The sequence below is a fragment of the Pholcus phalangioides genome, unplaced genomic scaffold (genome assembly GCF_987345545.1).
Source record: "Pholcus phalangioides strain wild (caught in Gottingen) unplaced genomic scaffold, Ppha-v1.0 ptg000009l_1, whole genome shotgun sequence".
Classification (NCBI taxonomy): Eukaryota; Metazoa; Arthropoda; class Arachnida; order Araneae; family Pholcidae; genus Pholcus; species Pholcus phalangioides.
This window is the reverse complement of record NW_028301602.1, coordinates 12,695,147-12,839,325: the sequence shown is the minus strand read 5'-3', so window position 1 is coordinate 12,839,325 and position 144,179 is coordinate 12,695,147. Positions and strand designations below refer to the sequence as shown.

At 34.7% G+C, this 144,179-nt stretch overlaps 3 protein-coding genes and 1 long non-coding RNA gene across 4 annotated transcripts; 3 read left to right on the top strand and 1 right to left on the bottom strand.

Moving 5' to 3' along the window:
- Positions 1 to 36,041: 36,041 nt before the first annotated feature.
- On the top strand, positions 36,042 to 40,999 carry LOC149081777 (uncharacterized). Its single transcript, XM_089237212.1, has 2 exons — positions 36,042 to 36,401; positions 38,571 to 40,999. Exons 1-2 carry the CDS (start codon positions 36,378 to 36,380, stop codon positions 39,378 to 39,380), a joined length of 834 nt encoding a protein of 277 aa, XP_089093338.1. The 5' UTR covers positions 36,042 to 36,377; the 3' UTR covers positions 39,381 to 40,999.
- Positions 41,000 to 61,397: 20,398 nt separating this feature from the next.
- Positions 61,398 to 64,148, top strand: LOC149081776 (cuticle protein 6-like). Its single transcript, XM_089236852.1, has 2 exons — positions 61,398 to 61,490; positions 63,073 to 64,148. The coding sequence occupies exons 1-2, from the start codon at positions 61,479 to 61,481 to the stop codon at positions 63,553 to 63,555; spliced, it is 495 nt and encodes a 164-aa protein (XP_089092978.1). The 5' UTR covers positions 61,398 to 61,478; the 3' UTR covers positions 63,556 to 64,148.
- A 25,885-nt stretch (positions 64,149 to 90,033) lies between these two features.
- LOC149081775 (larval cuticle protein LCP-17-like) lies at positions 90,034 to 97,796 on the bottom strand. Its single transcript, XM_089237211.1, has 2 exons — positions 97,287 to 97,796; positions 90,034 to 94,309 (listed from the first exon to the last, which is right to left on the bottom strand). Exons 1-2 carry the CDS (start codon positions 97,296 to 97,298, stop codon positions 93,689 to 93,691), a joined length of 633 nt encoding a protein of 210 aa, XP_089093337.1. The 5' UTR covers positions 97,299 to 97,796; the 3' UTR covers positions 90,034 to 93,688.
- LOC149081774 (uncharacterized) lies at positions 95,834 to 140,188 on the top strand. The gene is made up of 3 exons (XR_016193332.1): positions 95,834 to 96,152; positions 136,390 to 136,488; positions 139,955 to 140,188. It is a non-coding gene; the product is annotated as an uncharacterized LOC149081774 (long non-coding RNA).
- Positions 140,189 to 144,179: the final 3,991 nt, after the last annotated feature.

Sequence of the window (144,179 nt, the reverse complement as noted above, 5' to 3'; positions counted from 1 at the left end):
GCATACAAAACGACATCAACTCGCAAATTACCTGATGCAAACAAATTTTCTAGAAAACTTGTGCAGTTGAAAATGGAAAAATTCTCTCTTTCTACCCAACACATGCACTTAAAACTTTTGCAGTTTTCGCCATCAAAACAGCGATAGTTGGAGCCGCTTTTGTTTTTGCTGTTTTCTGCCAGATAGAAAAGGATCAGGAGAAAGGGGGAATGTTGTGTGTGTGTGAAGTGTGTACGCGATCCGGAAGAGCGTAAAATCCGCTTCCGAAATCATAATACGAAATATCGTTGTTAATTATAAACAGCGACCATGTTTATTTAGTTGCTTTTACGTGTGTGTGTGTGTGTATTTTACCGGGAGCAAAAATGCTATTTTTAGTCGAATTAGATTAATGCGAATCGTGTGTGAAATCCGTGTTCGCTTCCATCTCTCGTAACACGTCTATTGTTCCCGAGTCTTAGATAAACAGTGTTTTTGACGGGTTTAAAGTTAGAAAACAACGCTCTATTGTCAGGTTTCTTGCAATGTATAGGGACAGAATAATTATGTATTCCTTCGAATTATTTCTTGTGTATTATTAAAAGCTGAATTCGTATATGCACAGATTGTTTAACACTGATTCATTTTAAAATAAATATTATTCATATACAAACACGGAGTCCACAACAGGCAAAATTTCCAAAGGGGTTGCTGAAGAAAGATAGCAATAAAAATATGGATGGCAAATACAGTCTATTTGGCTTATAACGTTCCCGCTTAGTACGACTTATTTTCGCAGTCCCAACTCTAAAAAATTTTCATTATAATTTCTCGTTTAAAGTGTTTTCCCGTTTACAACGTTTTTTTATGACGGGATTTTTAAACTCGTTAATAAACGAGACGTATAACTAAAATACATCAACTCAATATAAAATCACATATCGTGAAACAAAGGACTAATAATTCATACTATATTAATAATACGGCCATAATAATTAATAATACTGTATGGATATATAATAATTAATAATAAGTATGGATAGCTTCTTGATTTATAAACCTATGATGACCCTCCATTTATTAACCCTTATTATTAGATTGACAACCCTATTGACGGTGCCTCAATAACTCCTTCATTCTATCCATCCCGTTGAAAATTTTATAAACACCTCGATAATATTTCTCCGACACCTGCGTTCATCCGATGAAAACATATTCAAGACATCAAATCTTTCTCCATAGTGCAAGTCTTGTATGCCAACAACGCAAGGTGGCATCCAAGTGTATGTCCCTCTGTACCTTATGGTCTCCAAAACCTTATAGAAATTCTCTAGTCCAGTGTTTCCCAAAGTGGGCAATATCGCCCCCTGGGAGGCGATGAGAATGTCCAACAAGGGGACGGTAGAAGCTTTGGATTTAGTATACGATCCTATGGGTTAGCCTGATTTCAGGGGCGATGAGAAGGAAAATTTTTTAAAGCGGGGGGGGGGGGGGGCGATGGAACAGGAAGTTTTGGAAACTACGCTCCAGTCCATTAAGCCTCGGAAAAGTGGAACAATGACTAGAAGAACGCGAAGGACCCTTTAAGAATGAAACTGAGCATTCTATTCGATTTTTACTTTTATTTTTTGATATTTCGATGGTCGTGCCCGCCAGGGGCGTCGGAAGTTTTTTGAACCTGTGGGTGCCGGTCTTGAGATTCATGTAGGAAATTTCGATTTTTGAATCAATTCTGTGGGTGCTCGGATCCGTTCTACAAACTTCCGTGGGTGCTCGAGCACCCACAGCACCCCCGGCTCCGACGCCACTGGTGCCCGCCCCCCAGACTTCCATATCTATCTCTGCTATGACCTGAATACTAATTTTTAGGGGTGGTTCCCTTCCCCCCCCCCCTTCTTCTCTTACGTAAAGGTACGCAATACTTAAATCATTTTTTTAAATGTTAAAAAAAAAGTTGCGACAAATGACATCTAAACGGTTGATACCGTTACCAGGTGTCGTTAAGGGGGTAAGTCTAGGCCTACCGTTAAGGTGCCTGGAAAGTGAAGCGGACTCGTCATCTTCAATTTTTGAACAAAAAAAACTGATTTGCCGTACCAAGTGACGTTTTATTGTTGAAAAAACTAGCAGTGTAGGGAACTGCGATTGCCTACAGTGATAATACTGATGGCATACTTCTGCTCAAAGATGGCGACTGAATAAGAATGTGCATGATCATTGATCATTTTTGTCGCACCACGGTTTTTCTGCACACGAGGGCTAATTAGACCGAGACCTACAATTCATTGCCAATTCGGTTTTTAATACTCCCTAAGAGGTTGGTGCTCTAACCCCTTGATGTGGGACTCCTTGCTGTAGCAATATTCTTCTGTGGTCACGTCGCCGTTTCTGTTGCATCCCTGTGTCAGAAAAGTTTCTGACAAAGACGAACCGGATATCGAACTCGCGACACCTCCGAACATCGTTTAGTGCTTTAGGCGAGTATCTTATCGACCTGGGCTACCGCTCCCCAATTTGCATTAGCTTTGGTGGAAGGGCTACCGTCACGTAGCTGGTTTTTCATCGCTAAAGTTTAGTCGATGGCGTTTTGTCACAAAAAAATGAGAATTGTATCTGGTGTTTTTTGATTACACGCAGTAAATTATACAGATATCATAAACAGTACGTTAAACATACATGAAAATGCTATATACTGTGGTCTACAGGCATGGCCCACATCCTGGCTCAGGGTCCCTAGGTTGAGATCTTTGGCGGGCCCGACGCCAGACTTTTCACAGGCCCTTCTATTGTAAATTTATAGTATGAAAAAGCAAAAAAATGATGGTATTTGTTTCAGGCCCAGGGTTGGAGCCCTGTCAGCGCCACCCCTTTGGGGTGAGGGTGCATGTATACAGGGTCTCCCGTAAGTGCTAATGCGACATTTATCTCACCAACCATCCATCGTAGAGGTATCGTTTCAATTTAAAAAAAATTCTCAAAAGACGTTCAAAAATTACTCTGTACCAATTTCGTGTATGGAAATACAGCGTGTAACAAAATAAAAAATCTAACTTTTCATACGGTCTTCTTGTCTTCTAATTTCCAAGTGAAAAAGTCGTTGCCCTGTATCTCCTGAAGCCAACAGAAAATATTCCAAGTGTCTAAGTGGAATATTCACTGAGATATTCGAATTCAAAATCCGACAAAAATGGAAGAAGGACAGCATAAATGAGAGAAAGGAGCGTTGTCCGATACTTTTTGCTGCTCTTTGGAAACTTTTCTTTCTGTTGGCCTCGGGAGATACAGGGCAACAACTTTGTAATACAATAGGCCTTCGCCTTTACTATAGGCCTTCCTTCCTATAGTAAAGGCAGATGTATAAAAAAATTGATTTCTTTTAGTCCTTGATCAGTTTCTCTCGGTTGACCAGATTCAAATTTCTTTTTCCGAGAGATTTTCTCAAGGGATCTACGAAATGTAGATTGAAAAAAGGTTAATACATCAGACAGTTCCATTCTAACGCCTCACAATGGCTAAATAACAAAAATGCGGGGTTTTTAGCTCTAAGGGGGAAAAAGTCCCTTTTCAGAACGTAATAAAAAAAAAGAAAACGATTCAACATTTTTCAACTAATTATGGAAAACGAAAAACAGAGCTGTCCCGTTTTACCAATACCCGTTTACCATATGTCTCGTTCAACCAGACGAGATGCAATATTACCGTACATTCAAACGGGACTTTTTCCGGATGTGGTTATTGTTATCAGAAATCCCGATGTGATCACATTGAGCCGCGTGGACTGTATCTCTTTGACCAAAATGCCAAGAATTTATGTTTGCTTGCGTGATTTGTGTAGCATTTTCATGTGATTCTCTCCTCGAAGTGGCTTTAAAGGTGATCTGATTTCTAATTAGTGAGAAATGAGGTCCGAAAGAAACTAGCCTCTGGGACAAAGAAAAACGTGTTTAACGCCCACGATTAATTACTTCTATAGCTTAAAAAACATTTCTTAGCAAGATCCTGATTCTGACCTTACCTTACCCACACTATCACAAACATAAAGCCATTATAAACTCAACATCTTTGAAAAATAGCACAAAATAATTCAGTCTGTGTTCCATATCACATACAAAAAATTACTATTTTCATATTATGAACAGAAATAATAATTAAATTTTCGTGTGATCAAATTCAGAGCGGATCCATCACATTTATCACTAAAAATGAAAATTAACCTAATTTCTGGTATCTTGATAATTATGATGTTATGCCGGATATAATTGACCATAATCATTACCAAAATACTTAATGACTACACATACACACCGTGGATCTTGATTGAGATTGATTATTCATTCAGTCCTCGTTACGCATAACATTTGTTTTTGGAATATTTATTTGAAAAGTGGCCTTGAATAATTTTTCAGGATTATTAATTTTTCCGTAATAATCAATCTACGTTGAGTTGTTTTTTTTTTACATATAATAATTTTCCCGAAGTTATAAAAGACAAAAGTCATTAACTACACTCTGTTATCGGATTCAATCACGGAATCAAACTAGCATGCCATTAACTGCTTCACAACGCACCAAATCCAACTCCGGTCATATATCGCCACACACACACACACATGGCAATTTTCAACCAGTGGAGTTATTGCCGAATGGCGATATATGACCGGAGTTGGTGTGCGGTAAAGTAGTCCTGCCATCAATAATCATTATCAAATGGAAAATCTTACAATTCTGTTCAAATTCCCGGCGCATGGTTCGTCGTTAAATTTGGTGATTCGTATGGATAATACGAGTTAGTGATTAGTTTCGGATATTTCTTCTCATTTACTTTTTATAATATTTGTACAGTTTTAGGATTTATTCGAGAGAGTTCCAGGCCCGTACGGCTTTGTATATTTGTATCTTCTAAAGGTAGGATTATATCCGTGACAATCCCGATATGATCAGCTGAGAAGTTTATTTCCAGTATCAAAGTCCTCGCTGATGGGAGGGGTGACTTTACAAATTGCTGAAAGATTGTTCTCAGCATGGGATGACCGTATGTCCCGCATTTCCTGTGGCACTCCCGTTTTTTTGTCCCCCCACCCCATCCCGACTTTATTGAAAAATGTCCCGGTGTCATAGGCGTACGCAGAATTTTCTTTGGGGGGGGGTTAAATTTTTTCCTGCAAAATAACACTATAATCTTGGCTCAATTGGGGGGGGGGAGGGGGCTTTGCGTACGCCAATACCCGGCTTTACCCGTTTTTTAGTGGAAGTTTTCTTGAATTTGTTGTTGCAATATTACCACATAGAAGTTCCGTAAATTTTATGAATTATCGCATTTCGCCCAGGGAGAGAATCACCACCACCCCGATCGCCCTCCCACCCCATAGGTCCACCCTGGGTTAATAACTGCTGTTGGTGGCACTTACTAAAAGAAAATATTAAGCTGCAACTCATTCTTTAGAGGCTGAGAAAGCTCTAAATAGCACCAATTTTGTCAGCGAATATTTACGCTTTTCTTGATTATTTTGAAAAAAAATGCAGGTATATATAAAAAAAATCTCTCTTTCCCTCTCTCGATTCAGAATTTTAATATTTCTTTTCCAGAAGAGGGGGGGGGGGGAATCAATCCAACCCAAATTTTTTTCGCTCGTTGGAATCTTTTGAACGATGATTTCTTTTGCGTTCGTCTCAGAACGTTAGTGATGTTTCAGATTGGAAATATCCATATAAATACAGTAAAACTTCTCTTTTACGGACACGGTGGGACGAAAAAATTCTCCCGTAAAAGAGGGTTGACCGTTAATCATGGGTTTGATTATATTACGAATTGGATAGGTAGTAATAGTAGTATGGCCCACGGTGCTCGTCTGATCAAAACACCTAAAAGTGGACCATACCAACTATAATTATTCTCCCTACAACTGTATAAATCCTATCAATTTCGACAACTCTGCATCCTAGACTCTCCTCTACATTTAATGGTTTTATGTGAATGAAACTAGCCATATAATCCTATAAAGGCAGAATATTCACAATACCTCTACATCTTGTACACCTTTTCAAGTTGGAAACATTTTAACTGTCAAAAATTGCTTGAGGCCTGTTTTAATTCTGATAGCCGATCGTACCCATTTGCCGACAAATAAGTGCGACAGGCTTCGCTGTAATGTACGTTATTTGCTCACAATGATTTAATTTTACTTCCAGGGTAACTCAAGGCACTCTTAAGTGCCAAGCATAGGCGGAGATAGACTTGGAAGTCTGGGGGGGGGGACACGGTCATTATTGCTGGGGGAGCACGATGATGATGTTAATTCATATATACATATATATACATTACATCAGCCGACTCCACCTTTGACGCTGGGGGAGGGCAATGCCTTCTACGCCCCTCCCCTGTATCTCCGCCCATGGTGCCAAGGCATACTATTTGGCACTCAAGGCACTCTTAAGTCCCAAGGCATACTGCTTGGATGAAGTAATATTTGATAGGTGCCAATCATCTTCCGATATATTAACAGTTTTTCACCTGATAAATGACACCTAAAATATAGTCGATATTCCATGAAAGTTACCAGAGCCGGGCCTAAAATTCAAGATAATTAAAAAAAAAAAATCACGTTAATGATAATTGCTATTCTTCTTCGAAAAAGGCAGGGTCGGTAATAATGATGATAATAATAATTTTGATATATCCTCGCCACACAAACAACAATAACAACACGCGATTTATCACGAATATTGCCTCCTCCGCCTTTCATTAAAAATCGTAAACTTTGCGTTGTCTTCTCGTTAATCACCGATCGTTTCACTTGCGAGAAAATTCTAACGGTATGCTCGGCTGAATCTTTTACTCGTAAAACTTATTTTGTCGTATGTCATTAGTTAGATCGAAATCGTTTTTGGTTGGTTGTTGAAGAGAGAGAGCGAGAGAGGGTGAATTTTCTCACTCGTGCTTCGGGGGTAAGTACGAGCCTGTACGAGCCCCAGTGCTTAATCAGGAAGCAGTTAGTAACGCGTCGCTTGTGGCAAATGAAGACGCCGTTCCAGTGGAAAAGTGGTAAACTAATTACAATTTTTGCCCCGGTTGATGATGAATGATTTCGCGTTGTTGGGAGGACGCAGCGAATACCATCTTCCATAGCATTTTCCAAGTAGCAGAGCGAGAGAGAACATAATACAACTAACATGATTAGAGGAAATTTAAATTACGAAATGGCGTTGGGCGTTAATGTACACGCGTATACGTTGTATGCGTATATCACTTCCTAGACGCATAACGTTGATTAATTTGGGACAGTGTATCAGACACTAACAACTCTCTCTCTCTCTCTCTCTCTCGCTCTCTGTGCGGACGAATTCTTAGATACGCTCATCGAAGTTTAGTTTAAATGCATACATTTTTCTTAAAGCTTTTCAACTTGATATTTAAGAGTTCTTCAACGCATAGCCCGCGGGCCACATCCGATTAGCACTCGGAGCTTTTTGTCGTGTTATGGGTTGCCGATTTTTTTCAGAAAATGGTTGAAAATATTGAAAGACGATTAGTTCTGGAATTAATGAAAGAAATGATTTCGGAATTACAGAAAGAAATGATTTCGGAATTACAGAAAGAAATGATTTCGGAATTACAGAAAGAAATGATTTCGGAATTACAGAAAGAAATGATTTCGGAATTACAGAAAGAAATAATTCCAGAACAAATTTATGAAAATTTAGAATAATTCAAAGAAATAATTTTTGAAATTTTGGAACAAATAATTTCAGAATTAGTGGAAAAATCGTTTAAAGGGATTTCGGAGTATTTAGTTGGTATTTTTCAGAAATATTGAAAAAAAATTATTCCAGAGCTAATAAAAATTTATAACTAATAAAATAAATAATTTCAGAATAAAAATCTTCAATTGTTTTTGCCTCAGTTGAACTCGGGACTCGATTAGTCCCTTCTATCAAAATGTCACTGTAAATTACATGGATAAGTCCTTGTAAATCTTGGGTGTTTCTGACAGTTAAATAACTATCTCAGAATTGCCAGTGAGCAATTTTAATTTCGCCCGCGATGTCTGAAATGTTAAAGACTCCTGTGATATTTTATTGAGTTTAGATATCGGTTTTTGCAGATGTATTTACCATGTCTTTCTTTCAAACAGACCACAGATCCGGTCTAATCAGCAAGGGCAATTTACTACCGAATGAGTTGTACCGGGAGTGTGCATGTATTCGAAACCGTCTGAATGCGTATTTATCGGTGTGTCTGAATTTTTAGTGATGCCATTTATTTTTCAAAGTATGAGTGGCGTGTGATGATTGAATATTTTTACCATTGTGGGTGGTGTAGGCGTGTTTCTCACGTTGTCACTGCTTTGCAATGGTAGGTGTACAACGTAAGAGTTATCTCACACCCATAGGGTGCGGTAGTCCAAGTCAAAAATCAAAAGTAGCCCCATATATTTATGCTTGCCTCAAAATGATCTTATGGTAAAAATAAAAACGTATTTACCGGTATTATGGCACATAAAATTTACACCAACGTGCAGCATGAAATTGAAACAATATGTATGGTTTCTTACCATACATTGTTCATTCCCATGCCACACGCTGGTTTAAAACAGTTTTATTTTAACAATTATAACAAATTGTTAGTTGGTATTTGATAGGCGCATGGGCATAGGCTACGTGTCGAAAATGTTTGAATAAAAACATTGATCATTGCTCATTTGCCAAAATTTTGATCAGAAATCAGAAGTTTAAAATTTGAAATTCAGAACTTTGATCTTAGCCAAAAGCTTTTTCTACCCTTCATTGCAGCACTCGCTCCGCACTGCTCAAAGGAAGAAAGGGGAGTGGCGCCACATCGAAAATGCACTGAGGCCCCACATCAAGGCCACCCTCAACATCCACGGCGATACAAGGGATGGGCTGTTTGGCGTCCCCGAAGCGGCGGTGGACGCCGACATCAGCCACATCGACGCAGCGGTAAAGTTTCTGACTTCCAAAGACCCAATAGTTCAAACCACCGCATGGGACGACATGACAAAATATGTGGCAGCATGCACCAGGAAAGCAGAACCGACGATAGTCGACATAAATGCCTTCCTGTCAAGATCAGCGGCGAGGCACACCTCGCATCCGACGTCTTCGGTGTGGTACCGCTCACGGATGGCATCCGAGTACCTGCGTATAGAATGGGAGCTTACCGAGGACCGCCAGCTGGCTGTCAAGATTGAGGAATCCACCATCTCGGACAGAAGAGCAATCTTCAAGACCCTTCGAGGCATCGTCCGGAAACGACACTCCTCCGACCTGGAGGCGATGGCCCACCAGGGTAAAACATCGTGCAATTATTCTCGCTCCAAATCCTCGACCCACTTCCACAGGGAAGGCAACTTTACCCGCTTTGCTGACTGGAGGTTTATCCACCGAGCGAGACTGGGTCTCGTTCCGCTGAACGGGTATCGTCACGAAAGGGACGCAGCAGCTAAGAGATGCCGCAAATGTGGATATCCGAACGAGACTCTCCCGCTCGTGCTGGACCATTGCATGGCGGATAGCCCGCTTTATACAGCACGCCACAATAACATCGTGGAAAGGGTGAAGAAGGCGACCACTGGAAGGTGGGAGATCATCGCCGAAAACCGGCCGGTTATGAGGTCCTGACCTCATCGTCAAGAAGGACTATTCCATACTGGTCTTAGATGCAACCGTGCCATTTGAGAACGGCCCGGAAGCATTTGCGACCGCAAGACACGCCAAAGGGGAAAAGTATCGCCCACTAATAAACCTGCTAAAGGAGCGATACCCGGACGTCTGCTTCGCAGCTATCGTTGTAGGAGCCCTAGGGTCATAGGACCCCCTCAACGAGAGAGTGGTGTCTCGGCTGTGCTCGCGTCGTTGCGCAGAACTGATGAAGTAGCTCATCGTGAGATAGCTGCATCTCGCGACATTTACGTGGAGTTCCTGTCGGGCATTCGGCAATCAGCCGGAAGGACTTTGCGACCCACTTCATCTGCGGCCAACAGCATGGACAACCGCGCGCAGTGACCTGAACATTCGAGCACGCGATCAAGATACGCCCCATAATATGTAAATAGCCCCTGACATCCGCATATGTCCTCGCATAGACTGTCCTGCGCTTGTCTCTATACAGTGTTCCGCATATGTTTTCTCATGTATTGTTCCGCATATGTTTTCTCATGTATTGTTCCGCATATGTTTTCTCATGTATTGTTCCGCATATGTCTTCTCACGTGTTGTTCCGCATATGTCTTCTCATGTATTGTTCCGCATATGTCTTCTCATGTATTGCTCCGCATATGTCTTCGCATAAGTCCCATGTCGGGCCATGGAAAGCAAAATTTTAAACATGAATAAAAGCTTTTTATGGTCATGAAATTTACACCGATCTGAAGCATGGAAAAAAACATATAGTATCATACCACATATTGTTCATTTCATGCCGCGCACCGGTTTAAAACTAACAACCAATTTTATTTGAAAACAAATAGTTTGTTTTTATTTGATAGGTGGTGGCAAGGATCCCAGCTCAATGAGGTTCCTCACATGCTAAAATATGATAAGTTAGAAGGATGAGAAATTTTTGTCCTATAATTTTTTTCGACGGTTCACAAATTATTTCCCCTGTTTATGTCGGTCCACAAGTAGAAAAAGTTTGAGAACACTCATCTATAACACCTCAATGTTTATTTTAAGTCCCGTTTACATGGGAAATAAAATATCTCGGGAAGTTAACCGATAACAGGGATTTTCGCTACAACCCGTTTACATGCTATTTAGTTTATACCGGTATTCCCCCTCCCTTCTTTCTGGAAGTCTTCACTGGTGGCGTGAGTTGAACGGAAGAGGTTGGCTGAAGATGGCTGACGGAGGAGTAACAGTAGTTCTCGTGGCACAAATGTCGAAGTCACCCACCATTATTCTGAATCAAAGATGGGACTCTTTCGACGGATCTCCGTCCCTCGTTTTTTTCTCACATGAGGTAAAGAAGTTGCCTTGCAGGTGATAATCATCAAAGCAACCCCCTCAATCTGGCACACACATGTAAACGGGGCTTTAGTGATATAATTAAGATGTAGGGTAATGGATTTGTTTTCTTTACTCAAAACGCACGTAATTAAACATATCTGGAAAATTCTTCGTTCAAAATTGCGCGTTTTTCATTCTCTTTAACTGCTGTCACATTGCAAACTTCGAGTCAGTGCCATGGTCGCTGAGAAATATTTCGTCAGTTACATTACCGTTGCCTTCGATAATTTATTCCGTTATACTTTCTTGGCAACCAAAATTGCTTTAAACTGTTCATTTTGTCTTGACTGGAGCCAATTATTTCTTTTAAGCCAATCTTTTGAGACATTTTCGGAAAATCCCGCTGAAACGTGCATTACTTTACTACATAGCAAATCGTACCCTTTATCAATGAACAAATTAGTGACGAAATTCAAATGAGACGTTTCTCAACAGCACTATAAAGATAATACGTTGCCTTGAACTCAGCTACTTAAGAAAATATGAAGAAGCTCTCGTGCGTGGGTTCAGAGAATGAATCCTTTTCATAAGGAATGAATCGTGCTACTGGACCCCACACACACACACACGTAACCAAATTAACACTTCTGATAATTGCTCAGTGCATCACTACATTCAAAACTAGTCATGAAATATAATCGATATTTTCGTGTCTCCGATTACGTTTTCTTTCCCCTATACTAATAAGTAGTTTTTGTGGAATTTAAGACACCAAAGATTCACACGCCAAACCGCGTTGTTGGTGTCCGTTCTTGCCGCACACATCGAAACCATCTAATAATAATAAATAAATAAATATAGAAAAGTAAAAGGCTCTGTAGTCGCTTCAATTAACCTGCGGAAAAACTCCGGTAAAATGATGAAGTGGGCCAAAGCGGCAACAACAACAACAGTAACATCATCATAAGGAAAAAAAAACAGAGAGAAAGAAAGACGTATCCTGTGACTTTTCTTACTGCTCGATATGGGGCCCCGAGAAATGCTTAGTCGTTTAGCCATGGAATACCAATAAGATAGAGGAAGCATTTGTCACTCTTTTAGGATACTTAAGGTGACAACTTAATGCACCCTTCTAACACCATTATCTTCCCGCCACCATTTTCTTATATATATACATCTGTATGTTCCTATTTCTGGACTACGGTACGTTCTCAACAATGTCATTTCCGAGCCGTACGACTCGAACGCAAAAGCGTCCATTTTCAATATTCAAAACAATTGATAGACCGTTTTTATTGCTGTTTCACAATTTCTAGATATAGATATTTATATGCATGGAATTAATTGTCTGATCGAGAGGTAGAATTTCAATATCATTCGGTTGATTAGCGGTACGGCATCAAAACTTAATGATTCGCAATACCCATAATTTGTCAATATATCAATAGAGAGGGACGAATGGATGGATTCCTCTTGAGATCTTTCCCGAGTCTTATGGCTCGTAAAATCCATTAAAGTACAAGAAGTATCGGAAATCGAAATAACAACGAGAATATAGTCTGCACCACAGCATGGCATTTGTATTCGCGAAGCATTCTGTAATGTACGAATGATATTGGACTCCAGTAAGGCAATATGAAAGACGAATATTACGCCGTACATCATTCTGTCCCAACTGATTATGAAACTACTTTTTTTTTTCACGAAATGACGAGATGGGCGTTCATTTATGATTGAGATTCATTAATTAAAGTTTGTGACGATGTGTTTGAATTCTAATAACAATTAATATTGATAGAAATTTCAGAAACATTCTGATGGTAACGATGGACTCTTTCATCAGGCTTTTGGATCTGATTCCGTTTAACAGAGAGAACCAACGAAAATTCGTTTCTTTGAAGAGTCATCAGTTTATATGGCCATGCTGTTTGGTAGTCTTACCACATAACCATATACCTGCAAACTGTTCATGGAAGGCATGATAACATAGCATTACAACAACTTGGCTGGTGGGGTTATACCCATGATTACATATTGTATACGATTCATAAAAAATGTCTGTAACCGTAAATATTCCTCTGGGGAATTTCTATCGAATTGATTGCATGATGAAACATGGTGTAGTTGTGTATATGTGTGTGTGGCTCTAACGGGACCGGGACTGGAGTGGGACAAAAGAAGCCCTACAACAAAGAACAAAAATACCGTTACGAATCAATCAAATTTAACAGTGATGGGGTGGGGGGAGAGCAAAATCAAGCTTGTCTCCCCCTCCACTCACACACACAAATCCTAGTTACGGGCTTGGGCTCTAATGTATTTATGATATCGAAGTTTTGCGTGGGTTCGTGTTCTTGTTGGTTATGCCTAAGTTTTCAGATAATGTCGAGTTGAAAGTATACCTACTTTGTTTGGAGCAACCTTTCCTCAAATGCGATATTATTATCTATCTACAACTACCTATTTTGAAGTGAAAATGGTAAATTATTGAATTTTCATGTTAAGTATTATGTTTGTAGGATCTGCCTGCTCTCTTTGGAGAGACTTTTTCAAATGGGAGACCGGCTAGCATTCTCGACTCGAAGTTAGAAAACCGCAGAAAAATAACTTATTATCTACACTGTATTGGCGGCTTTCAACTTTTCAAATATCCAGCGCCTATGACTTACGTACCCGAAGGAAAGGGCATGCAATTCTAATAAGCTGTCTCGCCCCTGGAGATGTACAGCGTTTCTGCGGTTCAAAGTTTCGCGACCAATCTAACCAGTATGAAAAATTTTAGCAAAAGATACGAGGGGCAATTGCTATTATTTAAGATTATGTTATTTGAGCTACCTCCCACAATGCCATCGTTACACACCTTCCCTATCTACTTATACTTCCTCCTCCACCCCTCTACGGGATATCCCAACCCTCTGCTTATGATCTTCAAGTAAATCTATATTAAGTGTGTTGGTGCACGATCTCGGCTTCCCATTCCCGCATGCACCGATTCATTAGAAATTCCACACAGAGAATGTGTACGCAGTGCATGTACGGTTAAGTAGTAGTATAGATACTGGAGACTGGAGAGGTTTCTCCAGTAGTATAGATAATAATATCCCGTTCGAAAATGTCGCGCCAGACAGAGTAGGTATACTCTCTACTCGACACTTACATTACCTGAAAATTCAGGCATATCCACTAGAACACGGACCACTCAAAAGTCTGATATCATAAATACGTTAGACCCCAAGCCCGTAATTAGGATTTGTGTGTGTGTGTGTGTGTGCGCGTGTGCGTGCGTGCGTGTGTATATGTGTGTGTGTGTGTGTGTGCGTGTGCGTGCGTGCGTGTGTATATGTGTGTGCGTGCGTGCGTGCGTGTGTTTGTGTATATGGAGGGGGAGACAAGCACGATTTTGCTCTCTCCCACCCCAAAACTGTAAAATTTGATTAATTCATAACGATATTTTTATCTTTTTCTAAAATTTGCAGTTGCTCTCTTTGTTCCGCTCCAGTACAGGTCCTGTTAGAGCCCCCCCCCCTCGCACACACATATACACCTATGGAAAAATCTCTTACCTTTAGGGGACATTTAAAAATTTTCTATTCCATTTAGGAACTCAATTTCTTTTTTGTCTCAAACACTATAAATATTTTTATACAGTTTAATAATTAATTTAATTTTTTATACAATTTTTACTTCAACAGCATGTTTTCCCGTATTTTGTGTCATATATTTTTTAAAATAATTTCAATAAAAAATATTCACGTTAAAGTATGTAACACCATAGTGTTGAGAGACACACAGAGTTTCAAGACATTTGAATGAGTAATGTTCGAGAAAATGTTCCTTATCTGATAAATAAACTTAGTTTTGAGAAAAGAGCATTTTAGTGAAAAACATAAGTATATATAAAATGCCTGCCAACAGCTTATATTAAAATACTTGAAAAATATTTCTATGGAATATTTGGAAAATTTGCGTGCACCAACCAAATGAATTGCAATTCACACACAGATTACAAAGTTTATGGGAAGGAGCATACGCAGAGGGTCAGTGACATAATATCTCAAGTTTATAAAATAAAATCACAACATTCTTCCCTATCCGTCATTCTCGATTTTCCATTTGGACGAAAAGGCATGGCTGGCATTTCCCTAGAAACGAGTAAGAGCAGTACGTTTCTGAAGGAAATCCGTAAAAGGTATAGTCACTCCTTGAAATGCTTTGAATATTTCAGATATCTATTTTATGCCAACGAAAATGCATACATAAAAACTTGAATATCGTATTTGTAGAGAAATACACATTAGGCGTTCGTTCGTTCGTACTCCCAAAAATTCGTTGAATGCTTGCATATTCCCATACATTGTGCCATAACACAAATATTTTGCACATTTTATAGTACTTCACACGTCAATTTACCACCACTGATTATTTTTGTACTTACCTCTCAATAACCGCGTATGCATGTGTGCACGCTTACTACCGGTCGGCAGTGATTTCTGCAATAGTTATCGCTAAATAGATATTTCATGTTAGATTTTAATTAAACGTGTATCACTCAATTTAATTGCGCTTAGAAAAGATCAGGTGTTCATTGCATTCTAAATCCGACTAAAGGATTAATGAACCTTAGTTCAGATTAGCTCCGAGCAATAAGAGGAATGGAATTTTACACGCTGCTTCTGGGCGCATGCTACTATCTATCACTAGTATAAATTAAGAGTTCATCAATATCAGACGGATTCTGTCTGTTTTCCAGAAAAGAAAAGATAAAAACAAGAGTCCATCTCGCGACGAAATGGATCAAGGTTGGCGACAATTGACAGTTTGTAGCGATCCGACGACGTCGGCGCCTCTTTCTGTGTAACTTTGGTGTCTCTTTATGTTTATATGTATGTATACCATGATACATATTTGCGACTTTTCAATCGGGTTCTTTATATATTGTATATTATTCGGCTTATCTCAGAAAACTTGTCATTTCTCTTAATAATTCTCTTTTCTTCCCCCTCTACGTCGATCTAAGGAATCGGAATAATGATTTTGAAAAGCAAAATAAAAATCAGACGGGCGCCATCATGCTCAAGGATCATTGGGGATGGGCCACTGGGTGCGTTTTTTTTTGGTGAAGTCGGATTGATTATTATTCGAGGAACGCTGTCGGAATAATCTCGACATCACACATTTTGTGTCCTCGAGACAAGTTTCCATTACATTCATTTTTTTTTACAAATAGGGTTAATCCCTCTCGGAGTGGATTCTAAGAATAACAGTAAGTACATCCATGTTTGATGTCAATTAATTTCAATTTTATTCATCTGGAATTGTCTTTATTAGCATTCGAACTGCCTTGACGTTTTCATCAATTGGACTTACCTTGACCCTGAGATAACTTATAAATATCTCCCCAGTTTTTAAAGAACGAATTATATTAATCCGATTCCCTGGGATGAAAGAAAGCATTTTGACTTCATTTCTAAAACAATAATTAGCATAGTGCAGTTATAATATTCATTTGAATTTTTTGGTTGATAATTAATCATATTTTCTTCTCTCCAAATCTGTCTATAACCTTTGCCCTCACTCTTCCAATTATACTGAAATAATCAAAATTAATTAAATTGATTGTATATTCCAGATTTGTCGCTTACTACTTTCCATTTCTGATGTGGTGCGATTTATCGCGAGTTGAAACTGTTTTAGAAGTGTTGTATTATATAAATATTCATGTTTTATTTGTTTATGATTTCAGAAATCGATGAAAATGATGTGACATATTTTCATTCAAATATTCTCAACATACATGTCAATGATAACATTCTTCTAAATCTAAATAGTGGAATTTCATATCAGTTCCAAATTCTAATCATTAATGAGTTTCAGTATGAATATATGAAAGTAAATACTAAACTAAACTAAACGAACCGATCACGACCAGGATCTGTCGCACCAGCGACATAAGCTCTGTACCCCGGAGGGTGCGGGAAAATCTCCAGCTGGCAGTCCGGCCGGGTTAGAGAAAAATAATAATAAGAAGAATAAGAAAAAAGAGAGAGAAAATCATAATTGAAAAAAAAGAGAAGAAAATAGTAATTATATAAAAATAAGAAAAATAAATAACTGATAGAAAGAAAATAATAAAAAAACAAGTAATAATAAAATAAAATGAGTATAAATAAAAATAATAAGAAAATATTAATGTCGTGCAAGCTGTGAGCTCTTGGCGTATTTTCTTGTGCAACTATTGGGCTCTTTTAGCCTCTTTTCCCTTTTCACCATTATGGCATAAGCTGATCATGTGCTCTTGGCCTCTTTTGCTGTTTATGCCGTGTAGACTTGTCAACTCTTTTTATTGGGCTAACTGGTGGGCACCGTGCCTCTTTTGCCTGCAGTCTAGTTAGTGGGCCTCTGCCTCTTTTCCCATTTTCGAGATTTTCTCTTCACGCGGGTTGTCAGCTTCGGGTTCGCTGGTCCGTCGGCAGATGGTTCGCTATATTCTGACTCCGACGTGGAGGCAGATATCTCCGTGTATCGGCGCCTGGTAGCTAGTTTCATCGTCGATCGCATTAGCGGTGTCGGTTCTTGTCGCATCTGCTTGGTATCTTGTCTCTATGGACCTGTATACCTGGCTTTTTTTTTTGGGTTGTTCCCCAGGAATGGAACAAGATCTGCCAATTTTCTCGTCAACTCAGGTCTGTCCAAGGTGTCCTTTGTCCAAGTTGCGATACACCTCTCGGAAATGTAGGTGTGCAGCGTGCGGTCAGGCTGTTTTGTAGTGCATTTTCGTGCCTATCTGGCCGCACCCGCAACTGTCTGACGGTACCACCTTAAACCTTCGCAAGTTGGTTGCAAAGAGGCCATGCCCTGTAATGAACAGGATGCTCTCCTTTCTTCATTTATTCATCTTGTTCCTGACCCTCGGTAGTATCTCTCTCGTGTGTTGACCACTCTGGTGTGTCGACAGCATCCCATGCTTGCTGCCATTCTTGAATTTTTATGTGTAATTTGTCCCGTTCGTCCCCCTTTTTCTCTATATAAGATCGGTCCGCGGGTTCTTTCAGGTGACAAATTTTGGGGGATGAAGCAACAAGAGCTGCCTTAAATTATTGAATATTTTCAATTCAGAATAGATTCATATTAGTATATTTTGTCTCGTAATTCGTACCATAGAATTTTCACCAGTCCATAATTGTTTACAAATTTGTTATTCAAATTGAAAATAATGATTTATTGTGCTCCATGATTAACTTAAAAGTCAATATATGCATTGAAAGGAGACAATAACATGAGAGAAAAGAATTTCGAATGTAACTTATGTATTCTCGATGTTAACATTATCTTATCATATATATAACCATTCAAATCGAAATTATCCGACGTTATAAATGATTTCCTCAAGGTTCAGTTCTTGAACAATGCCATTGTACTTTCTTCCTCGATAACAACATGAATCATGCCTTACAATGTCTTTTGTCTCCCTGATTCATGTTCAATTAATGTTCAATCATGTTCAAAAAAAAACTCTGAAATGTTATTGTTCAATTTTGAATTTCCAGAACCAGTTTGGATCAAGTAATTACTGTTGGAATCCTTCCGCTTCAGTCATACTTTCGTTGTTAGTTTATAGTTACTGTATATTTGTTTATGGATTTGTTTAATGTATTTATTTATTAAACCGATTTTTTGTGTATCTGATATACAGTATTTTTTTTAAAGGTAATTCCGCTACCGAAAGAATTGATGTCGATTCCATGCTCTCAAAAAAATTCTCATACTATCCTAGAATGTGACTGTGGCTATTTTATGCTACTGCTACTCATAGCGTATCGCTTTTGCGAAACTGTATGAGTCCCCGCAATATATCAAGGCTGAAAAAGCTGCCCTAGCTAAGATCGGTCAGCAGGTTTTGTGAGATCACTTATAGAAACAAGGAAATTTCAGGTGCCATATTATAGGGTAGAGCAACGATATGTATATACATTATAGAAATTTTTTCTTAATACCCACACAATATTTTTAGGTTTTTCTCAAAGGTCCACGAAATCCAAAAACATCCTGGTGAGTTGGGATCGAGCCTCAAAGTCATCAATATGCACAAAAGATTATACAAAAATTGCATCGTCATTAAATTTTTCGAATAAATTCCTAATAACATTATTACCAAATAAATAATTTGTCTAACATCAAAATCACTCACAAATTTCAGAATGGATCCATTATAATATATTTTGTCATGGTTCAAACGCGAGAATTTCTTTTTGGTCTAATCTTTAATCTAACCATTTTACAAATACAGTATTTGATTGAAATTCAAAATAATGATTGATTAGCGCTTTATAATTATCTTCAAAACGTGAACATGCGGATCAAAACGAGAGAACAACACGAGGAAAACAATTTCGAGTGTAACTTATGCATTCTCTCGAGGTTATCTTACAATCTTTATGCTTATTTAAATCGAAATTATTAGGCATTTATATATATATATAAATGCTTCTCCCAAGGCTCAGCTCTAGAACAGTTTCATTGTACTTTCTTCCCCGATAACAACATGAATCATGTATTACAGTGTATTTTTGTCTCGTTCATACACGCTCAACAACCATTTAAAAAAAAAGCTCGAAAATGTTATTGTTCAATTTTGAATTTCCAGAACCAGTTTGGATCAAGAGAATACAAGTAATTACAGTCGGAATCCTTCCGCTTCAGTCATAATTTCGTGTTTGTTTAGTTAGTGTTTATTTGTTTACGGATTTTTATTTATTTATTTATTTATTAAACCGATTTTGTGTGTATCTACAATATAGTTTTTTTCTTCTTCTCCCAGCTAATTCCACAGGCGAAAGAATTAAGTCACGAAATTACACGGTTCAGGGCGTGTCTCGTTTCAGCAGCACGGGGCTGTCATCGTCGTGGCGATGGGTTTTCCTGGAGGCTCACCTTGATCCAATTAAGGGCGCTTGTTAACGTGTGGAGGTCAAGCTACATACGTACGTACAACAAGCAAGGAACGTGTAAAAATCCAATTCCATGTTCGCGTGTTACTTGCACGCTCTCTCTCTCTCTTTCTCGCTATTTATTTTTTTTCTTCTGTATTCTCTTTGGCTTCGAGCTAGTGTTGGTTTGGTCGGTGTTGCTCTGGAGATTAATGCTAAAGTATAGAGATGATAGAAAAGAGACAGGAAAAAAAATATATATTAATATTATTATTATACTTGAAGCGGAATCTTTTATCACGCTCTCATGCCTCAGTTTTACAAATCGATTTTTTTTTTTGCTGTTATAGCCTAAAGCTAGGAAAGTACTTTTTCAATTTCATTAAGCATTGAGTAAATTCCGTGACTTGCGAATTTACTATGTAATCAATTTTATATTTTTATCCTCCCGTTGGAATTTCTCTCCTGTTGGTCTGATGATTGATTAATGTATATGTTGGAATATTATAAATTATAGGAGTAATTTTTTTTTTTTTTAATGATTGTCTGTGTGTATGCATTAATCAGTCGTTAGAAATGTTCGTTGATGAAAAGTGATTGATGACATATGCTTTAACAATATTCGAAATATTATTTATTGTATTAAATTTTATTAAAAATTAAATACAATAAATTGTGTTTATTCTAATTATTTTGAATATTGTGCAATTTGAAAATTAATTTTTAAATTTATTAATAAATTGAGAGTTCTATTCCCATATTTTAGCCATCGGGAAATTTTTGTTTTAAATATGCAGATTAATTTATTGTCGAAACTATAGTTTAGGTTGACCCTTTGATGGGTATAGCAGAAACCACTAAACCTCCCACCCCCTCCTTAAAATTGCTATATCTTTTTTAATGTGGTAGGCTTTTTCCCGATTTCCAGCAGGTGCTAAGTAGAGGGGATGAGAAAATGTGCTCCATTGAAAAATGAGGTTTACAAGATGTCTAAGCTTGTGTCAGGGGTAAAATAAAATAAATATCGTCTTGCCCGTTAAAGGGTAAATAACAAACTTTCGGAAATACCCAAATCAAGCACCTAAGTATTTATATCAATTGCTGACCATATATGCTAAATGAATGCTGACAAAAGCACAGCATCCATTTAGTAATAATTATATGTTATCCAATTATTAATTCATTTTTTTCATGTAAAAATATCACACCGTTTAGTTTGAAAATAAATGGTAAAATAATTGATATAAAAATGTAATAACTATATTTTCTGAATGTAATTTTCTAACATGATTAATGAATAGTATATTTCACAAATTGAATTCACATGAATCTATGCGATGAAAATCAAATTCATATGAATCTATGTAATAAGAATCAATTTTTTTAATAATCTGCGAAAAATTAGAATTTTTATCTAAAAGGCAATTATAATTAATATTTAGCTATCAGATTGCAAATGACGATTCCTAATGCCATATCATTAATTCCATCCAATACTACAATTCATGCTGATTCAACGTCAGCAACTATGATATATGATGATTATTATGAAGAATGGAAATTTTTATAATGGAATAAATTAACAAACACCGATTTAAATCATCGTGAGCTTATACATAATGCAGAGACGTATTAATATATATGGTAATGATTCCAGAAATGCCATTGTGTTCGTTCTTAATATCACGATATCTATATGTGCATACATACATACATATGTACATGGTGCAAATTTGGTAAACACCATTATGTTTGGTGCAGTACGAGATTCGTCTTCTATGAACTTTGCTGCAAAAACTTCATAGAGCATCGAGTCACGTTCAGTGTCCCGGGGGCTGGTCGCAACCGGTCGATGGTTAGTTTCCCACCTTAGCCCGAGGCTTGGAGCGTGATATCGGATTCAAACCTGAACTTGACCTCATTCCAATCTTTTTCTTTTTGTTCTATGACCATTTGTTAGGAGAAGAGGTGGACAAAGAAAAAGTGTTTTTCGAGGTACACCCATTACGAATTGTGTAGTTTTTATTTCATACCTCATTATTCTCCGGTGCAATTTTTTATTTTTATTTTGTTCCTTCCTGTACGTGTTCATTTCCGATAACCATGTGCGTCGGTTGTTGATTATAATCTTTATGGTAAAAAAAATATTATTTTCCAAACCCCCTCGTAAAATCATTATGCCAGAAATGGTTGGTTTATAATAACTATTAGTCTTGTATGATGATGAATCGTCTTTTGCAAACAAAAAAAGAAAGCCCTACAAAAGGTAGAAGAGAAATAACTAGAAGAAATATATATGCAACGAGTGCTCGAACGGTTAAAATATTCAGCTTCAAGTTTCCAAAATAATTTCAATGATTTTTGCGAGTAGTTTTATCTTCAATTACCTACCTTGCCTACTGTTACATTCAATTTTCAGAATTGAGATTTTAGAGAGCTTGAGATTGAGATCTAACATCTTGGCTACATGAGTTGCAGATGGTGAGCAACATAGAGTACCGTGAGTTCAAACAGGGGGCTGCTGTTGAATGTTTCAGAAATAACATTAAATTCAACATAGTGGTAAGAATATGATTTCATTGGGGTAACGCGGAACGTTATGGATGTCGACGAAGTGTCTAGAGATCGGGCATGCTCCAACCACATGTTATGTGAAATTCCCATGGATATTTCTCGCAAAATTTATATTCTTATCAGCAATCTTTTTCTCAAACTGAATCGGTCTGTGTCCTTTGCCATCGTTATTTTCAAATTGTATTAAAATAATAAAAATTGCATTTTATGTATTATGCATTTGAAAAAACAATGAATACAAGATGGAATTTTATGAGAGTGAAATATGAAATAGAACCTATGCAGTGGGTCGTCATCGGGGGGAACCCCATGCATGGTTCGAAAAGAGTAGGTGTTTCTGAAGGGTGGCTATTCCTGATTGCATTAAAAATGCTAACCCTTGTTCCTCGACGCCTAACTTCTCAAAAAAACATGGACGAAAAAATTACAATGATAAAAGTATGTTGAAGAAATACAACACTAGAAAAAAAAATATACAGAGCTTCAGATTATAAGCAAAATGAAGCATGAGAAAAAAAATATGTACAAAGTTACAAGAATACAGAAATCACAGGGAATATTTTACAGAGATTACAAAAAAAAGGCAAAAAATAAATTAGACAGTTCAAAATGTAGTAAAAAAATCTCGTCGAAAATCATCGAACATACCTTAAGAATAGGGAAACTGTTGTTTTGAAGATTTTTTTGGAAATGTCGTTGAAGAAGGCGGTTGGAATACTGTTGCCAGATGCAGTTTTGAAAAGATTTAGATGTGCTGTATTGAATTCCTGTTACAGAAATTTATTTTATACATATTATACATATATGAATACATGTTAGCGTTCTAAGCTGCTTTCTCTGAAGGAAACCACACTTGTATGTATGTATATATATATATATATATATATGTATATGTATAGTAAAACCTCGTTAAGTCGTCACCCTGATAAGTCGTCGCTCCGGTTAAGTCGTCATTTTACTTCAGACCCTTCCAGCTCTCATAGACAGACCACAATGTTATTAAACCCTCGTTTACTCGTCGCTAATTTCGGTTAAGTCGTCACTATGAAAAAGTTTGAGAAAGAGGAACAGACTATTTTTATGGATCCTATTAAAAAAAGAGCTTGTTAACAGCATTGCCATATGCTTAAAAGTCACCATTAAATCCTATATACCCAAACGGAACAGTTTAAGTAACGAAAGTTACGCTGGGAAAGTACATTTGCCGACTAAGGTTTTTGGAACGTTGGGGACTGTTCAAGCTAGTAGATCTCATTTTTGCCTGGGCTCCATTGGAGAAACTGGACAAACCGCGAGACACCCAAGCTCTGTCGCAAGAGGCAATGTAAGCACTTCGCAAAACTCCGCCAGGGAAGGGGGGAGGGCATCTCCGGCAAAACCAAAATTTATTGATACATCAAAGATTACATATAGTGCAAGGAAATCAAAAATTATGTAAATCGAAGAATCAAATTAATCAAGTTAAAGTCAAAGTGCAACGGGCATGGATAAGAAATAATCATAGAAAGCACGACTCTACTAATTTAGGACTTGAAGTTGAAACAAAATATCTTTGTTGAAAAAAATTAAACATTTTTTCCCAAGTTGAGGTCTTCTGTATACTTTTCCCTGCCCAGGGCCCCTCCACCAAGTCAAAAGTGTTCGAGATTACTTTGTAGTTGTATCATGCACTACTGATGAAGAATTAAAACACTAAATTAAATTTGATGCACATGTAAAATTAATGTGCAATAGAGAGTTCTGTTATGAAGAAAAGCTACTTATTGAAACAGTTGCTCTGTTAGTCTAAATGAAAAATTACTAGTATAAATCAAAGTGTACAGTACATTTCATAACAATAATTTAAGTAATAAGAGATAAAAAAGATAAAAAAATGCTATTATTAATTTAGCAATCTATAAATTTTATTAATATTAATGTTATTTCGATTCATACTTTAATAAATGTCATATTACTTTAAATTTATACGATTTTCTTAACATCGCACATTAAAACTGACGGAAATCCGCTTAAGCCGTCATAATTTTTCGATAACTTGAGGTGACGACTTATCAAGGTTTTACTGTATACACACACATATTCCAAATTTTTCACGTATTGATTATTAGGGCTCGGATTTTTATGCCTAAAGATGAAACTTCGTTTCTGATAGGTAAAAATACCTGAATTTACCGACGAGCAACGACATTTCATCTTTAGGGGCATAAAAATCCGATCGGAGCCCTTCTAATTATAGTTTTATTATCACATCGGATATGACGCCATCTATCGAGGGTGGTAGAATGGGAAATATTTGTAGACTCGCAACATTGTAAAGGGAGAGTTTTGTGTTTTAATTTTTTTTTAACTATATAAATCGATCAAAATGATATGACTGACTGACTCACTTTAACTCGATCCACATCACATTTTTGATTAAATAAATAACGGAAGTTGGAAGAGTGATATTTATGTTGTGCCCAAATTTTTTGAAAATTTTTTCCTGTAGGAAATATTTTAAATGTTTTTGCCAAAAAAATCGCAGGTTTGGATCGAGATAAGTACGAAATTCAAAGCTAGGAAAAAACAACCAAACTTCAGTAGATACATTTCGATTAAGAAATTCAAAATTTAATATTAACCTTCATTCGCGTTTTGTAAAGTTCTTGATTGTTTCTTGTCTTCAAAAAAAGAATATTAAACTAGCGTAGTTCCGAAAAATAGCCACCCAGACAGAAAAGGTTTGAATAATAAATTAAAATTCCAGAATTTATAAATAGTGTTTACCAAAATTACCGTCCGATTCCAAACTGATGCATAAATTATTTAAGAAAATAATAAACACAAAAAAAAAACCCTTGTACATATCGATTGGACTAAAACTCGTGAGCACACCTTACCCTCTATTATTCAGTCGTAAATCCATCAGAAAAGCAAATTATATCGATCTTTATCAGAAAAGTGGTCCATTCATGATACTATCAAGAACGGAAAATAAAACTCGATCTCCCAAGAAAAACGTGATCAATAGAAATTAAATAAATAAATAAACAGATATTATATGAGAAAAATATGAAAAACACAACACGGATCTATCCATACAAAACGAGAAATTTATGATCTTAAGGCCAAACAAAAGATTATCAAAAGAAATCCAGATATATAGGCAGCGAAATAGCCTTTAAAAATCCGAGCCTTTAAAGAACTGTGAGAGGAAAATCAGGTGTCGCTACATAAGAAAATGATTCGTGACATTCATCATCAACAAAAGAAGAATGGAGGGAAAGCAAAACTGAAAATTCTTTGCCCACAGCAAAAAAAAAGGGGGATAATTTTTATTTTATTTCATTTTTCTTTTCCATTTAATAACGTGTTGTAATGAATTCTCCGTAGTAATGACCACCGAGGAATAAAAGGAAAAAGTTGCTGTAATCTGCGGAACAAAAATTAATGCTCATACTGCTAAAAGCAGTGATTACAGAACAGTTTTATAATAAGCTTTTGCTTTTTCTTCTTCTTCTTCTATGTTTCTTAAAGGAAATGAATCACAAGAGCAAAGTGAAAGGAAAGATAATACAAGAAATGGAGGAAAGCAGTTTTAGCAGCAGCAACAACATACAGTACTTATGTTCGTAAAAGAGCTCAAGTAAGGAAAAACAATTTCTCTACCTCCTTCTACTACTTTTTTTTTTTTTTTTTTGCCTTAAAGATGTAGAAAGTAATAAGACAATAAACATGTTCCTGAATTGAAAAATGATCTTGATGATAAATGGATCCTAACCATGGAATTTACCTTCACTTTGATTTTCTTTTTTTTTTGCAATTTTTTCTACTGCCTGGGCGTAATTATTTGCTTTCTCATTTGGGATTTGTTTCCAGAAAATACATGGATTCCAGAGAAAGAAAATATACTTTAAAATTATGATAATAATCTTCCTTATGGAAAATGATGAATTTTTTACATTAAATTATTTTTAATCGAGTATTTCTCAGACATTAACATGATAATTAAGGCTGGGAATCGATTAAAATTTCTAACTGATTGATCAAAAATTTTTAATCGATTAGCCGACTGATTAAATAAATTTTAATCGAATACTTTTCGCACCTATATAATATTAATTGATAAATGAAAATATATTCAATTCATTTCATGCATCTATTGGACAGATGTAAAAAAATATATAGGAATAGATTAAGAAATTAAGGCTGCCCGCTCGGAACAATTTAAGGTGACAGCCTGCCTTCAAATGAAGAATTCACAAAAGTTTTTGAAATCGTTTTTATGTGTTCATTTGGCAGTTCAGTTACTCAAGAATCCAAAACTGTTTCGTTTTTATCCTGCAAATATCCAGAAGCAAAGTTATTGCCAATTAAGAAAAACGAATTAAATGCTCTTAGTCTGAAAATGAAGTTTTTGAATGCATTTTATGAACACTAAAAAAATTTCGAAACATCTCTATGAAGCTTTCCCACTATATTTCAAACAGTTCTGACTATGCAATGAACTAAAAATTGTGCGATATGTTTGAAAATTTTTGATTTACATGATTTTGGATTGAGAATATCGCATTTTTTAACGAAAAATTTGAATTTTTTTTCACATAAACAATCATTTCTCAAAAATGTTTCGTTGTATTCTAAAAATTTTAGTTCATAGCGCTGAACAACGTTACGACAGTAATATTCGTGTGAATAAAAATGTTGATAAAAGCAGTAGTTTTTAGTCTACAATGTCTAGCAGAAGTACTGAAAATATGCTAGTTTGCGTATAAAATTGACAATACTTTTTTTGGAAAAATATTCATGAAATAACATTTATTTTCTTCTTAATTTTATGCAATATTCAAACCAAAACCAGATTCGTTTTATCCGAAATGGCCTTTCTTTAAAAGTACCTCAAAAGCATTCACTGCTTTAATTAGCTGAACAAATTTTCCCAAAATCTGGAATTTCATCATTTGAATCTTTTCGTTTTTTTTAAAGAAATAATGTACTTTAGGTTAGTCACTGATTTCGAAAATATTTTCGATTCGATACATTGCCTTTTAGAACTCTCATCAAACTTCATTTGAAACTGAAATTATCAGTTTTCATTGAATCGAGTTCATCCTTATGCTGGAAAATTTTATCAAAATATATCGATTCCGATATTTTTAATAATGGTCACCTATCTAAAATGTTATACGTAGATAAATAATTTAAGACATATATAATCGGTTTCATTAAACAAATCAAGTTAAATCACAAACTTTTACGGAAATTTTAATTGAATTTCAACCCGATTGATCGCTTTGATCAACTCAACTAAAATTGTTAACTGCGACCAGCAATCGTTCGATTAATAGACCCGATAAATCGATTAATTGGATCAGCCCTATATATAAACCTAGCGCTCTTTCTTCTACATTTTTCTAGATATATAAAGACAATAAAAATGTTCCTGAAATCAAAAATGATCTTGATTGTTAATATGAAAATTTACTTTTCCTATGATTTTATATATTTTTTCTCGTTAAAAGTCTCGCCACAGAGAACAACAGTCCTACAACGATAAATCACTCAATCATACCACTTCACTCATAGTTATAAAAACTGGTGGCAGATGGCAGCACTACACATAACAAGCATTACAGAGAAACAAAAACTTCACGTCAGGTTTCACTACACGTACACGCACATTCCCGCATGTACCGATTCATTGGGGGTTTCCGCGGGGGGGGGGGTGTGGGCGGGGTGCATGTGTGGTGTAGCAGTAGTAGGTAGGGCCTCCAAAAAATGGCTCGGGGATCCATGATGTTCTTAAGTCAGCCACCTCTTTGGGCAATTTGCCTGTTGTGGCGTTGTATTTGTATTCTTGTATATTGTATTCTTGTATATTGTATTCTCGTATATTGTATTCTTGTATATTGTATTCTTGTATATTGTATTCTTGTATATTGTATTCTTGCATATTGTATTCTTGTATTCTATTTTTTCCACTGCTTGTGCGAAATTATTCGCTTTCTCATTTGGAATTTGTTTCCGAAAAATACATAGACTCAAAAAAATAAAATAAACTTTAAAATTATTATTATTACATTCGTTATGAAAATGATAAAAAAAATGTGTATTAAATTATTTTTAATCGAATATTTTTCCGAAATTAGCATGATAATCACATTTACAAAATTGATACTTCGACATTTGTATTTTAAAAGTATCAAGAATTTAATTAATTTTTTTTATCCATATTTTTTCGAAATAATAATGATCAGATATGATACATAAAAATTCTTCGCCATAATGTACTTATTTGAATTTAATTTATTTCAAGATTTATTATAGCAATTTATACTCCCTTTTTTCAATGAAGTAATTATAGTTACTGCTTTCGGTGGAGGAAATGTTCTAAAATATAAATGGCATCTCTTGTAGGGACGGATGAAGATCAATATGTATAAGATATTTTATGCATAAATTTTATGTCCATCTGTATGTTAATACAGTGAAGAAATCGAAAATATCATTTTATTTATTTACTTTTTTATTTGTTCTCCTTACTTCTATCTTCGTTCGTGGAGAATAATGGATGGCAACGATAGCACATTCGGCGAAGTGATAATTAAGATAATAAATATGAATTATTTATGGCTGGCTCACTTGTGGAGGGAGAAACTAAAGGCCCATATTTTGCTCGACCAATATCTCGTAGAAATTGCTGTTATGCATTTTCAAGAAGTATGGACTGAAATTTTTATCGAAAAATAATTTTCTCTCATTATTTCAGCATCCTTTAATTGAAATTTTGTTCCTCGCTTCGCTACTCGTTACCCTGAGATTTCCCATTCAAAAAGGGAGATTTAATGGAACGATGCTTTGGAAAGATCACGAACATTTTCAAAAAAATCCCTGGAAAAGATTGAATCCGAAGTTTTAGTCTGGATTCTGCTCCGAAAAGCCTAATAGCTATTACATTCAATGTACAGGGCGCTTAGCTAAGTATTGGAAAATTTTCCAAATTATGTGAAGACCTCAGATACGTCATTCATATTGCACGGGGTTGTATAGTTATTGAAATAGAAAATTCCCTTTTTATACGGACACCCTGGTCTAAGAAACCAGGCCCGTCGTCATTTAGGAGGGGAGGGGGGTTGTCCCCCCCCCTGGCTTTTGAAAATAAACTAAAAATGGTATATACATACATACATTGAGTGCGTGTTCTTTGCCCCCCCCCCCCCTCCGGAAAAAGTTGAAATGACGGCCCTGTAAGTAACCCCCAAATAAAAGGTTGTTGCCCTGCTTGTCTTTAGCCCAAAAACAAAAATTCCACGTTTCTCAGTGCAATATTTGCTGAGTTATTTTTGAATTCAAAAATCGAGGGAATATGGGAAAGAACAGCAAAACTAACAAACACTTCCTTCCTTCCCTCACTCTTTTTTACGTGGTTCTTTCCCACATTTTCTCAGATTCTGGAACTAAAATACCTCAGCAAATATATTTAACTTCCAAACGTGGATTTTTTTTTATTTTGCTCCTCCCAGGATAGACAGGGCATCAACTTTTTAATTGGGGTTTTCAGACCTGTATGTCTGTATAAAAAGTTATTTTTTTTATATTTCAGTTATTATACAACCTCTTTCAATAGGAATGGCGTATTTGAACTCTACGCCTTATTTGGATGCTTTCCTCTAATTGGAAGTATGCCTATAGGATCGAGGTTCGCCAGTAGTTTGTGGCAAGGAGACTTAGTCTCTAGACTCAGTCTCTAGACTAATTCTAAACCACAAGGTCAACGTACCATATGTAGCCTTAAGAAGAGGTTTTTGCCGTGGCCCAATTGCATTATAAGTAATTACAGAAATTATCACAAAAATGAGAAACTTTGCCTGGTTTTAATTTATAAAAAAATTGCCACGTTTTCAAGACAAATAAATTCAATTGGTCGAATGGTCGACGCGTTTCGGCTCTTCAATGGAGAGCCGTCATCAGGACCTCGTGGTCAGAATTCACACGAATGAGTCGTGGAGGGGTGATGTTTACGCGCGTCTGGTCGTCCGAAGAGTTCGCCTTTGTATTTGCTGCGTCCGAGTGGTCTTTGGATGCGAATTGGGAAGCTATCTGTTGCAAAGTGTTGAAAGTTTTGTCAAAACTTTCAACACTGGTTAGCCTATATAAGCCTATATAAATAAATAGGCAAAGAAACGCTACGAGAGAACTTCACCATATTCTCGTGGTATCTTTACACCTCTCTTGGCGCTATGACATCGCGAAATGAGCAGCGCTGTCGCCATTTTGTTGCCAACTTGACGATAATTACAGAGAGACGCCAAATTTTAATTTTTACATAAGATAATGACTACTTACAGATGAGAATGGCATAATAAATGATAAATAATTATTTTACATAATTTTTGAAACAATATTGAAGCAGAGGGAAAATATTCAAGAATGAATGAAAGAAATATTTTCATAATTGTTAAAAAAAGTTCTTAATTAATAGAAAAAGAACCATTTCAGAATTAATGAAGTAAAAATTCTAGAATTAAATTTTGAAAAAATTCGGAAATCAAGGAGAGCAAATATTTGAAGGAACCTCCCACTTACTCTAGACAGTAACTATAATCTGATACGTAGCAAAATATTTTGTATTGAAATATTAATACAAGAATATAATAAATATAAAATAGTTCAATACAATAGTGAGGACAATATTGTCGTTCGGTCATGAGATCGCTGAAAATGTATCAGAATAACGTTTGATGTCAGGCGACTGTAGATGTCATATCGGAATACCTTTAGGTCGTGAGTCTACAAAGGAAATGTCAGAACAGAATGTCGTCGGTTGCGACAATCGTTAGAACGTCGTGACTCAACGACATTCAGATACGTTCAATGGAATCTCGCCAACCATCATTATCTAGCATGCCTTCAGGTAATGTCTTCGTCTTGTATGGTTTGACTCCATGGTCTGCTGAGTTCAGATATGGTGGCATTCGATTTAAATGTTCGGATATCGCGAATCGATTCAATTTTAAGACCAATCGATGCTGTGTCTGGACAAAATATTTGATTCATTCAATATCTTTCAATGGTATATTGATCTTTATTCCTTTGGGAAATCAATTTCGTGTAGTTACCTTTAGTAATACCTCAAATTATCGAAGCAATGGAGAAACAATCGAATCAATACATTTCTTTTCATTTATTCTGAGGTTCCAATCATATATATTAGGATATTGATGATTCGAAATCATTTCTAATGTACGCTAAAAGATGAATTCAACCAAAATTACTCGTAAATTGGATAATACATGCCTGATCAATTCTGGTTGTGACCAAATCTATGGCCCTTAATCACATATAATTGATAAAAACACAGTAGCAAGAAAAGAAGCTCGACTTAATAAGGCTATATCAAGCGTTACGCTGTATAATAGCTTCTGATGGGAAAGGAAGCTCGAGTAATGATTTAATCACACTAGTTTGTTAGCTGCTGTGCTTCTCCTCTGTGTGTGTGTATATATATACGTATATATAGATATATTGTGTCGTTTATACACTCATTATTATCATTATGAGAAATTATAGGGCTTAACAAAATGACAGATTCCAGTCATCACTTCAGTTATATTTTCACATATCTCTATCGTCCGTAGATCCAAAAAACAAGTCCGACGGCAATATCATGGTAAATGTTGGTATTTTTCGTCATTATGATTATAAAAAAAAATTGAGTCGGTGAAGAAATTTAATCGAAAATATTGTTTTGTTTAGCGATTCAGAAAAGGTGTGGCACGGCATCCCGGAACAATGTCAATGTACGGAAAAGTGACACGACATGTTTTGATGATAAAATTGTATTGATCGTAATAATAGAGATCTAATTAACAATCAGCGTGCAAAGGTAATTTAGATTTCTCAAGGTATGAAAAAAAGATTCAGATTAAAATTGATAAAAACGAAAATTTTTCATTTTTATCAATTTTACAACGAATAAAATCCAGGGCCCCATATCCAATAACGGGGACACAGTACACAGATTTTTAGTGGGGCCCCAGAATGGCTTTATCTCGGGCTTCTGCTGTTGCAAATTCTACAACAGAAAAGAATGAGATTCATCCAGGGCCCCGAAATGAAACCTGTAAACATGGGGCCCCGAATTGGAAGCTTGTCCGCCATCCCCCGCCGCGAGTGCCATGAAAAATTTTTCATTTGTATTCGTTTTACCAACGAATAAAATCCAGGGCCCCCAACCAATTACCCGGGGCACCAATTCGCATACTTTTAGTGGGGCCCTGGCTTTATCTCGTCCTTCCGCTGTTGCAAATTCTACAACAGAAAAGAATGAGATTCATCCAGGGCCCCCAAAATGAAACCTGTAAACATGGGGCCCCCGACTTGGAAGATTGTCGGTCATCTCCCGGTGCGAGTGCCATGGAAAAAATTCATTTGTATTCGTTTCACCAACGAATAAAATCCAGGCCCACCCACGCAACTACCCGTGACCGAATTCACAAATTTTATGCCCCCCCCCCCCAGACTGGATATATCTTTTGGTTCCGCTATCGCAAATTTTTCAACGTTAAAGCAGCAAGAAAACAATGAGATCCATCAAGGGCCCCTGGAAATGAAAACTTTCAACTTATACGTGCAATCCCCCCCCCGGTACGCCAACCCTGTGTGCTGGGAGCACTGCTGTTGTATGTATATTATACATATACTCTCGGCATAACCCCCCCCTCCCCACAAGGGCAGGGCAGACAGGGGCCATAACGGTTCTTATCACTTTTTGTTTTTTCACACTATAAATTAACCACAGAGGGGCCCCTGAAAAGCTGGTTTGGGGGCTCGCCATCTAAATTCTAGCCAAGGGCCCTGCTGTAGGATGTGAGCGCCTTTCGGTACATGCACATAACATGGTCCCGATGGGTCAAATGGGTCTCGATGTGTGCTATAGTCAAGTGAATATTTGACCCAAAATCGTAACCGATTTCCGTAACACAAAAACGTAACAGATTTCCGTCACTCATTTTCGTAACATAAAATCGTCATTAATTTCGGTTGCTTAGAAACAGGCCCTTTTCGAGTTTGTGATTTTATATTATAGAGTAGATAGAGGAGTATAAAACTGTCTAAAGCAGAAGAACTGACATACATATTATATAATGAGAGAATAAGAAAATTTAATTTCTTTTTGATATTGAGATTCATCTTTTCATTCAATACAATGCAGTATCGCTTAAACATTTTAAGCAGCAATGACGAGATATCTCGCCTCCTTAAAAGCCTCTTATTTTAGCATTGGCAAAACCAGATATTTTTAAAATTGATTTCTGAGTGTGTAATACTTTTCCTCTATACCCCTAAGTTTGTGTGTCTACCGAAAATTAAAAGAAAGCTCACTTCATTAAAAAATGATGTGCCATTTGAATTGGGGCTTAATGATTTCTGCTGTGCCGCTTTTAAAAGGTTAATACAGGTTTGTATATCTTTATACATGAGAATAAAAACATACCTAGCATTGAAATTTCATACACACGCACAAGCTGGTCGTACGTATTTAATTTAAATAACAATAATGCAGTCGACGTTCGTTATAACGACCCCCCCCCCATCTTTTCACAGAAACGAACGTTATATAGGGAGGTCGGATTCATATTTGGGAGGAATAAAAATTACATTGTTCATTTTGTAAGCAGTTGCAATGGAAATGAATCAAGTTAGAAAGTAATAATAAAAATTTAATAACTACCGTATATACTCGTGTATAAGCCGAGTTTTTTTTGTGGAAAAATTCGTTCCTCAACTGGGGGGTCGGCTTATACTCGGGTCAGTTTTTGATGAGAAAATATCGATCCTCGCAATCAGTAGTCATTTTTGTAGCAGTGTTCGAGAAACCGGCATTATTGGTATTGGATATGTTCCAAGCCTACAGAACGGATAATATCGAAGCCGAGGCAAAGAAATCGAAAACATCATTGGCTTTAATACCAGGTGGGCTAACGTCGATTGTACAGCCTTTAGATGTGAGCATCGACAAGCCTCTCAAAGACTATTGGAGGAATTTGTGGATCGGATGGATGAGTTCCGATGATAAACTACAAAAAATGGTGCCTTGAAGAAACCTGACATTGGCCTAGTTTGCCAATGGCTAGATGAGGCGTGGAATTCTGTTTCTGCCCATCCTTCAAAAAGTGTTGCATCAGCAATGCGATAGACGGAACTGAAGATGATATTCTCTTTGAAAGTGCAATGGCGATGACAGCACAGATGAAGATAAAAACGAAGATGCCACACCCCCTATGATGATCTGATGGATTACCGTGAGCTTGGAGACAAAAGAAATGGATTAAAAAGTTTGAATCATTTTCTATTGTAAATCTCCGCAAAAACTATTCATTTTGCATGAAAATATAAGCATTTTTTCTCTAAAATGCACGGATTTTTTTGTGGTCGGCTTATACACGTGTTTTCAATTTATTGCGGTTTTGGAGGTCCTGAAGTAGAGGAGGTCGGCTTATATACGAGTCGGCTTATACACGAGTATATACGGTAATTACACATGTGCATGCAACTATGTACTAAATTGTCCAATATCTAGGGTCAAGGTCAAATACAATTTTGGAAAACAAAAAAGCCCTGATTCTGTACATTTCTTTCATAGAAGAGGCGGGGCAGAGCTGAGTTTGGACGTTGAATGGTCTTTGTAGCTCGTTATATTGGATGATGAACAACATGGGATGAATATGAAAAATGTAATAATAATTGAGATTTATCGAGCCTACTGGCCTTTCACAGGTTTGTATACTAAATAAATAAATATGGAATAAACTAAATAAATATCTTTCCGATCGTTATAATGCACCGATCGCAATACTGCATGGTCGTTATACAACGTTCATTTTAATTCCTCCGTAGTTTCAACGTTCACGCTCATTCTTTCAATGTTCATGTTCATTCTTTTTATCATGTATATATAGTCTTTAGTTTTTGTGATAGCATTTTCAACTGTGTTGCTGTATTTTAGAAACGTATGACATCCATGTTTGTTACGGGGCATCTTTTTCTCAGCCACCTCGTTGGGCATTTTGCCTGCTGTGGCCTTGTATTTGTATTTGTTATAACGAGTGTCGACTGTAATATTTCAAGAAAGATATGAAATAAAACGAATCTAGAAAATACAAGAAAATACTCGGTAGCATATCGGATAATCATAATTACGAAGAAATCCCACAATTAGCCATACACTAAATAATAAGTCCATTACAAGTTATCGAAAATAATCACAATGACTTATTGATTTTTCTTTTCAAGAAAAAGTGTTACGAAATTTCTAGAAAGAATCAACAATCGAAACAACATCGCCTTATCTTATACAGTTTCGGGGGAAAAAAATGCATTCATTTAAGACTATGGAAGGTGTGTTTTACGTCAATCATTCGGAAGATTTCCTTATTCTTTCCAATTTTTTCTCACAATATAACTCGATTCAGTATTTACGTATTCAGGGACGAGTTCGAACAACGAATAGTAAAAGCCACAACCATTAAAATGAATGCATCTAGCCTTGATCTGGCGTCTGGAAAAATAAATAAAGAAAACGCACAAAAAAAGGCGGTGTTTTATAATTACTGCATAAGAGATGTCTGGTAAGATGAGAAGAAAATAAAAAATAATAATGAAAAAAAGTATACGTATTAACCGTGAAGAATTGCCGCTTCTTCTATTTTTTTTACTTTTATTTTTAAAAAACTGGATTCTTTTATGGCTTAAATAGGTTACATTTCAAAGAATACGAATTCAGCTAATGGACGACGAGAGTTAAAGGAAGGTTGTCTCTCTATATATTGCATATGAGTTATTCTCCATCAACATTTCTGGATGCTCCTCCCTTGCCAACCTTATAAAAACTCTGAGTAACCAAAGAAAAAGCCTCAAATTATTCGGTTTTGTTCACAGCTGCGTAGAGAAATGGCTCCTTTCGCTTTCAAATTGGTGAGTTACTAATCGATACATCGATAATACTTTACGTGATGTGATCTGAAGGAATGAATGTATTAAAAATATTCTATGCATTTATTTTTTATCGATTGAAATTTTTTTGAGTGATCTAAGCTGCATTGTTCGAAATTAATTGTATCATTTTAGAATAATTATGTTTAATTCAAAACGGTTACGGGTATTGAATTTAGGTTTTTCTTATAAATTGTATATTTTAAAATTATTTTTTTCAAATTAATCGGTTGTTTGACAAAGATAGTTTTTTTGTTGTTGATAAATTCTATTTTTAGTATTATTTTTCTGAATTATTTAAAATAAAGTAAAAGCAATAGTACAACGAAACCTTGTGCTCTAAGGAAACGGTATAGCAGTAGCTAGGAGTGTAAGAGGGTGGTGATTCGATTCCCGACAGAGGAATATGAATTTTCTTTATGAAATTCATCTTCTCTTGGTGTCTTGTTTTTTTTTTTTCGAATTGAATTTTTTCAAGTAATTCCGATTTTTGGAATTTGTTAAATTGAATCGGATTTTTTTTTAATTTCTTTGGAATTGAATCGGATTTTTTTTAATTTCTTTGGAATTGAATCGGATTTTTTTTAATTTCTTTGGAATTGAATCGGATTTTTTTAAATTTCTTTGGAATTGAATCGGATTTTCTATATTTTTAAAATTTAATCTCCTTTCTTGAATTTTTCGAATTGAATCATATCTCGAATTTTTTTATCGACTCAGATTTTTTAAATATTTTGAATTTTGTAGGATTATTTTTTAAATTAAGCCAACTTTTTGGTGTTGGATAAAACAAATTTTCATATTAAACTAAATTTAAAAAAGTAGTATTTTTTTTAATATTTGTTCCAATGCTTTCTAACTAGTTTAAAAACTGTTTATAATTCATTTGTTAGCAAAAAGAATTATTTAGAAAAAAATTAGAAAGGAAAAAAAAATTATATAGCGAAATCAATTTTTTTTTTGTTAAGGATTTGTAATCTGTGATCAGAACGGATATTTTCGGACTTCTTATTATGGTTGTATTGAACATACAAATAATATTTATAGTATGTATGATAATTTGTATATTAATAATTAATATAATAATAATCATTATAAAAATAATATTGTATAACAACAATTTGTAATTAGTTTGAGGATCATTATGAGGATTAGTTTTTCGTATTTCTATGAGCATTGAATTGTTAATTACTAGAATGTATCTCAACAATTTGTGGTTTTCAACTAGTATAATTCTTTCAAACTTTTCACTCTTGTGGTTTTCATGAATACTAAGTGCATATCGAGAGCTGAATTGCTGATTTTCAGCGAAGCGTGTGTAAAATAATTTTAAAATTTATCTAAATAAATCTAAAAAAAAATTGGATGTAGGCTAGGTCATGGACACGGCCAAAAGTTTTGGGAATACCTTTGCGTAAAAGCTACTGACATAATAAAGTTGCTATCATCGGATTTACTCTATGTTGTCTATTGCATTGCGAACAATTTCAAAACAATAGTAAAACAATTTCGTTACGAATGCGGACCACGTGCCTGGTGTCCAGACGAAAACGCGTATTAAAATCCAAAGCGTATCATCAGATTCGTCTTTGGAATATCTAACAGATAATATCATTGTCTTTTATTTGCATTGCGAACCTGAGATCCTGAGATATGGGTAAAAATATGTCGTCACGAAAGTTCGCCAGAGCCTGGTGGCCAGACGAAAAGGGGTATTAAGACCAGGCTGGTATCATTGGATTTGTTTTATCGAGATCTACCCGCAGACATACAAAACATTGATATATTCTGAATACTTCCTGAGATAAATGAGCGTGTAAACTATTTCGTTATGCTATCTTTTTGCGAACGCAACCAGTATCGTCAGATGATTTAAAACACGTATTTACGTCATAAAAAAAGAAAAAAGAGTCAGATAACAGGTGACCAAATCGTCAAATAGAAGATTGACTTATTGAGCATCATTAACTAAACTTATTATAAAAATAAATAGGTATTACATAAATATATATATATGGGAGAAAACGATTTAGTTTTACTCGAATTATGATCTATCAAATTAAAATAATTATGTAATCTGTCTCTGTGTAATAAAAATTTTATCCGTACAAAAATATGCGCAAGTCTCTGATAAGTGCTAATATTTTGTAGGTTGCGTTTGCCGTGATGATGTCTCTCTGCTACGCACAGTACCCATACCAAGGTGCCCAGGGTGGTCCTCCTCGTCATAGAGAACCAGTAGAGAGATATGAACCTGAACCAGAGCCTGAACCCTACCAGCCTCTTCCTCAACAACGCAGGAGTGCCGTATTCAACCCAGCCAGCGTACACTACGTAAACATCGGAGAAAAACTTGAAGGTGATTATAAATTCGGTTATGATACCGGCAAGGGCGACGACGGCCAATCCTTCAGGGAAGAGACCAGGCTGCCTGACGGCACTGTCCAAGGCGCATACGGATACGTCGACGCGGACGGAAAGCAGAGGATCATCAGGTACACCGCTGGTAAGGATGGATTCAAAGCTGAAGGTGACATCGGACCCGACGGCGTTCCTCGGAGCCAAGCACCAGCAGCGGCACCCGCTGCCCGACCAGCACCACGACCGGCTCCCCAGCCAAGCCCCCGTCCGGCTCCGCAGGCTTACTCTCCACCGCCTCAACAGCATCAAGCGTACGCTCCTCGGGAACAGCCAGAGTACTCTCGTCCCCAACCGCAACCATCATATTCTCGACCACAGCCATCACCACCGGCCTACTCTGCTCCAGCTAATCCCAGGCCTGCACCCAGGCGCCAATATGCGCCTCAACCTCGACCGGCACCAGCAAGGCCTGCATACGTAGAGCCCGACTACAATGACTACAGCAATGACCTTTCCGAAGAACCTAGAGTCATCGTACCCATAGACACGGCTCTGTTCAACTACAACATCGGCACCAGCACTGATCGCAAAAGAAGCTGATCGATTCCTTAGACATCCTGAATAGCAATTTAGTTGGTTTTTAAAATTCTTTCTTGTTTTTCAATGAATATTGTTTGAGAACGTGAATGTTTGTCCTCGGATAAGGATGTGTTTCTCAAGGTAAGCAACGTTCCCACCTTTTCTTTACAGAGAAGCCTTTCCTTGGTCTTTCCTCAGTCTTCATTGGGCATCAATTAAGTTTTACAATCTGAAAACTTGCAAGGATTCAAATGCAGTTACCGTGGCTTCAGCATTTTGTATAAATGCAAGGGAAAAAATAATTTTTTTTCCGTCGAAGGATAGCAAGTTACCTTTGTTTACCAAGTTACCCATCATGTTTAAGCATTAATACAACAGATCCCACTTATAACGTTTTCAAAAAACCGTCATGAAATAATGCTGTAGACGGGGGAAAAACGATTTAGAGGGGAAATCTCGATTATCACAGTCTACGCTGCTTAATGTGATCACGTCAGAACTCGGGGTTTCTAATAACAATAACGGAATGTTAACTATATCCTAAAAAAAAATCCCGTTTTAAAGTAATGTGACCATACATCCCGTTTAGTCAAATACCAAGTATGGTAAACAGATATCGGTGAAACGTGACAACTTTTTTTCTTTCCTACATAATTGACTGCAATATAATGTTTGATCGTTCTGTTTTTTTTTTTTTTAAATTCTAAAACGGGTTTTTTTCATTTACGAAGATTTACTGATTACGAAGTACGGAAATTTTCAACAAAGGAGGGAGGAGAGAACACCTCCTAGAGACTCCTATATAGTTTTGATAACGATAACTTACAGGGGAAAAATAAGTGTGAGACCTTAGCTTCTCACAATGCACAAAAAAATTTCGACAGGAAAAAATGATAGCATTATCTGAAGTTCCGGTACCTACAAATGACTTTTTTTCCATGTTATGATACTGGTCGGTTCCGTTCTTTGGAAAAGTGATGACAATACCCAAATGATAACGTCATACGTGATTTTAATAAGCGGCGTCGACTGTATTAGTGAAAGCTGGGATATAGAAATATATAAGTCGTACAAAGCGGAGAATCGTTAGGTGGGAACGGTGTAAGCGGGATCCATTGTACATGCTGAAATTTGTCAAATTCTATATCTCTTCATGTTTTCCTTCATATTCTAATCAACCCCTTATAGGTTTATCACAGAAGCTTTCTTTTTTTCAAGTTTGAGAAATACACTTGAAAAAAATATTTCAATATGTTTGGTAATAGTTAATTTAGAAAAAATTATGATAAATTTTTATATATCAAACGTTTTTTATAACATCTATTTCAATAAATGTAAAAAAAGATAATAATCGCATTGTTCACTGTAAATACTGTGCCAAATAATCGATGCTATGATAAATATAGAATATATTTTTATCTTTTTCATAGAATATTAGAAATAATGTTAAATAAAATATTTTCATTCCAGAAAATTACTATTTTTTTCTTTTCAAATTTCTCATGAAAAATTTTCTACATCCTTTTTGGAAATTAAAAGACTAAAAAAAACAATATTGTCAATGAAATTGCTGAGAAAAAATTGAGTTTGTATATTTGTGAGAAATGTTTTAATTTATTGTAATAAAAAACTGAAAATTGAAAAAAAAATTTGTTTGCTTCGTTATTTCTTTACGTAAGTAAATTACTGGTTCAAATCATGTGATATCTCATAATTATGGTATAAACAATAGCCCTACTTATAATGCTTTCTTTTTGGATCACTGACTGGTATCTCTATGATTCATAGTTGTTTTCCTAATATGGATATGCCGAATTCCAGTGTAGCCAAATGCTAACTAACAGATAAAAGAGAACCACACATGCATACTCTTCAACCGAATATAATTACTCATTAATTAAGGAACGAGTTACCCATCTCCAATTCTATTTCTGATCACGCTTCAGACATGTTGACTGGAAAGAGATACTTACTATTCTCAGCATGGGAACCGAATTATTAATACCTTTCTGGCCTGGTTTGAATACCAGAACATTGTTCATCTTGTATTTATGTGTTCACACTTGAAGATTACACGTCAAGATACAAGACGTATATGTTTAGAATGACAGGGTAAATTCCGATGCATTCACCCTGATGATACAGAAATTGACTGATGTGGAATCTATAACGTTTTCTATAGGAATTCTGGGGGAAATTCCAACAGTAAGTGAAATGTATTCAGGGTGTGACGGATTTTTTCAACCCTCTATGGTCCAGTGTATATTTGAATATACATGGCAAATACATGGTCAAAAACTCCTCCAGTCTTTTCTGAAGGGGGATGTTATAATTTTTACGTATTTACCTCGGTAGTTTCGATTCGCCGTAGTTATCTGTTCACCTATCCAATTCGTCTTGGGATTTATTTTATGTGTGACGAATTTTCTGAACCCTCTATGGTCCAGTGTATATTTGAATATATACATGGCAAATACAAGGTCAAAAACTCATTAACGCTTTCAGACCTGAGCATTCATTTTTTTGGAATTTCCAAAATGTTTTGTATTTTTGATGCTAAAAAAATACATTAAAAACTTAAAATGTCAGCAAATCTATAAATTTAATATTTTTTACCAAATTTTCAGTTTTTTGTGAAGAAATAATTTACTTCTTTCAAATTTTTTCATCCAATAGGTAGGTATATTCATCTTCACATGCAAGTTTTTCCAGAATTTTATTGCTAATTTTTCTTTTAATAAATCCCATGTTTTCCCTGAGGCACCTTTTCCTGAAGGCCATCTTAAAAATCCCCTTGAAAGTTCAACTTTAAGTGCTACCGTCATATGAAAACCTCCAAAGTTTACATTCTTCATATTTATAAACTTACACAATCATTTCTTTAAGTCAGAGCTTAACTCCCTGAGGTCAAAATAAAAAATGCAACCCCACACTTGTAGCACCGGAGTCTGTGAATGGTTCATATCAATTTCATTTCTCAATTTTTTTTAGTATTTTAGAAAGTACACCTTTTAGTGTCATTTCAGTTCAAAACACGATTATATAATAACGACATTCCTGTCTAGAAAGAGTTATATTGATTCCTAGTCAGTGTAATTTTTTGAGAGCCGCTGAAGTTTCACGCCTTCAGTGTTCAGAGATTTCTAACATCACACACCCCGAATTGAGGGAAATACGAAATTAAAATCAAACTATTCACGTTTACTAAGTAAGACTTGATCTGTTTATACAGGGTGATTCAGAAAGGTGGGAAAAGCTTTAAGAGGTGATAGTACACACCAATACAATCAATTGTCATAAAAAAAAATGCATGGTCTAACATGAAACGGCCGCTCCTCAAACGTTAAAACGGCATTCCTATTGAAATTTATTGAGAGAAAAAGAGCACCATGCATAGAAATGTAACCTGGGGAAGAAGAAACCGTATGCAAATCTGCGTCACAGTGAATAGAAGGTGCGGACGCCAGCCATGTGAAGTTATTCCAGCGTGTAACCGTTATAACAGTTGTAACATACGGGATGATGGTGCGCTTAAGTAATACTGAAAACGCAGACATGCATTTCTCACCCTGTGAAATGCATGTCTGCATACGGTTTCTTCTTCTTCCCCGGATTACATTGCGTGCATGGTGTTCTTCTATCCCGATAAATTTCAATGCCGTTTTAACGTTTGCGGAGCGGCCGTTTCGAAACGCGTCAGTGTTTCATGTTAGACCATGTATTCTTTGATGACAATTACTTATATTGGTGTGTACTATCACCTCTTAAAGTTTTTCCCCCATCTTTTCTGAATCACCCTTTGGATAACATTAAAATCAAGGCAAACTGTATACCCTTAATTTTCTATTTTAGCTAATTAAAAAATATCCCCCTTTAATTATTTAAATTACCGTGTTTATTGTTTCAATTAAAAATATGCTAAAAGCAACAATTTGCATCCGTTTCTGTAAAAAAAAATTAATACGTTTTTAAAAGGGTGAACCAGCGTAGAGGGTCAATTCCAAGCATATGCTGAAGTAATCCTAAAAATTTTCGCTCTTGCTTTTATTAGTTTTCAGTTAACTTAATACTTACTGTGCGGACTTCCACAATCTTTAGTTAATGTGGGTAAACAGAACTTTTATCTCTATAATTTCCATCGTAAAGATATCTTGCCCTTATCTTGATGCAGCACTTTTCGTGTGTCAATGATCTCGTTATGGTTTTCGTAGCTCAACTACTAGCAGGATTCCGGAAACTGGACTTGTTAACAGGGCAGTGTTAACAGGGAGGTGTAAACAAGAGCTAGGACTAATAGCTCCAGCTTGAATGAAAAATGCTATCGCAAAGTCAATGAATTCACACTCGTAGAGATTAGACAACACACCAAAAAGAATATGAGGTATTGTTACTTCATGTGAAAGAGAAAAATTCTTGACAAGAATTGGTATATAGATATTTGTGGAATTTTATGGGGTACATAATTTGGAAGTACAACGGTTTTAGTGATGCCAGTAAAACAGTCATGAAACAAATAGTAGAAGTACGAAAAGACGGAAAAATTTGCGTGAAAAAAAGTAAATTGGAAAAATTCAGGATCAGATGCAAAATAAAACGTTATAGATTTGTTTAAGACACGGTTAATGTCTTAACCGTGGAACACACCTTCTGTGTTCCTCTGAAACTTTGTGCCAAACAGATGAAGGTCGCGGGCACTCTAGCCAAAAAGACGAAGGTTCCTTTAAAGAACTCCTTCATTCAGCACATATTAATGTTGAAATAATAAGTAACTGTTTTTTCAACCAGGCTCATGGCACCCTCCAAGGGGTCTGTTGAGAGCCACCGATGTAAGATGTTACGGCCAATATAAAGTGGCTCCATCTACTATCTACTCAAGGGGATATGGGAGAAATGCAAAAAATACTTGTACCACATATACTAAAATGCAACGCATATGAAAGCAAGACTTCAAATTTTGAATAAAGCTCCAAATTTTTCATGATACAACATGGCAAAAAAAAAAAAAAACACCTCATCGAAAGTCACAAATTACCACACATCATTTATGGTTAACCAGAGTTTACGTATACATCCAATACACGTTACGAAAACTAAAAAAATTTCCTTTTCAAACTTGTTGGCAAAGGTCGCTCATTTTGTTTCGAATAACCCACGTTTAACTTACTAGTTGAATGGTGCTATTGTTCCGGATGCAACCAGGATAGCCCATCTGGGAATTCTTATAATTAAGCGGCTTAGATTTTCTATACTTGCAGAGGGACATTGACTTGGTTAAGGGAGTGCAGAGAAGAGCCACACGTGCTCTAGATGACACACGGGAGGAGCGCAGGTGTCGGGGGATATGAATGAAGTGTTTAAAATTTTCAACGGGATGGATTGAATGGACCACGAGTTAGTAATACACCATCAAACAACTGCTTCGACAAGGGGACACCAGTATCAATTGATATATGGCGCGGTAGCCCGGTCGATAAGATACTCGCCTAAAGTACCAAAGGATGTTTAAAGGTGTCACGAGTTCGATACCCGGTTCGTCCTTCTTGTCAGAAAACTTTCCTGACACGGGTACAACAAAAAACGGCGACTTGACCGCAACAAAAAATTGTTACCGCAGGGAGTTCCCCCATCGAGGGGTTAGCGCACCAACCTCTCGATGAGTTTAAGAAACAAGCCTGCCGTTCGGAATCGGCAATAAATTGTAGGTCCCGTTCTAATTAGCCCTCGTGTGCAGAAAATGACCGTGGTGCGAATCAAATGATGAAATAGTATCAATTGGTAAAGGATAATTCTAGGTTGTTGTGTCACAGGGAATCTTTCTCTAATAGAGTTTTAAATAAATGGAATAGTATACCTCCAGGGGTCGTGAATTCTAACACAATTGGTACATTTAAAAGAAGTTCGATAAACATATTGAAATAAATCGAGAAGCTATACATACTTAGATGAGACAAATATAATTTATCATTTATTCTAATTGTAGGTTTTTTATTGCTCTCAATGGGTTGTATTGTTGATATAGTTTAGATATATATATGACTTCCATATTTTTTATGGACTTCTTTTTTCAGACACCTCATTGGACATTTTGTCTGCTGTGGCCTTTGCATTTGCATTTGTATTTTTATGCTGTCGAAATGGTCCACCATTTTCAAAATTACACCCGAATCTCCATGAGCATTATCTCACACTTTAAGTACTCGAAATTTTGAAATATCAGAAATTTTGAATATTAATAAATCTGTGCAGACCTCATTATTTGATGATTTAAATATGAACCTTACAATAACCTTCACAACTCAGATAGTAACGCAACAAAAGAAATATAGTTTAGCATATGATTTTATTTCACCCTCTAATTGGAAGAATATCGATTTAAATTTTTTTTTTTTTTTTAACACGACAAAAAAGGAGAAAAAAGTATTGCAAAAAAAAAAAAAATTATAATAATAACAATAAAGACTTCAAAGGCATAAGGTTCACCATCTTTTCAGTAGTCTCCGAACACTCGGTATCAGCTTCTCCATCCCTGAGGCTACTAAGCTCTTAACAAAGCTTCAGCTTCCACGTAAAAATGCATAGCCGACTATGCAAGGATAAAAATAAAAAATATCAAGTAAAAAAAAAAAAAATTTCTCTCTCAATAATTTCGGAGAGTTTAGGAAGCAAAGCCAATGAGAGAACAGGATCCGGGACACAAAAAAAAAAAAAAAAAACAAGAAAATGAGAAGAATCTTAAATCTTGCCTCGAAGGCATCATTAAAATGGGATAGATTTTTGCATTTCTATTGGCGCAAAATAAAAAAAAAAAAAAAAAGAAAAAGTTCTTTTTGAGGAATACGACTTTTAGGGTATTCTTTTAAAAATCTCCGCCCTATCCTTCTCCCACTCTGTATGTTCTTACATTTCCACCAATAGTTCGAACATTTTCGAGAAAAGGTTCTTGTTTCTTTATTTTCTATCTTGCATTCTTTCTTAGGAATCATCTCTTTTTCTCTTCCTTCTCTATTAGATTCTTAAACTAGAATGACTTGGAGAGAAAAAAGAAAAAAGGAGAGGATGCGATCTTTCTCCACCCTGTAACATCCAACCGAGCATGCTTCCCACTTGTACTGCAAGAGAAATGCGTACTCTCTACCTCTCCGTACTACGGAGTCCTTTAGTAAGGAGAATCCTTTTTTTCTTTTCTCTCTCTCTCTCTCTCTTGTACATACACGGATCCATACGATACTCCTGTATATTCACTCCCCTGTGCTATTATATATAGGTATATTTCCTTTTAAAGTACACCCGGAAGAAATTCTCTGCTGACTAAAAAGTTTGAACTTCAAGTGCTCTGTAAACTATGGAGTTTGATGAGGGGAAGTCTTGTAGGTTCTCTTTATATCTGCTTCCTAACTTTTTGGAGCTTTTCAACTTTGGCTCCGAAGATAAAAGAAAAATAAGACTAAGTAAATTTATATGCATAGATGTATTTTTATGACATTATACATTTCGGATAGAATTAATTATTTTATTATCGGATGGAAACGATGGTTTTCTTTCTTGTTTTTCATGCTGTTAGGAGAATTCTAAATTGAAATATGTATATTTAGCGTTTCTGATGGATATTTCTTCGATGATGTTTGAGTTGGATAACTTCCATATCAGATATTTATTTTGAAGTCTTCTTGTAACTGTTTTTACTTTTGGAAATGCGGTAGTTGGTGCCGAGAGAGACTCTTGCTGAAAATTTAAAAAAAAAAAACAAAAAAAAACTATATTGGTAAAGTATACTTTCGGTATGCGATATCAATTCATTTCATACAAAATATGTTCTGTGGATTAAGAAGTATAACTTTTTATTCATTTTGTAGAATGGTTTTCCCCCGATGTTCTAAATTCGATAACTTTCTTCATATTACTGAAATGTTCTGTGTGTGTAATCCACATACGAATATTTCATTCACCAATAATGAAATAAATCCTAAGGAATGAAGGAAGTTGTTAGTCATGGATTTTGTAGCAAATGTCGATTTTTTTTTCACTTGAATTCACACATATATGCATGTTACGGTAAATGCGATAAACCCGGTAGTTATGCATAATCACCGACTAGTTTTATACATTTGATAAATTTTGTTCGTATGTTGAGAATTTATCACAATTACTGGCGATTATACATAATCCCAGCTCATATAGGTAAGCACGATGAATCTTCAATGGAAAACTGAAATTTGCTGGAATTATAAGTAATCTTAGTATGATGCATTTGATATAGGTAATGCTGATTGTGTTTGTACACATTTGATGAGTGTGTAGAAAGCCAGGATTACGAGATCGACAAAAGAAAAGTTTGTTTTAAATTTTTTTAACACAGTTGACTCCCGTTTCAACGAATACCGTTATAGCGAATCTCCCACATAAGTTTACAGAGGAATAATGCAAAATCTTGGAATTCTTTTATAATGAAATTTCGTTATAACGAAGTTATTTCTCCGGTCTCTTGGAGTTTATTATAACGGGATTCGATTGTACCCATTTTAATTTAACGATCATGGCATGATGTGCAAAAGTAATAAACTGATTAAATAAGGAGAAAAGAGGTTGCATTTTTAAGAAAGCATATTTTTCAAACTTAAAAACTTTTCATTCAGGAAATATACATATACTCACCATTAAAAGTGATGAAAATGTAATGCAATTTTTTTTAAACTTACCGAGGTGATACGGGATTTTTCTAATTAGGGACTTTCAATTCATCTCATTTACCGAAATATATGTATATATATATTTTATAAATTAAATTAATTATTCATTCCTATTACATCCAATAAAATCTCCCGATAACACACGGTGGTATGCAAGCTGATTCCATAATACCCCTTGCCCCATTTCATTGGCGAACCGTTTATTCTCTAGATGCATACTTCCAATTAGAAAACTATCCAAATTACGTGAGGAACTCAGATACGTCATTCATGTAGCAAGAGGTTTTATAGTTATTGAAATATAAGAATTAACTTTTGATACGGATAGTCTATCTTCAAAAACCTAATTATAAAGTTTTTGCCCTATCTCCACTGATGCCAATAAAAATAATTCTACGTTTCTAAGTGCAATATTTTCTGAGGTATTTTTTGGATTAAAAAATCTGAGAATTGGTGGGAAAGAATAAAACGAGGCAGCATAAACAGCATAGCATAACAGAATACACAGTATAAACGGTGGAAAGAAGCGCTGTCCGGCAGTTCATGCAGTTTTTGCCTATCTTTGCCCCGATTTTTGAATCCAAATATATCAATGGATAGATAGATAACACCGCTCACAACTCCGGAATGGAGAAACTGGAGAAACCGCGAGACACCCAGGCTCTGTCGCATGAAGCAACGTAAGCACTTCGGCTCGCAAGTTCTTCAATTTCAATTTTTTGTTTACAATAAGTGACATCCCGTATTCAGGATCCCAGTTTCCAGCATTGTTCTTGATGGGGGTATGGTAAACCTAAGTATGTATATAGATTTTTATTTGAACCCATATGGGTATATTACTTATAACAATTACAACAGTTGAATAATTTTTCATTCAGTTAGAATTGAATTATCAAGTCTGCCTGTGGACCAGCTAGGCCATCGTCACGGACCATAGGTTGAGAAACGTTGCAATAGGCTATCCAGTCAGAAGTGCAACTCTTAACATCGATTGCTTAAAAAAGTAAATCAGTTCGAGTGTTATGTAGTGTTATGAGAGATTGAATACGAAAACAGAACTTTGAACTAACCCCATCCATAAGAAAATTTGTTTCTTTACCCACTGCGAATAGATATGCACTAAACGCAATATATTGATTGGTCATCATAATTAAAGAAAAAAAAAAATCGAGAATGATTTTTTTTTTGTCCATTTCGGAGAACGCACGCGAAAAGGCACATGGGATCGATTCGAGTGCCACGATATTCACGTCCCGTCTAATTGCAGCAGCACTAACATGCGATCAATCTTGCGTAATAGCCAAGCAACTCAACAACACAAAAAACTTTTAAGCCGCCTATATGATACACGAGAGTGCATTTTACCCATTTCCCTTCGTCTCTCCCCCCCCCCCAAAATAATTTTCGCCTTAATGTAGCATTAAGGGGGAGGGGGGAGCTACGTGATATGATTCCCTGCTAAGAAAATATATTATTATTTCTCTTTTATTTTGTGTATCTCAATGGTGGGGGGGGGGTTGTTTTTTAAGACCCCCTTTTCCCTTTATATATATATATCCCTTCTTATTTTCTTTGGCAATGTACGTCGAGGAAAAGCCCCTGGATAAGAAAAAAGAAATGGAGGCAGCAATAGGAATTGAAAATACTTAGATATATGTTCCTTATATATACTTATTTTTTTATGTTTAATTTCTTTAGAGAGAGTGAGCCCCGTAATCTGTTTTAAGTGCTTCATTTAGATGCAAGTGGCATTTTCCGTTTATCGTGTTGGCAGCGGCACCATTAGAACTAAAAAACTGTTAACCCCCTTTAATTGTTCGCAGTGAGCCGCCAAGCGCTGATGAATTCGTGAGGATGGAATGGATGCCCCTCATCGTGCATCGATTCAAGAGACCTCCTACGGGTCTTTCACTTTGTCCTTTTTTTGTTTGCAACCCTATGGACTGATGATAATTATTTTTTGTAGCCATATCTAACTTCTTGAAAATACTCTGATGCCAAAATGATATACCGTATTTTAGCGTGTATGAGGTGCCCGCTGATTTTTTTATGCTTAAAATTTGGATAAAAAAGTTTTCATCAAAGTTGATCTTTTGATATAAAAAACAAGAAAATATATGAAGAAATTCATTTTTCGTTCGCATCATACTAACCATTAAATGTTTTATCACTCTCGTTTGTTACACTAGAATAAGCTACATCAACTAGTTCATTATCGTCATCAGAGTCACGCTCATCTCAAATTGCATCATCCTCAGTACTATCCATGCTTATGGATCGTTCATGCCAAACGTTTTAAAGGCCTTTACAATCACATCTTTCTTATTCAATGGCATCTTTGCCCAGCTGCAAACTTCACTAATTGTTGCCTCTCTGACTTTTCCTGTTGGTGTCAGGTTAGAGTCAACAACTTGCATCAATTTACTCTATTTTTCCCTCTTTGTTCCTTCAAGCGTATGTTGATACTGACGTCCAGAGGTTGAAGTTGACTTGTAATGCCAGCAGGAATAACTGCCAATTCACTATACGCATCATGTAGAGATGATTGTGTGGGCGATCAAAGAAGATGCAAATGTTGGAAACGTCTTAAAGTCAGGAATGAATTTCACTGATACCTTTAGTGTCACTGCTAGAGCCTTGGAGGCTATAAAGATTTAACAGTCAACTCGTATTGGAAAGGACTTTGACCACAATGTGCGAGCCAGCCGAAGAGATTATGAAAAACAATGTCATGTTGGTGAAGCAAGTGGATAGAGTCCAAGTAGTTCAATGGTGTTGGTATAAAAGCAATTGGAGAATCAATTAACAGCAATTTAAAAATTTTAGAGGCTGCAGAATCGAGATGAATGCTCCGAGTTGAAACTGAAGTGATACCGCATGATGATCGAAATCATGAAGTGGAGAACTAGTTCTCACTATGAACTAGCCAATGTATTTTTTTCATGGCGTATGTTACGTTCTTCGCATGTAAAACATTTGGCAAAATAAGCTTTGTCACCATACTCAAATAAATTCATTGCAATAAAGATAAAACACCTAACAGACATTACAAATGTTCTTCACAGAAAACATAAAAAATAGCCGAGGATCCCCTCTGCTTCTGCTACAAAAGGCAGATATAAACGAGATGCCTAAAAGACAAAACTTTATGATTCGAGTTATTCGCGGTAGCCTCACGGAATACCAAGGGTTAATTGCATAGGGCAGTGGTTCTCAACCCCGTGTTCCGCGGATCCCTTAAAGTTCCTTGTGCACTTCCCAGGGTGTTCGCGGTTGTACTAGGACAATAAAACAAATTAGTAAATTTGATAAATAAATAAGAAAAATGACCTACGGTGCTCCACCATAGATATTACTGAGCCAAAAAAGGTTGAGAACCGCTGGTATAGGGTATCTCATATAAGAAACCGAATAGAAAAATTACACAAAATAATCAAATATAGGGACCGATAAAAATTCTCATTTATTTATGTAATTTAATAAAAAAAAAACCGATCAAATAATGGGAAATTCTTAGGCTACATACACGTAGAAAACAAGCCATACATTTTATTATATCTATAGTGCAAAATAGGATCTTTGTGATAATTGTTCAAAGAACAGAATTCTTGACTTCATGAGTTTTAAGCAAAATATTTATTTCGATATATATATATAGCTGCATGTCTGAATTTTTAAAATTTTAGTTTTTAGTTTTCCTTTCTAACACAAAAATATTTTTGGAGTCTTTCTATAAACAATTCCTGAAATAATTCTGAAACTTCTCAATTGACGGAATGTCCAAACTTTCATTCATCCCATCAAAAGCTGCTTTTCTATTCGAAAATCAAATCCATGAAAGTCTCTGGATTCAGGGGGAACAAAAGAAGCCGCATAGATAAGTTAGGAAGCAACTGGATGCTTGAACTGGCTAAAATGTCAAATATTTCAATGGCAGAGTTTTAAGACTTTGTAGGGGTCCAAAATCCTTTGTCACGTGCATGACTTTGGTCCTTGATCCTAAAGTTTGTTGAGAACGAACGCTATTTTACTTGAAATTACCATTCTGACGTTTTGAAGTTCATTCTCAAAACCTGAAATTTTCGTTATTTACTTTGAAATTACCATTCTGAGGAAACTGTTTTTTTCTTCGAGATGAGTTGTTGCCACTGTAATTTTGACACTCAAAATATGTAGAATTTAACACCATATAATTGTTTCAAGGGTAATGAATTGCACTATGCGGTAGTGTGGTTAATGCCATGGACTCGAGGACCCAGGTTCGAACCCCATTGGTAGCATGCAGTCAGCTGAAGTTGGTTTCCTGTTTCTTCTCAACTGCAAGGTGACAATGCGAACCTATTTTCCCATTAAAAAAACCCTCATTGCTTCGCACAGAGAGCAATCAGGCCTACAACAATAAAAAAAAATTCATCCACGGTACAAGCAAAAATTAACTAGCAAATTTGTCTTCTCCCGGAAGACATGGTCGCACTTGTTACATAACAAGCACTCCACAGAAACAAATTTCGCGGTCGTTTCACAAGGCATGCGCGCACATTCCGGCATGTATCCATTCGTTAGAGGTTTCGTGGAGACAGAGTAATATGGACGGGAGAGGGAATTCACGTGCGCGAATTAGTAGTAGTTGTAATGGAAAAAATGGTAGGAAGAAGATGGGTTTGTTTTTTAGAGGCACAGGCGATATATGCATTATATTGTATTCATGGTTCAAAGTTATAGCGCAGACCACTCGTTAAAATGATGGCACGTGGTCAGATTCAGAACCGACACGTGATAGTGATAACGATTACATCGATTCCGATTGTAGGACAGAATGCATCTATAACGGAATAGTAGGGAGAGGGGCAAACTCGAAAATTTAGCCCTAATACCGGAGAAATATGGAGTGCTAGAGAAGTCGTTAACCAAAGAAGAGAACCAGGAGAGAGACATCCACGCGCAACGCCTCGAGGCACCAAATGTGTGACGCCTCAATGCCCCCTATCATGCAACAATCGAATTAACGACAACGAACTAAGATTATAGTGGCAAAAAGTGGTTGATTAACGATTTATGTTCGGTTGACTTCAACAGTGACCATCCATACGCTTATAAAAGTGACGAAAATCGAACTGCCGTCTGTCAAGCGGCTTTTAGTGACGCGACAACTTAAATAATTTACCAAATTACTTAAAATAAGTCCTTCATCAATATACATATATATGCTCACTTGGTTTCAAAGGGGGTAGCTTCATGACGTTGGCGGCAAATCTGATCAACTTGCCGGTCTTGGATGGAGGTGTTATCGCATCTTTACGCGGTTGCGTCATCGTAATCAGCCTGATTAAAAGATGGGATTATGGTCTGTAGGTACTTTTTGTATGTCCTAGATGCGGTATCCCGATTTCGCCTAATCAAGCGACGGAATGTTAATAATATGCTCCCACTTGCGTTCCATTTAGTGGTCGAGAGTTTAAATGAGAGTCGCGATGAATCCAACGTTCCAAAATCTATGTGATTCACGAAATTGCCAGGATTTCGAATGATCTCCCCATTAGCAAGTATCGCCGCAGAGAGCAACGGCTTCAAACGGCCTACAACGGTAAAATCTTCAAACATTGCACGTCACTCATAGTTCGAAAAATATCTGGTAGATGGCAGCACTATAACAAGCATTACACAGAAACGAGCTTGACGTTAGGTTCACAACAAGGACACCCACATTCCAACACGTACCAATTCGTTAGAAGTTCCGCAAAGGAATATGGACGAGGTACATGTGGGGTTTAGTAGTAGTAGTAGTTAGTTGTACCAATAACCCCACCGTCGCCGCGCGCAGTGGTGGTCGGCTGAAGTTTGTCTTCAGTGGTTTCCAACTTCAAGGAGTGAATGTGAGTCAATCTCTCCTTTAAAAAAAGTCTCTCGACAGAGAGCAACAGACCTACAAACAGTGCAAATGCAATTTAATCGTAACACATCACTCACTTCACTTCTGAAATATAGATGGCAGTAGTGAAAAATCAAACATTCGATGAAAAATGACAAATCTTTCTGATAGCTTCTCATTTTCAATTTTCTGCTCAATTAGCTTCTATCTTGCATAAGATAAAATTCCTTTCTCCCTCACCCATAGTTATAGTCACTCTTTCTATTCCTAAAGGTTTAATTTCTAATATAATTCGTCCTTGATGTGTCAAAGGATTCGGAATCTTGAATTCAGCATACGCTTATACACAGGGAAAAATTTGTGTTTTTATGGAAATATGTCTAGTTAACCATACTTATTGATAATAATTACTGATATAGAATATTCATGTTCCAGAACAACATGAGATGAATTCTCATTATGACGCTTTATTTCGTGTAATGGTCACTGTGATGTTGGTTGGCATGGCGATGGATAATTTTCGGCTCTTAGAGAGAGAACCACACCTATAGCATATGCAATCCGATCCATCACATGAACGGGGTTCAAAACCCTTAGTTCACGGTGATTTCCGTCACTCTTCAAGATGGATAACCCTCAGAGATGTTAACTTGGTGGAGAACTGTAATTGATTTCATTGGAGCTAAGAGATGTGCTCTCTCTATACGTGTGTGAGAGAAAGCTCTCTCTCTCTCTCTCTCTACCAAACATATAAATATATCCTGCTAGTGATAAATATTAACTAACCAGCCTGGTATACTCTTATTCACCACTGTGCTGGCAAAGTGAATCACATTACGTTACTCCACTGACAGCCGTTACTAAAGCGAAACGGATGGACGACCTCGATGGAGCTGCTGCTGGTCATACGCAGCAACCACACGAATTATAACCAATCTTTCTTCGGCTACGTACTGCCAGTCATTTATCGTGTCTGGGTGTCCATGAAACTATAGCTTATATTATCAGTATTAGCATTGATGTGCATCCTGATTCATGTACAAACATAGCATAGCCACTCTGAAATAAAAAAATATATTAGTTAATATTCTTTTATGCATTGAAATTGGGTTTTTTTTTCTCGTTTCCTAAAACCCGTAATGAAATTCCATTCTATCGGTCATTCTTGACATTAGCCCGGAACAATTCTCTTCGGTCGTGAATATGCAGTCCATTCATCGAGGATATATCAATCATTTTATTTTTTCATATAATATCACTGCAATCTAGACCGTTAATATAATGAAAGCAAATATCTCTTGCCTTTACTCACAATGCGCTATTCATATAAAAACTTGATGTTATCAAGCTCGTGGTATAGATATGCTAATGAATGGTTGTTTAATTAACTAGATTGGAACCACGAATAAATACTTATCTCTCTCACTCTGTCTCTGACAGAAGCTTACGGATTATCTTCCTGAAATGATACTCATCAATCTGATAATTAATGCATCGACTGAGATAAACATCGAGCTCATTGTGAATGAGAACATTTTGTACAACGGGGAAACGTTAATGATCAAACGTAATCGTAAGTATATATTTTATATTTAAAAAAAATGAGGTATGTTGCCTTAGAGATGCCGGTTTGATCAGTCATGATTTGAGCATGATCAATCTTAATCACAGAATGTATTTAGTGTGTCAGTTTTATTAATTTTATATGAAACAGTTTTATTCACAAAATCCATAATTGTTCTACTCTCATGCATGCAATAAGTAGAAACATCATCACACCTGAGTAAATTCATCTGGAGAAATAGTTTCGAGAAGGCAACAAACAATTTTACTCTCACTTTATAAAGATTCGTTTTTCTCGTTACTTTATTGCGTGAAAAATTTGATTTCTCGAAAAGTATGAAAAATATTTTCATGAAATTTTCTAATATTGTTTCAGATTACATAAGCTGTGTCATGGACTGGGAACTTGGCTATATGTTGAGAATTTAATATTTTACAACTGTTTAAATAAAAAATGCAGTACACTTTCAATTGCCCGGCCTAATATGACAGAAGGGCAAGCCGGATAGGCCCGAGCTCGACAAATGCTCACTTACTACTCCACCCATACAAACCACTGTTTCTTTTACATCAAATCCCGCTCTTTTAAATAATTATATTTTCTGACCTCTTAATACAGGCCAATACCTTATAAACGTTTGTTATGTGTTGTGAATTGTGCAACGTTTTAAAAATTTATTACAGAAAAGGAAGTCGAAGAGCAAAAATATTGTATGCATTTTTTTTTCAAATACAAATACAATGGCACAACAGGCAAAATTCCCAACGAATTGGCTGAGAAAAAGATGCCCATAACAAATATGGATGTCATATATTTCAAAAATAAAGCAACCCAATTAAAAATGTAATTAGAAACATTATGAACAATATATACACATGATAAAATATTATACAATGCCCATAAAGAATACTTATGGTTTTCAAATCAAATCAAATTTATTGCTATCATATAAAAGTATAAAAAAGAATATGAGAAAAATTTATCAAAAGGAGTCAATCAAAAAAAAGACCCATTCTGGTAAATGCTAGTGAAAAATTAGTATGGAAAGCAAAATATTCAACTAAAAAATTCAAATTATTCAAATTAAAATTCATGGCAACAGAGGAGTGCAATTTAAAAACAGTTGTACATGCTGCATCTAAAATATATATTTTTTGGATGTTGGAATCAAAGCAAAAACAACCAGATGCAGCATGTAATTAAATTTAACTGTTACGTTATTAAAGAATTACACGAGCAACAGAAAAACATTAAAACAAATTTTCTATACCATCAAGTGAGAACATGCATTGCTCGACACAATTTTTAAAGGATGATAAATTAGTATTGTGAGTGATTTCTGGTGTCGATGTATTGTAGAATTTTGGGATAAGATAAGTAAAATGTTTTTCTTCAAAAGTGTTTTATGAGGTAACGGAAGTGAATGGATATTATTTAGTCTATTTGAAGATCGAGATGTATTTAAAAGTAAGGAGAATTCACCTTTGAATAGGAGGAGAATGGATTTATAGAAATATAATTGACGTAATGTAAGTATTCCAAGATGTTGATGAAGTTGTATTGATGGTGTAGTAAAATTATTTGTGATCATGCTAATTATTCTCTTATATAGGCTGATTATAGGGTAAAGGGTTAAAAGGTAGTCAGAACCCTTGACAATTAGACCATATAATAGCAGTGAGTGAAACAAGGAGTAATAAAGAGTTAATAAAAACGACTGATTCAAGTAAGTTATGAGATAGTCAAATATATAAAGTACTCGAAATGACTCTTCCGTTTAAGATTGTGATCAATGTATATGTGCCAAGGTATTTAATTGTAGTAACTTGTTCGAAACATGAACAATTACAATCAGAATTACTAGTACAATTGTGATTATGGAAAATTAAATTAGGGTAAAAGTGAATGTTAGTTTGGGAAGAGAAATTTATAAACTTAGTTTTTGATGTGTTTATCTGAAGGTCGTTAGCAACAAACCACTTTCGGATTCTAATTAAATCAGTATTGATTCGGTTAGTTAGAAATTGGAAATTGTCAGCTGAGCAAAGCTATACAGTGTCATCGGCGAAAGTTATGATATTTCCATTTATGTTTAAGTAGCATAAATCATTTATGAATTTTAAAAATAATAATGGTCCCAAGACAGAAGCCCCGAGGAACGCCTTTTACTATTTCCAATGGGGTGGTGCTAAGGCTATTGTGAATTTTAACTGATTGTGTTCTATGGTAAATAAGAAGCAATTAGATTGAAAGCACATTATCTCTGATTCCGATACATGACAACTTATTTAGTAATATATGATGATTCACGCTATCAAAAGCTTTTCTTATATCAAGAAATATTTCAATGTTTTTTTTATATTTATCAATATTTTCAGCGATAAATTTAGTAAATGCTAGTAGAGCAGTTTATGTTTGTTTTTATTGGGAAATAATCCGAACTGATTGTTAGAAAAGAAACTGAAATGTGACAAGAAAGAAAAAATTATATTTTTGATAATTGTTAAAATAATAAAGGTAAAGCTAAGATTGTTCTGAAGTTGTTAAAATCATTTGGATCTCCAGATTTACAAATGGGGGATACGATAGCGGATTTTAAAACCTCAAAATTCACCACTAGCCATACATATATTTATTAAATCTGAGAAAGTATTCAAAATATTATATGGCAGAATTTTCAAGACCTTGGTGTTGATTGTTTCTACAAAGATCCAGAAGTGGGTAATGTTTTAATAACTGTCAAGATTTCATCAGCAGTTGTTAGGAAAGGGTATATTGAGTGACTATTCGATTTCACGTGTTGTTTAAAATCATCATTCATGTTGATATTGATTGATAATTGAAGATAAATTTTGTCTAATTAATTGCAGGAAACAAAATCATGTAAACTGTCCAGTATTAATACATCAGGTCCGTTGGTTCGTTCACGGGGAAGAAGACAAGTTATTTTCCTACCGAACCTGATGCGGCCACCGGTATATGACACTTTCATTTTCGTCCAGACTCGATCGGTAGTAAATTGCTGTAGTTGCTGAAAGTTGGTGTGCGGTGAAGTAGTAGTAGTATTACGCACGCGCGCGCACGCACACACATACACACTTAAAAAACAACTAAACATTAACGTAGAACGTTGGTTTAGTTCTTACAGAAACTACTTTAATTTACTTTACTGCTCACACATAAATTGTGCGTAATTTATTAATGTATTAATATTATTTTTAACTAGGCCGGACAGTACGAAGACCAAATTGTCGCGAGCCGTATAGTCGAGACTATACTATATTGATTTTTTTTGTAAAAATTCACGCAATGTTTTATGAAAATCGAAACATATTTCAGAGAATATTTAGCGTCCTCAAAACTCTTAATTTATTGCTCAGGCAACCGCTATAGCAACATAAAATATCAAAACAATTTGAATGTGTTGTAGTGCACTATGTCTAGCACGCATTGTACTGGAGAAATAAATTAATTTCTAGAGCATTATACAGAATATCTTTAAAAACAGGTATGGAATTATTTCAGAAATTTCATTGGATTTCCTTTTTTTTTACCGTTTATTATGATTAAGGGTGTCACCAACATTTTTACATGATAAAAACTTTCTATTGTAGAAATATTATTAAAAATATTATTCTTATCCTGTGATTTCTTTTAAACTTTTACCTCGTATATGTAATGCTTGTGTATACCTGTACAAAATTTTACATATCTCTAATACTTAAGTTTTTACAAATTTTCAAAAAAAAACCAATTTTCATTGAAAGTAATTTCCGCGCATGATAAATTAACATGAAAATTGATTCAAAATAAAGGAAACTGTTTGGGTCATAAAATGACAAAAAATATTTGAGATCCATTCATGAATATATACTTCGGTTATAAAATTAAAAAAATAATAATAATTTTGAATAAGAATCGATAAGAGATCTCTCCCAATATGTTTTCATCATTCTATAAAGTGAATAGTTTTCTTTATTTAGAATCATTTTTATTCAATTACATTGATTGCATGCAATTTTATTATGTGCGCAATCTGTTTTTAATGCATTTTTTGGAAAATTTATAAAAAATTAAGTAATAGAGATACGTAAAATTTTGTACTGACATGGGATAGCATACACAATAAAATATATGTGGTAAAAAGTTCAAATAAATCAATGTATGTGAATAATATTTTTAATAATATTTGTACATTAGAAAATTTTTACCATGCTAAAAGGTAGGAGACTACTTAAAATCCCACATTTTATACCTCGAAGTCACAAACAGCCAGTTACCTTAAATATGTGTAGATCAATGACTTACATGTTTCTATATTTTTCTAAAAATAATAGTCCTCTATCGTGACATCCTAGCCATCACAGATCTTACATAGTCTACATTAATCTTAATAAGATCAATGTATTCATGAAATAATATGTTTGCTTTAGACAACGACATCATTGAAACGATTCTTAAGATAAAAACTGATAATAACAACTGATGACGATAGAATTCGCAACATGAAAAATCACGTAAACGTCAACAAGAGATATTATCCGATAATTCATGTTTTTAAATGTGAATCTCATTAAAAATTCCCAGACGGTCATCCATTTCAACGCTATAGAATGCGAAACACGCTATAATCCAATTCAGTAATTTATTGGCTTCTCTCAATTATCTATAGATTCGGACTCTAATATATAATTATCTCTAAAGATCATTGCTGTGCAGATCCACTGATTTGATTTGCTGCTAATGAATAAAGTACGTGGTAATGTTGCAAACGTGCACATTCATATCACATTTGGGTTTTTTCTAAATCAGCTTCCCACGGACGAATGATGTTGCGTGTGACCTTTTAAAACAGACAAATAAATCATAAGCACTAATTAGTAAGTTCAAAGTTGATTTCCGAATCGTCGTATATGACGTCAAAAGCGTCGAACGGTGACGTGTTTTTCCGAGTTGAAATGATCGAGTTGACGCGTGAATGACGTCACGAAGGTGAACTCTTCGATTATGGTGATGATGCCTCGTAGCCTAATCGAAGGCAATAGAAGCATTTTTATATTCTTATTTCATCTAGAAAAGAAAGCCGTTCGCTGACCTGAAGGTTGTTATTATACGTGATGCTGTAACGCTTTTTGTTCAGGCGTTTTTGGCCCACGTATATGATGATATCGAGCCAAGGCTATCTTTGAAAAAAAAAGAAAAAAAGAAACACGTCATTGTCCTCTTCCGTATTTGATGGCAGTGGCAGTTTACAGAAGAATATAGTGATTTTTGTTTTTCTTCCTATCATGTTCATATCGGAAACGAAAATACCCGAACGTAACATTTTACGTATAAACGTCTGTCTCGCTTTTCACATAATCCATAAAAGCGTTTATTCTTGACCTTGTAAGGGGCCAAAACCCATGGCCATCCGTCGTCGGTACGCTAGTTACCCGTTTGCTTTTCTTTCCTACGCCGTCGACGGACAGCAATGAAAATTAGGGTTGTTCGTTCCAATTCCTTTTCAATAAAAAAAAAAAACACACGCTAACATATTTCGAAGGACATTGAAGAGATAGACGACGAGAAATTTTGCTGTTGAGGAGGTATATGATGACGTTAGTTTTAACACGTCTCTTTGTAACCCGTTCGAATATAGAAAAAGCCGGCTGTTGTTTTTTTTTTTTTTTTATTTTACTTTACTTTACAGTGGCGTCCCTGAATCCAGACAACGCCCTGAATTTTTTTATTTTCCGATTCAAAAAGCGGTCTTTGTTTTCGGAATGGTTTTATCCTCGCTCTTTTTACCCGTAAGTTTTCCTTGTAAGAATATCATTAAAGTAATAATAATTCAAGAAAATGTAATAATAATAAATCGGCATGTATATACATGGGGATTCGTTTGAAATGTATAACCCGTTTCTTGAGTATAAAAAGGCTCAAACTTTCAATCGGGATCTCATAAACCATCTGTCGGTCTTTAGAGAAGGTTTAAGATAAGAATAAAAGGAAGAAAGATGATCTCTGCTGTAAGTTTTATTTTCTAATATCTTATCTGTAAAAAAATTAAAAACTCGATTATTTCATGCATTACTTGAAAGTCTTACTGTTATATCGAGATTTTTTTTTTAATTATTGGAAAAAAATTGAGTTTAGATGCAAAATTTAAATTTTGAGATTTTTTAATATAATTTTATGATTAATAGATTTTAATTATTATGAGACTGTGAATTGACAATTTTGTATCAGCAGCTAAGATGACATTATTGCTGTTCGAGAGTAATTGATAATCCATTGATCATAGGATGAATTCAGCATTCATTTAGGAATTGCGTAATAACGAAGAGTATTTAATAGCGAAAGCTTAGAAGTTTGTTTATTTCTTCTACCTATTTATGTTCTGTTTTTGGGTTTAAGTGATAACTCGGAAACAAATTAAATTTTATAAAAAAAAATAAATTAAGGTAAATAACAATTTAAATAAGATGTAAGACAAGAACAATAATGATAAAAATTGATTGAGATAGATAAAAAAAAGAATAAATTAAGATACAAAAAAAAATTTAATAGTAAATTGAAATGAATAATAAGTATTCAGGGTAAATAATGTTTAAAATTATATATTTTGAGTAGTGGATACTATTTTAAATGAAAGTTAAGATGAATAAAAAGAAGTGATAAGAATAAATTGAGATAAATTAAAAAAAATAACAAACAATTGAAAAAAATTGAAATAAATTAAAAAATATATATAAGAATAAATTGACAAATAATTTAAGGCTGAATGTGGCAATTAAGAATATATTCAAATAAATTCAAAAATTTTAAAAAAAATCTCAATTTTATTAGACCAAAATAAAATAGAAAAAAAAATATGGTTTTAATGTTTCATGCTATTACTTATGGGGACAAAGTAAAATAATTCTTATATTTATGTAGTAAAGAGCACAAATACCCATCTTTGCCTCAGGGCTTTCTTCATGTACCAAAGTGACATAAGAGAAATGACAAATCTTTATTGTACAGGGATAAACATGTCTGGAATGCATTGTTCGGAAATCACCACGGTAACCAAAGTATGAACATTCCGAAAGTCATTGTTGAGGGGAAAAAAATTGTTGCTCATCCGTTTTTTCCCCATTTCGGGCATTTTCTCAACTCTGGTGAACTTTTAAAGTATCCTATCGTTCAAGTCCAGTCATATTTGGTATACATATATGCAGAATTTGGTGACGATCGGTCTAAAATTGTAGTAAGAGAGTAAATATGTCTGAAAGGCATTGTGATTGGAAACCACGGTAACTAAAGTAAGCATTCCGAAAGTGATTATTGGATCCTAAGGCAATCATTGTTGCCCGACAGTTTTTCCGCCCATTTCAGGCATTTGCCCTGCTCTGATGAACTTTTCGGGGACAGTCGGGGTCCTGTTTGGTACTAGTGTAAAATTTGTCAACGATCGGTTTAAAATTGTAGATTTGTATAGAGAACACACACAACGCGGGCGCGCAAAAAAATCAATATATATAGATAGATAGATGGGGTTATTGCAATTATACCACTCTGGTTTTTAATTTTCTGTATCTCACGACTGTTCTCCTTTGCTTTTTCCAGATCGTACTCTGCCTGGCAGCTGTGGCCTACGCCCAGTACCCACCCCAGCACGGATACAACCAGCAGCAATACCAACAACCACCCCAGCAATACCAGCCGCAACCAGCTCACTACCAGGGGCCATCCCAACAGAGAGCCCACAACCCGGCCGCTGTCCACTACGTGAACATTGGCACCCAGCTCCAGGGAGACTACAAGTTCGGGTACGATACCGGACGGGCAGCCGGAAACGACGGACAGTCATTCCGGGAAGAGACCAGGAACCCTGACGGATCCGTTTCTGGAGCCTACGGATACGTCGATGCCTCCGGTAAGCAGAGGGTGATCAGGTACACGGCCGGCAAGGATGGTTTCAAAGCCGAAGGTGACGACATCCCTAAAGCACCTCCAGCACCAGCACCAGCCGCACCACAGGGATACCCTCAACAAGGCGCTTATCAACCAAGCCAATACGGCGGCCACAACGGCTACCAACAGTATTAATCGGACTTAATTTTCTCGTCTAATCCATAAGTCATTATCCTAAATTAGCATATCGATTTAAAAGAGAAATCATTATCTAAGTCACGATCATTTAGCTCCCAATTAGAAACAAGGGATTTCTTATGGCAATTATAATTTCGCAATAATTCGACTTCTGTGAAGTTGAATTGAAAAAAAAAATCGATATTTTGAAATGAATTTTCTTCTAAAATTTTTATTTTTCACGTCTAGTCTTTTTCGAGCTTTTTTGTAATTTTCAATAATTTTTCTCGATTTGTTCCTTTAAATTTTAAAGATAATTCGAATTATTGAATGATAATTCCAATTTATCTCTTTCAATAAGAGTGATTGAAGTTAGTTAATTTTCACTTATAACTTATTTCCCAGTCTTTCTTTTTTTTTTTTTCGCCTGAAAGATTTGCATCTTCAAGTCCTATTCTGATCTCAATTCCAATTATCCTTCAATCACTCAATCGTAATTTTTATGAGAAATTTACCGGCAGCTTCGGCTGTGAATGTGAAGAAAAAAGTATTTTTATTCAAAACAATTGTAAATTTTTAAAATTTGAATAAAAATTTATTGTTCATATGAATTATAGTTTTGTCTGAAATTTCTGTTTTACAATCTTTTTTGCGTTTGTACCATCTTTATTATCATCTTTCTTTATTGCCGTTATTAACATGAGAAAGATATTCAAGATTTTTCTTCGATATTTCGGTCTTTGAAAACAACAAATCGTAACGACTATTTAATTAATCACGGTTAAATCTAAAAATTATTATGCAGATCAACTCAATATTTACTGCATTTTCTGCGTATTAATTACATTTTTGTTAATTATAGCTCCAACGAAATCAGAGACATTTCATCATAATAGCCATGCTCATCATCTGCCTCTACCGGGAGATGAGTTTTTCCTTCCTTAAAAAAAATTAACATCTCAAATAATAAATATCTTCACAACATCCAGTCTTCCGTATATCTTGTATTAACAAGTGAAGAGCGACATTCATGTCATACTTAGAATAACTTATTTAATTTTATTCATATAATGAAACATTAAAACGTTGAATTTTTTACCAAAATCAGAAACAAGGAGTTTCATATCTCAGTTATAATTTCGTCACAATGCGAATTCTGTGAAATGAATTGAAAAATAGGATTTAAAAAAAAATATTATACAAATGCAACGCCACAACAGGCAAAATTCCCAACGAGGTGGCTGAGAAAAAGATGCCCCATAACAAATATGGATGTCATTTACTTCTAAAATACAACAACCCAATGCAATTACAAAAACTATAAAAACTATATATACGTGATAAAATATTATACAATGCCCATAAAAAATATTTATGGGTGGCTCATTCTAAGTATGGATAGCTTCTCGATTTACCCCAGCAGGATTGTGTCGATAACACGTTTAGTTTTATACTCCAATAGTATTCAAATAGTATAGTACTCGCTAATAGTATATTTTCGACAAAGAGGACACCAGTATCGAATAGTAAGAGACAACTCCAGGTTGTGGTGGTGTCACAGGAACAATTTCCTCTAACAGTGTTGTGAAAAAAATGGAATAGCTTACCCCAGGAAGTCACGAATTCTGTCATAATTGGCACGTTCAAAAGAAGTACGATAAATATATTGGGCAGTGATTATATGTTATCATAATAATTATTTCATGATATATAATTTTACTTGTTTTTCTGTGCTAATTTCTTATTTTTTTAGGGTTTAAGACATTTTTTTCAAACATCCATATTTTTACGGGCGTCTTTATTTCAGTCACCTTTGCAGAGCATTTTGCCTGTTGTGGCCTTTGTACTTTCAATAACGAAATGTAGTATTGTTCTATTGGAGTGCCTGAATAAATAATGACAAAAATCCAGACCAACTTTTCTAGCCGCAGGAATTTGTGCATCAATTTTACGAGAAAATAACGATTCAGCATACATGAACGTAACAATACTACGTATATAGACAATTTCTTTCTCTATAATGGTGTAACACATCAAATACTTGAATTTGAATAATATCTCAGAAGATAAATTGGGTAATTAATTATCCATCATTCTTGATTAATGAGGGGGAGAAGAACCATCTTGTAGAAAGTAGTCACAGAAACAAAAAAAAAAAAAAAAAAAAACGGAACAGGAGAGGAAATTGTATTTAATAATAATCACAAAGTTTACGGTAACTTGTTTAGCTGACATCCTTAATTAGTGCCTTAATTGTTGTTGTTCTAAAAAAGACACAGAGAAATAACAAGGCGGTGGCTTCGCTTTTCCTCGGGACCATGATGTTGAGATGGCCTACCTAAAACCAGAAGAACTAGAAGGAAGCTCACTGAGCTCAGGGCTCTGGAGACCAAGTTAAAACATTTTGTTCACAATAAATTTACTAAAAGAATTCAAGAAGTAGGGAAAGATGATGGGGCCCTGGATAAAACCGGGGTCTCGAGAAAATGAAATGGCCTAAAGAGGGCCACCGATCAAAAAGGGTTAAGAAACACTGGTGTAAATTTAGTGGATCCCACTAATATAGCCACCGCTTAGAACATTTTCCGCTTAATACGACTTTTCTCTATGGTCTCAACATTCACAAAACAAACATTTCCTCGCTTACAACGTTTTAGTCATGGCAATTTTGCAAAACGTTATAAGCGAGATCCACTGTAACATGTTTAGTTTCATGTTCAAATAGTATTCTCGAATAGCGAAATATAGTACAGTGGAACCTCGCTACAGCGATACTTGATATAACGATAAATCCCGTTACAAGGTTATTTTTCAAGTCTTGTTTGGAAATGCCTATAGTCTACTAAATGTTGAACTCATGCCTCTCGATATAACGATAATCTCTCTATAATGATCTTGGTGTTCAGAGTGTCGTTATATCGAGATTTCACTGTTCTAATTGTTGGACGTGAATAAATTTTCAAGAACGATTTTTCAAGCAGTGTTTAATCAAAGAATTTCAACTCAATTTCAAACAATTTCTACTTTGGCAGGACTTAGTGCATCCAATTTTACGAACAACAACGATCCACCATACATGCACGCAACAATATTACGAATAGACAATTTCTTTTTGTGCCATAATGACGTAACACATCGAATAACGTACCACTGAATTTGAATAATTTCCCAGAGGGGATAAATTGGATAATTAATTACACCATCATTCTTGATTAACGAGGAGAACAACCAGCTTTTACAAAATAGTCACAGAAGGGGTTGAAAAAACAAAACGAGAACAGGAGAGAGGAAATTGTATTCAATAATAATCACATAGTTGGCGTTAAATTGTTTGGCCGACGTCCCTTAATCAGTGCCTTTTATTCAGAAAAGAAATAACAAGGCAGTAGCGGCGACATTCAGTGGAGGATTATGAAAAATTTCCATCTCTCTCTCTCCCGTTCTTAACAAAGTTTCAACAATTTCTATTTCAGTCTACGTTTGTAATTTTGGTTCTATTTCCCCGCCTTTTAATTACCTTCATCTTGGACAGAGAGTCACGTTCTTAATTGAAGAGGTAATATTTCACGTTTGACTGTCACAGTCGGGACAAAACACTCTTTGTCCGAAATGTATTGTCCCGTTTTTTTTTCCTCCTTCGTTTTACTCTCCAATCTGTTGTTTAAAAATTAAAGCCTCTTTTCATAGCTTTCAAAGCGGTAGTTTCGTCTCATCCGACCTCTACCGCCGCGTTATTATGTGTTTCCGCGTTTTGTGCGGAGAGGACCTCGCGATTTTTATTATAAGGTATAGAGAGAGAGTCGCAAAGCTGCCATGGGATTTCTACAGACTGTGTGTTTCCCTTTTTCTTGCACAACCACCGCCATCATTTGTAGGGATTAACAAGCGAATCACGCTCCATTGATGAAAAGATATTGGACACCTGCTTCCGCCCAAGAAGATTAAGATGGGGCTAGAGGGAGCTATCAAAAGAGTTAAGAACTCTGGGCTATGGAATAGACGGGGGCTGAAGTTGAAGGCATAACATAAAGTGTCGGTTTACGTGAGATGTGGAAAGATTTGAGATAAAGAGAGATAAAAAAAAAAGTGATAATTTCTACACTATTTTCTCGGAAGTGCATCACGAAATCGCAATCAATTTTTTTGTTGTTGTTGTTTCATTATCGTTATTTATTATCTTTGGCAATATTGACTTTTATACTTGATGATGATTAAAATCAAGTGTAGTTTCATGTGGTCTTATCGAACGTTTATATCTGGATATTATGCAAAATGGATCGATTTATCTTGAAATAAAATCGTTATTTGAATTTTACTGTTATAATTGCTTTTGTCACTTCATGAAGAGAAAATATTTTAAGAAAGTACTGATATAGCAAATGTTTGAGTTTTCATCGAGTTTTGAGAGCAAACTAAAACAGAGAAGTGCAATACACAGGGTGATTCAGACCTCATAGGCGAAACTTCAAGGAGTGATAGAACTCATCTAAACAAGCATTTTCTTTCCCATACGATGTACGGTCGTAACGCAAGCGGTGAACTGTTAGATGGCACTGTGACTAGAAGCATAAAGCACTGGTTTTTTGCCATTTATTGTCATTTCTATCGTCGATTATAGAAGACATTGCTGGTTTCACGAATTATGAAAGAGCACACACGCATTTCGTGTATCGTGCAGTGGACGGGAATGCTTTGGAAGTTCGAAATCTTTACCAGGAGTGTTTTTCGACAAGACGCAACGCGCGGAAGGTTGTTGACGTGTCAGCGACACGCAGGATACAGGGCGTGCCTGGAGTTCGAGGGCACTAAAAGCGTTTTACCCGCACAGATAGGAGAAACAGGAGTTGAAGGCATAACATAGAGTGTCAGTTTACGTGAGATGTCGAAAGATTTTAGATAAAGAGAGATAAAAGAAAAGTGATCATTTCTATACAGCCGAATCCCGTTTTAATGAATACCGCTACATGAAGAGAGAAAGAATCTCGTTTTAATGAACACTTTTCTAATCTCTCAGATAAGTATACATACGAACAGTGGAAAAACCTGGTATTTCTTTATAACGAAATTTCGTTATGATGAAGTGATTTCTCCGGTCTCTTGGAGTTCGTTATAACGGGATTCAACGTTATTTTCTTGGAAGTGCATCACGAAATCACATTCAATATGTCTTTTGTGTTCGATCATCGCTATTTGGCAATATTGACTTTTATACTTGACGATAATTAAAATCGAATGTAGCTTTATGCGGTCTCATCGAATGTTAATACAGATATATTATGTAAAGTGAATCGATTTATCATGAAATAAAATCGATATCTGAATTGTTGTATTCTTAATGTAATTTCATGAGTTGAGTATTTTAAGGAAGTATTTCAGCAAATATTTGAGTTTTCATCGCGTTTTGAGAGCAAACTAAATATGTATGTACAATATGTCTCATAATTCAGAACTGATGAGATCAAAGTTCAAGAAATAATGAAACACAGCTAAACAAGCAATTTTTTGTTATACAGTGGTGTATGGTTGTAACCCAAGCGGTGAATCACTAAAAAGCGCTGTGATTGGATGCATAAATCACTGGTTTTGACATTAATTGTCATTTCTATCGTCGATTCAATGCACACGAGCTCAAAGGAAAGAGGTTCATTGTAAAGGCAATGTACAATGTCATGTATAATGACACATTGTTGCACGACAATGCTTATTCTCGCCCATGCCTCTTTAGGAGCATTTTTCGAAGATCTGAGCTATTGAAAGTTCGATCTCGACAAAAGCGGATACAAGCTCCTCCAAAAGGGAAGAGCTAATGTCTACCTCCGCCCTCCCGCCTATGCTAATATTACGAATTTTTTACTTTCTTACCCCCCCCCCCCCTTCTGCCTATGCGCTAAACTCTGCACCATTTTCGTACTAAAGCAGCCAGAGCAATGTTCGCAATACGACAATAGGCAGGAAAATTTTACTGTACTTGAAAGCATGTTGGATGGCTCAGTCACGACGTTATCCGTCTTCTCTTCCAATATTTGGATGACTGCCTGAATACCTACAGTGGCTTTCCTCTAACGAATACAAGTGCATTCAGCTGGCTTCTTCATAGATTTATTAATTTATTTCTACCACACGAACTTTTCACACTATCAGATATTTCTCGTCCATCTTAATAAATCCACTCGAACGGGTTTCATTTTATCGACCCCCTTCCCCCAACTTCGATATTGAGACCTTGAATATCATCATACGAGCAATACTGTACAATTTTTGTGTTTGATTAAAGACATGCATTTTACATTTCGATCACGTTCCATTAGCATTTTCTTATCCATATCCTTCAAGCCTTGGAAACCTGTGTAAAAATATGCTAATCAGAGCGATTTGAGAACAATGCACGACATGATGTATAGATGGATATATTCTATGGGTGTATAACTTAACCCTTATTCTTATAGTCATTTATAAAATATATTTCTATTTCTCTCCTCACGGTCATTTACTAGATGCGAGTCTACACATGCTAACCATGCTATACTGAATCCGCTTTATCTTATCACAGAGTCATAAATCCTTCATACAAATTACAGCGTGACATAAACAAACAGATGGAGTAAATATTTCGATTTAAGGGCGTTTCGGGTTGTCTCCACCCATTAAATAGGGTTGGGTGAGTTCTCCCTCTCTCAATAAAACATATATATATAATACATAGTATATCTTACTCTATTACTTGAAATTCATTTTTTTTATGGACATAAACATAGGTACTTCAACGCCATACTAAGTCATCATGGTAACGAAAGCATGCAATTTGGGAGATACAAAATACGAAGCAAAATCCGAATAGCATGCACATCTGTCCTAATTATTACTTGGGAGGTCCTACCATTGCGGTCTAAAATACAACAAGGAGAAAGGTACGAGCATGACCAGTTGATTTATCTACCACGAGATGGGTAATTATTTCGAAAGGCGTCCGAACGTGGTAATAAAATCTGTATCTTCCCCCTGTCATGTGGTCAATGAAATATAGCCACATCGCCATGCATGATGTGTACATTCCAGAATTTGAAGGGAAAAAATTGTCACAACCAATAGGAATAGAATGAATATTACCCATGAGAGTAAATATGCTACCGATGTCATGCACGAAAGTAGCAATCAAGTAGCAGGTGAAAATGTATGACCAGCATGGAAACGGTGCACTTTGCATGATCTCGTCATTACGTATAGCAATAACAGACTTAACACCCTTCGGGATATTATTTCTATTCTAGAGGAAAAGGGGTGTGTGTAGCGACATGCACAAAAATTCGTTAATGGGCGATAAATGTCCGGCAAAAACCACTTTTGTCGGATTACTTTTCGTTTTTTAAGGGATATGGTGGAAGGGCTATTTGAAGTGTAATTAGAATTATCATTTAGATGCTACTTCCATCTCCATGATACCGTCTTATAGCCTTTATTATGGCTTTTCTTTTAATGTCCCATAATGATTTGATTGATTGAGGATCGATATCTGACATGAGTTTTATTATCGAACTGCTAAATTCATCATTTTCTTACGTGAAGATGCTTTTGGACTTCTTTCAAAGAACCTAATTGCAGACTTATGGTTACTTTTGAAGGACATTGTACACCGACTGTACAAAAAAGAAGAGCTCCCGTATTCAGTTTCTCGTGGTTTTGTTTTTCCTCTAGCTAATGAGCATCGATGAAGCTGAATTTTCAAACGATGTGGTTTAAGACATCTTCCCAATTCCTTCCAATGTTCACAAATGTACTGGGTTGATAACTGGTATTTATTTCTCTTAAAATTTTTTTGACAAAAGCAGAGAGAGTGGGGGGGGGGGGGGGGGCTTCCGTCGGATATTGTTTCAAAAATATTTTCTTATAGAATAGCCAACTTCATACTTTTTCTACTTGCGGACCCGCGGACCAGCATAAACGGGAGGGGGGTATAATTTTTGCGAACCGACGAAAAATAAATAATATCAGGAAGGTTTCCTAACTTTCTATTTTATTATATTTTGGCGTGCGAGAAACACTGTTAACTTTCAAAAAATTTCGCCGTCATCCTTCAAATAAGGAAAAAATTATTTGTCATAATTCTTCGAGTGAAATTGGTTGTTGGGCTTTAAACCGGTGTGCTGCATGAAAATGAAGAGTATATGGTATGATGTTATATATATATATATATATATATATATATATATATACACCGTGTCCGGAAAATTCACCGCCAGCAATTCACCGACAACAATTCACCGCCGGAAAATTCACCGACCAACAATTCACCGCTAGGAAAATTCACCGACCAACAATTTACCGCCATGCAATTCACCGCTAGGAAAATTCACCGACCGACAATTCACCGCCGGAAAATTCACCGACCAACAATTCACCGCCATGCAATTCACCGCTAGGAAAATTCACCGACCGACAATTCACCGCCGGAAAATTCACCGACCAACAATTCACCGCCGGAAAATTCACCGACCAACAATTCACCGCTAGGAAAATTCACCGACCAACAATTCACCGCCAGGAAAATTCACCGACAGACAATTCACCGCCATGCAATTCACCACTAGGAAAATTCACCGACTAGCAATTCACCGACAACAGTTCAATGCGAGGGAGTGAGCGATTGAGTGACCGAGTGAGTCAGTGATTGAGTGACCGAGTCAGTGATTGAGTGACCGAGTGAGTGAGGGACCCAGTGAGTGACTGAGTGAGTGAGTGACCCAGTGAGTGACTGAGTGAGTCAGTGATTGAGTGACCCAGTGAGTGACTGAGTGACCGAGTGAGTCAGTGATTGAGTGACCGAGTGAGTGACTGAGTGACCGAGTGAGTCAGTGATTGAGTGACCGAGTGAGTGAGGGACCCAGAGAGTGACCGAGTGAGTCAGTGACCCAGTGAGTGACCGAGTAAGTAAGTGATTGAGTGACCGAGTGAGTGAGTGACCCAGTGAGTGAGTGAGTGACTGAGTGATAGAGTAAGTAAGTGATTGAGTTACTGAGTGACCGAGTGAGTGAGTGACCCAGTGAGTGACTGAGTGACCGAGTAAGTAAGTGATTGAGTGACCGAGTGAGTGAGGGACCCAGAGAGTGACTGAGTGACCGAGTGAGTCAGTGACCCAGTGAGTGACCGAGTAAGTAAGTGATTGAGTGACCCAGTGAGTGACTGAGTGACCGAGTGAGTAAGTGATTGATCGTGTCAGTGATTGAGCGGGTGAGTGAGTGACCGAGTGAGTGAGTGAGTGACCCAGTAAGTGAGTGAGTGAGTGAGTGACCCAGTGAGTGACTGAGTGACCGAGTAAGTGATTGAGTGACCGAGTAAGTGATTGAGTGACCGATTAAGTAAGTGATTGAGCGGGTGAGTGAGTGACCCAGTAGTGACCGAGTGAGTGAGTGACCCAATGAGTGACTGAGTGACCGAGTATGTAAGTGATTGAGTGACCGAGTGAGTGAGTGACCCAGTGAGTGACCGAGTAAGTAAGTGATTGAGTGACAGAGTGAGTAAGTGATTGATTGATCGAGTCAGTGATTGAATGACCGAGTGAGTAAGTGATTGATCGAGTCAGTGATTGAGTGACCGAGTGAGTAAGTGATTGATCGAGTCAGTGAGTGACGGAGTGAGTAAGTGATTGGTCGAGTCAGTGATTGAGCGAGCGAGTAAATTGGTTAGTGAGTGAGGGATTGAGTGAATTGGTAAGTGAGGGAGTGAGTGAATGGTCAGTAAGTGAGTGAGGGAGTGAGTGAATGGTCAGTAAGTGAGTGAGGGAGTGAGTGAATTGGTTAGTTAGTTAGTTTTTAACCTAGTAGTGTCACAAATGATTAAAAAATCCGATTGTTCCGAAAACGTATTTATGATGAAGTGTTGATTTGAAGACACTTGCATCGGGCGTCCTCTTCGTCGTGGTGGTCGTCGCGCTTTCACATCGACATTTGGAACTGCTTTCAAGGAACGCGTAACGATTTACCAACAATTCTATAGAAGGATGGCATCGAGCGTTCCAACAGCAATTATCTGCTCACCACCCAGATATATGGAAGTTCATCGGTGCCATAAAAAGAGAACAGAGTTTGAATGAAGTTCGAATGGAGCAAATTGTAAGTGGACAAAACCATCACATTGATTAGTAGAAAGAAATACCGGAACTCTGCGCAGAGATTAAAGAATTTACCCTTGACCGAATTCCGAAATTTTATGGGGTCCCAGACTGGATATACCTTGGGCTTCCACTATCGCTAGGACCCCTGGAAATGAAACCTTTTAATTTCCCCATGAAGGTATATGTGCAATCCCCCGGGTACCCCGACCCTGTATGTTGGGAGCACTGGTGATATATGTATATTTTACGTATACATACCTCTCGGCATGACCCCCACGAGGGCAGGGCTGACAGGGGCCGGACCGTTTCTTATCGCTTTTTGATATTTTCACACTATAAATTAAGCACAGAGGGGCCCGTGAAAAAGCTGGTTTGGGGGCCCGCCATCCATTTCAGCTTAGGGGACCTGCTGTAGGATGTGGGAAACTCGGGGTACATGCACATTACTTGGTCCCGATGTGTCAAATGGGTCCCGATATATGCAAGAGTTAAATGAAAACTTGACCCCAAAATCGTAACCGACTTCCGTAACACAAAAACGTAACAGATTTCCATCACTCAAAAAACGTCACCGACTCCCGTAATAAAAAAATCGTCACTGATTTCCGTTGCATAGGAAGTATATATATATACGTATATAGTAAATATAAAGTACATATAGATATACTAGATACGCACCGTAGCCGGTCAATTTGTCGCAATCAACTTGTCGCGCTCAACTCGTCGCGCATCAATTTGTCGCAGTGCCAATTCGTCGCGGTACAAATTCGTCGCAGTACAAATTCGTCGCAGAGCGAATTCGTCGCGATACAAATTCGTCGCGGTACAAATTCGTCGCGGTACAAATTCGTCGCAGAGCCAATTCGTCGCGATACAAATTCGTCGCGGTACAAATTCGTCGCAGAGCCAATTCGTCGCGATACAAATTCGTCGCAGAGCCAATTCGTCGCGATACAAATTCGTCGCAGAGCCAGAGCCAATTCGTCGCGGTACAAATTCGTCGCAGAGCCAATTCGTCGCGGTACAAATTCGTCGCAATGACAATTCGTCGTGTAACCAATTCGTCGGGACGTCAATTTATCGCAGAGTCAACTGATCTGTATGTACGCGATCTGTATGTAGGTTTTTTGTCTCATACGTGAAAAAATAAACATGAAGAAAAGTTTTTTTCCATCAAGAAATGCACACAGTTTACTAAATTTTTTTTTTTTTTGTCATTTCGAAAAAAATCATCGAAATTACATCGAAATTAAAATTACTATTGATATTAATGTTTTATTATTTAATTATTGTAAATGTTAAAAAAATCATTTTTTCTATGATAAAATTTTAAAATTCTGTAAAAAAATGTCGGTGTTTATGATATTCCCCAAATTACAGTACAGCGGAGGCTCTCTTTAAGTGTAAACTTGTATCTGTCCCATGTGGAATCGAGACTCCCACCAACATTAACCACTACAGTATCTCCACAAGAACCTGAAATAATTAATAATTTAATTTAATTAATATTTCATTTTCACCGGATAAGCCACACTTGTCGCTTTCTCTCGATATTTCCATTACTCGTAGCGAGGGGAGTTGGGGCGCACACCGAGATGATAAACTGCGATCACATACATTTTCAAAATTTAATTTGCACCGGATAAGTTGCTCAAGTTAAAAACTCAAAAAATCCAACCAATAAAGTTCATAGGTTACATTCGAGCAAATGCAACCGATAATCTTATTGGTTGAATTTTTCAAGTTTTATAAAAGGACTTTTAGAACACTTTCATAGTGTAATGCTAGCCTTAGATATATTGTCGGTAAAAAATTCCTCAAAGATGTATTCCCTACATGGCAGATACATATTCAATAGTGAATTAGGGCCATTCAAGTATTACGTAAGCAGATTTTCAGCCTTTTTGACCCCCTCCCCATTGTCAGCAAAAATCAGCAAAACACTGACCCCCATACCCTCCCCCGTCAGCAAAATTTCACCAACAGCTTAGAATATTTCATATCTTCAAAAAGGGGTGGTTGATGACGTAAGCGACCTTCAACCCCCCCCCCCCGCCATCAAAAGTCAACAAATCCGAAACTCCCTCCCCGATGCTGACGTAATACTTGAATGACCCCTTAGGCAAATTGTGCTTTGGGATGGGCATTGATCCTAATTTATCATCTTGGTGTGTTCCCGCAACACCCCTCGCTGCGAGAAATGGAGATCCCGCCAGAAAGCGGGAGTGCGGCTTATACGGTGAAAATTTAATTTTGAAAATTTATTTTATCATAACTTATCTATCATCTTCGTGTGTTCGCCCAACGCCCCTCGCTGCGAGAAATGGAGATCCCGCCAGAAAGCGGGAAGTGTGGCATGAATACCATGAAAACTGAATTTTGAAAATTTATTTGATCGGCGTACTGACTCTGCGACAAATTTGTACCGCGACGAACTGATTCTACGACAAATTTGTACCGCGACGAACTGACTCTGCGACAAATTTGTACCGCGACGAAATGAGTCTGCGACAAATTTGTACCGCGACGAACTGATTCTGCGACAAATTTGTACCGCGACGAACTGACTCTGCGACAAATTTGTACCGCGACGAAATGAGTCTGCGACAAATTTGCACCGCGACGAAATGAGTCTGCGACAAATTTGCACCGCGACGAACTGACTTTGCGACAAATTTGTACCGCGACGAGTTTGTAGCACGACGAATTGACGCTGCGACAAATTGATTGCGACGAATTGTCGCGCGACAAGTTGATCGCGACGAATTGACCTAGACCCCTGATACGCACTAGGGCGGGATTCCTGAAAGTTCATCACGTGAAATCGCGGGTAACAGCTAGTTCATCATAAAAAAAATCCATTGGTTACTGATGATCAGCGATGTTTTTTTATAATATCAAAGTGATAACAGGAGATGATTTTAAGCATTTTTAGGAAGTTAATTCATCACGTATCCACTTACTTTATTATCTTTTAATTCTGTTATTATCCCTTTTAACATTTCATTAGAAGTTTCTGAGTAAAACCGAGTTAATGGAATTTTGTTGAATATACTATCTTGTATTGGGCAACAGCAATTTGTAATTTATACAAATACAAGGCCACAACAGGCAAAACGCCCAGCGAGGTAGCTGAGAAAAAGATGCCCACAATAGATATGGATGTCATATATTTAAAAAATACAGCAACCCGAATCCGTATCATCTGAATTTCTTCTCATAAAGTCATTATTTAAACTTTCCGCCATATCTTTAGGACATGGCACTTACTCACTCAATAGATCACTCACTCACTAGATCGCTCGCTCACTCACGGACTGACTTTCTCGCTCATTGAATCAGTAACCCACTCGCTCACTGAATCACTTACTCACTCGGTCACTCAGTCGCTCACTGAATCACTTACTCACTCAGTCACTCACTGGGTCGGTCACTCACTCACTCAGTAACTCAATCGCTCATTCCCTCGCTAACTGACTCGCATCGAACTGTCGTCGGTGAATTGCATGGCGGTGAATTGTTGGTCGGTGAATTTTCCTAGCGGTGAACTGCATGGCGGTGAATTGTTGGTCGGTGAATTTTCCTAGCGGTGAATTTTCCTAGCAGTGAATTGCATGGCGGTGAATTGTTGGTCGGTGAATTTTCCTCGCGGTGAATTGCATGGCGGTGAATTGTTGGTCGGTGAATTTTCCTAGCAGTGAATTGCATGGCGGTGAATTGTTGGTCGGTGAATTTTCCTAGCGGTGAATTGCATGGCGGTGAATTGTTGTCGGTGAATTTTCCGGCGGTGAATTGTTGGCGGTGAATTTTCCGTAAACCTATATACACACACACATATATTTATACTTATTTATTTATTTATTTTTATGATTCACACTGAGCAAATTTTCTTTGTCATAACAGTAGTTATGATTTTATGTTATAGCTTTTATGCACACGTTTCATACATGAGCAAAAAACAAAAAAAAAAAAAACATTTTTGTACGATCCCTCACGCCACCTATGGAATAAAAACCAAATTAATTGTTATAATACTTCAAGTAAAACTGATTGCTGTTCTTAAACCAGTTTGCAGAATGAAAGTAAATAGTACATACGTTATGATACCATGAATATATATGGTATATATATTCATGATACACATTGGTGTAAGTCTTATGCGCAACAATACCGGTTATTTTGTTTTTATGTTTACCAAAAAAAAAAAAAAAATTACGGCGAACATAAAATCAGAACCGTTTACATAAAAGATTCAGTTTGGTAACCCTCTCCCCTCCAACTTCCTCCACATAATACCCTTAATAAACACGTTACCAAACGAAAGCCTCTCCAGCCAAATTACACGTCGTCTTTTGACATCCAAAACATACATGCAGGATGAAGGGTAAAAGAAGAAAGATTACCAAATTGGTCTAATTTCCTAATTATTCGAATGATAGATGTTCACTGATTAACTATTTTTATCAGTAATATTTAAAGCAGAATAATCAGGAGCTATTACCGAAACCCCCCCCCCCTCAACCTAATCTACTTTTCGTTATAAACGGCTGCAAATACCCTCTACTCGATGCAAAAATCTCACAAGTTTATGACGCTGCATATGAAGCTGCATAACTATGATTATTGTCCATTAGGAAGCACATGCTATGAATGCGTGGAATTACTATGAGTTATCTTCTTCTAAGGCCACAAAATGGAGAGGAAAGAGGAGGTAATCCTCACTCGCTCTTTCGGCTCGAGAAACTTAAGGCTTGTTTGCAATAAGCAAATGCTCTCTCTCTATGTCTGCGGTGGTAATTATATAAAATTGCCGTGTATGTGCTTCTCAGTGTGAAATGATACCGTTTCTTAAAGACATGTCATTACGTCGTTCTCCCATGAATATGTACTGCCGTGTCCCCGCAAAATGTTGCTACCGCCTGCGTCATTACCTGCGTGACGTTCACGTGACTCTCTTTCTCTCACTCTCTGTCTGTGGCTGTGAAACCCCCCCTCCCCCCTCGCGTTTAAACTAAATCTCTAAGTGCTTTTCCAACCCCAAAGTACTATCAGTCACGATAATGGGTAGTTTGATCGCTTTGTGTGTGAGATGAATTGATGTGAATGTGAATACACATGTATGCCTGTACTGTAATAACTTCGGGTTTTTATTCCGAAATTACTTGCCATTCGGTTGTCCATCATCTTTTCAAATGAGTATTAGATTATCTTTGGTTCGTATTGGAGCCTGTTGTGTGATTTCGGTTCGAGCGGTCTCTGTTGTATCTTTCTTGTTGTCTTTCTCATAAAGTTTCTATTTGTATATGATAAAATTGAATATAATCGTGTTTATATTAGCCTGACAGGACTTCTGTAAGCCTATGTAATAGCCCTAAGGGCAGGACTCGGCACAAAATTCTCTCATTCCGTACCATGTTCTACAACCGCTGGGTCACGAACATGTGTCAGTCCGTGGGAATTTCATAACGGTCAGCGAAATATCTCGCTTAATTCATGTAGAAACTACGTGATTCTAGATTTAACAAATAAAAGTTGTTTTATTTTTTATAATAATTCCTCATGTTTATTCATTTTTTTCCGGTCTGGAAATTATTTCTTCTATTTATGTGTACTTTGCCGCGGTCAACAAATTATTTTTCCTATTTACTTTTTTGGCCCGTCCGCAAATTATTTGAAATATTTATTTGCTTTTTGCCGGTCCGTAAATCGTTTTTCTTACTTTCACCGGTCCGCAGATTGGTTGATGAACACTGAAATATGATATACAAATGGGATACAAATCACTTTCAAAGTGCGTAAATTTCGTTTTATTGCTAGCAATGATTTGGAAATGCATCAAACATATCCTTCGTGATAAATGTTGATGCGCTCTGCAAACATCCCAGTTCGTTAATTCACTAAAAGTAATACGATAGATCCGCTTTATTTGAAAAAAAAATTGGTTTTTGAATTTTTTTTTCAAAAAATGAAAATTATAAAACAGTATCGAGCAGAAAATTAATAAGAAATTCTGTATAAGTTTAGCATCACTACGTTCACTATAAATTTTATATTCTTTGCTTTCTGTGCTATATTAGAATTGATCAAAATAGTCTTAGCAAATTTTTTAACTTAAATGAATGTTAATTACGGCTTTCAAATTATGGTGTAAAGTCTATTAGTAAGTTTCTGAAAGTTGTTTGATATCTGTATATAAATAATAGGTCTAAGACATTAAATCCTCTCGCCTACTACGAAGGTTTCAAAGCTGGCTGATGCGAAGATGATCCAAGAAGAAAAATTCAACTAAGCGAGAGGACGTAGGTTCGGTTCCCCGCAAGGGCAGTTGAATTTTCTTTCCTGGATTCATCTTCTCATCAGCGAGCTGTCGAAACCTTCGCATTACTAGCGGAGATTGACATCATCTTCGGAAAAGTCGCCATCTGGTGGCAGTGTCAGCAATGTTAGCTTTGACCCCCGAGTTAGATCTAGCTGTCCATGTACGTCCCGTTTTGCGCACATGAGCTCTAAGGAAAGAGGATCCATTATAGTCTAGTGGCCTAATGCAGTGGTGCGCAAACCGTGGGTCCGCGTCTATGAACTAAGGTGGGAGGGTCGCGAGAGATTTTCCAAAATAAAAACTTCCAAATAAGAAATTCATTTTTATTTATAAATATGTCAAAACTGAAGAATGTTTTTATTCAGAGAGAGAAGAGAAGCTGAGCAAATTACCATGCACAACATACAATGTAATTTTATTAAATTCTGCTTGTGCAATAACTAATATATCGGCTCCGTCATGGAAGAATCACGAATGTGCAATTTCTCTGCAAAAAAGAACGTGGAAAATGGCCTTTGGATGTTTAATCTACCCACGTTACTCTATAGAAGTTATTTTCCTAAAATGTTTTGTAACGTGTGTTTCAACAGGGATACACATTCGCGTTTCAGACACAACTTAGATAGCAAAACAATGTAACCAAACAGCTGATATAAAAAAAGGAGAATTTGTGCATTCGTGCTTCTGGAATGCGGCGGACGATAGCAAGTCAGCACTTTTGTAGACACAGGAAAATGTGTCTACGTTTTGTGAACAATTTTTGTGAATGGTTAATTTCAAGCGTAGAATCATTTTGAAATCGGAAGACTCTTTCTTAATCACCCTGTACACGAAAATCAAGGGCCATACACCTCGCTACACTTCCATCTTACATCTGACACTAAAAAACGAAGTAAATATTTATATGACAATAAAAAAAAATTGAATATTTTTGGGAGTCAATATCGCCTAATTAAAATCGAAACAAGCGGTCCGAAAAGTGCGGATCGCTAGTACGGGACAGCACATTAACTAGCGAAAAAAAATCAACCGGGACACATTGTCATCCTGTATTGGGGTCACCGATTAATATTTTGGTCAAAATGAGGGGGATCGCTCTTAAAGAATGTTTGCGCACCACTGCTCCAAGTGCAATACTGGCACGATATTGCAACCTTGTCGAAGACAGGCTTATACCATGCATCATTCCATTGTCATCCCTATATTGATTCCCCCTCCCTCCCGTGAGAAAAAAAAGTTATTTTCTAAAAGGACAAACGCTAAACGCTGGTTTTACTAACGCTAAACACTCTTTCTTTTGCTCCGTTTTCGATAAAGGATTCCACACTCAACAACTTTCTGCAGCCGATGAAAGAGCTTTGAATTCCAGTCAAACATGGCTGAACCGAGCGCAACTCCAGTCCAATCACTACGGTCTAAATTGATCGAGTGAGTTGTGCCGGAAGTTTGGGTGTGTGTATCTAATAGTCTGAATGCGTATTCGGTGTTGTGTTCTGATTTTTCAGTATTGCTATATTTAAAATTGTAAGCGAAGAGTAATGATTGAATATTTGTACCATTATAAGCCTGTTTCTCGGTTCACATTTAGGCGGCCTCTAAGTTGAAAACTTCAGCCGACTACCACTGTGGCACCGGTATAGTTCGATCCTGGTTCTCGCTATACAGCGGTGCTTTTGCTGGTTCGTACGGTGTTCTCATCCTCCACCGTGGCTCACACCCTCTGGGTAACCAACTTGTATCTTCTATGGCAGGGGTGGCCAACCGTTTCCTAAAAGCCGTGCCCCAATCAAGATTGTTTTAGATGCGTGTGCCACTCTACAAATTCTAGCACGCAGACGGTACGTCCTGTTTTTTGCTGGACAAGAACATTTTCTCCCGTTACTGAAAAATATTATTCGGCTGCCCTGTTATTCTTGTAAAAATGTTCATTTTGTCCTTCTTTTACGTTCTAAATTTTTTTAGTTCTTTTTTTTGGGTAATAAATTCGATTATCGTAATGAAGATTATGAACCTGCGTATACTGGTACAAACTCATCTTACTTACACTGCCTCAAGAGGGGGGGGGGGCTCAAACGTGAGATCTGCTTCAAATTTTCGAAAATATGGATGTAAATTTATAGATGAGCATTTTCAGCCTGGTAGAGCCTCAGGAAACTCACTGACCCGGGGCCCCCCATGATGCTCTTATGACGGTCCTGACATAGACACCGGAACCTGAGGGCTCAGTGTGCTTGTCCCCACCCCAACTTTTAATATGTCTCAGCCCATCATCCTTTTCAAAAATTCATGGATATACAATGCAATACTATTTTATGCAATGCCTGTCCTTCATGTGGACGATCCTGAATCTTGTATGCATGGGACGACCAGCAACTATGTCCAAAGATTAAAAACCGAACAGAGAAATGCATTCAATAGAAATTCATCTCAGATAATTTTTATTTTAAGAGTGCCTACCATACTAAATATGTGTTTAGCAGCCTACAAGACCATCATTCATCAGAAAATAATTGTTTGAAATTTGGAGAGAATTTATTTGATTGAAAAATGAAATATAGAATTTCTTTAATCTTTGAAAAGCGTTCGCCTGTCCCTCTCAAAGCCATGGCATGTGCCACTTGGGGGAACTTCTGCTGCGCTGTGGGTTGAATACCACTGTTCTATGGGAACAGAGCGGGGATCATAGTCAGTTTTGGATTTTCCAGAGTTTTGCTGGACTACTATTTCACCAAACACCAACTCCGAACATATTGCGATGTTGCAATTTACTGTCATTAACGAGTTGTGTTGGAAATGAAGGCGTCCTCTATCGGTGGTCGCCTCAAGTTCGTTAGGGAAAGTAACGATATTCTTATCACGGTTCCAGCTTGGAATTTGACCGACAGCGTGACTCGGACTCGAGGAGAACGTGATTGGATTGAAATCCGATGAATTAACAACGTTTCATTGAATTTATTCGGTTTCAGTATTTGAACCTATCAAAAGGTGGATTTAATTAAACGGAATCTACTCTCTCTATATATATATTCATAATTATATTTACATGATTGATATAGAATAAAACTCCATCTTAACGGACACCCCTCAGATGCGGTCACCCCTCTTTTACGGCCAAATAATAATTTCTCAGTGTATAATGAACATATGCTTTTCAAGCCCCTGATTAACGGTCACCCCTCCTTTACGAACGATTTTTTTTGTCCCCAAACAGACATTTTACTGTAACATGAATAAAAATCGGAATAAGATAATTAATTAATCAATAAATAATTCATGACAAACTACACCTCTTGTATATAGAGGTGTGTTTCAGAGATAATGTTAGATTTTGCTGCATTTCACTAAAATTACAGGACACGGCAAGGCGTATGGAATATATTACATGTTCATGGAGAATCATAAGCTTCAATTACATTACACTTAAAAAAAAAACAGCAGCAACGTGAGGAGCGACGTGAACAGAAGCTCTAGCGAGGTTTTACATCATGGGCGGGTGTGTGAATCCTCTCCATCAACAACAAAATAGTCGGTCTATCTCTGTAATAAAACGTTATATCACGTATACATCATAGACGGGGGGGGGGGAGATAACTTTAACGAGAGATTTCATTATAATATTAATTCGGACGGTATTATGTATCGAAATGGCAAACGCCCTATCTTTAATGTGAAACAGAAAAGGAAAAAAATAATAATAATAACTTACACGTGGGCGAGAAAATTATTATAAAATGAATACACACAGGAGTAGGAAAGGGGGGGAAAAAGTTATATAAATCGGTATTTACGCGGGAGTGAGAAAGTAATTAGAATCATGGAGCTCGGGATCATTACTCATCTCTCGGATATAACAAAAAAAAAACCGGCTATAATGATTGGAAAAATAACCGGAGAGAACAACTGACAAACATTGTTCGGTATTTGATAAGCTATATATCTATCTATCCATGTGGTAGAAGGGAATAGAGTTGGAGGGGAAAAAAATAAATTAATATAAAAGACTATAGATTGATTTTTTCCCTATTCTCTCGGGGCATTTATTCGTGAGAGCAACAAAAAAAATTATATTCGGTGAAAAAAAAAAAAATGGAAATGGCGGCTTCTCTCACTTACCAATGATATACACCGAGATGGGAGCAAAAGAAGGAGATTAATTAATAGTTCTATGGCTGCTGACAACGTGCAATAGTTGTACCAATCTGTCTCCCACCATATCCTTGACGCCTGGTCATGCCAAAAAAAAAAAATAATAATAATAATAATACTAGAGAGGTGAATGTGTGAGATGCCGAGGAAATCCATGATCATTATTTCAGTAGTGGAAGGGGTTATGTTATTTCTTGATGGGTATTCCTGTCCTGGCACTCGTACACGAGTTTTGTATGAGTTATAGGGGTGTGGTGAAATGTTATATTCAAAATATATATAAAATGATAATAGTACGTGTGGCTTGGATGGAAATGATATAGTGTGTGGATTCTCCCTCCCGTAGAGGTGAATGCTTCGATATCAAAATATTTCTACGCATCTCTTGGTGTGTCATTGAAATGACTGGTTCTTAAGTGATGGATGTCGCTATTCATATATATGTGCCTTTTATGTTGTTTCAAGAAAGTCGAGAGGGAATAAAAATTCTGTTGTTGATTCTGAAATTAAAGGGAAATATCAAAAATGCTCAGTGAAGTGAAAGTAACGAGAATTCCGCTGTGATAATGAAACACTTTTGGAAAAAAAACATTTTAATTATCTAATCGCAAAATTATACAATACATTATCATCAGAAAAATCACTCACAAGACCAATTTATCATATACTTTAAAAGAATATCAGAAAATACTTAATCTCACTTGGTATAGGAAATTTGTTTTAACGTTTCCTTCTCATTTTTTTAATGTAATAACTTGATTTAATTTATTTACATGCTGCATCTTGTTTCCATTTTTTTTAACATACCAAATGTTTAATACTTTATATGTGAATTGTTTTTATTTGCAAAAACAAACAGAAAATACATTTCAAAGACAAAACATAAACCACATAGAAAGGACAAGACATGAACACAGAATAATCATATTTGGCCCCAAGAGACACAACGTCCTTCCAGCCAGCCCTATGGATTAATTTTTTATATTTTGCCGCCATTTCCCAAGAACCGTACGTTGACATGAATATATCAAAAAGTTATGCACTATAAAAATGTGAATTATTATATCTGAAATTACATCGATATAGTATAAGTATAGTAAATGAGTCTATTAAAAGAAGAAACCAACGAATAAGGCAAATACACGTAAAATAATAGAAATTCATCTAGTTTCGCTCAAATAATACGTACAGCTGAACCCAAACAGCTCAACATGGCGTCCTTCGACGTAGTGTCAATGTTTTCTAACATTCCCATAGCTGGTGATGGCTTTCGATGACAAGTTTTACACCCAGACAGATGGTCTAGCAATGGCCAATCCCATCTCGCCGATTTTGTGTGTTTGTGTGATATATATATTACGTATATTTGCCTTATTCGTTGGTGTCTTCTTAAACCATTAGCTGCCACGATCCTTATTTGGGGATTTTAGAATTTTACGTGCTTTACGTTTACAACTTTTTGTGGATATATATATATAATTTATCTGGCCAAAACTTTTTTGGCAGTTAATGGGTTAATATTCTGGGCAAAGTTGATCAACTCTTCCATAAATGAGTCTAAGTAATAAATATACCTTTTCGTTTCAAAATCTTATTCATATACACATATAAATACGTATATTCTCACAGAGATATATATATGTAGTTATACATATATTTGCTACTGAATTGCACTCCTCTGTTGCCATAAATTTCTTATGCATCAGTATCATATATTTTTAATTCTTTTGTCCTTTGGGCATTGTTATTTTTGCCTATACTAATTTAATTAGTATTTATCACCATGGCAATTTTTTTTCCCGTCTGGATTCGCCCAACGAAATACTTATTGAAATGGATTCACACGCTGATATAAAACTGCAAAAGCGTGAGTTGAATTTTCTATTAAATGGCTGCTGACAACGTGCAATAGTTGTACCAATCTGATGGCTGCTGACAACGTGCAATAGTTGTACCAATCTGTTTCCCACCATATCCTTAACGCCTGGTCAATATGCCAAAATGTAAAATAATAATACTTGAGAGAAAAGAGGTGAATGAGATGCCGAGGTAATCCATGATCATGATTTTAGTAGCGGAAGGGCCTATGTTATTGCTCGATGGATATCAGACCTTTCATTCATACAAGAACTTGTATGAGTTATAGGGTATGGCGAAATGTATTCGAAACATATAAAATGATAATACAGTAGAACCTCTCGATAAAACGGTACGATATACAGTGGAACCTCGCTTATGAGACTTTCACATTTATACGACGTTTGACTTCGGTTGCAATTGGTTCTATACATTTTAGTGTTAAATAAATCGTTACTGTAAAAGTGATTTACCGGAGGTTATGCATAATCACCAATCGTCTCGATAAAGAAAGCTTGATCAAATTCCACAACATTTAGCACTTTTACTCGAAATTACGCATAATTCCCGAATAATGTTGGAAAGTTTGACAAATATGGAAAACTTTATAACCTTTGTTCTCTTCACTAAAGAAATTATATAATTATTTTTATCCGTACGGGATACGTGCACTACACGTATTTTGCAATAAAAATTGAATTAAATTGAAATAAGTATGGCAAAGATTAAAAACAACATAAAAATCATTATCAGTCTTGAAATGTTGGATTTCTATACGTGTATCAATATGTGCAAACAAAACAAACATTACCATTCGGAATCAGCATCTTGGATCATAGTTATGTGAAGTTAATCAGACAAATAATTGACGAATTAATTATCATATTTACCAATACGGGCTTGGAACACACAGTGACCGTTGAGTATGATAAATTCTCGATTTACGAAAGAAAATTAATAAATTAGAGTTTGCCTGATTTTAGAGAGCTGTCCGCTATTTGAAAGTGAATTTCTTTCTTTCAAACCGAGCACAACTCAGGTCTATGGGTGATTTACTACCTATATAGGGAGTTGTGCCGGAAATGTAACTGTGTGTCAACCTGAGTGCGTATGTAGTGTTGTGCTCCTTGAAGTCTGAAACAACAGAAAAACAACTTCAGCTGGCCTCCACTGTGGCGGCACCTCAAGACGCGAGTCCGTCACTATGACCACTTGACCACCAATAACGGGGAGTGAAATGCATTAAAATCCTATTTTACAGGACCGGGGAATCAGGAAAATTCCCGTTTACGGGAGATGTCTGCTAACGGCAGTATCCGTTAGGGGAGGTGTAGCATGGATGGAAATGATATAGTGCGTGGATTCTCCCTCCCGTAGAGATGAACACATTGATATCAAAATATTTCTCCGTATCTCTTGTTGTGATTGAGATGACTAATGACTAAAGTGATGGATGTCGTTGGAGTGTTCATATATCCATAGATGTATCCTTTACGTTCTTTCAAGAGTCCACAAGGAATGAAAATTTTACTGTTGATTCTAAAATTAAATGTAAAATATTTAGAGCAAAGTAACTATGTAAAATTCAGCCGTAGTGGTTTCACTTCCGTAAAATGAGGTCAAAAATGGGTGAAAGTCTGCTTACGTAATACTTGAACGGCCCCTTATATATGACTTGGTAAATTTTTATTTAAATGTTACAGGCTGGAATTTTTTTTTCAGTGTAATAGGTAAAGCCAAAAATTCTGGTTCTACAAGTCTGTTTCTTGGTGGCAGTGTAAAATTATCCACTTAACATTTTACTGAGGTTTTGAGACCACAGTAAAATTTTTCATTTCGGTTCACCATTTCAGATATATTACTTCAGTTTTAGAAGCAACCTTTGAAGCCTCATTTCTTTTAGAAACTTTCCTGAAACACCAAGTTCATTTAAGATTGCCAATTTTCCATAAATCACGCCCATTTTTAAAATTTGAATTTCATTTTCCAGAAAAATTATTCATTGATTTTTCATTCTTCAAAAAGATGAAAAAACATATATTGAATAGCATTGAGTTCATTTCGTAAAATTGGATTTGAATGTGTTTAGATAACAGCTGCATAAAGAAAACATGGGAATTTTTCATCGGGATATTTCCCTTGTAGAATATATAATAAATGCATAGGATAGAAAAAAATCAAGAATTATTGATATTATAAATTTAAAAAAGATTTATCTTAATCTCTCTGTAATGTACCTAAAAAAATCCCAATTTCCTGATCTACTTTGAAATATTTTTCCGGTTTTCGTTCAGAAAATAAAGAAATTGATTCTTAAATAAACAAAAAAAGCGAGAAAAAAAATCCAATAATTTTCGTTAAATACTATACTTTTTTTTTTATGACCAAAAGTCGTTTAAGCCCCTTAAGCCAGTATCTTTGATCTTCAATTAAAAGAGTGAAGGATCTTGGAGAATTTTTTGCTCAAATTCCTTCTCATTTTATTTGATACAATTGATTTAAGTTTGGATTTAAGTTTAAAAAAAAAGGAGCAAAAAAAAAATAGAGGAAGTGCCACAAAAATGCTATTTTAGGATAATGTCATTATTGATGCTGCCCATTATCTTCGCCACATGGACTCTAATGAAGATTAAACGGATAGGTGTGTAGCTTAACGGCACTTGCACTTTCGGGTCATCAATCAAGAGAAGGATTTCGAAGTTTCCACCATTTTTTTTTTCCAACTCATCATCTCTTTTTGTAGTTCCATCTTAGGGAATAATTCCTCTTTCTCTCTTTTTTTTTGAGAGCTTTGTTATAACAAGAATATGCCATCATTAAGTTATCCGTGATGAAAATACTATAAAAGGTATATCGGCTTTTTAAACTATTCTTTTCTCCTCTCTCATACTTAAACGACTTTTATAGTTTTTGGGACTTGGGCAATTCCCTGTCCAGTGGGCGTGAGAGTATGTCCAAGTGTAAAGTAGATTGAAGTATCATCCATCACTGTTAAAGATGAGATCGTAAAGGTTTTGTTTTGGATTTTTTTTTTCAATGTAATACAATGGAATGCTACTTTACAATGTTTTGCTCTGAAAATGGTCGATGATTTCTTTTGTAAGAAGGAATGAAATCACAACGGGATGCCTCCACCCATTCTGAAATCAGATGAAGTCCTAAAGGTATTTGGAGAATCTTAGGAGGAGTGGGGAAGGATTTCTAGAAAAAAAAGATCTAAAACTAATACAAAACTTTTTCCCATGTTTGAATGCATCAATTTGAAATTTTTAGCCGAAGTAGCCACATCTACCGAGTTTTCGCATGCTTTTTGGTTTGTAACCCACGATACAGAAGACTACAAATCCTACCAAAGTTTGTCGGGGGAAGGGGATTATAGCAAGCAAATTTCCCAAAAAGTGCATTTTGAAATAAATTCTCAAGTAGCACTATAAAATGCATGTGCCTGTTTGTCTGTCTGCAAGTTTTTCCCTATAGTAAATTATTTTTAAGTAAATTATCTTTAGTAAATTATTTTTGAAATATTTTAATGCAAACCACTGGCAGGCATTATAGTGCTAATGTTTTCCGTTGAAATGTTTGTTCTCTTGTCAAAACTGTGTTTTGTGATAAGAAACATTTTTTTTCAAACATCACTGGTTCAAGTGCCTTGAAACTTTATGTGCCTCTCAGCACTGAAGTTTTTATATGATGTAACAAGAGGTTTTCTCATTAAAATGATTTTAAAAATTTTCATGGTAGAAAATATGAATTAATATTGATGGTTTATGAAAAAGTTGCATTTTGTTGAAGTTAAAGTAGAAAAAAAAAAATAAAAAACAGCTAAAATCCTAAAAACTCTTGTTAAATTGTTTAGAAATTACCCACGAAATTTGAGAGAAAAAATTGAAGCCCTAAAGTGGATGAAAAAATTTTAAATGTTATTTAGAAACGGGTTTTTCCCCATAAGGAAAACATGGGAAGTCAAGATCGTTCATCAACTTCCTTAACTATTTTTCATCTAGTGTTGAATCTTCATTAAAAACATATATCAGTAAATAATGAAATAAAAACATCGTGAGACAAGTTTTTAGAGTCGAATTTTCTGTTTTTATTTTTCAAAATTTCAGTTACGAATTTACATTCCATCAAGTGTAACATTCTATGAAGCACCGAAGAAGTAACCGCACAGGAACAAAGCAAAACTATAGTACAAGAGCACGGCAAAACTAAAAGCGTAACATGAATTATTGTAGGGTCGTTTTTTACAATATATCGATCATAAAGCAAACTAACACGTAGAAAAAATAGGAAAGAAACTACATAGACAAAAAAAAAGAACACAGGAATCAAGATATACATGCTGACTATTGAGAAATGGTATCATAAATGCAATAACTAGTTCTTCATTAAAAAAAGTTCTGAAATTTTTATAAAGCGTTAATTGATATAATGTGGAAGTATTTATGAAGTTAAATGAAAATTTGGCATATAAAAATATATATTATATTGATTATTGTATAGGCTGTATCAGTATTGTATCATCAACATTCATGTCATAAGGAAGGCAATGCAATATAATTTTTAAAAAATAAAAATTAAAACTTTAAGATAGATTTTTTCAAGCATGATTAACATTACACAAATTGAAGAACTAATAACTATAAAAAAATTCAGAAAATTTGGAAGGATTATTAAAGGAAGAGATATTTGACGAATTTTTAGAATAATAATTTTGGGATAGAAATAGTGGTACATATTCAATTATTGAAAAACAAAGAAATGACATCGGAGATTTGGCACATTTCACAATTTTGTCGATGCGATCGACGATGAAGCTCGTAATTACCATTGTTTTTTTTTAACATTTAGCACAAACAAACATGAAAACATCTATCAAGAAAAATAGTTCAAGGAAAAAATGTGTGAAGTAGAGCCACAAAAGATACCATGAAGAAATGTTTCAATAAAAATAAGGCAGGGAATAGAATATAGAATAGAAGCTCAGACTTTAAAACTAAAACCCCAAGCAACACTATTATACTCTTAATCTATTTTATAGAGAAAGATTAAAGGAGACGAAAAACTCACATAGTTCATAAAGAGGTAAGCAGATCACTGAATCGAAAATGAATCTAAGATAAGAAAGAAGCGCTATTAAAATTGAAGATTATGAAGAAACTCGAGCAGTATTGAAAAAGGATATAGTGCTAACTTATCTGAAGATAGCGAGGTAGAAAATTAACCGAAGATAACGTGATTAGCGCTCTGCTGAAGATTACGAAAACTAAGACCAAGTGCAAATCATGGAAAAGCAAACACCAAACTGAAGATAACGAAGAAGCAGAACATAAATTGAGAATATTGGAGAAGCTAAATTGATGGCGCTGAAGGAGCAAAAGCCTTATTGAAGGCACTGAAGGGGCAAAAACTAAACTGAAGATACTGAAGAAACAGAAGCTAAACTGAAGATACCGAAGAAACAGAAGCTAAATTGAAGATGGTGTAGACGCAAACGCAAACTGAAGATCACAAAAGATAAGAAAAACTTTGAAGATAACTGAAGTAAGGTAATGTAAAAACTGAAGATACCGGATAACCACAAACAATGGCCAAGAACATAGAGAAGCATTAAGAATGCTGGAGGGCGTGAAAAACTACAAATAAAATAACAGGAACAACGTTGAAAATCACAAGAAAACCGAAGATTATAGAATATCACAAACCAGAGAACTTGAAGAAGCATGAATAAACGATAACAACATGTAGAAATGCATACAAAGGGGAAGATGATGAAGAATCTATCCTATCAACCAAAGCGGAGAGGAAAAGCCCAAACAAAACCGTATCACAAATATACACCATAGATAACAAATAAAGCAAAGTTCCAAGAGACGCAAAGAACGTCCCTGCTGAGAAAATGCCCATAATAAGCAAAGACAACACTAAATATCAGAAACACCTTAAAAACACATTTAAGGAAGATAAGAAAATAAGAAAAACCTAAAACGCAGAGCAAGACAAAATAAAGCCCGTAAAACAAAGCCGACGATGCGAAATATCCTAAAGAGAGAAATTTTGATACGAAGAGGAAACACAAATAATCCATAGAGGGACAATATTCGAGCTAAAATAATTTTGTTTTTCCCGAAAAAGGAAGCTAATATGCTAATATCTAATCAACCCCTGTAAAGAAAAATCCCCAAAGTAATAATAATAAATAGAACTATCCGAGAGAGAGAAAAAAATTGCGAGAAAAAAGAAATAAAGGGACAGTTTTCTGAATAAATTTCGCCGATAAAATAAAAAGTTTTTACGCTATTCAACATTGAAATAATAATAACAGCATCGTTGGAAGCGAGAAAAATCATAGAAAGCGCTAAAGAAAATATCATGAATTGGCAACTGATCAAATTGTTTTGTACAATAATATTTATTTATGTACATTAGTATAAAACTTTTCGGGAGAAAATGTTTATTTAGTCGAAAAAGTTTCCATGAAAGAAGATAAAAGTCCAAAAGGAGAAACGATCATTACAGGTTAAAAACATAAATTACTGAAGAAGAAGATAAGATAATAACGCCACAAAGAAAGTAGAAACTAAACAGAATTTTCTATTTTTAAATTCCTGAAAATTATGTATTTGTAAAGTATTTGATTATACGAAACTATTAAACCAAAAATTTTAAGTACAAACAAGGGTCTCATAGAAGAAAAATAAAATGAAATTACCGAATTCAAAATTAGTTAGAAATGGAAAGCAGAAATTCAAAGTAAAAATAAGAGGTAGGGAAACGATAAGCGAGGATATAATATAATCAATTAACGAAAGTAATTAAAAGAATTTTTTTCCTGATTTTACGAGAAGACAATTAAGTTTTCTTTTCGGAAAAGTAATTAAGAAGCTACACATAAAGGAAGAGCATGGCAGAAACAGACATAGAAAGCAAATTACAATCATAATGAACATTAAAACACATAGTACGTTTTTATATTCTTTTGAGATCAATATTCCTGAAATAATTTCGTATTAGTATTATATTCGGATTTTTTTTTTCTGAAATAGTTATAGCTGCTGGAGAACAATGAATTAATATGCAAATGATAAATATTTCAATAGAGATTCCACTATGTTTTTTTCATTAATTCACAATATATATATATAACGATATTTACATGTATCTATAATATAAAATATTAATTTTATATTATGATACATAAAATTATCATTTTTTTAAATTTGCTAATCGATTTATTTCAATTTTCATGCAAAAATGAAAATAAAATAATCGAAGTTAATCTTTGTTTTTTAATAATTAGTATATTAATACTTTGTAAACATATTAATACTTAGATTTTTTAATTAATTGGAGAAAATATTTTTCAATATTTAAAGAGGAAATTTTTCAGTATTTAGCTTTATCAATGATTTTGAGTAAAGTTTTGAAAAATCGAAATTAGAATGAAATGGTATCATAAAATTCATAAAATTTGAGGATAAAATTGTATGTAAGGATATTTCGGACTAATATTACGTGTGTGCGCATTGCAGGAAAAATGTTCGGTATTTCGAAGAGTTCTTCATCATCACATCTTTGGCATTAGCTTGGACAAACGAGGAAAAAGAATAGCAAAAAAATGTTCGACGCCAAATTTACCTTCTTCGAGTGCTTCAAGCCTGAAACTATGATACTTTGTGAGTGGTATCTGCGTTATAGACAACATCTGAACTTGAATAGATTCAACCCTGATATCCTTGGTTACCGGCTCCAATGTTGTAGGAAAGCTGTGCCGTGGGATTGGCGTGATTAACTGGTGCCCCGTTGTTCTGGTGAGTGATGTAAGCGTATGGGTTGTATTGTCCCTGAGAGTTGTGCTGAGGCTGCGAGTATCCGTTGTAGGATGGCTGCTGGTGCTGGATGTAGTTGTTGTGGTTGTAGGTAGGAACTGGAGGTTGCATGTAGGATTGCTGGTTGTGGTTGTAGGCTGGAGGCTGTGGCTGGTAGCCCTGGTGATGCTGAGGAGCAACTGGCTGGGGTGCTGGTGGTGCCTTAGGGACATCATCACCTTCGGCCTTGAATCCGTCCTTACCAGCCGTGTAACGGATGACTTTCTGTTGTCCGGATCCGTCAATGTAACCGTATGCACCAGACACGGATCCGTCTGGGTTCCTGGTCTCTTCCCGGAAGCTGCCTCCATTGCCGGTGTTGTAGCCGAACTTGTAATCTCCCTGGAGTTGAGCGCCTATGTTGACGTAATGCACTGGAGCGGCCGCATTTCCACTACCCTGATGATGCTGTGGATTGTAAGCACCGTTGTTGTATTGAGCATATACTGCAGCCAAAAGAACGGAAAATACGATCTGCAAAAAGAAAAAAAATGATTAAGTCAAACATATATTGCAAATTGCACTAACATGAAAATATACAGTCATAACTCAATTTTGTCGTAAAAAGCAAGGTGTCGTTACAATCGAGATTGCGATAAATTACGCAAATTACCTTCATTCCTGATATTTCAGGAAAGATTAGGAATGAAAGCAAGCCTCGTTCAAAAAACGGGACATTTTAATAGGGAAATGGTCCTGGAAGGCAAGAAGTGAAATGTTTTGTGTAATGATCATGTCAATGGACAAGTCCGAGTTTCAAACATGAAAAAGAAAATCTTTTTTCAACTTTTGTGCGAAGAACATTCCCTGGATGTCATCAGCCTAAATCTTGGGAAAATGACAAAAAATTTGTCATTGTATTTCGAGGTGGTTGTTTTTCATTGTGATTATAAGCAAAGTTCATTAACATTACTCTGTACGGCAGTGTTTCTTAAATTGTGCCTCGCCAACTTTTCCCAGGGTCGCCACGGCAAGCTGGAGATATTGATTCGTGTGCCTATGCTTTAACGTGGTTCTTTCATATGGGAAAATATCTACCAAACTACTCTTGGATTCCTTAAAAATTTGCGTGGTCCGAAGCCTACAGGAATTCCTCTCTTGAAAGCATACTTAGGAGCCACCGATGAACCATGAATTGGGCAAGAGAGCCACGGCTGACAAACGTTTGAGAACTACTGCTCTACAGGAATCAGTCAGGATCACCAGTCATTGACGTTATAGATAAGGTGTCGTTATAACCGAGTTTAACTGCATTTTTTATCAGTATAATGTAATTTTATTGTGTCTCACTCAATTAAAAATCATGATTATGGATTTGATTCACGTTATCGAATTCCCGAAGCAAAAATGTTCAGGTCTGGTTTTTCTCCCCAATATTACAAAGCCACGTGGCTAACAGCCCAAAAGAGAGGATACCATAGAAATGCACATTCTTATTGACGCTACGATCTTGGCAAATAATTAGTCCTGAAGGGATATAATTATAAAATATTAAATGTATTATCTCTTGAACTTCGGGCAACCAAAAAAGAAAACACGAAGAAGAAATTTTTCGGTAATGTAAAGAATAATGGGACGGTGATGTCATTAGAGATGACTTTCAACTCAGAAAAGACGGAATACGAGGAGGGAGTAAAAAGTTTGGCCAGAGAATAGACGTGTTCAATTATTTTCAATTAGGCGAGAAACTATTAAATATATATTAACTCTGCGAAGTCTGAACGGGAGGAGGGGGGGGGGTTGGTTAAAGGGGGTAAAACCCTTTTCTCTTATATGGCTACTACTTCTTACCCTTCCCTTTTAATGCACAACCTAATGTGTTTTCTTCGGCTAATTGGTAGCTTGTGCCTTCACTTATTAAGACTCCCAATTACTCCAACCTACTGATGGCTCTCTCTCTCTCCCTCTTGATTTTATTTTTTCTTCTCCATCATTCTTATATCTATCTTCTCTACACTTGTGTGTATATAAATACATTCAAATTTTTTTTTTCCCGCGTCTTTCACTTCGTAAACTTTCATCTTGACATCAATCATTTATTACGGGGGTTATACTAATAATTAGAACTTCCTATTAGCGATGTCACAGAGTCCAAACTTTCACCGGTAGCAGTTTTTTTTTTACTCTTGCTTTAATTTTTTCTTTCAGCCTAATGTATCATCTTTTTTGCGCCCCAACCACGCACTTGTTTGCGGTGTCCACAAGAAAAAACCTGTTTGAAACTTTGACTAAGGATTGGATATGCTGTAAAGCCGAATCATTTTCGTATCGGACCCTATAACAACGATTGTGGTTCTGCACTTTTTGATCATACAAGGTAGGCTCACTAACATTTATGTACGTTATATGGACATAATTATATATACGCTGATAAAGTGATTCTAAAGTACGCATTAAACATTTGTTTTTTGCAACTCGTAATACACGTGTACTAACGTATGAGTGTTATTCTCTTGGTTTTGGGATTCTATTGCAATCATCAGTTACTATTACATTTAATTTCAAAATATTACTTATTTGTATATGAAAATATTTGAATCTGATATTCACATATTATAAATGGCTTTTATACTCTTAAAAACTGGAAATGAAAAATTTAAAAACGATTTCAATAATTGAGAACGTAGATAATTTTTATAATTTATTATGCAAATCGTAATTTTCCGTTATTATGGTTTTTGAAATTTAATATATTTACTTATACAATCTGATTATGAGCTTATGAATCGAGCTATTAAATTTTAAAATTATTGACAAAATTTTAATTATTTGTGTTAAACATCGAGAATAAACTTATATTTTTATTTTAGTAGAAAATAAGTGTTAGAAAACTGTTCTAATTTTTCGAAGAAATGTGTATATTCCCTTAGAAAATTTGAATTCTTCGAATCAGTATACACATTATACTATCAGCAAAAGAAATTCTTATTTTACATTCAAAAATGCATAATAATATTTTATATTTTATTACTACACTGTGATTTACTTATATTAATCACCATAGTGATAAGAATAGTTTTGATATGAAATTAATTTTCAAAATTTTAAAGCCAAATTCTACATTAAATTTTCTTACAATATTATTTGACACGGGATTTTCAAAAGTGTTTTCCATATGTAGAAACACTATTCACAGAAGCTCCTATACACAATATATCAAACAATTTAATTATATTTAAATCAATTTTAAGATCTTAGAAATTTATCAAAAAAAATATCCGAAATAGAAAAATTGTGAAAGCAAAAGAAATTTTTTTTTTAACCACAATGACCCATTAGCCCAGCAACGCGGAATCCTGATACATAAATTTCCATAAATATTTAAAAAAAATTAGAATAAAAATGTATGAACAAAACAGTTCATAATTGTTATTATCTTATAATGCACACAACCGCGTTCCCTAAAATTATCACAAAACGTAAAGCCAGAGAATTTCATATGAGTACTTACCAATGAGTTCATGTTGCTTATATAAAAGTACTCGTAAGAGGAATAAAATCCTTTAGCAGAGGAAAAATAAGGCAGATGAGAGAGAGAGAGAGAGATACTATTGAACTGAAGGGTTTTGGATTGTTGTATGATCCGTACACAACTCCTCGGCCGTATATATACTAAAAATTCTGACCGCCAAAGGGTCTAGTTTCTAAGATGTGCTACTGTGACGTCTGTCTGGCTGCATATTTCTCAGGTGACGTCCATTGTTACACACTCACATACAAAACTTCCACGCTTAATCCATCCCCCGCTTCTACCACACCCACTTTTACTTCTGAAGACACATCAGTCCAGTTATTTTTGATGAGTTTCACTTTTTTTTTTTCTTTTTGCTATATACCTCTTGTGAACATTTTCCCCGATTCCTCCTTATCCCTTCTCCACTTCTTCTGATTATCCAGCAATTATTTTCGATTCCTCGCTTTCGCCATTAACCTAGATAATCCGAAGGTTATCCGACATATTGGCAACTTCATTCGTCGACGGCTCTTGATACTCCTATAGAAATTTTTCCAAATCTTTCTTTTTTTTTTTGGACCAAGGAGGTGGAGCCAATGAGGCCGAATAAAGCATATACCGAGGTAGTCAGACTTGAAGGAAGTCTATGTCTTAGAATTATAAATGGAAAAAAAAATATATATATATGTGAGAAAAGAACGGTTTTGTAGAACTTTCCTCCTATGGTAGGTTCAATCATATAATTTTTTTTTCTTTTCTCCACTTCTTCGTGACCTTCGGATATTGTTTGTCATGTAATAGAAATGATAATAAATAAACAAGAAATAAATGGGTTCAGATAACTTCGGGTGTCCTGTTCGTGTCTTTGTTTATTGTTCAGTTCCAGTGAACTTGGAGCAGCTCTTCTTGGGAAACACCTCAAAGTCGATCTTTATATTTATTTATTTCATTTTTCTTTATCGTGTTGTCGCCGCGACTGTCGCCGTAATCTTCATTCCATCGTCTCCAAAGCCCATTTCGTGGGACTAAGGACGTGACTTGATTCCATTGAAACATTCCAGCATTACATTAAAAATAAAATAGATATCTATATGATTTTTTTCTTGAAAGTGGCAGAAATGTTGACGCCGTTTATGGAAAATGATATAATTAACGAATATTCTACGATAATGGATTAATAGAGAGTTTCTTGGAAGAATAACATTTTTTTCTCGTGATTTTCAAATAACGAGAGGATTTTTTTTTTTGGCTGGGTGGCAAAATATTTAAATTTACATTAATTATTCTCGCGGTCATAATTTGGTTTATGTTTTCATTTCTTTGCTAAATTTATAATAATTATAAAATTATATAAATATAAATTGTAAAACTTTTTTCCTCACGATCGGTGGTTATTGAAATCGTGAAATACTCTATAGATAAATGGAATTTTATTAATAGAACCATATGAATCATATAAATCAGTGGTTCCCAAAGTGGACAATATCGCCCTCTAGGGGACGATGGGAATAAAAAATTTCTAAAGAAGGGGGCGATGGAACAAAAAGTTTGAGAAATTATGAGTTTAGATCAACGGTTCCCAACCGGTGTTCCCTGTGCACTCCCCAGGGGCTCCGCGGTCGCACAAGAAAAATAAAAGAAAGCAGCAAATTTGCAAAAAAAATTAAATATACTTTTAAATAATAAATATAAATCAGTAATTTTGATTAACAAATAAAATATTGGCCTACGGGCTCCACCATAGAAATTATACACCGAAAAAGGCTCCAAGAGTCAAAAAAGGTTAGGTTGAGAAAAAAGAAACCCTGCTGATGCAGATATATGCATAATATCTAGAGAAAATTTTTACTGAATGAATCTTTTTCGTATATGAACTTGACATCATTTACCTTTTAAGCGGCAATGACGAGATATCTCGCTTCCATAAAAGTTTCTTATTTCAGCATTGACAAGCTCAGCATTTTGTAACAATGGTTTCTGAATGGAAAACCTTTCCCTGCACCCCTTAGAATCGGAAGAAAGCCTACTTTATTAATAAATAGATGCCATTTTCAAGCGGGGTTTAGTGATTTCTAACTGGTGCTAAAATAGTTATATAATAATTTATTATGAAATTTAGGCAAATAAAAAGAAAACTAATTTCATACAGTATATAACAAAAACTTCAAAACAAATTTGATTCAGATTTTTCATTTCATTTACTCTACACTTATTTTCTTTCAATATTATTTACTATTTATTGAATAACATTTCTTTTTCCATTAACATTTTCAGTTTCTGCTGTACACGTATGTCTGTTTTTAATGCTACCCCCAATTCCATGAAAATTTATATAAGATAATTTAAATATACACTGTTTTAAAATATATAGTGTTGCATATGATAAATGGATACATTTATAAAAATAATTTAATATCTTCGCATTCAAAGCAATCTAAATTTGTATTTGATTGATTATTTAGCCGTTTGAAAAACCATGGCTAAAAACATTCTTGAAATTTTGAGAAAAAAAAATCCGATTGCTTAAAGTATACTTTAAATGTCGGTTTTGTAAATGATTTCATAAAATGTTCACAAGTAGAAAATATCATGAATTTTACGTATGATTTCTTTGATAAAATTCTATTTTAAGTATATTATATAATTTAGCATATAACTGCCCATATGAATGAGTTAAGTAAAATTTAGTAGTCTGTGGAAAATATATGACATGTGATTTTCAATCCGGTGACATGATCCCAGAAAAAAGTGCTACTTCAGGGAGTCCCACGTCGAGGGGTTAGCGCACCAACCTCTCGGTGAGTATAAAATAGGCTGCTGCTTGGAATCGGGAATAAATTGTAGGTCCCTGTCTAATTAGCCCTCGAGTGCAGAAAATTACCGTGTTGCGACAAAAATGATCAATGACCATTACTTAACCTTGATTTATACTGTATTATTTATATTTTTTATGGAAATTATCAAACGTTTGAAAATGCATTGATTTCCTCTTTGATTAATAATTTCTTTTTTTTTCCAATTATTTCATGCATTTTATAAGGATTAAAAAAACTGCTTAAATTGTGTAATATTTCTACACTCTATATACGTATTTTTAAATAATAAGTACACATTTTTAAATTTAGAAGTATAAGCAGAAGCTATATACAGTATAGAGAAACCTCTTAATAACGAATATTCATATTACCGAAAAATGTGTCTGCTAACGGGGAGTGTCCGTTAATAAGTTGTGTGATACAAAGATAAACTACTCCATGGGATTGGAAATGTGTCCATCAACTGAAACTGTCCACTACCGGGAGTGTTCGATATGGAAGGTTCCACTGTAGGATGAACTTATATCTTTGGTATTTTTCTATCTGCGGACTAGGAACAAAATTTTTACTGGAACGCTTAGAAATATTTTAAAATTTTTATTAAAAGGAAAGTAATGCTGAATTGCCAATGTTTCGTCATTTAAAACGTTCAGCTAATATATAATCATTCAACTTTTAAAATAAAAACATTGGTTAATTCAGTATTGTACTAGAGTAGCTTTTTTATGGATTGGGGGAATAAAACTAATTGAAGTTGTAGGGTTTGATATATTAATGCTGCATTGAATTCTCCAAGCAGTATCACCTATAAAAGATTGAAATGAAAATTGAATACAATAAAAGCATTTCTTTTAACTATTCGCCTAAAAATTAATGCCTATGATTTTTCCTCCAGACTATGCAAATAATGTAGTAAAAATATGTAAAGTTTACGCGGCTGGTAGATACATACGTATGCAAATTATAACGATTTGCTACGGCTAGAGACACGAATTTCTACGGCTGTTCTTCCACGCGCAGAAGCCGGGAAAGTTTCGTTTTCTTCCCGCGTCTCTAGCAAATAAGAAGTCAATATTCATACTGGCCGAAAATCGTCATTCATGTGTATTGGTATTGAAAATAAAATATTGAAGAAGCATCAGTTTTTATTGGTCATCGCTATTTTATAGAAATGTTTATTATTGATGCACAAGTTTCTGCAGAATATGCTGGAAGAAAAAAAAACCCATCAAATATGTCATTTTTATGAATATATTCACGAAGGGGGTAAACGGTATTTTCTTGCGGATAATCCTCATGTGGAAATTTCATTCATCAAAAATAAATCCTAAGAACTAAAAGTTTTTTTATTATGTTTTTGTATAGAAAAATGCTTTTTTTTTCTGTATTACACACCATCTATAAATCTTTAAAATTATATATTTCAAATTAATTTTGTATATGTATATTCCAACCTCATAGAAAAAAGAAACTAAAGGATAAGGCGCACAGCAACGTATAATCCGCCTTAATAAATATAATTTTTTAACCTATAATCCGCGGATTATACAGTAGAGAGTATTTATGATTAAAGTTAGTTATTGTACCTGCACTTTTGGTTCTCGAAACATCCGAAACTATGGTTACTACTATTAATACAAAAAATGAAACTTTTCATTTTTTTGAACTAATTATTTTATATTACACTTTGATAGTAGATGAATGAAATTCACCAATTAACAATTTATATTATTAAGTACGAAGTTCTGTTGTCGATATCTTTGGTGATAATAAAAAACGATATTTTGAATACACTCAGTTCTTATGAAGCAACTAAAGTAATTTTAATTTTTAAAGAAATAATTGCTGTTCTAATAAAATACTGAATAAACTTTCAATAGTAAAATTGCATAACTTTAGAAAATTTAGACAACGTGCGACCTCGTAATTGTGCTATACTAAACATATTTTATCTAAATTTCAATTTCCAAGTGATGATTCAGAGCACGTAATTGAAAAATCGAAGTTTCCAGTGTTCCATCTGGGTGAAAGTAAATAAATTTGTTAAATTTAATCACGTTCAACTATTTCAGAACCAAAGAATTTAGTATCAAAAACACATTTGGTCAAAGAATAAAATGTGTCGTATTCTATATAGCTGGGGTTTTTTCCCTTCCCAGTTAAATGATGAAAACACGACCTGCATTTTTCTCCTCCGAAAGTTTTCACTACTTACAACTGTTCGAATAACAGTTATGAGGAATTTAATTCTCATCACGCAACAGATCACTCCCTGACTCTCAAAAAAAAAACCTCAGCAGCAGCTTTGTCTCGTGTTGGAGAATTTTCAAACAAGTGGAAGAAAAGCAAGGTGATTTATCAACTTGATGCCCCCAAAAATGGAAAATTGCGCAAAAGTATCAATTGCGAAAAAAAAAATTGCGACGAATATACGTTACTTATTTTTATTTAGTTTTTTACCTATTTTTTAGAAAAAAATCAAGGACATTCTTCCTTAAAACCAAAATCTGCTACAGAATTTCTAATGTAATGTAACAAACGTAGATATCTTATGCAACTTTTCGTATAGGTATTTGCTTTCTGAATTAGGCCAATCGAATCGAAAAATACATATTTTGTGTTGTCTCTGTGATAAAAATTTCATAAATATTTATAAACTTCATTTTTGGTGTTCGTATTTGTAATTGCAAATAATTTCGAAATTTTCTCATTAGGAATAGAGTTGGTGCACGAAAATTTGCCGAAAGCATTTTTCCCTGCTATGCATTTTTCAGTTTCCAATTTTAAAACATTTTGAACATGTTTATGTCTAAACTGTGTTTCAGTTTTTGTTCTGCCTGTCCCAAAAGTTTTCTTAATATATTTTTTAATATATGGTGATGGCAAGCCTTATTTATATATATGCTAATGTTTTCCATTAATATTATCTTTTCTGAAAACTCTATGATATTTTTTCCCATATAAGAAACAACTTCAAATATTACGTTCGAATGTCTTGCAACGATGTTTGGAAATGTGTTTTAATGAGAGGATGTCTTAATAAAATGATTACAATTTAATGGCACAAAATGTGGGTAAATTTTGTTGATTTCCGGAGAAGTTGATGTTGCTGAAATTAGTACTCTAAAATAACCAATTATTTTTATTTTAATAATACGTGATCCGGACGTATTCCCAAGAGATCTGTCCAGGAATTCGTTAGTGTTAGGTGACATGCCCGAATAGGGATTCGAACGCAGACCTGCGCAGTCAGGGGCTAGCTCCTTAACTCCTCGACTGCCGGGTGGCAGAAGCCCGCGTTAAATTTCAGAAACTAAAGTGAATATAAAATTTTTAAATGTTCGTGAAAGATTTGTGATTTTTCCGATAGGAAAAAAAAAGGAAGCCGTAATGGACGTCGCACCCCCGTCAAATTTATGTACACAGAAAATTAATTTTTTGGTTTATTTCCCCTTCGTGACACACTGAGCTAATGAACATTATAATTTCAAATACAGAAACTGTTTTGGAATTCCTGAAAATAAGCTGTTACCAGACTTTTGACTATTCAACTTACACGAATTCGACTTACGCTGTTATCGTCGGCCCACCTATCACATAACTTCGGGAAATTACTGTGTACTGAAATACAGATTCGAGGCGCGAATGCGGGGCCAGTCATCCATTTGATCTCTCCACAGAGAGCAGGCAGACCTTTAACATTATACATTCCAAAATATGGAAGACAGATGGCCGCCAAAACAAGAACACGAAACAAATATAACTCTGACATCATAAATGCGTTAAAAGCCATACACATATAGTAAAGCCTCTCTTTTGCAGTCACAGGCGGTACAAAAAAATTCGTCCGTAAAATAGGGGTGATGTTTATCAGGGGTTTGAAAAGTGTAGTTTTGTTCAACTCGGAGAAATTATTATTTGGCAGTAAAAGAGGGGTGCCCACATCTGAGTGGTATCTGTTAAGATGAGTTTTACTGTACTAAAAATAAACATTCCGGCGCGTACAGATTCATAAAAATTCCGCAGAAGAATATGCTCGAATTAATGTATGGTCAAATACTAGTAGTGTTTCTCCCAAAGTTCCTCAGGGAGCAGGAAGACCTTCATCACGATACTTACTCACGTAACATGATAATTCAGGCATTTTCCATTTTTTTACACGGTCCCCCTATCCTCTAACTTCCAGTTAAGAGCGGAAAGAGTTGTCTTCCTGTCTCTCCTGAGGTAAACCAAAAAAAAAGCATTCCCCCGTTTCTAAGTGCAATATTCGCTGAGATATTTGAATTCTAAAATGCAATGATTTTTGTAAATGAGAGATATTTCTGCGAATATTTCACTTAGAAACACATGAGATTTTTTTTTTTGTTGGTCTCAAGGGAGACAGGGTAAAATGTTTCAATTAAAAGTTAGAGGACGGGAGGACCGTATAAAAATTTAGATTTTTATGTTTTATGACACACTGTATATGGACCCTCGAAACTGGTACAGAGTGATTTTTGAACACATTTTGAGCATTTTTTGAAACCATGCCTCTATGACGAACAGGTGATGAGATAAAAGTCGAATTAGGACATTCTGTGTAAAATATTTTCAAGATATTTTGCATTTTTAACTCAACTTTGAATTGAAAAAATACCAGTTTAATAAACACATTAGAGTTTAGTTCAATATAAAGGGACGATGCTCAAAACTCAACGTACAAACTTCTTGGGGAGGTATTGAAATATCGTGAATTCTTATGAAATATTTCATAAAACAATTTAAATTTCTTCATGTTGTTACAATCCCTTTTGTATTTCATGTATCATTAATTTTATCATTAATTTCCAACTATTATAACTCATTCAATTAAATTACGGTATTGATAACGGGTCATAAATTAATCACGATTTAATTGATGCTTTCAAACACTTCTCATTTCAGATATCATTTATAACCGATTATTACTTCATTTCTAGTGCTCAGAGTAATAATAATAATAATAATAATAATCACAAAAAAATAATATTTTTTGCATTGAAACAACTTTACATTTTCTGCTGGGATTTAATTTAAAAAAAAATAATAATAATAATGTATATATATGTATTAAAATACATATTTTTCCCCCTTTTCTAAAAAAGTATCTCAGATTCCAGTAACTCGGAACATGATGAATGGTAAGTATGCAACGGAGGAGGAGGAGCAAAAAAAAAAAAACTCTTTTGTAGATTACTTTGAAGAATAATGCGCTTGCATTTAAATAATTTTAATGGTTATATATTGTTTTTCGAAGAGGAGATTTTCCAATCCATGCTTCTGCCAGTTATAGATGGCCGGTAGAAAAGAGGTTATTTTCTCACTGTGCCTAGTATCGGTTTCTCGTTGGAATTGGCATATCTTCTCTCTCTCTCTCTCTCTACGCCTTTAGAGTCACAGATTTATGGCCAATTTCTGGAGACATATCTCATGCTTCATGTCCAGGACACACACACACACACCAACGCAACCCCCCCCCCCATCCCCTTACTCTATCCAACTTAAGGTAATTTACGCAATAACATTCGGTGTTTTACGGCTTCGAGAGCTTCGAATACTTAGTGCTAAATCAATATATGGCTCGAGCTCTTCTCTAAAAAAAAAAAAAGCTAGAAAAGTGTGAGGGAGGAAATGTACGTAGAAGCAGCATCACGTTTTCTACGCTTTTTTTCGTTTTATTTTTATCATCTTAAGCTCTTCTCCAGGAAATGATTTTTTTTTCTCTTCTCCTTAAAATTTCATCGGCGAGGAAACGTGTAATTTATCGGAATTGCCCTCTCACTCTACTGTGTGGAAGCATTAATAAATTTCAACTCAAAACGCGGCACAAGAAATCGCTTCTTCCAGGAAAGATGGGGATTATGGAAATCTCGTCTTCTGGAAGAAAAAAAGAAAAGAAAAATTATCTTCTTTTTTTTTCCTCAAGAAGGAAACCTTCTTCATTGTTTTCTTTTCTTTTTTTTCCCGTTTTTTAAATACAGTTTCGGGTTTCATAGAGAGATATTTTGGGAATTCGGGGTTAAAAATATGTATATTTTAAAATGTGAGAAATGTGAATTTGTTCTACGAGGTGAAATCAATGAATGCGTGTGATTTAAAAATGTGAGAAATATATTAATATACTTGACTTAATCCCGTCAAATAACTCTTGTGATATACTACTACGACGTGACGGCTTGATTGAGTGAATAAAACTTGGAATGTTTTACCGAATATATTTGTGGAATTTTTTATTTTCTTGTATGATGTATATATATTACTGCCAAAGCCCGAAATTGATTAATTCGTGACGAGGCCGGCCACTTGGAATGGGATCCTTGGCCAAAGTCCGGTAACAAAACACATTATTCGGGATCGTCGTCAAGTTGGCGTAGTTTTTCGTGATAATTACTGTGTGTCTACGTTAGTTATGACAACCGTCAAACCGAAAGATACCCAGGCCACATCGCCATATCGCAATATCGGCTCATTGTCCACACGGACTGGATACCTCTGGCAATTTATTCATAAAAAAGCATACATTACAAAATATACATTTTTTAATTGTAATCATTTTTTCTCCAAAATTTGACACAAAAACTATGTTTATACATAATTATTTTTACAGTTTCTCTCTTAAATTTCGCCTTTTTCTCTCTCGTCATTTATGTAGCTAATCCAATACAGCTGCTATGTATAGACATCACACGTTGGCAATAAAAAGAAGTATTTTGATCCCACCTGGCCGTCTTACATCAGCACATCGAGCTTTGGCCAGGGACCTCCGGCCACTTGGCAAATCATTCTGTAATTCGGAGTTTTTCAAGAACTCTTGGCCAATTTGCGAAGTCGCCGGCCCCGTCACGAATTATCCTCAATTCGGGCTTTGGCAGTAACATAAATACATTTCCTCAAATCATAGCTATTTTTATGCAAAACTGAAATTTATACAAACTATACTAACACAGAAATTTAAAAATAATACAATGAAAATTCCCAACAACGGCCACTAACGGGGCCGTGAAAATGTGGCAGCTGTTGGGAAGTGGCCGTTATTGGGCATGGCTGTTTTATTTCCGAAAAAAAAGCAATTATATAAAATTTGCGATGTATATAACATGTAAAATAATGATCCGTTGTGTTATTGATTACGTTAATAATATAACTGATTATATAAGAATATATTGCTACTGTAATATTATAATAATTGATATTAACTGATACACCGCAACTAGAAGGAATCAGACGGGTCCGGTACCCCAGGCGCCGGAACAAAGGGGGAGGGCAAATTTAACGATTGGAAATATAGCACTATTTTGGCATCTCAAAATTTAGGCTTGCAGTGCTGAGGTAGAACACAACAAAAACGACTTAGTGAAATATGGGCCAAGATGTTGTACCAGCAACCCCTAATTTATTAATTTATTTGCACCCACGATTAGCTAGACCATACATCCTCAACCCATGACGTGAGGGTCAAATGTGGCGCTCAAAGTCACCTGATCCGGCCCATGATCTCAAACCTAATTTTGTAGGAATGGACTAACTGGCACATTCTCAGATCACTTCAGTGACCCGCAGCCTATTTACAGATCACTTGTGGCATGTACTACAACTATAGGTCACTTAAGGACTTAAGGGCCCTTTTTACCACTTCACTGCCCTCAATATACGCATCTAGCATTTATACCCAGGGAAGAAACCATACGCAGTTTTTCCCCCATAGATTTCGGGGGAAGGGGTGCTGATTTTCTTGAAAATTAGCTTGAAAATTATTTTTCTTACAACGATATGCGTATTTTTTTTTCCGACTTCATGTCCGAAACGGCAATTGCTCGGAGGTTACTTGCCGTTAGAGGAGGTTTTACTGCACTAACAAATAAAATAATAAATAATAAATAAAATAAATGCAAAATTGAATACCTACATTGAACTAATTAGCATAACTGGTAGGTCAAACTTCCCACCCCTCTCAAACAACCAGAAGCTCTAAATTATTGGGAAGTTTTATTTGAATTTTAAAACTATTTCGTTTTCATTAAATTTGAATTTTCGTTAATTCTAAAATTATTTCCGTGCATAAAATTCTGAGCAAAAATTATGTAGATTAATTATTTCTCCCATTAACGTGTTCTTAATCAAAGTCTGCTTGATTCATTTATTTACGTTTTAATGGTAACTTTTCTCTCCCAAAATATATGAAATCAGGGCCTCTTAAGTGCTTTGGCCTCAGGCGCACGAACTTGCTAAGGCGACTGTGGGAATGCTTCAACTGGTAAGGATACTAGTGAATCTTGAAAATAATTCACAATTTTAATACTACAGAATTGCTCTTCGTGAGTTAAATTTAAAAACATATATTTAATCTCGTCTTTGACTGTTTTTTTCCTTTCGAATTGTTAGGCGGGCCACATCCCAGAATTTTATCGCTAAATTTTATGTAATAAATCACACTGTTCCCGGAGGAACTTTCTCCTGGAAGCCATATTAATAACCCCCCTGAAAGTTCAACTTTACGTCCTACCCTCTGATGAAAGCCCCCAAAGTCCATATTCACCATATTTCCAAGTTAAAACCTACATAAATAACTGGAAATAAGTCTGGGCTTAACTCCCTCAGGTCAAAAGAAAAATTTCTACGATAAGGAAAAGCAGCATCAAACATTTGTGGCAGCAGGGTCTGAAAGGGTTAATTTATTAAGGAAAAAAATACGGTTGTAGAATTATTGTTAATTACCAGCTTGATAATATTTGCTCCTCAGTAATTTTAAAAACCGGGATACTAATTTATTTCTATTCATTGTTGTAAAAAAATACTGTTTCAAAGAAATTTGTCTCTCCGAACACATCGTTCTTTAGTTTTTTCTATCGAACAATTAGAACATCGTTCTACTTCAATTTTTGTTTTTTTGTAATAAATATTGTTCGGGAAAAACAGTTTTTTTTTCCTAAAAATAATCTTTATAAGTAAAATTGATTTTCTGTGTGTGTGTGTCACCTATACAAATCTACAATTTCATACGGATCTTCGCTATAAATTTTGCATATATACCAAACGGGACCATATTTAAACGATAGGCTACTTTAAAAGTTTGTCAGAGCTGAGAAAATGCCCGAAATTGCAAAAAGCTGTCGGGCAACAATGATTCCGGGGCCGCAATAATGACTCGTGGAATGTTTACTTTGGTTACTGTGATTCCCAAACAATGTGTTTCAGACATGTATATGCCTTTACAATAGTTTGCCACTTTTTTTCAATTCTCCCAGTAATTGAAAAAAACCGGAGCATCACCGGGTATTATAGCTATTAAGAAACAATATTCCTAACATAATTTCAATCTATCAGGAATATAAGTTGCCGTTACACCAGATGATGTATTTTCTGACAATGTACTTTGAAACGCGTGCCGTTACAATGAAAAAAAAAAAAGCAACAACAAACGATACATAAATTTTTATATATTTATTGGCTGCATAACTATACCTAAATACTGATCCGCGTTTCCGTTTCTTTCATTACGAATGGCATTATAATGAATAACAGTTGTTATTTATTATGTGTAAGTGTTTTGTGCAATTCTAGTTTATAAATAGTTTTTTAGAAAAAAGAAAACTTGTGTGCAAGGGCTAAATCTCAATAATAATAAAATGCTATTCTTTTGCTGTCATGTATGAAATGTATACTATTTCATAGTATTAACTTTATTAATGACTGATTATAATATTAATTTTATACGAAGTATATAAATTAACAGACCTATTGTGAAATTCCGATGACACGCAGCAATGTGTTAACTAAAAAAAACAAGTCTTCCTACAAGTAATTCTGATAAAGCAATCGATCATACTTAATCTCATATATATATCGATCATTTCAAATATATTCTCCAGTAGATTAAACGTAGGTCTTTCATCTTAGCTGGTGATGAATGACTTTGAGAATAGAGGCTGGTGTTGTGTAAGATTTGATGAATATGAAGATCCAAACATGATGAGGATGATAGCGTATCACACATACCGATCGAGGCTTCTGGTTCATGCATTCCCCATACGTAAGCCCAAGCAAACACAAGCCCATCGTATTATACACCTCCTAATTTTGTATTTAATCCCTATACGGTATAGTGACCATCCCATACCCATGAATCATTTTTTTAACCATATCCCCCAGCTGCTGTAAGGAAATTTTTCAAATAAGGTTCGTGTGATATCGTTCATTATTTTTCAGCCATGAACGCCTATCTTGATAAAAGCAGTCATTTTGTCCGATAGCCATAAATATTTGTCTGAACATAATGAAAGCGGACATTATTATTATTATCGTGCGAAAAATGCCAAACGTCTGATACATCGGCGTTTTGTATATTACTTTCCATCTCTTTTCCTATACCACGAAGTAAGTATATATGTATAGGCTCACACCTCATAGGTGTTGGGTTCGGTGTCGAACGGATCGCTCTCGGGACGGCCTTGGGTGAGTTAATCGAATTTTAGTCCTTCGATTTTCTTTTCCATCGAAGCGAGTTCCTTTAAAAGAGAAGAATATGCGTAGGTAGTGTCTTAAGGTTTTTTTTTCTAACTCTTTACTATTATTATTTCTGACATATATAGTAGTTAGGTTTCCGGGTTGGTGTGGGATTAAGACGTCAGTGAAGATAACAACGGCTCGTTCGTAAGGCGTAGGTGAAGATGATACTAGAGGATAAATAATAAGAAGAGACGGACGTCGATATCAGTCCATCTCTCACACAACCTAAGGCTTGCCGATTTTTCGAGCCCGTGCTCAAATTTTCAAGTAGTTTATCTAATACTTCCTAGATAGTTCGCAGGCTATCTAAGAGGTATTGGTTTACCCTTAAGGCTCTTTGACTTTATTTATTTCAAGTATCTCTTCATTGGGAAATAGCCCGTAAAATCTTTAATTTCCCATTTGTGGATTAAATAGTTCTCGAAGGATCACTAAAGCATGAGAATTCTGACTTAAAATATTGAGTTTACCAGCAAATTATGTTGGTATATACAGTAAAATACATTGAAAATAACTTTTCTTTACGCTATTGGTCTTGGTATAATTGCGAGAAAGATCCGCAGATTTCTCACATTTGATTACCGCATTTTATTGGTTGTGTCATTTTATTAAAGGTAATTATTTTCTACAGGGTGATTCTAAAAATTCAAAGGAAAAACTTCAAAAGATGATATAAGACACCTAAACAAGCATTTTTGGCCATAGAATGTGCGGTAGAATCTCAATAGCAAAGGCGGTAGAGGGTGGTTTTTAGAGAGCATAAACAGCATTTCACCAAAAGCATATATTTTTCCCACGGATTAGCTGCGATATGTCATATCGACCGTTCGAAGGTGTATATGCAACTTCGGATTGGATGAGAGTTTGTTTTTTTATCGGTACAAGAACCGTCAAGGTTGTACTGCGCCAAACAATGATCAAGTGGTATAATGACTTTTGGAAGAATTTGCGTTACCCAGATTGCACCACGAGAAGGCCTAACACATTGCAATGTGTTAGGCCTTCACTATTGCAGCGAATCTGCAGGCATAGCAATCACCTAAGAGCACTGATGTGGCATTTAGAGTAGGAAAAAAACTGATCCTAAAATTATATCCGAAATGCGGCGTAACTCTAGGAAAACACAATTTTCTCTCCATGTTATTTTATAAATAATTTTAAATAATCGGGAATGGTAAGCAAGCTGGGGAGATTGTAACTATATTTTTCCCCCAGATATCATTTTGTTAACAATCACAATACGAATACCATATTGAAAACTCGGCAATGATTGTTCTAATGTCATGCAGTTTAAGATAGTTATTATGTTTTTCATCGTTGTTTTAAAATCAACCGAAGCTATGTCCGCCTAATTTCAACATATGTCATTTTTATTATTGTAACAATGTAATTCCCATTCATTTCATTCGATTCAAATCATTCGCTAGTTTTTATTTCAAACTAGAAAAATAACATTACTCTCAAAATTTATGTTCATTCCATCATTACGTTTCCTCAAACTAATATTTAATCATTTTTTCCATTGTTCTGACATTGAGTTTTATTTTTGCAATTGGTCATTATTTTGAATGTAAAAAAATCACTTTAAAAAATTATCAGTTATACATGTCAAATTTTATTCATAAGCAAATATTTCTTATATATAAATATAATGCCAAATTCAATAATAATTTAATAAAGATACATAAGAATTCATATGTTAACATAACCATATATGTATATTTTTTTTCAATTCAAATCCAGGGCAGATATTTGACTACGCAATGCCCATGCTTCACAAATACACGTCACGTTCTTATCACTGCCATGACAAATTCATGTGTGATAAACGTCAATTTCCTAAGAAATAATTCCTACAGAAGGTCTTGTGTGTGTGAAGGGGAGCGAGAAAATGATAGATCAATTCTCTCACGTAGAAAAATTGATGATCGATTAGTATGCTTTATATAAGATGTTATCTCTCAATTGCAATGTTGGGTGCTGCTTAGAAATGAAATATACTATTAGATCTGAGATTATATCTTTCAAAACAAAAATATTTCCTGTATTTGTATGCATTATACGTCCAATTTTTTCATTCACCATGTTTACGTACAGTTCATATATCATTTTCGGAAAAACAAATCAGTCTCCTTAGATTTCACGAGAGTGTTATCAGTGAGTAATTCGTACCAACACGGCATTTGCAATCAAATGGCAAATTTACGAGTGAGTGAGATTAATGATGATACGTTTAGAAATGTTTAGAATGTGTAAATACGTGAACGTTTTGTTTATGGGTTCGTGTAAATCTTTTATGGGTCAATTTTCAGGTTTCAGAAAATAGTAAACATTAAACTGAAATCGTAAACATCGACAGTCTATATGGAGAAGTAATGATGTAGTGTACCGGGTCTAGTTAACTAAAAATACAATATACGAACTATACTACTATATAATGTATATAGTTTGTATATACTGTATATGTTTCGAATATACTACTATATACGAACTCTAAAGCAGAAAAAGCTAATTCCCAAACGAGGAGACTGAATTAGAATTGAAAATTAGAGCAAATAAATTTTTTTTGTCGACTTTGGCTAATGGAATAAAATAGGGAATAATTACTGGATTCTAATTAGGGGCTGTACTTCAGATTTAGAAAGAAAACACGAAATGTGGAAATCTGCATTTTGGGTCATAGGAAAAAATAATTTTACAAAAGCAAATTTAGATCAAATAATTTATAATCGATGGAAAATATGGTCCTATATATGCGATTATATTGCGTACTATATATGAACCGTGTTGACAAGTTTTGACGTAAAATCTGTAAAATAAATTGTTGGATAACATTATCCAATGGTCACGATGATTCTCTCGTTGCCCAAGCGGACCATACAGATAAACTTGCGTTACCCAAATTAAGAAAACGTGAGAAATTTATAGACTGACGTAAGAAAATTTACATTCTGTTGTTCATGAATGTTTCACAGAAATTAATATGCGTGATTTAATTAGTGATCACCACTGGCAGTTCCAAATCTACCCCTTAGCATTTACTTTTGGCACTTTATTTTTTTTTAAAAACTGTTTTTGCATGAACTGACATGCAACGGTTAATTATTATTTTCTAACCTGATGTATTTTCACTTTAAATCCTTACAATATACAAGATGAGCAACAACATTTTCTATTCTGCCCAAATACAAAGCCTCTTAACCCTTAAATTCGTAGATTTGCATATGTGCAAAGGCTCATTACGGCATCCAGTTCGAGGATAAAAATTCAGAATCGCTTTTGCACATAAGATAAAGTCATGTTTTTGTTGAAATGTTTTGTTCTTCGAGTTATCCAAATAACATGAAGGTAATCAGATATGTCATTCATGTTGCATAGGAATTGTAGTCATTAAAATAAAAATGTTAATTTTTTATGCGGACACTCTGTGCCCAAGAACCCAATTACAAAGTTGTTGCCCTGTCTCTCGTGATGCTAAAAAATATCACGTTCCCAAAGTGAAATATTCACTGAGATATTCGAATGCCAGTATAACTGTTTACTTGTATTTTACCCAACTTTTCTCCGTTTTCCGAATTTGAATATCTCAGCGAATATTGTACTTGGAAACGCAGGATTTTTTTCGTTGACCACAGGAGAAACAGGGCAACAACTTCGTAATTGTGTTCTTAGGCATATGATCTCCGTATAAAAAGTTGATTTTTATTTTATTTTAATAATTACAATATCAATGCTGTAATTATTACAACACACACACACACACACACACACACACACACACACACACACACACACACACACACCCATCATCCTTGCAACATCAATGACATAGCTGAGTACTATACGTTATTTGGATATTTTTTCTAATTAAAAGTTTGCTTCTAGACTCAACGGTTCACCAGTAAAATACCATACACCCTGTTACCTATGCATCCTGTATCTTCGGAGAAAGTCATATTACTTCAAAACACATATGCGATTTATGAGGCTTCACACATCTTCAATAAAGCCTTACATAAGCAGTCCCATTCAAAATAGATTTTTTGAATAAATTTACTAGCTTCCAATACGTGCCTCATTAATTATAAAAAAAAATTATCAGCTTGAAAAAAGAATTGAGAATTCAAAGGTAAAGAAGTTGTTTTTTTTTTAAATGACCTCGTAATATAACACCCCATTCCCCTTGGAACGAGACGAGAGGAGTCGTTATAACGAACGTCGACTGTATTGTCTCCTGAAAAGGTTCCGGATAGGAATACAATAATAAGAATCACCCGGTAAAATCAATATCCTGATGAATCTATCATCCAACGGCACAGTACAAGCAAAAAAACCACAGAAGTTTATTAAAATTCAATTCTAAAAGGCCGATAACAAAACAAAAAAATAAATAAAATCCCTTTTCTTCTTCAAGTCAACAAGCAACGAACGAAACAACTAAAGAAAAACCAGAAAAACAAAAGCCGGAAAACATGACAGAAATCTAAGAAGATGGAAAAAAAAGGAACTAAACAAATTACAATTCGCGTAAAAGTCAATAAACTAAAAATCCTAAACAAAAACGTTAAAAAAGAGGAAGGGAAAAAAAAAAATCTTTTCCGAAGATCAAAAACTTATCAGGCAAAACAGCAGCGTAAAATACAACTAAAAAACAAAAAAATCAACAGAAATTTGTTTCTTTGATATAGAAATAAACAAATAAATGATGGTACAACAACGAAAAAATTCAAGGAAACAAAAGTCAAATAAGGGATAGAAACCGAAACACAATTTTTTTTTTGTTCTTTTCTCCTTATTTTGGGAGATTCTTTTTGTCGAAGAATTAGGAAAAGGAAAAAAAAAAAGGACAGGGGATTCGTGGCATCTCCTTTTTTCCTCAAGAATCTCTGACGTTCCTCCTCCTTCTTCTTATTCCTTTTTGGTACACAGTCACGCTATTAATTAGTTACAGTGTGTGTGTGTGTGTATGGGTGTATGTCTCTCAGTTAGACAAGCAGTCTTTAGAAAAGCAGTGGAGGGTCGAATGAAGCCAATTTGTCTTTAGTTCTTCTCCTTCTTGTAATTTTCTTATGCTGTTGTTGTTGTTCGTCTTCTTTTTCTCTGACTTATCTCTCTCTCTCTCTCTCTCTTTTTTTTCTCTCTTATTCTCTTTCGGTTGCTTGTTTTCCTACTTTATCAGACTTTTTGACATGCGATCTCTCGATGCAATCTCCTACTTACTGGGGTTTTTTTTTTTTCTTTCTGTGTTCATTCCGGCTGATTTTACTCTTTGGTTTTTTTATTTTTTATATTATTGTTCTTATTTCTGAGTATATGTGTTGATGATGTCCATGTCCGTGACTAAGAGATCTTTTCGTTGTGAGTTATGGGGACTGGTAATTATTGTGATTTCGTGTGATTCTGGCATTTTGTGTGTATGTGTGAAAGAATAATGTCTGATATTTAGTAATTCGAGTGTTTCATTTTTATAATATACGGTTAGCATAAATAAATGACCCAATTTTAAATACTGTTTATAAACTGTCATTGAAAAAACACTCAATGAACTTAAAGGACGCATGAGAACCCTTAAAATGATGAAAATAATTGCCAACAGCTACTTATTTACAATAAAAAATTTACTCGATCATTCTGTATTGAATGGAATCTTTTACCATGATTTGAAATACTCTATAGTTAATCCCATACATATAAAGCAGGAGATAGTAATAGTTTGACAAAATTACAGATCAATATCAATACTTCCAGTTTTCAAAAATAATAATTGAAAAATAATTATTAAATCCAGCTTCTTCATTTCCAAAATAGACAAAAAAATTTCTCAACTAACCAATATGGATTTCTAAAAAAATAGAAATACAGAAATATTGATAAAACTATTTAAACACACACACACAATGTATTCAGCAATAATAAATATTCCACAACTGTCTTCCTAGATTTCAAAACAGCGTTCGATTTTATGGATTTGGACATTTTAACAAATGAACTATATGCAATATGAGTCAGAGGAGACATAATTGACTGGTTTAAATCATACTATTATGCATAAAAGAAAACAAGCAGTTGTATTGTAATTCTGAAAGAAGTTAATACTTTTCAAGAAGTGAAAAAAGTTGTTCCTCAAGGTCGTCTGTTACTTTTAACTTGCGATTAAACGGAAAATTGATAACATTTGCAGATGATACAGTGCTTCATGTAGAAGATACTGATGCAGCGAATTTAGTTTAAAAAGTAGAAGATGATCTAACAAATATTAATGCCTGATTAATCAAACATAAATTAAAACTTTACACTCAAAAAACAAAATTCATCTATGCGAAGACTAGAAACATAGATTGTAACACAAGCATACATCTAAAATACATAATCATTGTATTGGGGAAAAGTCAATAACCCTTGCCAAGAAATAGAAATTGTCCGTGAGTAAAATTATTTGGGTACCACAATGCAGAATGATCTTAAATGGAACTCGCACTATGATATTTTAATAAAAAAGATCGGAAAATATGAGTAATTATTAAGTATTTTAGTAATTATTAAGTATTTTAGTAATTATTAAGTATTTTAGTAATTATTAAGTATTTTAGTAATTATTAAGTATTTTAGTAATTATTAAGTATTTTAGTGTGAGAAAAATTTGATCGTTGAACATTTTTTAAAAGGTTTATTTTGAGCATAAAAACGATGCATTCGACTACAAATGTGTGGTTGGGGAGGAGCCTATTTTAAGAATATTCGGAAATCAGATAATCTGTATAACAAAATAAGATCTCAAATAGTAATAGTTAGTTACAAAATATAATGTCAGATTTTTCAAACGTAACACAAAAAGTTTTGTATATAAAATTTTAAAGTTATAAAAGTTATAAAATTTTTCAATTAGATGAGAAATATTCAACGAAAAATAAAAATGAGCTATGTAAGTATATATAATCGAGTTCATCAAGTGAAAAAAACCTAATAAAACATTACAGTAGACTGTCTCTAAGCTGGCACATATGAGACCAGAGTGTGCCGGATTACCAAAATCACCGAATTACTGGAAATGAATTGAAAAAACCAATTTTAATAATATAAACTTCTACGCACAGACATGCAATTAAATGTTTTCTTCTTCTATGATTGCTAAAGTTCGCATTACTGAATGGGCCGAACTATCGCGCGTCCGGATTATCGAGAAACTACTGTATATGAAGAGAACTTTTCCTACATTACCCTTGAGATATTAAATAATTTTCATACTGGAAATCAACTTAATATAAATAAAAGCGTAAATCATATGATGTTTGACTTCGTTGGAAGTCTAGAATACGAAACCATTTCGATATTGTAAGAGTATATAAAAGCAATGTTGAACCGATAACAATAATAAAAAAAGAGAAATAATACATGACATATATATTGAGCTTCACAATAATAAGTAATTTAAAACTGGACATTTATTCAAAAACATACGAGCGAAAATGCATTAAAGCATAGCTAATAAATATAATAACGCTGCTGCTAAACATATTCAATAAACTAATTCCTTTAGTCCTGCAGGAAGGACTTTTCAGTCCCTTGAGGCTACAAAGTTTTTGTATCATGTGTGTGTAGAGACACTTGTGTATTATATATTGGGGTATTATATGCTCTTGCATTTGTATATTTTATGCTCTTGCATTTGAATATTATATGCTCTTGCATTTGGATATTATATGCTCTTGCATTGGTGTATTATATGATCTTGCATTTGTATATTATATGATCTTGCATTGGTGTATTATATGCTCTTGCATTGGTGTATTATATGCTCTTGCATTGGTGTATTATATGCTCTTGCATTGGTGTATTATATGCTCTTGCATTGGTGTATTATATGCTCTTGCATTTGTGCATTATATATGTTTGAATTTGTGAACATGTTTTTATTTGTGTCTTACATGTTTGTATTTATGAAATAAATACGAAAGAATGGAAAGAAGGTGGAAGCTTTTTTCCAACTCACTCTGCAATCAAGTATTCTTTTATTTTCAACATTATGTTTTTGGCAATCACAAATCATTCGTTATTGCAATGTTCCCGATATAAGTCGTACTCGTTACATCGGACTTTCACTGTAGTTTTATTTTCTTCCATTCTGAAAAAAAAAAAAAAACCCCCAAAGCTTTTGGTATCTCTGTCCATGGTTTTCAGTTTCAAATAAAAAAAAAAACTCACTAGAATTTTACCTTTTTTTTTCAGTAATCACAAAAAGATTATTTTTGGTTAACAATAATTCGATCTTTTGAAAAAGAATGACAAAAATGACTCAATAGATTACTAAACTGCGATGGAATATGGATGAGTCAAGATAAAATGAGTCACGCGGACGAGAAAAATAACGAATTGGGGAAAAATGAAGTTAAAATCTGATGAGAGACTGAATGAAACTCGATATCGATATTTAAAGGGCATTCGATATCGTGAAAAGGCAATGATTCATGAGAACAAAAAGCATAAAAACATTCATTTTTGATGCTGAATGAGTCATGAGATACGAGACAATGGACCCTAACTCACACAAACACACCGATTTGCGACATAAAAAAGAAACATCAAAATCAAGGATACTGGCAGTGAGATAAAACAAAATTGCTTTTTTTTTACTGTGATTATTATTTTCAATAATAATTAAAATAATTTCTAATATATAAAATTTTTAATTAAACAAATCCTACTCAGCTTTCAGAAATAAAACTTTCAAAAAATAATAATAACTGAAAACTATACTAAATAATAATTAAAATATAAAAATGTAAAATTTTTTCGTGAAATTAATATAAAAATTTGTAAAAATTAAATATATTTAAAAACATGTGAAACTTATATATTTATATGTATATATATATATATATATATATATATATATATATATATATATATATATATATACATACAAATACAAAAACAACGCCACAACAGGCAAAATGCCCAACGAGGTGGCTGAGAAAAAGACTCCCATAACAAAAATATGAATGTCATATATTTCAAACATAAAAGAGAGGTGACCGTTAAGAGGGGTTTCTTCTTCCATTAACTTCCTACTATTTGCTTTTATCTGCGCGCAACTAAAATCAGTTTGAATGGAAAATTGTGGAATTTTTGTGTGTATCGTTTGTGGAAATAACCTACTGTAATTGCTTTATCGGACAACAGCAATGAGTTATAATCTGGGCATTCAAATCATAATGTCAACTCACTGGAGTCGAATTGACAACGAATAAGGCAGGCCCGTAGCCAGAAATTTCGTTCTGGGGGAGGGACCACTTTCATTTTGCATCATATATATATATATATTATCATCATATATATATATATACACACACTGAAGAGCCAAAAAAACTTTTTTTGCCACTTTGTAGCAATTCTGGACGTGTGGGGTGTCGCATTGTCCTGCTGAAATTGTCCAAGTCCGTCGGAATGCACAATGGACATGAATGGGTGCAGGTGATCAGACAGGATGATTACGTACCTGTCACCTGTCAGAGTCGTATCTAGACGTATCAGGGATCCCATATCACGCCAACTGCACACGCCCCATACCATCACAGAGCCTCCCCCAGCTTGAACAGTCCCCTGTTGACATGTAGGGTCCATGGATTCATGAGGTTGTCTCCATACCCGTGCACGTCCATCAGCTCGAAGCAATTGGAACCTAGACTCGTCAGACCAGGCAACGTGTTTCCAGTCCTCAACAGTCCAATGTCGGTGTTGTCGGGCACAGGCGAGGCGTAAAGCTTTGTGTCATGCAGTAATCAAAGGTACACGAGTGGGCCTTCGACTCCGAAAGCCCATATCGATGATGTTTTGTTGAATGGTTCGCACGCTGACACTTGTTGATGGCCCAGCATTGAAATCTGCAGCAATTTGTGGAAGGGTTGCACGTCTGTCACGTTTAATGGTTTTCGTCAGTCGTCGTTGGTCCCGTTCTTGCATGATCTTTTTCCGGCCGCAGTGATGTCGTAGATTTAATTTTTTACCGGATTCCCGATATTCACGGTACACTCGTGAAATGGTCGTACGTGAAAATCCAAATTTCATCGCTACCTCGGAGATGCTATGTCCCATCTCTCTTGCGCCGACTATAACACCACGTTCAAACTCACTTAAATCTCGATAACCTGCCATATTGTAGCAGCAGTAACCGATCTAACAACTATGCCGGACACTTGTTGTGTTATATAGGCGTTGCCGACCGCAGCGCCGTACTCTGATTGGTCCCATATCTCTTTATTTGCATACGCATGCCTGTACCAGTTTTTTTAGCTCTTCAGTTTATATATATATATTCTTTATGATACATTTATTTCGATTGCGCAAAGTGTTAAAGTGTTCATACCGGAATTAGATTCTTCAATTATCTATGTGTATGTATATAACCATATTCTATATAATCCACATTCTTGTTAATGTATTGATTCGAAATTCCTACGGTAAAAAATTCAATTATCCTTTTGAACATCATGAAAGTGAAAGATAAACTAATCAAGAATGAAAAATTCAGCGAAATTAACAAACTCTAGAGCAATGTTTCTCAAACTTTTTTTTAGCTTATATATATGGCCTTATCGTGGTCCCCCTGTCCAGCTGTCTTATCTAGAACCCCCACCTATTACCTCCTCCATGAACAAAATTCTTCCTACTTATCGAATTGAGTTTAGTCAAAACTAAATTTAGCATGAACAAAAATTTTATAAAGAAGATCTCTCTCGATCTCTGGAGCCACTGCTCAGGGCGAATGAATAACCCTCAATAATCGTTGAATATGATTATTATTCTTTCGTTTTGGTTATAATCATTTCAGATTCTAAATAATAAATCATATTTTCCAACATTATGAAGGTATTTATCAATATGGAAGCAACAAATTATTGAAACGCGTCACAAATGAATATAGAATAAAATCATTATAAGCGAATCTTCAGTAAAAACAATAAAAAAAGATTTATAATGTTTAGAGTATCTACTATAAAAGGAAACAATAAAACGACGATCAACAGGAAAGGTCATGTGTGCAGTAATTATGAAATAATTACCGCGTGGATCATTTAAATACAACTTTGAAGACAAGGATCTGAAACTAACGAGCCCTAAAGAGAGGAAAACATTTTTTCCACGATTGAATCTTAATTTGAGTAAGGTAATGACTGAATAGGTATCGTAATTTTTGGCTTATTAGTTGGGAAGCAATCACGAAAAAATAATAGAAATCCCTCGACGTTTCTACGAATTCATATGTTATATTTAAACACTAGTTAGTGTGTATCGGTTGACAGATCTCCTCATGTAACCACGGTCGAAACCAAACTGGCGTAAATGTTAGCAAATTACATCTCCTTGCTCAAATCACAAGCGGTATCACTGACTTGCGTACGCCCAAGCAATAGGATAGGAATCTGAGATTTTGACTAACCTGTTATTATGTTGGTTGAGATTGTTATTCGTTGAGGATAGAAAGAGTTGCCACACATTTTACTCTCTCTATATGTATCCGTATTACATATTAAATGTCATAAAGAGTTTCTCTTCTAGGGACGAGTAATTTGAGCTCGGATTCCTTCTCAAAAAGTATTGTGTCCATTGAACTTCAGTGTGAAAAATTACTTGTTATTTTCATTCCTAATTTTTGAATGAAAGCAACCCATTTATGTTAATGTTCAAATTCTATGTAATTAATTGTATGAAAAAATTTGAACGAAGAGAATTATTTATTAAAAATAAGGATTTGCTGAAATTTAGGATTTCAATGCATTTTTGATTATCATCAATGCAGAACATTTTGAAAATTTCAAAAAATGAATGCTCTGGTCTGAAAGGTTAATGAATTTTTGACCATGTATTTTCCATGCATATTCAAATATAAACTAGACCATAGAGGGCTGAAAAAATCCGTCACACCCTGAATACATTTCACTTACTGTTGGAATTTCGTGCAGAATTCCTACAGAAATCGTTATAGATTGTACATCGGTCAATTTCTGTATCATCAAAAAGAATATATCGGGATTTACCTTGTCGTTCTAAACATATGCGTCTTGCATGTTGACATGTAATCTGCACTTGTGAACACATGAATACAAGATGAACAACGTTCGTGTATTCACACCAGGCCAGAAAAATATTAATAATTCGCTTCCCATACTGAGAATAGTAAGCATCTCTTTCCAGTCAACATGTCTGAAGCGTGATCAGGAAAATTATGATTTATTACATAAAAAATTTAGCAGTAAAATTATAGAAATTTTTTTTATCTGAAGATGAATGCATACCTTGCATAATCTTGGCGGAAAAAATTTGAACGAAGTGGATTATTTATTTATAAAAAAAATTGAAAATTTGAATAAATAAACATTCGATGACATTTATGTTTTTAAGCCATTTGTTGAGTATCGAAAATGTAAAAATTTCTTGAAAATTCCAAAAAAAAGTAATGCTCGGGTCTGAAAGGGAGTAGAATCGATTAAAATTCATCAGTTTCCATTGCTTCCGTGGTATACTCGTACATGATATCGGATTCCTAAAAAAAAAATATATTCCATTAACTTTACTTAATACCTTACAGAATATCCGAGGCTTAAAATATTTTTTTGAAGAACCATGTCTATGTCTATGGGCTATGTAGAGAACAAGCACAGCCAAACAAACTCATAGGTAATAGGATTGAAAAAGAATATAAAAATTTATTTATTGTTGTTTTTTCATTGAAACGTGCAAAATCTTTGAAAGTATATTGTCAGAAAACATGTTATATACAATTACGTTGACTTATATTCGCGGAAAAAGATATTGTTTTTAACAATATTATAGTTATATATACATTATTACGTACACACATATATATGCAAGAGAATCATAAATTTTTGCTTTCTTAATATATAAGAAAGAATACAATATATAATATACAACAGGATTTTTTAAATATAATACAGTACAACAAAGAAAAATTTTCAGAGGCAATTTTCTTTGAATTATTTGCATAAATGATCAATGAATGAAAATGAATTTGTATCCTAATTGTTTATAATTGCTGACCTTTTAGCTAATGTTTAAAAATTATTCTATAATGGTATATTTTTTTTAATAAACGGTAACAATCGATGGTAAAATTCTAAAATTCATCGATTTTCATTGACTCTGTAGTATACTCGTATTTGATGTTGGATTTCTAAATATATTCTATTGAATTTCCATTATACGATACAAGATTTCCAACCTTTAACATATCTATTCCAAATAGACATGCTAATGCTAAGGAAGAAGTACAGCCATACAAATTGAAGAGAAGAAGAAAGTGGACATTCACATGCAATGCGTGCCACGCTAATTAAAACGTGCTCAACTAAGAGTCATCAATACGTTCTGAGCAATTCGTGACGTCTGGAGGATGGTTCGAATAGCATTTTGATTAAGACGTATCACGTTCCAAACTAGGGTTAGAAGCAATAGGAAAAAAACGTAGATTAATACGTATAGTTATTTATTACTAGTTCTTTTTCATACGTTGACATGTGGACGGCACCTCGTATTTCAAAATAGGAAATCATGATCTGTCTGTTCCTTGTAATAGCCCTTATTCTATTTTTTTAATTATTATTATTGTTATTATTATCTTATATGAGAATTATAACCATGAATAAAGACGGTCTACTGTAGGAACTAGTAACTTTCTCACAGATATAAATCACGGTCTTAAAAATGAATTTTTATTATTGTTTTTATTTTATTTGTACGTATCTTTCTTATATTTCAATAGTAGTAAATAAGTGAAGCCTATTATTAGCGGGATTCATATTTTTATGATTATTATTTAATTCATGATTTAGGTTCGTTTTGCAAGTGTCCAGTTGAAATATATCGGTCTTGAGGTAATATAATTGGTACTTACCTGCAATATAATGCTACTGATTAATGATTGTGGCTTTTTATGCCGGTCTGTTTTATATACTAACAATAAATGCCTTTTTAAGACCAATAAATTATGTTTTATGCTCGTGTCCATTAATATCGCTTTATCGGTGATATGGCCGCACCTTTTATTTCTTATTATACTTCTATTTTTTTTTAGGCTTGATTTTGTGACTATATGAATTGATCACCGAAATACGTCAGTGGTGATCTTTTCTATTGGTTTTGGTACATTTCAGATTATCACCTCCAATGTTCTGGTATCGACACGTCGTTGTCGTTTCGGATAAGAAATTATTACAGATGTGTAAACCCCTGGCAAATTTTGTTTTACTATTTTACTGCATCTTCGTTTTCAAGCCTTGCGTGACGATTACGCGTTTCAAATTTGCATACACATTCAATAGATTCCATAAACTTTTTGGACCACGTAATTTTAAGACATTAATGATTATAAATACAATTTTCATTATTTTGTGAAAAATGCTCTTTATATAATTGGAAAAACGCTTTACCTTTTCGGTGAAAAAAACTGCATTTCATGACACCATGTGCTATAAAAGTAATACCAAAAATAACAGTCTATAAACTATTGGGATATAGTGTATATGTGGTGCTTAATGCATATGCCCATGGGTAGTGCTATCTGTGCGTCCGCCCGGGCCGCCGCTGTAGGATGAGCACAAAATCAGTCTAAAGAGAAAAATTGAATTCATTGAATTCAGAAAAAATTATTTATCTGTAAAATTCAAATTATGTATTGAGTGGAATGATTCGCAGCGAAACTCATTTTTTGATGCATTTCATCCAGCTGGGAATACAGCTGCAAGTTTTTAAGGTCGTTTTGAGCAGCTTGTACGCCGAGTGGCGCCGGAACGATGTCGCAAACGGGTGATAATTTCACTTCGAGCCTGAAAATGCACGAAAGACATTAATACTCTTTTTTTCAGGTGTTTCTTAAAAATCCAATTCTTGACGTTTTGAGCGATGTTAGATGAAAGAACGGTATTTCAATTAAATATCCAAGCTGGTTCAGATGATATAGACATTGCGTCTATATTAACTGAATGATATAGACCCAATATATGATCAGATTTTCCTCGGAAACAATGAGTTTAGTAATAATAACGGGATATAAATTTTATATATTAGAAATTATTTTAATTATTATTGAAAATAATAATCACAGTAAAAAAAACCATTTTGTTTTATCTCACTGCCGATGTTTTAAGGTATATGTGGGTTGAAAAATGGAGTACGAGTTTGAAAGTGCTCTTGGGCAACAATGGGTGAAACATGCTTTTGGGCAACAATAGGTAAAAATTACCGTTGGGTAACAATGGGTTAAAAGTGTTCTTTGGCAGTTACGGGTGAAAAATGCTCTTGGGTAACAATGGGTGAAAAGTGCTCTTGGGTAACAATGGGTGAAAAGTGCTCTTGGGTAACAATGAGTGAAAAGTGCTCTTGGGTAACAATGGGTTGAAAAACTTTCTTTAGCAGCTATGGGTTGAAAAGCTTTCTTTGGCAGCTATGGGTGAAAATGCTCTTAAGCAACAGTAGGTGAAACATGCCCTTGGGCAACAATAGGTGAAAATTACCGGTGGGTAACAATGGGTTGAAAGTGTTCTTTGGCTCTTAAAAGTGTTATTACGGGTGAAAAATGCTCTTGGGCAACAATGGGTAGAAAAAGGCTCTTGGGAAACAATAGGCGAAAAATGCTGTTCGGCACTAGTGGATAGAAAAGTCCACCAGATAACAATGGTAACAAATGTGTTTGCTTAGAATGAGTATAACAATGCTCATGAGCGACAGAAGGTTAAACTATGATCTCAAGCAACTGAAGGTTGTGCAATGCTCATAAAAAAAAGTGGTGTTAATCTACAATTCCCATCTGATACAGTGGATTACAAAAAATACAGAGTGCAAAAGTCCTTCAAAGCAATACCACTAGGCAATAATTATTCATTATAAAACTTTCAGTTTTTTGAATAATGAGTGTGTTCACAAAGATTCTTCCGGGACAAAACTTTGCTTTCCGAAATTTAATAGAATTCTCCAAATTTATTATATTTCCTTAAAGTACAAAAAGCTCCGAAAACCCAATAAAAATAAAAATTTGTGAAATTTTCACCAAAATCAGGAAATATCTATCTCTAGGGTCTTGCGCTCAAAGTGCTAACGAAGTTATGCATTCTGCATCAGTGTGCTATATATATAAATAGGAAGGCGAGCCATATCTTCCCTTTTTGCCGAGAACGAAAGCGTTTACGAATTAATAAATTTATGTAGCACAAACGCACACTCTCCCCGCGAGTCACTTACCGATAGCTTAAAGTAATTGGAAAATATCTGTTTCGTTCACCGTCGTTTGGTTGGATGTCTCTCAAATACATCCTGATCAGTGAAAACATAACTTGCTACTTACACGAGATGGCTTCCATCTTTTTTTTTTACTCGATCAAGGCACATTATTTCTATCTTTAGCGAATGCTCTAGAAATATTTCGTGTGGTCTTGGACGCTTTACAGAAATTCTGTATGGTTGTTTTCCTTGTTTAACCGGAATACTTCAAAATCATTCACGAGAATTCTGAAATTTTAATTTTTTTTTAAATTATCGGAATATGAATTCAAGGGACACAACAGGCAAAATGATCATTGATAATTTTTGTCGCATCACGGCCATTTTCTGCACACGAGGGCTAATTAGAGACCGGGACCTACAATTTATTGCCGATTCTGAACGGCAGGCTTGTTTTTTTATACTCATCGAGTGGTTGGAGGTTGGTGTCCCCATTTAACCCCTAGATGGGGACTCCCTGCGGTAGCAATTTTTTCTGTGGTCTTGTCGCCGTTTCTGTTGTACCGCTGTGTCCGGAAAGTTTTCTGACAAGGTCGAACCGAGTATCGAACTTGCGACACCTCTAAACATCCATTGGTACTTTAGGCTAGTATCTTATCGACTTGGGCTACCGTGCCCAGTCAAAATAATCAACAAGGTAGCTGAAAATAATGAAAAACGTATAAAAATATGGATATATAGAGAGATGCCAGTTTTTTATTTAAAAAAGATACAACAATCCAAAATATAAAAGCATATTTCACGAATTCCATAAGTGACTCTATTAAGACGCCCATTAAAAAAATTTAATATATTTCCCATAAAAAGTACGGTTGCCTTCATCCTAAGTATGGATAGCTTCTCTACTCATCACAACATGAAAAATTTCTGTGCATAAAGTACAACCATAATTATATTCAATTGAACTGAACTTAAATGTTATTAAAAAAAACAAAGCTGTATATTTTAAGAGTTTCTATTTCATTCCTTAAAACTGATGCTTTATGGATATTTATGGAAATTGTTTATGATTCAGACCCATAGATCTTAAACTTCTTCGGCTGGTTTTCGCAGATATTACTTGACGTTGTTCATAAATTCAAAACCAGAATAGTTGAGTGGGTACGCAATAGTCCAAAATTGAAGACTGAACGTCGTTTGAACCCAGAAAATGAAATATCAGCAAGGAAGAGTGAATTTCACATAAGAATAGATAAACTATTACACCAGAGGTGGTTTCTGGACAATATAAAGAAAATACACGACGTGCGTACATGTTGTGTGTAAATTATGAGCACAGAAGCTAACACACTCCAAAAAATTAACCCCAGAGTACGATTATTCCATGTTATGTTCATTTTCACTAACAGCCGAAAATGAGGCATTTCAACTTCTTTTTTTTTGAATTTCCATTTCAACTTCGAAATAAATTTAATTGAATTCATATAATATTTATAGTCGATATCTCTACATGATCAGAAAAATATATAAATGAAAGAAATAGATATGAAAAAAGCTAAAATTTGCAAAATAAACTATGATAGGAAAAAAAAAATTAATTCAAATAAAAATTATGCAATTGTAATAAAGCGTGCCAACTGAAAACAAAAGTTGTTTTGCACCAAAGACATTTCTGATCAAAAGAATCACCACACCCGAATTCCCCACACTTCATATATATATTATACTACATATATATATTTCTCATTTTTGCTTATAAACTGAAGCTATGTATATTTTCAAATATTGAATTTCTTCAATATATTTTTAAATCATTTTTCATTCCATTTTTTTTCGTCTGACATGTTTTTGAGAAGGCAGGCGTAGGGGAACAAGGGTTGGCATTTTTATGCAATCAGGCATATCCACCCTTCAGAAACACCTACCCTTTTCGAACCAGGCATGCGGGGGGGGGGGGGGTTCTCCTTGATGACGACCCACTGCATAATATAGGTTCTGTTTCACTATATATACCCAAAATCTTCATTCCCAATATAGCTGGCAATTTTTTTAACTTCTTAACATAAGAATCTTCGAAAATTCCACCGTTCTCACCACCCCATCTGCTTTCTCCTCGTCTAATACTTCAAAATATCTTCTATGTAATTATTTTCTCATCGCTACTTCACTTATTACCACATATACGACTTGGAAAATAATGAAAGATATCTATAAAAAAAAAACAATTCAGAATTCTACTTTAAAAGAAACGACGTGACTACTATCATGGGTGAAATTTCACCCAATGCCAAGTTTACAAGACAAGAAAGCACAATTTGCAAGACCCCCACCCTTTCGTTAACTAAGAGTGCGCAGTTTTTATAAGTGGTGCGCTCTTAGTAACAGTATTATTAGCTGGTATGAATAATGAATGCTGGTATGGTGACTAATAATTATTAGCTGGTATGCTCACTCCCTGCATTACACTGCAGTGTATCACTATTACACTGCATTAGTAAAATTTTGAAGGTTGTTAGGGGCTGAAATTTCATCCATGACAGTTTCATCTCTGGGGTTGAGAAAAAATTAAATTCCACTTTTATTGGCAAAATGTCTTATTGTGATGGATAGGATAACTTTATAAGGGTGAAAAAGTTTGGCAATAATGACAAGGGATACTCCTAACACTATTCCATTTAGGACCATCCTACTCCAAGGAATTTCATTCTCCAATGTGTCATTCCGTTCTTCAAATGCCAACGGATTTTTGGATATTGTATAGCAATAGTTAAATAATCTTTACAAAAAAATTTTCATATTGTTTTCAAATTGTCTTTCTATACTATCACATCAATATTGATCATCCCGTTGATCACAATTGTCGGAAATGCGGCGTTATTCAACAGTGATTTAGTACAATTTTCGCAAGAAAAACCTTTTTAGCTGTTGTAAAATGTTTCCTAAAAAACCCAGGAAAATTGACCATAACAATATAATAGAAAATAATTGAAAGCAATCAGTTGTGAAATTTCATTGCTTCATTTGAAGAAGAAGGGAAAAAAACTCATGGACATAACAAACATGATTTTTACTAACCAACCTAACATTCCTAACATTCCACACGGACCCCCATTGTATTCTACGGACTGGCAACAGCAAAAATAAACCTTTTATATATAAATAATAATAAAAAAATATAAAAACCGAACAATTCAGAAGCTTATGACTTCTTCTCTGTTAAAGAGAGGGCTGCGTAGGGCCATAATAACAATGACCACATGGTCAAAAGAAACAAATCACCTGAACGTGACTCGAATCCAACGAGAAACAGAAAACAAGTTTCTTGTATCTATTCTATTTTTCTATTTATTTATTTTTTATTCTCCTCTATCCGCAAAAATCATTGTATTTCATTTTCTCTTACTGCTGAAAAGGACATGTCCTGAAGTTAATTGCGAATAACTCGTGTACTAACCAGTTCATTTTGAAAATCAGTTATACAAATGAAGACGCCCTTATAGTGCTTTAGAAGAAAAAATTATACGTATAACGTGTATATGTATATTTTATTCCATTTATTGAACTTCGATACTATTGGTCGTGATTGGGAATTATTGGGAGGGACATGAGTTAAGCTTTGGAATCTTAATTCCGACATGGAATAATTATCGCCATATTACTTGATTTCTCCGGCCTTGGTTGGAAGAGAAACACATCAAAATACTTCATACACATTTTTTTTTTATTATTTTCATGTTGTAAAATCTATGCCACACCTACTCTAGGTTATTATTATTATTACATGCCACTTGAAATGACAAAACAAGATCACAACTGATGTCAGCTCCTCCCACTCTCATCACGCCTTTTGAAAAATCTTGATCCTGACCAGTCAAGTAAAACTCAAAATCCTCTCAGCTGGGTTTCTTTCTCCTATGGTCTTATCTTAAAGATAAATCTTGAGAAGATAATCTTTTCTTTTCTCCTACACAAGTGGTAAAAAAAAAGAAAACAAAACAAACACTTAATGTTCTATTTACAAGGACACGGAAGAAGTTTGAGAAAAACGAAACCTAGTTGAGAGATACACTTCAAGAAAACCAGAGGAGTGGTCCGTGTTTAAAACGAAGGTTAGCCAGTGGTAACCTTTAAAAGAAGTATTTAAGTAATTGATTAGAAACGATTTGTTTAAGGAGGAGAAGGAGGAGGAGGAGGAGTTTCTTCTCTTTTTTTCCTTAGATTAATTTCTTCCGTTTTTTTTTTTTTTTTAATTGGAACTTTAAATGGTTCACTGCATAACTCACGTTTATCTTCAATGATAACCAATACAAAATAGGAGGAAAAAGTACTTATTTATGATCTAATATGAAACCCCCTCTCAATCCAATTAAGATTAATTTAACCTCAGACTCTATTAATGGTCATATGTATTTTTTTTTTCCTTATCTGGATTTATGATAATGAACACTTAGGTTTTAATTAATGCATGGAAGCGTGATTAGGATTTAGTGTTCCGTATTTCGTACTTTAAGTATTAACCTATAAACGATTGATTGGATGTTTGTTTTAATTATTATTCTTCCTGATTGGTTTTTTTTTTCATGTGTTGACGTGAGTGGTAATGATGCGATGCTTTCTTTAAAATTGAATTAGATAGTTTGTGCGGAGATCATTAGCGATATGTGATTAAGAGAATTGCAAGGTTTTTTCCTTGAAAATGGTCTCTTGTAATGTTGTTTCCAAACAATTTCTTGATTGGTGACCGAAGGCATCTAAGTGATTAAATATGCTTTGTTTCTTATAACCAGTTCATATAGAATCACAATTCATATAAATTGTGAAATAACTAAGTATAAGTAAAAATAATCACTAAAATTAATTATTGTTCAAAAAATAATGTAATTTATTTTATGTATCTTATGGCATATGCATCTTCTTAGGGTATTTTACAATAAATAGTTTTTAATTTTTATAACTGCATTTTTAATTGGGTTGCTGTGTTTTCGAAATATATGACATATTTCTGTGGTGTTTGGTCAGAACATGATATCTCAAAAATCACAGTTTTGAGGTATATGTATTTTCATTGTCACTTGAAAATCTAAAATAAAGCGTACACACAAATACAAATGAAAATATCATACATCAGCATGTTGTTTAGCCGTACGCATGCATTTGTGCACTAGCTAATTAGCTATAATTAGCAAGACTTACTTTTAGATCAAAAAGCCATTTTTTGGAGATATCATATTCTGATCAAATACCACAGATTTGCTATGGGCATCTTTTTCTCTTTGGGCGTTTTGCCTGTTGTGTCTTTTGTGTAAGTATTTGTATTTACATGTACGGGTGTCCAAAAATTCCGTGTAGAAACTTTAAAAATTCATAAAACCGGAAAAAATAATCGAAATAAAAAACGGTTTGCATTGTTTTTTTCACGGGGAAAAATAACAAAAAACAGCCGATAGGTGCCGCTGACGTACACAAGTCAAAGAAAATTGTATCGATCCGGTCCATCCAATCTGTCGGAACTGAAAGATGCGATCCGCGTATACATCCGGACCTGCTGCACTCTGCAGTTGCTGGATTTTTGACTCGCCTGCGATGTGTTATCTCCTGTGGTCATGTGGAACGCATACTGCTGTAATAAACGATTTGGAGACATTCTGTTCGTTATTTGCGTATATTTTCTTTGACTTGTGTACGCCAGGGCCACCTATCGCCTTTTTTTGAGGAGTTTTTTTTTCTATCTGAAAAGAATGCCCGTGACCTAGCGATGCTTACCCAGCAAACCGTTTTTTATTTTGGTTATTTTTCCGGTTTTTATGAATTTTTAAAGTTTTTACGAGGACTTTTTTACGCCCAACCTGTATTTTCCATCTTTCTTGTTTCAGTTTTCGTGTTAACCCTCTGTGGTTCCATGTATATTCGAATACATGAGTTAAAAAGTCCATTATATAAATTTATTCTCATTTTTTTGGTATTTTAGGAAATAAGTGTCAGTGTCGTTGAATTGCGAAACACGGCTACATAAGTATGTACAATACAGTGTTACCTCAGCTAACGAAAACAGTCCTTTTCCGGAATCACATTCGTTAGCTCAAACACGGTTTCTCATAGGTTTCTAGGGGAAATCGTTCAATTCGTTCAAGAAATGGTCCAAAATTTGAATAGCAGTTCCATAAAACACCAAGAACCGCTGTAAAAAAATACAATACAGATACTGACCGAAGGTTTGGATAACCAACTCCGCAATTGGATAAAGCAGAGTTTAAAGGAAGATAAGAAAATCGAAGATCTTTTCATTTCATACTACGTACGCTATGCAGTCGGATTCGTGAGCCAAGATTTAAAAAAAAGTGCGTGAAGTGGTGTGCTATTTGATACAGTCAGATCATTTCTCTCTCACATGCATGCACGTGGAAAAAGAACGCCCAGATTGTTCAATACAATATAATACAAATACAAGGCCACAACAGACAAAATTCCCAACGAGGTGGCTGAGAAAAAAAAGAGGTTTATATTAAGAAAAGCCCGTTTTGTATTAAGAATCTTGCCGTAAGCATTAAAGATTATTCAAAACAGGGAGTTGTTATAAAACGCTTTAATTATTCAAAACGCTTTCTTTTTCTTTTTTTAATGCATTTTATCTTAGTTTGATCATTCATGTAACATGGCCACGTATGTCACTTTTGCACAGTTTCTGAAATTTTACTTCTTCACAGATTTATAAAACCACACCAAATTGAGGAAATTTGAAATAAAATTAAAATTCTAGGAAATAACTATTTGATTGTACTAAACAAGATTTTATTTCTGTATATAGATAACATCATAATCAAGACAAACTGCATATTTTATCCTTAAGAAACCATTTAAATAATTAAAAAATCAACTCCTAATTAATTAAATTGCTATGTTGATGAATTGTTCTTTTGAAAATATGCTATAACAGTACCAAATCTACATCTGTTTTATCATTAAAAGAATAAATACGTTTTTATGGGGATGGCCCATCAAGGGTTAAATCGTAATTAATGGTTTTGCACACTGTTAATGACTAAAATATTTATCGATTTAGAATTAGGCATAGGACACTATAATGAAAGACTTCGTGTAACCGATATGGTTAACACTATGCATCCTACACCGAGGCCTTCGGGTCAATGGCTTCTGGGTCCGAATTAAGTGTAATTGAAATTAGCTTTAAACATGTAACACCGATTTAATTAAATTTCAAAATCAAAGAACTGAATTTGAACGCCAGAACTCTGCCAAAAGACTTGATCTGGAAGAACTAAATATTGATTAAATTGGGATAGTTTTACACTTCCTATGTCTTTAGTTCCATCATAGATAATTCGTCCATGTAAAATGACTCCTGAAAATAATTAGTGAAACACTATTTTAAATACTCAGGTTTCCTGAAACAATCTAAACTCCTCGAAAGATCTTTGCTTCAGTTCCTCTAATTTCATTGCATACAGTTACTTACCTTATTAAATACTTTTGGGACATCTCATGTGAGTCCTACAAAAGATATGAACATCAACAGAATTCACAATTATGAAAACATCTCTCGAGAAATGTGTTACAAATTAAGGTTCTCAACATCATAAGATTATATTTACTTCACTAAAAGACAGAAACATCCTGAGAATATGAATATTAATTTGGCGTATAATTCTCCTGAGGAAGTCATCAAGAAACAAAAGTAATAATAATGATAAGTTTCCTCGATCATCTCAACTCTTCATCTTGAAGCTGCTGACATAATCATCAGAGAGGAATCATGTATATATTCATCAAGAGGAAACAATCAGCCCTGAAATTGGAAGTGTATAGTTAGGATATTTTTCTCATATCAAGGGACATTAGGTACATGCTGTTCGTAATCATTGAACGCATTCATTCTCAGAAGCGTGAATTAGAAGCACCCCCCGGAGGTAGAGAGAGGGCAGAAACTAAAAAAATAAAAAAAGTAAAAAAATAAACCTATTATACCATCCAAAACCTCAAATCATATACTAGAAACCGAGTCTTATTACATAGAAAATGGTTTTCCATCTACATTATATGTTCATGTAGGGGAATTGAGTGTAATTGTTTGTAGTCGGCACGCGATATTACGATTAAGAGGAAGCAAAACTGCCCCCATGAACTCATGTTTTCTCACAAGTAACCCTATCCTTTTCTCTTATTATTACTTTTTGTTTTTTCTTTCAAGGAATGGATGGACTCGGAGAAAATATGGCGTTGATGCCTCTCCTCGCACGTTATTCTTGTAATTAATGCCTAAATCTAAATATTGTTTCTAATGCAACCCCTTACACACATGAGACCAAAGCCGCATAGTAATTTAGTCAGAAGAGAGAAATATACCATGTTGATATCCCCCTTATTTAGTTAGACAAAAAATATGGAATTATAGGACTGATATCTCATCTCTAGTATTTTTGGATTCACTTTCCACGTAGATTTGTTATCTCTCGTATATATATATACGGGAAGAGTCCTCCGGTATCCCTGAGAGCGAGAGAAATATAGTGGGCACGGCCCTTAAATACCCTGGGCATTTATAAGTTGGGCACACCTTCTCGTCATGGGAGTGAATAGAGTTTTCAAGATATAATGATCCGGTGAATGCTAATAGCTTCTCTTTTATTTCTGACCGTAAATAACAGAGAAATAGGGTTATCTCTTCCTATACCTTAGATTCATTTCATGATTCGAGTACAAAAAATGGTCTCTATCTCTTAGCAAACCTTTATTAAGCTATGCGTGTACTTCATTATATACTGATAGCATATCGATTAAACAGCTTTGATGAAGGTGAAAATGACTTGTTTCTGATAGCTTATTTTTCACAAAATCATATGCATAACATCTGCCAAATTGATCAGATCACAGTGAAGTTTTATGTATAGAGCCATTGCTGTACTAAAATTATACTGTTTTAGTTTGGATGGTACCTGATGTATAATAGATGACGAATATCATGGTTTCATAACTTCAGATCGAAAATTATGGATCTTCCAGACCAACGTGGATCACTAAAATAAAGTTTATTTGGATAGAATTTATATGAAAACAGTTTGTTAGCATTTAATAATGATTCTTTAAAGCACAGAAGGAAAAACAACAAAAATTCAAATATATATTAAAAAAAGCAAAATCATAAATTTCTAACACGTTTTGAACCACTTCAAACTAACTGCTTCACTTATTGAAAAACTTGTGAAAGACTTCACTTCATTAAAAATACCTCCACATGAAATTTTACAAAACCCAATTTCATAACGCGTTAGGAATCCGTGGTTTTCCCTTAAAATTTGCCTTTTTCGCTGGTTCTTTCTGTAATTTGTGTCAGGCAAAGGATTATTACTTATTTTTCTTATCTCCAAAATTTGAAACTTCTCTCATATTAGGGCAATATTAGGACAATTGGTACTGTGAAAAAACATATAATCTCTTGTATAGCAGTCCATTTTATCCTTAAAATGCTCAAGATGGTCAAGTTGGTTATTTTTTTTTTTTGCTCTTGACCCTAGGAAGTGATGAAACACTGACCCCGGGAAGTGCCGACAAAATGAACGTACGCTATTGATGATCCAGGAACTTGAAGTATAACAACAAGCTCTTACGTGATGGTATGATCTAGATTTTTTTCTGTAAAAGATTTATATAGAAAAGAAGGAAAAAACAACACATATGAATGATCACGTGCGATTTTTTTTTCCCATACCCTTTAAAGTTTGGAAGAAAAAAGAGATTTATAAGATTGACGTGCTTGAAATGGCTGGCGCCTTTGACATGAAAGCTCATAAGGAAAAAAAAACTTAAACATAAAAACACACCAGGGATTTCCGCAGGAAAAACATCGAAAAATGACTTCAGGTAGGAAAAAAAAAATAGGCAATTCAGAACACTAAGAAAAATTACGTAATGTTTTGTTGCTCAACAAATGATTGAAATGACATTTTAAAATATTATATTCGCTTGAGATAAAATAGTAGCTCTCTCAGGTGCAATTCTTTCACAATTTTGGCAAAAATCGGATTTTTATTCGAAAAGCTCCTTATAAAAGCATATTTTTGACGGTACAAACGCTTTCAAAAATAAAAAAATGTATGCTGTAGTTTCTTCTGAAAATATATTTTCAAATATATATCTTTATCTGAGGTAAATCCAGTTCCAATTTATACCGAATATTTTTAGAAATGGTCTCAGAAATACTGTATTTACGTTGAATGTTCTAGTTTTATAAAATACCTGAGATGTAGGGAAAATACCGAACAAATCCCATAGTGCCGTGAACATTTTGTTTGTAACATTATATTTTTTTGAAAAAAAAAGTTCCACGTGTATTTTTTTTCAAAAACGTAGAAAAATAACTGATGACGGGGAATTTTAAAATTTCTATAAAATTCTATACATTTGTTTCTATCTATCCAACTCTTATACGATAGTAAAGATATTTCTATACCACAAAATTATCGAGCCATATTATTAATGATAAGGAAATATTTTCATTTAATTTTACAGTATAATTTTTCAGCATAATTATTTATTAAATCGCAAAAAATCAGGTGCCATGCAGGGCTAGTTTCTCTCATGAACAAACGGAGTCATGCCCATGCCAAACAAATTTTCGAGGCTCCTTCGGCTGCCAAAGCCATCTTCTTTTGATGTTTAAAATTTGTACAAAAATGTTCACAAATATTTTTAGATTTTCGCTTTGTGGAGGTAGGCGGGCCCTCTATACCCCTCAACCCCTGCATACGCCTTTGCCTCCAAGTATGCTGTACATAAGGGCCCCAACAAGTCGTTTTTGTACAGGGCCCAAACTTATGATGAACGGGCCCCGATGTCATATATCATTTCGAAATTACACATATTACTGAAATAATGAGTAAAGATTACCAAATATTGTTAAATATAAAAAATTCGACACAAAAGACCTCAATTCGTTACATTATTTTAATATATATATAACGATGATGGATTTGAAGGCAATTTATCTTAATTTTGCTCACAAAAATTCATAATCAAATCAGAAATAACATTAATTTTTTTTTCTAATTTACTTATTTATGTGGGTTTTTGAATAAATTAAATAAATATATATATGTTACGGTAAATGTGTTGAATCGGTTATTTTGCATAATATTCGGATTTGTATCGGTTATTATTTATAATAATCGACCGTTTTGGTTGGTTATAATGCATAATAACCACATAATTTATCGCATTTTACTATAACATACATACATATAATCGAATAATTCAATTTTTTCAAATATACTTTGCAGAAAAGAGAATAGACTTATGAATTTTATATTTAAATAACTATTTCTAATTCAGTATATTTTCTTAATTTCATGCGTATCTTAATTTAAATTGTTCTACGGGTAGTATTTATGAATTCATAATCAATTCCATTGTTTTTTATTACTTTATTTTTGATGCCCATCCAAACAAACAATGAAACAAACTGAACTTTTGAATTTAATTCCGATTGTAGATTTGTATCGAAAACATTCAGAGATAAGCAGAAAATAAATATTGCACATATAGATATGAAAACTTAAATTCAATTTACCAGTTAAAATTTACCTTTATAAATTGAATTCTTTATATCGTGTACATGTATTAAAATATTTTATTTAATATATATAGAGAGAAATTACACGAAGCAGTAATTCTGAATTCGAAATCATTAGCAGTTTCTAGCCCTCACTTCATTATCATAATAAATGTGAATAAATAATAGGTGAATGTAATTTATTTATAAAAATATATAAAAAAATAATGTTATTAACTATATATAATAATTATATAATTCAAATTAATTTAATTAAAAGCTCTCATTTCAAACCTATATAATTAATTTAAAAGTATTTTCAAATTCATTTACAAACGCAACATACTTCTCAATTTTTAATCCTAACTGTAGTAAATATCAAGAAACAATATGCGAGGAATTTCTATAATTATAAAAATAATAAATATAAATAAAATAAAAATAATGAAGGCTACAAAATGACAATTAATATAATTTCATTATACTAACTTGAAACGACGTGAGCTAATGAATATCGGATATTTTCCTAGACTTAATTAGGATTTCTAATAGAATCCTAAAAGAAAAAAATTATTATGTGCTTGAAGTTTTTAAAACCAATCCAAGGTCATATGATCGATGATAATCAGTTTATTTTGAAAATATGTCTAAATAAAATATAAAAAATAATAATTTTGTGAAAAAATAATCATAAAAATGTGAAAAATTGTTATTCTTTGTCATAAAAAGTCCTATTTCAGTCTATAATTGATTTCTGTAAATAGAAAATAATAATTAAATATATCAAAATAACTTAACTAAAAGCTTATTGCAAATCTATACAATTAATTTTTAAATTTTTTAAATTGTTGATTATTAATTATTATACATTTATAGTTAAATTTGTATGTGCATAACATTTTCAAATTCACTTGGAAACTCTATACACATTATAATTTCTAATCCTAACTACAATTTGTATCAGGAAAGAATCTGCGAGGAATTTGTTTAATTGTATGATAATAGAAGCCATAAAATTATAATTACTATAATATTTTATTATACTAAATCTATCGTGTGAGCTGATGAATATCAGATATTTCCTTAGACATAATTTAGATTTTTCATAGAATACACAAAAATAAAATTTTTATTACGTCCTTCAAATTCCTAAAATGAGTCCGAAGGTCAGATGATCGATGATAATCAATTTAATTTGAAAATATTTATAAATAAAATACGAAAAATAATAATTCTCTGAAAAATTATACATACATAGATAGATAGATAAAAATTCTTGTGTTATATTTCTCAAAGAGAAGAGAGAGAGAGAGAGAGCAACAAGAAGAATATTTATTCTTTTAATCGTAAGAAGTATTCGTGAAATAATAATAATGGTAATAACAATAATAATGTGTTTTCTGGGAAATAAAAGATATGTATTTTTCGTTTTGTGTCACTGATCATTTGCTCGGCGTCCGACGCGAGATAGACGACGCCTATTTTCTCTTAATTATGAATATTTAATTGCTGTTTTTCTCTTTCTCCCTTAGTTTTTAATCTCTTCCGAAGAAATAATTAAGTTGGAGAAGGGATAATGGAAATATTTGGTGATTTTTTTTCTTATTAATGTCATTCGGTCCAAGGTGATGGCCGGCCGTGTCCTTTACATGCTGACCGGTTTTATTTTTAATAAGACATGTAAGAATGATATGTAACATCACAAGCTGATCAGAATGAGCATTATTTCATCTTAATTATCCTCCATATATATTTTGGTCATATTAGCTGTGAATAAGACATAAAATCATATTTGAAACTTTTAAAATAAATTATTTATGAACGTTATGTGTTACGTTATTATATTCCGAGGTATTATAAATGAATTTATTATAAACGTGATATTTTAAAATATTCCATTTCTCCTTTTTTTTTTCTTTTGTCAGAACATGGGCATGATGTGAATTTCTTGAACATAATTTTTAATTAATTATTGTAGAAAACATTGTTTAAGGGTTCTCATACCTTAGAAATATCTTTAAATTTTCGATCTTATGCATCATCACAATTAGTTAATTACTTACATATCTTTAGTACTTATTTTTATTCAAATTTTCACAAATTAAGAAAAGTTGCATCGTTCAATACTACATTAACACTTTGAGCGCATGATAAAATAGTTCGACATCAATGTGTGCAATTTAATAAAAATTGATTCGAAATAAAGAAGGCTGTTTAGTTCATCAAATATGGCAAAAAACTGAAATTTCTTAGACGCCACCTCATTTGAAATTAAATTTAAATTTCAACTTCACAAAAAATTCAAAAATGTAATTTTTTTCATGAATAAAATATTTATCAATGGATCTCGAATGTTTTGCTCGAAAATTTGAAAAGTAATCGTGGGTTAAGTAGTCTAAAAAGATGTTTCTATTACATCATAGTTTTTTGATTCTTTATTTCATCGTTAAAAAGTGCATATTAAACACTACAAAACTTTGTTTATAGAGATTTTAGTGGTTAAATCTTACAGTATTGGCAGAAGTTTGCTTTAGTAACTATACGTGTTGTTTACACTGTGGATGAGAATTAATCTAATTCAAATCATTTTGTTAAATACTGGTTTTTTATTAGTGAAAAATGTTTAATATTAGCGTTGTGACTTGAGGACTATATTTAACATTCTTTACAAGCACACACACACACACATTTATACATATGCCCCGAACATATAAGAAAATGTTATACTCTCGGCCATATTTTATAACTCCATTATATTTATATAAACATTTATTTAAAGATTAATGCCAAAACACAGGTATCTTCGACTATGCAGATTTATATTGTAGCCATATATATAAAAGAACAGTCCCACATATTTATATTTTTAATAAAAACAATAATTGTGTAATTATATATTACTTATATTATATAATAGTTATAATGTATAATATATATATATATATATATATACACACACGCACTTTTTCACTTGTCCCTAATTATTTCCAGTTGGATGAGATGGAAACATACGATTCGAAAAGCGAACTATCAAGGCAATAGTCTATAAAGTCGAAACCCCCCAACCCCCCCCCCCCCCTTTCAGGTGAGGTGACTTGGGTACGACTTTGCATCAGTTTTCTCCATTATAATAAGCTACAAAACAAATATCTAAAAACTTAATCATTCTAATTGTGCAGCTTTTAGATAAAAATGTTAATCCATAAGAGAGAGATAATACAAAAACAAAACCCCAAAATCTGTACCCAAGTCACTCCGTTTTAAAGTATATAAAACAAAAATGTTGCGATAGACCTATCATAATACAGCTATTAACAAACACTAATAAATAAATGATAAAACTAAGAAATTTTACTCCACAGTAAGCGGAGCATCTGAAACTAGTTACAGCAAGAAAATAAACTATCGAGATGATAGTTCAGGTTTATCACGTTTGGCTCTAAATCAGAAATCCCTTTATCGCTAGAATGTTGACAGAAAATAAAAGCTTATGTGATGAAATAAACCCCCTCCCCCTTATCAAATCCTGCAGTTCATATATACAGTATATATAGCCCGTGTCCAGTAGGAAAGGCTGCAGAACAAAAATATATATAAAAAAAGAACCTGAGAAGCTCTATTTCTCGAAGAAACTTCTCCTATTTCACCTACGAGTGGTGTTGGGGAAATAGCAAAGGTAGTATTTATATCCCATATCTCTGACATCCTTCGCGAAGCTATGGGTAGTAAGTTACTATTAAGGAAGATATATTGGAAGCACTGGGCATCTGTAAAACATTTGGGATAGTTCTCTCTTGAAGGGGCATATCCTGGAGTTTTTTTGTTGTTTTTTTCTCTCCAGGACAACCCGGGATATTTATCCTCATTGGTCCTTTTCCTGAAAGAGCTCTTTCTCCTTACTTCTTCCTAGAGCTTTTACTAATAAAAAAAATAAGACGGAACCCGAACAATACGTCCATCGATATCTTTTTGTTTTTGTGGTGACTTTCGCAATAGCTATTCTTATAGATGCCGTAATATATCAAAGGTAAGATAATGTGATAAATATTGATTGAGATTATTGTTTTTGTTTCGTTGTTGTGTTTATTTTTTGTTGAATAAAGTTTTTTTTCTTACTGAAATGGGTATCATTTTTTATTTGTCTGATGAATGGTGTAAATATAAGTTACAAATTATAAGCGTATCAGCATGGCCCCCACAAGGGGTGGGCTGACAAGGCTCCAGCCCTGGGGTCGGGAGGATTTTAATCATTTTTTTGTTTTTTCACGCTATAAATTCATCATAAAGGGGGCCCCCGTGAAAGTCTGGTCGGGGGCCCGTTAAAGATCCCAGCCTAGGGGCCCTGCTTCAGGATGTGGGGGACCATGCGTATCAGGGTTGGACATGGGAAAGTTCCTACCGGACATGTCTCATTTTTAGAACACATGCTGATGCGGACACATAACACAAAAAATTTAAACATTTTCGGTTTTTTTTGTTTTTTTTTCATCGAAAATGATACAAGTGTTTTTACCCACGTTCATGAAATTCCCCAGAAATGCTTTCTTCGGCAGCCATGATGCAAATGTGTTGTCAACGTAGTCCGACATATTTTTGCTGTCTTAAGTTAGCAGCTCGATGCGGTAATGGGCTTTCATATACTGCAACTCGCTCAAAATAGAATCACACACTGCAACTGATTTCAAAATGGAATCACATACTATATCGGTTCTCAACCGGTTGGTTCTCCGCGGATCGAGGAAAAATAACAGTAAATTTGACAAAAAGTAATTATAAATATTTCTAAATGATAAAAATATATTAGTAACTTTGATGAATAAATAAAAAGTAGGCCTACAGGGCTCCGCCATAGAAATTTTTTACCAAAAATTCTCCGCGAGTCAGAAAAACGTTGAAAACCGCTGACATACTGAAACTGGACATTTCGGGAAAACGGGAAATCTCACTTTCAACTAACGAGTATATCCTGATGGTACTCACGGAAAAAGAAAAAAAAAACTTATTGGTTTGCATAACACAGTAAGAATATACTTTTCTGAAAAAAAAATATACATTGTATGACCTTATAATACAGTGTATAAAGTGTTTAAAAGGGATAAAAATTCTGCGATGGATTCTAAAATTGTTGAAAATATTTATGTGCATTTTTCTTTTACACAAAATTATCGGAAAAAACATATGTTTAAAAAAATATGTGACTTCTGCTGCCACCTATCAAATAGAAAGCAAACCATCTTTTAATTTTTTAACTTATTTGTTCGTTTCAAACCGATATGCCGCATGAAAATAAACAAAGTGGGTTATAATACCGTATATTATTTGTTTGTATGTTGCATACCGGTGTAAATTTTATTCACTAAAATATTAGTTAATATGCTTTTATGTTAAACACTGAATCAGTTTTTGTAAACACCATGAAACATAGTAAATGGTATTTTGGCACATAAAACTTACACCGCTATGATGCATAAAAATAAAACATGTATAGTTTTATACCACATGTTGCTCATTTTTATTCTTCACTGGTTTAAAATCAACAGCCATTTTACTATAAGGATTATAACAGATAGTTTTGTTTTTATTCAATAGGTGACAGCAGGGGTTTTAGTGTAAAGCAGTTTTTCGTATTTATAATTGTAAAATATAAATATGAAACATGTACTCGATTAAATGAAGTGATAGTATTTTTCGGGCATGTAAAATATTGATTGGTTAATTTTTGGAGATTTTTCCAGCCTGAAGAGTATCTATATGTTA

Coding starts and splice junctions, on each gene's coding strand:
- LOC149081777 (XM_089237212.1), top strand. CDS start 36,378: ATGGCTCCTTTCGCTTTCAAATTG. Junction 36,402..38,570: donor CTCCTTTCGCTTTCAAATTG/GTGAGTTACTAA, acceptor AATATTTTGTAG/GTTGCGTTTGCCGTGATGAT.